This window comes from Taudactylus pleione, unplaced genomic scaffold, assembly GCF_031769625.1.
Source record: "Taudactylus pleione unplaced genomic scaffold, aTauple2 ptg000329l, whole genome shotgun sequence".
NCBI classification, from domain to species: Eukaryota; Metazoa; Chordata; class Amphibia; order Anura; family Myobatrachidae; genus Taudactylus; species Taudactylus pleione.
In genome coordinates this window covers 11,800,669-11,944,847 of record NW_028284730.1, presented here as the reverse complement: position 1 = coordinate 11,944,847, position 144,179 = coordinate 11,800,669, and the positions used below count along the sequence as shown (strand labels likewise).

Genomic DNA, 144,179 nt, shown 5'->3' with positions numbered 1-144,179 from the left:
AGAACCTTGCCATAAGGAAAAAGTGATAACTAAGTGATCGGGGAACAAAACATCGAAATTTTGGATCCATGGCCAGGAAACTCCCCAGACCTTAATCCCATTGAGAACTTGTGGTCAATCCTCAAGAGGCGAGTTGAACAAACATAAACCCACAAATTCTGACAAACTCCAGCATTGATTAGGCAAGAATGGGCGCCCAGCAGTCAGTATGTGGCCAAGAAGTTGAGTGACAGCATGCCAGGGCGAATTGCAGAGGTCTTTTGGAAAAAGAAGGGTCAACACTGCAAATATTTACTCTTTGCATAAACTTAATGTAATGGTTAATAAAAGCCTTTGACACTTATGAAATGCTTGTAATTTACTTCAGTATACCATAGTAACATCTGACAAAAAGGTCTAAAAACACTGAAGCAGAAAACTTTATGAAAACCAATACTTGTGTCATTCTCAAAACTTTTGGCCATGGCTGTACATCTCGCCCTATATGTTATTATGTTATTATGTTAGAGGTACAGTTCATATACTTGACAATTTCCTTGGCCAAAATATGCCACTAAAAAGGAGTATCCACAGAGGGGGAAGCTGGCCCTTTTACCAATAGTGACTGCAGAGGAAAATGGCTGCTCTCCGCCCCAAGTTACACTGAACTCCGCACGGATATTGACAGCCACCATTAGAGAGTCAATTATAAGGGCGTATTGTTATTTATTGTTCTGCAAAATACAATTTCCCTGTGTGAGGATCTCTGCCCCCTACGCTATATGAACTCAGGTAGGGTGAAGCACTTCTACTCAAGTAAGTGCTGGAACACCACAAAGCTACCTAAGTGTAGTATTTTCCTATAGTCTGGGTTCATTACATGTAAATCCCTTTCCTTATCTCCGTTGCCTGATCACATCTAATGTTCCAGTGAGGTAAATATGTCATGTTACCATATTCTGCAGCCTCTGCAGATTTGCCCCTCCCCCTATAAGGTGTCAGCGCCCGAGGAGGAGATTCTTCTGCTAAATAAACCCAGGTGTTTGCTAGATTCCCATCCGTGTATGAAAATCCTGGACTCGCTCAGAGAGATGACATTATGAGTGGAAGAATGTAACATACAGGGGTCTATTTACTAAGCAGTGTTAGGAGACAGAGTGAAAAGTGATAAGGTGCCAGCCAATCAGCTCCTAACTGCCATCTCACAGGCTGTGCTTGAAAAATGACAGTTGGGAGCTGATTGGCTGGTACCTTATCACTTTTCATTCTGTCTCCTAACACTGCTTAGTAAATAGACCCCACAGAGTGCTGATTACAGGCATGAATCTATTCTGTGCTGGCAGGTTGGAGGTCATTACACAACTAACACGTGAATACTATCACAAGAAGTAGTGAATTGATAGACTAGTCACTAAGCTAAATCCTGGTCTCATAGACGCTCCCTCCAGTTGGCAGGTGGTTCCCACGCATGCTGCAAGCTCTAGGGGAGATTTCACCAACATTTCTTGTTTAAGCCCTACTACCATAGAGTGTACATTTGTGACGTGCCCGGGCTACACTGTTCAATAGGAAAGTTTCTCTCACCTACACAATGGGAGACTATTGGGGAAAGTGGAGAAGTTGCCCACAACAGCCAATCAAGTTATAGCTATCATTTATCTAGTACATTCTGTGACATGATAGCTATAATCTGATTGGTTGTTATGGGGAACACCTCAACTTGTCCTCTTTAGAAGGTTTGATACACCTCCCCTATCTTTACAGAGTGTCCTCTTTTTGGGGGACAACTTGCACGAGCCATTATGATGAACTTATTATGGGGCAGATGTTCTAAACTCTAGAAAGTGATAAATTAGAGAGTGATAAACTGCCAACCACTCAGCTCCTGTCATTTTTCAAATGGTAAAATGACAGTTAGGAGCTGAATGTCTGGTAGTTTATCTCTCTCTTATTAATCACTTTCCAGAGCTTAGTACATGTCCCCCTATGTTTAAGGTATATCAAAAGATTTTGTAATACTTTTACATCCTTCCTCTGATTGGCGTTTTTCATTATACTTTTCTCCAATTTGCTTTGAATGTTCTTCGATCTTCATGTTTGGAAATGCACTGACCAACTGTGGGACCTCTCACAGATACGTTTATTTATTTATTTTTAAAATTATTAGTTGTTAAACAGCAATAAATACGTTTGGGCTGGTAGAAATAAATACAAAAAGCAGGAGGATGGGCAGAAGGTTTTCTGATGAACAAAAATAACAAGTACACGGGGAATAAATTAACACTGTGCAGCTAATTTTGGAGAACAGTAACACATATTAAGCAAACTGAGAATCTAACAAGAAGCGCTGGTCTGTGTTCATTATAAGATGGGAAAGGAGATTGAGGTTTGGTGTAGAGCAGATTGGGGTGAAAGGGAGGTGATGTGCTAGAAGTCTCTGTTGGAAGCTATAATTAATATTGAAAAGGATTAGATATCCACTGTAGGGGGCGAGAGGCCCTGTAGTGGGTTGACCTATGTGTCTGTAAATTGATTTTGATATTCCATGGGGTAAACCTGCCAAATTCTGCTAATGATGGAGAGCAGCGAAGATGGCTCCAGGTTTTTACAGTGTGCAGTGAATGCGCCATTTTAAATCAATCGATTTAAACACGTTATTCGTACACAGTAAATCAGTTATGTGACATCTGAAGACAAAGACGGCTCCAGAGCATATTTAGGTGCATAGTAGCAACAGAAGTTAATACTTATGTCTTCAATTATTATTTTTTTCTATTATATGTGATTAATTCAGAGAAAGCTTTATAAACTTTTTTTTTAATTAATATTATTTTACATTGTGCTGTAATATTTTTGGAAATAAATCCATAAGTCCATTCTCATTGCATGATGTAATAAACTAAATTTAGAAACATGCCAAAGGGCGTGAATACCTTTGTAGCTGCTATATGCAGTACACCTTCTCACTTTAACATAGGGTTGCTATACTGTATTATCACTTTAATCAGGCACGTACATGAATTACACAGGTTCTGTGGCTGATTAAAACCAGGTGAAATGCAGCTTCAAGTCAGCCAGGCACAGAACCTGTGTAATTCATATGTGTCCCTGATTAAAGGGATATTATAACCACCCTACTTTAACTGGGCCTGATTCAGACCCACTCGCGAGCGCAGGACGCTCGCAAGTGGGTCGATGGTGCCCGCATGCGCACGACGGAGGGAGCTCCGTCGTGCGCATGCGCGAGACCCGGCGAGCGACGAGGAATCCGTCGCTCGGGGTCTCGCACCAAAGGGGGCGTGCTCTCGATGGTGACTGACAGCACGCCCCCTTTGGTGGGCGTGGCTGCCAGACGGAGGCGTTCCCACGGGAACGCCTACCGTGTGGGGCCAGCCCCACTGACATCAGTAGTGATGTCAGTGGGAGTGATTTTGGCTCTGATAGAGCCAAAATCACTCCAGGGCTTGCGGCAGCGAGACCCTACCGCAGGGTCTCGTCGCAAGCCCAATGGTCGCGATGGTCTTGACCATCGCTACCATCATCATGGACGCTCGCTATAGCTGTGGGTGGTAACCCACAGCTATGCGAGCGTCCAAGAGGCCGCTCCAAGAACAGGTAGGAGGGCCCTGATTCAGAGCGAGCGCTCTGGTCAGAGCGTTCGGCTCTGTATCAGGCCCACTGTACGGCACAATAGAGTGCACGCTTTTCCCAAATAATCGTTTTCAAGTGTTAAACATTTGTCTTATCCCTTCCTACAATTTTACAACTAAGGGCCGTATTCAATTAGTTTTGCATCCGCCTGCCCGACTTTTCGCCTACATCGCGTGTTTTGGATGCGAAAACTTATCGTGCGTGTCCCCGCCTTCCGCCGTATTCAATCCCTAAACAGGCGAAAACGGCAAGCGGCGAATGCAGAACAGGCGGAAAGTACTGTCAGACTTGGGGAAATCAGTCTGAACCCCCCAAAGAGATGCACTAACATTGGGGATCAATGTAGATAGCCCTAATAAAACAAATTGGGGTACTGAAGTTGCTTAAAATCCTTGTTATTAGCATCCTTGCAAAAGTGGTGAGGAATGGCATTAAGCAGTATTTTATGGTGAAAATAAGTACAGTCATGTCAAATTTGGGGTACTTGAAAAATGGGTACTAGTATATTTTATGTCTCTAAAGTGAAGTTTTAGTAAAGTGAAATTCCTCTGTTATACAAGCACCTGCAATCCAAAAAACACTTGGCCCCTTCTTAGAGCACCCCCAGAAGCTTATTTGGCTAGTTTTTGAAGTCCTCCCCCCCACTTTTGTCATTTTTGCTCCAAATTTCAAAGGCATTTTTTGGGGTGTTCCTGGAATTTTTCTATCATTTTTTTGGGGTGAATTGTCCATTGGGGGGTGTACCAAGGGATTTGAGAGGTTTCCCAACATCTGCATCCCAAAATATAGATTTTACACTTTTTTCACCAGCTATTCTGTGGAGAAAAAGTATTGCCTATTTCAGTGCCTTGACTTTTCGTGGAAAAAAAACAAAACGGAATGGAATTGAATACGGAGAAAAAAAAATGAATACGGAGAAGTAAAAAAACTGGCAAAATTTTCGCAAAAATACACACACAAAACAGCTTTTTGCTCCGAATTGAATATCGCACTTAGGGCCGTATTAAATTAGCCAAAAAACAGTAGAAAACGGGAGGGGCGAAAAAAAAAAACAGGTGAAAAGCTTTCACCATCTCAGACCAGGTGAAAAAAAAAATTGCAAAATCCCTATTTTTGCCTAAAATGTAGGGATTTCTTTCAGAACCCTTTGGATACCCCCAATGATAAATCACCCAAAAAGTTTTTTCTAATTTGCCGAAAAACGACCGGATAAATTTTGGGTGAAAATAAATACAAACATTTTTTTATGAAAATTGGCTTAATGTATTGGGTCTGGTTTTTTGGAGGGGCTGTATGGATGCGTCAAGTATTTTTTTTACGGTATTTAAAAGTGCGCTTTTACAACACGAAAATATATTTGCACCCATTTTAACGTACCCCTATTTTTACGTGGAACAGTAATTTCCTGGAAAAAAAATAGCTTTCTATAATTTTTTTTGTTTTTTATACACAAATCGCCAACCAACGCAATTTAAATGCCCTAAATACTGTTATTATGGCCAATAATACACTTCTAAATTAATTTCTGATGTACGTCAGCCATTTTTTGGGATACAGACGCAATTTCCTGACTTTTTCACCTCTTTTTCGCACCTGTTGTTTTTGCCTGTTTTTTGGGGGGGAAAATCAGCCGATTTCCGCGGCGAATTTTGTTCGATTTCACTGTTAATTGAATCCGTTCTTAACTGTAAATAAATAGTGTAAATTAAGAAATCTCTAAAGTTTAGTTACTGAAAACACAGACAACTTCAGACATTTTACTTTATATTCAAAATGTTATGTCGCTGAGTAAAAAAACTACTGTTTTCTGTGATCAGATAGGATTGCAGCAATCTGCTGTGCTTAGAAAATGTCTAAGCACTTCCCACTGCACAGTGTTAATGGACATTACCAGTCACTATTTTATAAAAAGGAAATTTGTACTTGAGGTATAAAGGTGCCTACACACTTATCGATATTTTACACGATTTGGCCGATTCCGATGCATCATGGCAACAAATCATGTAAAATATGCTCAAATTGTGTGTCCACTCACGATCACGATGCCAAGGCGCGTCTCCGCAGGCCGTACATCGCATCTTCAGATCTGCTGTGCTGTAGCGCAGATTTGTCAATCTGGGACACGATGCACTGGAAGAAGTTAAGGGATGCATGATAGATCGTTTGTCACATTAGACACTTTTTACACCAAATCGTGGGCAGGACTGCCGGGGAGCTGCCGGAGGAGAGTTCAAGGGAAATCATACTTGATGTCGGATCGTGAGCACATCGCCAAGTGTGGAGGCACCTTAACAGTTTATTAATTAAATCCAGGCAATGCAATTGGAAAATGAGTTGGTGAAGCAGAAGAAGAATATTATCACTCTATGAAATATTAGTTATGTATGTGTGATTCCCCTGGCTCCATAGGAGCCAATAGACATAATTTAGGAAGGTGCCACCAGGTGGAGCTGTTATACGCCAAAACAGAGACGAGCCAGCAACAGAACCAGGAGTTTGTGGTTGCACATACGCAGTTGAAACTGGGAGATGTTGTGGAGCGGAGTATAGAGCGGGGTGAGGTGCCGCAAGTCTGCTATGAGAGACGAGTGCAAAGCACTATCGCTGAAGCGGTGGGGTGTGGTATGACTTGTCAACATTCAGAATGTCAACATGGTCAGTAGGTTGAAAATCAATATGTAGACATGTATTAAGGTTGACATGGTTAAAATGTCAACACATTCAGAATGTTGTCATCTAACATGTCCACATGTCGACACCAAAATATTGACATATGTTTTTCTATTATTTTAGTCTAAACCCAACAACTACAACAAAACATGTCAACATTGGGAACGTGTCAACATTTTAACTATGTATACTTAAATGCATGTCTACATATTGGTACATGCTGCAGAGTGAGACTGAGAGCCAGAGACAGTATGTCAGCACTGGGAGCCGCAGCTGAGATCTGTGAAGGCTGTGAGTATTGAGAAAGGTTTGAAAGCCACTGGGAACTGTTAAAGCACTATTGAGAAAGTATATAAGAGATACTGAGAACTATTGACAGATACTGAGAATTGTTGAGAGATACTGAGATCTGCTGATATACATTGCAAGTATATTAAGAAGCATATGTACAGGGCTATGTAATTCTGACTTGTGTAAGAGGCTTAGTTTGTGCAGATAGCGTGATATATATCTTGTTTGAGCTGCTAGTGCAACAGTGCCTGAGTCTACCAGTGTGAAGAGTGGTAGCTATTTTGTGTGAATTATAAAAGGATTATTGATTCGGGGAAGTGCTGAAGATAGTTGCCATGTTGAAAGTGGAATTGTGTTTATTGTGCATCATCATTGGTAATACAAAGCTATTGTTCCCTGGAATTAGGAAGGAACAGCATTAGATACCTATGACTATTGCTCATTGAGAATTACAAATACATGCACATAATAGGTCAGGGATTGTCCAGTGACTCCAATGACAGAACTTTGTCTGCACTTTAGAGTAAATTACTGATGGGTTGTAAGATTTTTGCTAATTCTGCACAAGTGTATATAAAGTATAGTATATTGGGCCAACCTAGAAAGGGCATTTTCCCTAGACATAGCCACAAAGAGATGCTAGAGCAGTTTAGTTAAGGAAACCCATTTCACTATGAAAAAGAGTTATTACCCATTGCATATTTACTATAGTATTGCGAACTACTGTGTTGAAATTGCTAGATTCCTGGTGGGCAACAGCCCTTATATACTAGGGGCAGTTTGTAACTTTGCCATTTTCATGTCCTCAAGTTTGTGTTGTGGAATGAAACGTGAAAATATTTTCCTAACAAAATTCAAGCACTGGCCACTGATATAAGATCCTGCATGGGCCGTAAAGTCAGTGTCCTATAGGAATCAGCACGCGATTTATGACCACAGCAGACAGATTGCCATGGTCTGTGGAATCTGATTCACTTTATTATAATTCAAACGTATAATTCCCTATGGTGTCTGTCTAAGGCATGTGCAGTGATGGGGGGAGGAGGTAAGAGACGGCATAGGGGCAAAAAGAGGGAAGGGGAGAGAGTGGTGTTGATAGCTGGAGAGAGAGACATAATGGCAAAGGAGGAAAGACAAAGAAAGGGGTAAGCAGACAGAGATGGGGGTGGGAGAAATAGGATATGAGGAGTAGACAGAAAATATGGGATAGAGATAACTGGAATGGCGGAGGAAGAGATAGGCAAAAAAACACCCCTGCAAAGCCTAACACAACAGCTATATAGTATATATGTATGTTGGTTTTGTATGGTGTATGTGACATTTGGAATTTGATTATCAGGCAAGGGACACATGACCTTTGGCATTTAGTCATCAGGCACAGGATATGTGACCCCTGGAATTTGGTCATCAGGCATGGGATCTGTGACCCTTAGATTTGGTAATTGGGCACAGGATCCATTACCCTTTGAATTTGGTCATCGGGCACAGGATACATGACCCTTGGAATTTGGTCATCGGGCACAGGATACATGACCCTTGGAATTTGGTCATCGGGCACAGGATACATGACTCTTGGAATTTGGTCATCGGGCACAGGATACGTAACCCCTGGAATTTGGTCATCGGGCACAGGATACGTAACCCCTGGAATTTGGTCATCGGGCACAGGATACGTAACCCCTGGAATTTGGTCATCAGGCACAGGATCCATTACCCTATGAATTTGGTCATCGGGCACAGGATACATGACCCTTGGAATTTGGTCATCGGGCACAGGATACATGACTCTTGGAATTTGGTCATCGGGCACAGGATACATGACCCTTGGAATTTGGTCATCGGGCACAGGATACGTAACCCCTGGAATTTAGTCATCAGGCATGGAATCTGTGACCTTTAGAATTTGGTCATCGGGCACAGGATACGTGACCTTTGGATTTGGTCATCGGGCACAGGATACGTGACCCTTGGAATTTGGTCATCAAGTATGGAATCTGTGACCTATAGAATTTGGTCATCGGGCACAGGATACGTGACCTTTGGATTTGGTCATCGGGCACAGGATACGTGACCCTTGGAATTTGGCCATCAAGCATGGAATCTGTGACCTTTAGAATTTGGTCATCGGGCACAGGATACGTGACCCTTAGAATTAGGTCATCTGGCACAGGATACGTGACCCTTAGAATTTGGTCATCTGGAACAGGATACGTGACCCTTGGAATTTGGTCATCAGGCACAGGATAAGTGACCTTTAAAATTTGGTCATCATGCATGTGATAAGTGATCCTTGTGGGTATGGTTCTCTAAAAGTGGTCAAAAATGTCAATAAAAGCTGTGGGCATATTCTCTCCATTACTTGATGCTGTGTCACTTATGGCTTGACACTATTTTGGAAATTATCCGGACAGAAGTGTGCATAATGTGTAAGGTCAATCCAAAAAAGTCCAGAATGACCCATGATGTCACACGTACCTCCCAACATTCCCAATCAGAAATTTGTGACAAATCAGGCCACTCCCTTATCCACCCAAAACACACACAGTCCACCCGAACCTTGCCAATTGTGTGAGCCCACACCCCGTTTTCTGACATATTTCACCTCTTACTGTGCGACCAGGGAATCTAGCACATATGTGGGGTGCGGTGAGAGAGCATAATATAAAAGCGTCGGTCTCAGAGTACCCTTAGAGACCAAGCTGAGGAACGCTTAGTCAGAATTTCCCAGACATCAGCAAACTGACGAGAAAATCCTACGGGCCTCAGGATCATTGATCCTGGCACTTGCACAGATTTGCTGGTCAGATGATGGCCACGATATTCTGTGAAGCTTACACCAGCGCTCAGTGGAACAGTAGAGGGGGGTCTGTGTGACTACAGCAGAGGGGGGTCTGTATGACTACAGCAGAGGGGGGTCTGTATGACTACAGCAGAGGGGGGTCTGTATGACTACAGCAGAGGGGGGTTTGTATGACTATCAGAGAAATGTACAGAAATGTTCCACCTGGAATGTGATGAGTAAATTCTGACTAAACGTTCGTCTGGACGAGCCCTACAATTTTATATGTATACTATTACGTGTGCGTCTATAGAAGTGTATACAGTATGCTCATGTATTCTTAGACAATATTTTACACAGATATTAATTGTAAACAGACGGGGACGATGATGGAAGAAGACTTGGAAATAAATGTGTACATGTTATTGACATTAGTTTGTGATTATTTTTGCCTCTTTACTGTCAGTTTGATCCCTTTTATACTGTATTGTTTGCTTACCCTATTGTAATGCTGCATGTACGGCACTACGGACACTTTGTGGCACCCTATAAATAAAAAATGCTAATAACTGTCTTGCCGACTTTCTGGCCGCCCCATCCAGGCAGGGGTAGCCAGGTCGGTGCTGCAGGTGGCGGCAATGGTAAGCGGTGCGGGGGCGTGGCCATTATGGACCTGCCCCCCGCTATACAATGGCGAGATTTCCAGCATTGTAAAGCAGGGGCTAAGATGTCGCAATTCAGTGCGAATAGTGTCATTGAACCCCTCCGGACCACCCACTTCCGACAGGTTAAGTGTGTGTGAGGGGTTAAGTGGGGGAGTGAGGGGTGCAGCGGCCAGTGCGGGAGATTTGCCCTCTAAAATCCGTGAGCGCCACTGGATTTTAGGGAGCCTCCCGGCCATTGCGGGAGAGTCGGCAATTTAATAAATACATCAGAAGACATGTAAAAGGCAAAACGCTTTACACATCCAAACAAAGCTTTGCGGCAGTGGCAGAGCTGTCCCCTTACATGGGTGCATCGGCTACGGAGCCCAGGGATGTGGAGGAGCCTGTAGCCAGAAAACACCCATCAATAGCTCCGCCACTGCTGCACCGGAAGTAATCTAAGATCCTGCGCAGCAAAGCCCCATAGGAGCAGCCTTGGAAAAGCAGAGCTGGGGCCTCCGGAGGATAAATTTACCTTTAATGTCTGTTTTATTTAATGAAAAGAGTGTGAGAATCCAACAGCTGACCTGAAAGGGTTAGTCCCATATGTGAGTAAAGTGACTAAATTATAGCAATATGTAGTGGGTGTGGATCACATACAGTTCATACACTTCAGGGCCATAACAGGACTGAGCATGTGATAATAATCAGCACATGTAGAACCCCGGGGGCCCAGTGGGTCCCACTTATGCAATGCTAGAATTCAGGATTTGATTCCTCAAAGGCAAGAGGGCTCTTAACCTTTCACCCAAGAACAAAATGATATCCGTAGGTTGGCTCTGTGGATCACCCTGTGGGTTCTCATTGTTGATATAGTAATAGGTTTTATCTGTAAGTTAAAAATTACAGAGAATAGAAAAATTTGAGCTTGCACAAAATAATTATACTGTAGTAAAACACGAGAGCTCCTGGGATAAGGAGAGCCGGTGCTCAGGATCCCGGCGGTCAGAAACCCCCTCCTCTTGTAATATGCCCCTGCTTGTCGGTCAGTATCCTAACCCTTCCCCTCGCTCTACCCTAACCCTAAAACTGGGTACACACTAGGCTGACCTGTCTGACGATTGGTAAGTGTATACACACCAATACATCTGCCCAATGTGCCGGGCTTGACAGCTCAAATGGGCTACTTACCTTCGGGACTCCAGTGATCGGGAGGCCGACGCTGGGATTCTGACAGGTGTTGGGATTCCGGCGCCGGCATTCTGAGCGCTGGAATCCCTGCGGTCGGGATATTGACTGCGTCCCGAGCTAATTAGTTGGGGCTACGCAGCTGTTTTGCAGTGACACAGAAGCGATTCAAATTTTAATTTTTAAGTGCAGTATTTAATCCATAAAGCACCGTATATATACCGTATATATACATATGTACTCTACAATACTTTGTGTATACAACTGTTCACTGTTATACTTCAGCATTACAGCTGATTTTGAAATGTCCATAGGACATTACACCATCATGTCTAGACAGCAACCCATGTTTTTTTGTGATTCTGGCAGGCTTTGATACTGGCACATGCGCATGAGCGGCGGTGGTGTCGCGCATGCTCATGCTTAATACCAGCTTCTCGGGGCTGCATTGGTTGCAGCTCCGAGAAGCCCTGTAGGGCTGCCCGATAGGCAGAGCAGTGGCTTCCACTGGAAGCCGCTCTCTGCTGATCGCAGCCCGGACTGGCAGTCCCAGGGGGAAGAGTCTTCAGCGTGACTGCACTGGCTCACTGAAGTGGTGGATTTTACTGGGGGGAAGGGCTCGCAGCCTCGCAGCCCCTAGGTAAGATCCGCCACTGGTCCCCATACTAGTGTATGGGGACAGTGGGTCACATCTGGAGAGAAAGGTAAGCAGGAGATGTCTGTGTTATCTCCTGTTTTACCTTTTTGATGAATTCCCCCAAAACTTAATTTCTACAAAAGCTGGTGAACATTTCAATTTTCACCTGCTTTTGTAGAAATTAAGTGATAGTGAATAGACCCCTATGAGTGGTTCTCAATTCCAGTCTTCAAGAACAACTAACAAGTCATGTTTTGTGGATTTCTGTAATCATGCACAGGTGAGTTAATCTATGTGGCCTAGCACTAGCTGCTTTTTCCTGTGTTATGACTGCTATTACAACAATGTATATAGACAGTGGGCCTAATTCAGAGTTGGGAATAGAGAGAGATATCTCTCTCTCAACTGATCATCTTGGTGAAACCATGCTGCACTGCAGGTGGGGAAGATTTAAAATGTGCAAAGAGATTTAGATTTGGGAGGGAGGTATCCAAACTGACATCTAAATTGTAGAGTAATAATAAAGCTGTGCAGTATTTGTGGGCTACATGTAAAAGCAGCCAGTATTTACCCTACATGCAAAAAAAAATAAAAAATGTATTTACACCCCTTTCATTGCAACATGGCTTGTCCAGGTGCACAGTTAAGTGCTATCTCTCTCTCTCTATTCCCAACTCTGAATCAGGCCCTATGTCTTTGTCCTGCATTGTATTGTACTGTAAGCCGCTGTGTTTGTGTTTGCTCATTTATTTATGTACTCTGTAAGGCTACTTGTGTGGAGTTTGTATATTCTCCCTGTGCTTGCATGGGTTTCCTCCGGGTACTACGGTTTCCTCCCACACTCCAAAAATATACTGGTAGGTTAATTGGCTCCCAATACAAATGAACCCTAGTGTGTGTGTGTGTGTGCGTGCGTGCGTGCGTGCGTGCGTGTGTGTGTGTGTGCATGTGGTAGGGAATATAGAGTGTGAGCTCCACTGGGGCAGGGACTGATGTGCATGGCCAAATATTCTCTGTAAAGCGTTGCGGAATATGAGTGCGCTATATAAATAACTGGTAGTAATAAGGCGCTGCTGAATCCTTATGGTACCATATAAATAAAGGATAATAATAATAATAATAATAATAATAATAATAATAATAAAGTCTGGCCGAATGTTGTTTTGGGTTTTATTACTACTTACTTTAAATCTATAGACAGGTCCTCTTTAATAAGGTCTAAACTGTTTACTACATCAGTTTATCATTAACCTTGGTAGCTGTCATGATGACATGGCTCTGACATTATCCACACTTCTCCCAGAGACATAAACCTTGGAATGATCTTTTAAGATGTCAACTTGTGGGGAGGGTGACACCAAGTGGTCTTTACTGGTATCACATAGCATAACATTGTATAAATGAGCTTTGAAATCCCTTCCTCAACTACACTGTTAACAATATTTTAAAATTTAGGCTTAAAGGACCTCATTTAGGGTGAGATATCCTAAGCACCACATCCACAATGCTTAGTCCATACCGCCAATTATCAGGTACACCGGTGATATTATGTACCTAGAAAATGACAAAGGACAGTTCTTTGCAATAGAGGGACTTCCGGGTTTATGACCCAGAAGTCCCTCTGGTATCATTCTGCGTATGCGCAGAATTACACGTGTTCCGCAGCTGGAAGGGATCCAAATGGATTCCTCTCAGGTCGTCATGGGCATTATCTATCGGGTCCATACTCCGGAACGTATCACATTCCAGAGTTTGGTACATATGAGAAATGCAGTAAAACCACAGAAAAACACAATTTTGGGGTATTTTACCACATTTTTTACCTTAGTACATCCCGCCCTTAGAGTTATGAGTAAACATAAGGTTTTCATTGTTGGCCACAAGTTGCTCTATTTTGAATACGCACGTGCGTCTTTTGTGATACGCACTCACTACGACAAGGTGGTCGGGAGGGAGACCACGGTATGGTAAGGGAGTGTTGTGGGCGTGAATTGGGGCCACGACAGGGGGAATTTGACTTGCGGGTACGGAAATCCTGGTGCAAATGTGACCAGATGATAATGATGACCACATGTGATTTGTCGAATGTGTCTAAAGGCCCCCATACACCAGCGACTGATTGTCTCAATCCTGTGATTCCTAAATCCTGGGTTCGCAGGATCGGTGACATCCAACATGTCGGATTTCACTAATTTGCCGATCACAATCAAAACATGATTGCGCCAATCTTCTGATGGATCCTCTGATGTATCGGTGACCATCGATGGCCGCCGGTCGGCATTTCCGATCAGAGGATCATCATTTCCGAGCTGATCCAACGATTGGGGAATCTGTCGGCTGGTGTAATGCACCTTTAGATACACCCATTAAAGCAAATTAAGTTAAGCTGCTGTGACTGTGATATAAAAGGAAGATTACAGTGCACTGCATACCCTAAAAAGATAAAAATATATATAATTGTGTCTTGTTCAATTAGCATCTCACCTGCTACAGCCGACTTATTTTCTGCACTCTCTGGCCTTTTACTGCAATGTGTATGCAATGTGTACTGTGATGTCTAGCATGTTATGTACGCCTGTCATATTCCTGGCCCATCAGCCCCTGGCACTGGCATGGCGAGGGAGGCTCATTTGCTATCTATGCAGAGTTGGCTTTGTTTTGCACATGCGTTCAACTCTGAACGTGTCCCAGAATTTCCGTGTTTCAAAAATCGCCTCTAGAAAGTCCTTTCACCCACAAGCATTACTGGAAGAATGCACACCACTACAGTGACTTAAATATCTGCAATAGTTGTATAGTCTGCATTCTTATCACAGTCACAGTTACACAGCTGCAAACTCACTAGGAAGAAATGTCTGAGATGACCGTAGAAAACCTCAGTGATCTGTCACTGATTCCTAGTGAATTCATTGTTTGCATTCCTCTGCTTAGGATACTATTCATGAATTGTAATGTGGCTGAGGTGCAACAGAAAATCCAATAAGTGCTTGTGTGCCTAGATTTTCTCCATAGCTGATTGGGTGCGCAATGGTGCTGTCTTTGGAGCAGCAGAAGTTAGCATGTATTAAGCACAGGCTTGTCCTGAGCTGCGGTAGTATTAATAAAGGTTCAGCCCACCTGGGATCCTCCACTTGCAGGGAAAGTACCGGTAGTTCTTTCCCATGAGTTCTTAAATGTCTCTCTCTGAACTTGCAGGAGACTCTTGAATTTGTGGGCAGTCCCCCAGACCCCTGGAAGACTGGTGGCCCTCCTGCATCTTGCCCACTTCCTAGCAAAGTGTGCACTATGGGGAGGAGAATGGCACGAATCTCGCGTAAACGGGGATGGGGCAGGGCCAACAAGGCGTGTTTCTATGAATTTCATAGCATTTTGGTCCCGCCCCCTCTCGATCAACCTGCGATTCGCAGCATTTTCGGTGAGAGGGTGCGGCCTAGTGCCCCATTGCACCAGTCCCCCATCTCTAGTTAGTGGTATCTCTCCTCTGGGCTTCTCCTGGAGGAGAGAAGTGCAAAAGTAGGCAGAGTATGAAAATATTATTTGCAATGTGCTTCAGACGCTGTGGGGTCTATGTACTAAGCCTTGGAGAGATAAAAATAGATGGAGATAAAGGGGTCTATTTACTAAGACTTGGATGGAGGTGAAGTGGACAGAGATAAAGTACCAACCAACCAGCACCTGTCATTTTTCAAACTGTGACAGTGCAGTTAGGAGCTGATTGGCTGGTACTTTATCTCCGTTCACTTCACCTCCATCCAAGGCTTAGTAAATAGACCCCATAGTACCAACCAAGTAGCTCATAACTGTCACTTTACAGGCTGTGTATGAAAAATGACAGTTAGGAGTTTGTTTGAAAAATGACAGTTAGGAGTTGAGTGGTTGGTTCTTTATCTTCGTCAACTTTCTCTCTTTCCAAAACTTAGGGGTCTATTTACTAAGCAGTGTTAGGAGACAGAGTGAAAAGTGATAAGGTGCCAGCCAATCCGCTCCCAACTGTCATTTTTCAAACACAGACTGTGAGATGGCAGTTGGGAGCGGATTGGCTGGTACCTTATCACTTTTCACGGTGTCTCCTAACACTGCTTAGTAAATAGACCCCTTAGTACATAGACCCCTGTATTTGCATGAGTATTAAGGGGCCTATTTATCATTAAATATTTTGCAGCATATTCCCAGAAAACACCTGTTTTGGGGGGATACCCACAAATATTAAGTATCACCCTAATGTATGAAGGAAGGACCACAGCAGATATCTCCAATATCTCCTGTGATCCCTCCATTTCCGACAGCAGGTTACTATAGGGGATGCGATGGTCAGATTTTTTGCCGCCAAATGGGTGCAGTCTCTCAGAAAAGGGCACTACCTCACTCAAAATGGATGTTGTTTGGTCGGATCTGGGTGTGGTTAGGGAATGTTGGCAGGTAAGCCATCTCATATTGGGAATATAATTTCCTCAATTCCATAGTACTCTTACTGAGAACATCCATTGTTTACACTGAAACACCAGTATTTCCTACCCCATGCCAGGGAACTTTTCATAATAACCAGCTTTAATAGAGAAGAGACCTTCTCACATGGGTAAGGTGAGCATTTGCTTAATGATTCACTTTAATGCACCTATGCAAAAGATAACCGTGGTTTGCATAGAACAGAAGGCATATAAACCTCTAGACAGGGATGGATGGGGTTAATAAAGTGAAAGGAGGGGTAATTTAGAATTGGCAGTTGTTAAAGTCACAGGGATAGGTTGTTTGTTGTTAAGGGGCAGTGGTTACTGGGAGTATGGGTAATATCTGAAGAGATATCCTGCATCTTTGATTCTGATCTCCCGCCCTCCCTTCCCTATTGTGTCTTGTGTCGGCTTTATTTCATGGCAGGGAAAGACCGGCAATCTGTAAAGCGTCCATATTGTTGCAGTAGAATCCTACAATCCACTGGTTAGGCTGACCCTACTGGGGTCAGTGGCGCCTCTTATCCGGGTGGGCCGAAATGGTGCATTGGTATGGGTGTTGGATACTGTCTCACTTGCTAGAAAGGGAGAGTTGGGCCTTGCAAGTATTTCATATTGACATGGGTGTCTTACATGCTATAAAGGGAGAGTTGGCCCTTGCGAGTATTTCATATTGGCATGGGTGTCTTACATGCTATAAAGGGAGAGTTGGCCCTTGCGAGTATTTCATATTGGCATGGGTGTCTTACATGCTATAAAGGGAGAGTGGCCCTTGCGAGTATTTCATATTGGCATGAGTGTCTTACATGCTATAAAGGGAGAGTGGCCCTCGCAAATATTTTATATCACACTTACCATTAATGGGGATATTGGCCCTGGTAAGTTGTGGACATCTTTTGCCTACTGTAAGTCAAAAGGGCGCCGGTGGTTTGCCGTTCTTTCCTCTGCCACCATACTTATTATTGTAATTAAATAAAGCTGACCTATTATCTTTGAACGACATTAACTTGGTCTGTGTCTTTATTTTGGGAAAATATGGTTTTAAAGAACTTATGGTTACATCCTTCATCTGACAATAGAGAGTTTAGTAATAACGTTACAAATGTTCAGCATTTTCCATATAACTCAGCCTCCGGAAATGTCATCTCAGTCACTGTTATCTCCTTCTTTCAAAAGCCGTCAGGTTGCCAAGTTCTTTTTTCCATGGAAACGATCGTACAGCGTATTTGCAGACTGCGCATTGTTTCTGGTTACCACATAAGAGCGGCACCCTGCAGTTTCCATCAGTAGCTTCCTACACTGGAGCTTGATGAGCTAGGAAATAATTGCTGACCTTATGGAACAAATGTTGTTGATTCTACAAAGTTTTCCCAAACACATAAAGCAAGTGCTTCATCCCAAGTGGTGACATAGCCCCAACCAGGACCACTGAGACCCACAAATAGGACCACTCAGGCCTATTATTAATAACACTGCAGCCCCAACCAGGACCACTGAGACCCACAAATAGGACCACTCAGGCCCATTATTAATAACACTGCAGCCCCGAACCAGGACCACTGAGACCCACAAATAGGACCACTCAGGCCCATTATAAATAACACTACAGCCCCGAACCAGGACCACTGAAACCCACAAATAGGACCACTCAGGCCCATTATTAATAACACTGCAGCCCTAACCAGGACCACTGAGACCCACAAATAGGACCACTCAGGCCTATTATTAATAACACTACAGCCCCAACCAGGACCACTGAGACCCACAAATAGGACCACTCAGGCCCATTATTAATAACACTGCAGCCCCAACCAGGACCACTGAGACCCACAAATAGGACCACTCAGGCCCATTATTAATAACACTGCAGCCCCGAATCAGGAACGCTGAGACCCATAAATAGGAACACTCAGGCCCATTATTAATAACACTGCAGCCCCGAATCAAGACCACTGAGACCCACAAATAGGACCACTCAGGCCCATTATAAATAACACTACAGCCCCGAACCAGGACCACTGAAACCCACAAATAGGACCACTCAGGCCCATTATTAATAACACTGCAGCCCCGAATCAGGACCGCTGAGACCCACAAATAGGACCACTCAGGCCCATTATTAATAACACTGCAGCCCCGAACCAGGACCACTGAGACCCATAAATAGGACCACTCAGGCCCATTATTACTAACACTGCAGCCCCGAATCAGGACCACTGAGACCCACAAGTAGGACCACTGAGGCCCACTATTAGGACCTCACAATCATAGCCAGATTTACCCCACTGCAATCTCCAGCTTGGCATCTTAAACTAAATCCAGCAACAGCCATTCTCTTTGTGCCTAAAACATTAAACAGCTGCCTGGTCCTGATGCAATGCATAATGCACAATACGTGGACTGTTTACTCAAATCCCTTTCCTTGTGTATACTGTCCATCTTTCCCACCAGGTTAATTTAACATGTGGGGGCGGGGATATGATAATGAGACTCACAGTAAATTGTGTAATCAAGGACAAGTCCTGCTCACTTCAATAGTGAAGTGGTCGGGATCCAGGAGGGTGGCTTACTCTCTCAGGAGTCAGGGGTAACTTACCTCAAATACAGGTGTCTTCTGGACAGAGTAGGCAAGTATTTACGAAACCCAGGTGAAAGTAACATCACTGAGGCACTTTGTTACCAGTAATCACACAGCACTGGTTCCTAGTGTAATGAGCAGCTGCCATGTCAGGAACAGGAATATTGTTTAAACCCACAAAATGGCAGCCTACAGTATGGGTAGGTGATAAGTGCAATTAGAATGAACAAATGTCTTATGTCACCATTTTTCTTCCTCTGTCTACCTGATGCTGTTAATGTGTGACGGACAGAAAACAGTCCTGATGCTAAAACAAAAATATATTATTATTATTATTATTATTATTATTATTATTATTATTATTATTATCATCATTCATTTATCTTATCCCTTACTTCCCATTTTTGTCCTAAACCTGCCCTTGGGTATCTCTAGCATCCTTGTTAAAGAGCACTTTGTAGACACACACAAATACATCTATAGGAAAAAGAAAGAACGCCCTTTTAAAAAAAAATCTGTTGTTACTTATCAGAATATAATCAACAATCATGTAGTCCTCACCAAGGCCCTGATTCAGAGCCGCTCGTAAACGCTGTGCGCTTGCAAGCGGCCTGATGTTTAGGCACTGCACATGCGCTGTGTCTGGCGTGCGCGTGTGCGAGCCCCACCGAGCGACTGAAGTTCAGTCGCTACGGGGCTTGCAACAAGACGGGGCGGCTGTCGATGGTGAGCGACAGCTCGCCCCATTTTGTGGGCGGGTAGGGGGGTGGCTGGACAAACACAAGCGTTCCCTTAGGAACGCCTGGCATTTTTAGGAAGGTCTTACTGACATCACTACTGATGTGGACTTCCTGATCTATTAGAGCAGGAAGTCCACTCGGCATTGGTCTCGTCGCAAGGCCGATGGTCGCGATGGTATCCTGGCCGCTCGCACAAGCTGTAGGTGGTCTCCCACAGCATTGCGAGCAGCCGGAGATCAAAAGAAAAAAAAACGCCCACAATCCTAGCGTGCGGGCAGCGGCAGCGAGCGGCTCTGAATCAGGGCCCAAGTCCTAACGTTCGATAAAACTTGTTTCATGTGACAAATACTACACAACAGATTTTACTTTGACAATATTTATTCAACAATAAATAATTTATATTTAAATAAAGACTACGCAAAATTGCAAAAACTGCACTGCATGGACCTTATTCCAGCTTTACTCCAAGGATAAAATTGTATCCCCAAAGTTGCAATACCTAATGTATAGCATAAGATATATAGGTTTGTACATTTTATTATATATTGCTTGGTAATTCCAGTCTACTTGTTAATACTTCTTACATGACTCTAGACACACAGGAGGAAAGACTTGGTGGTGGAGGAGACAGCTGTTTTCCTGATCATCTCCTAACCATAACGCACAGTAAGTGGATGAGCAGAATCTGACTCATGTACATTGTAAAACGAGGGTCAGAGTAATGCCCCCAGGGGAGCCTGACTCCCTGGGAAAGGTCGCAGTGGACAGATTCTAGGGGGTAAATTTACTAAGATGGGAGTTCTATTTAAGAAGTGATGTTGCCCACAGCAACCAATCACATTCTACTTCTCATTTATCTAGCAACTTCTAGAAGATAATACCTGGAATCTAATTGGTTGCTATGGGCAACATCACTTCTTAATAGAACTCCCATCTTAGTAAATTTACCACTTGGACACTATCATAGCTGTCAAACAGTATACGCAGCTTACTTCAGGGCCATTTTTAGGTATTTGTTGCCCCAAAGCAAATATGTAATTGGTGGCCTCATCCACCTAATAATTCCTTTCAATGCTCTAAAGTTTCTTCATTCACATGTTCGTTTTCTGAAGCATGGGCTATCACAGAAATTATATTACATTTATCCCAAAATGGCACAGTGTGTCGGTGGCTCAGTGCTGCAGCTGTTTATAATCTGGGCCTCCTCTGTGACAGATAATGAGCCAGTGCTAGGAATCATACGGAATGGTTCCTATCCCCATAATCAGTGTATGAATGGACCTCTGTGGCATTAGGGATATCTTCAGTGGGACACACTTCCTGTGGACCCTGCTCCTAAACCAATGATTGCTCTAAGATTAAAATAAAGAAAAGTTAGGTTACCTTTGGACCTGTGCAGCTTTAATAACTTCTGCCTAGGTGCCAGGGATATGTTTCCATCTCTCTTCATATGGAGGGGCCAGAAACCAGCCAGTGCCAAGACATTCGCTGTGCACCCAAAAACCCCACCTCTGCTCCTTCTCCACTGGGCCACAGCGCCTAAGAATTTCTCAATCCTTATGGAGGAGGCACCAGCCTATCTGTCCTTCCACTGTCTGCGATAGTGTATTCAGGCAATAGCCCAGCACATACTGTATACTATGGCTGTTGTGGATTGCTGTTGGGTGTCTGTTACTTTATTTCACTCTATGGGGCATATTTAATTCCATGCGAAAAGCCCGTACTTTCCCCATGCCGGACTTTTCGCCGATATCACTGGTTTTGAATACGAAAAAGTGTCGCGCGCGTTCCTGCTTATCCCCGTATTCAATTAGAAATCTGCAAAAACGAGACCCGACGAAACTGTAACATGCGAAAAGTACTGTCAGATTTGGGGAAATCAGCCTGACACCCCCCAAAAGATGCACTGACATTGGGGATCACTATAGATACCCCCGAATAGGCCTCTGAAGGTATTTGGGATCCTTAAATGATGTCAATAGTTGCTATTTATCGTCTTTACATAAGTGGTGAAGAAAGTGGTGAAGAATAGGATTTAGCTGTTTTTTTTGTATGAAAATAAGTAGTCCCAGCAAATTTGGGGTACATGAAAATGGGTGCTAGCATATTTTAAAGTTGCTAAAGTGTACTTTTAAAAAATGCAAACAACCCACCTGCTGCAACCACCTGCAAACGTAAAGACACCTGGGGCATACTTGGGGACCCTCCTGGAGTCTATTTCGCTAGTTTTTTAGTTTGTCCCCCAACTTTGGACTTTTTTGCCCCCAAAATGAAAGTACTTTTTTGGGGTGATCTAATGTATCGTTTAAACTTTTTTGGATGCAGTTTACCTTTGGGGGACTGTACCAAGAGTGCAGGGGGTTTTCCAAGGTTTGCACCCCAAAACCCCAATTCTGCACTTTTTTTCGACACCTATTCATAGGAGAAACTTTTTTGCAGGTTCCAATGCATTGAGTTTCTGCACCGGCGAAAACTCTCCGGAATTGAATACGGAGGAAACTTGTCACATGGCGAAATTACATCACTCGCGATGTATCGCACCTAATTGAATACGGCCCTACGTGTCTGTCTCTAATTTTGTATGTGCACATCTGCTGACCTGCTTTATGGGAAATTGGTTTTATAGGAAGAGGGGGTAGAAAATAGAGAGGAAAAACAATATTCAGTTTGTAAAACTAAAGTGCCCACTAACTATTAAGTGGTCCATAGCAAAAGTAATGTATCACAAATCATGCTCAATTTATTCTTTATTGTTCAGACAAATTAAAGCTGGAGATAAGTTCTTTAATGATCCTTCATAAACTCTCTTGATGCTGTTCCTGGTTTAATTTGACATTTTAACCAGCAAATAAGTGAGGTGATCATTACCCAATATATACCAGAAAAAATTATTTTCAAATAATGTTCATGATGTAAAGGAATTTAGTATGTATATAATTTTATTTATCTTATGTAAATACATCATTACAGTGAAGCTATTAAAGAATGTACCTAAATGTATTTTACGTTAGATGATAACAGGGAGGACACATGCATTTCGGTTTCTATATGGAACTGGAAAAACACATTAGGGGTAGGAGGAAGTTCTAGCCTAAAAACCACAACATTAACAACTTCCAAGATTTTTAATGGTCCATTAAAACGAGGAGTAAACTTCATTATAGGGACCCTGAGACGGAGATTCTAAGTTGAAATTCAAATGTTATTACCATGTAGCAACTTGGGAAACAAAAGTCTCCTCTAATCAGCAGTGGCCTTGTGGCTAGAGACATTAGTTAGATCAGACATTCAAGAATTCCATTTGCCCTTGGATTGCTGGGTCATAGACTGTGGTGTAACTATGTCTAATACCGTCTGTGTGGGGTCTGTGTGAGGTCTATGTACTAAGCAGTTCTAAGAGACAGAGTGAAAAGTGATAAGAAAGTGATAAGGTGCCAGACAGTCAGCTCCCAACTGTCATTTTTCAAACACAGCCTGTGAGATGACAGTTGGGAGCTGATTGGCTGGCACCTTATCACTTTCTTATCACTTTTCACTCTGTCTCTTATAACTGCTTAGTACATAGACCTCTATGTCTAATCCCCTCACTATGTCTAATACCGTCTCTATGTCTAATACCGTCTCTATGTCTAATACCGTCAGTCACAAAGAAAGCCTATCAAAATTTGGCAACAAATTGGACCCCTTGGTTGGAGGGGGTATAACTCAGCCCTGATACTACAGCAAAATTTGTAAAGGAGTATAGTTGAGGAGAGGTATTGATAGTACAATAACATTAATAATGCACCCATACAATACGGTAGCTCTTGTCTGAGACAGGAGTTCTGGGTAACAGGACTTGCCTAGGGCTTAATGAATTGAACTCTACCTACTATTAGCATATTACTGTGTGGCAGTAGGATTGGCAATAGGTCTCTGAACATTAGAAGTATTTTGTGGAAGTCCTGAAATACGTAGATGACCTCAGCAGGACTTGTTTCCTTTTGAACCTTTTGCTTTCTGTCTCTACTGTAGGTCATTCCAGGGGCTAAAATAGTTTCCAAATTTAGGGGACAGTCTTATTATTATTGCATTTTATTTACAGGGCGCCACAAGTGGTCCGCAGCGCTGTACATACGTCAACAGTAGGACAGTACAGGGTACACAGAACATTACATTACAATTACAATACAGTCACCAAAACATAAACAGAGCACAAGAAAGCTGTGAGACAGTAGGGAGGGGGACCCTGCTCCTAGGAGCTTACAATCTAGGGTCTTATAAAAACCTTTGTCAGTTACCACCTAAAACCTGAAGGTGCCTTGAGCATTCCTAGTGCCGTCATGGATCGCCCATAAATGCGCCTGTATTCCAGTACAGCCGTGCAGGTGCTTTGTTCTATAAATTGAGAGCTATAATTTATAAGCTTCAATCCAAAAAGTATATTTAATCCTTCACTTTTTTGTTATTTTTTATGATTGTATTAGCACGACTGGATTCTTGGTAGGGTTGTGCCTTTTCATAGCGTGAGGTTTTAGCGTAAGTATTTAGGGTTTGAAAGCTGATGAAACCCTATCCATGATGGGTGCGGAATGGGTTTGAAATCCCAACAGCGGCTGCCCGACAGGATCAAGGTCCCGACAGAGGCAGATAAGTACCCTAACCCCCCCTGTCCCTCCCCCCTATCCCTAACTCTCCCTTAGTGGTGCCTAACCCTAACCTCCCCCCCTAGTGCCTAACCCTAACCTACCCCCAGGGGTGCCTAACTCTAACCCCTCCCTTACCGTTCCCTAAACCTAACCCTCCCGGGGGGGGGGGGTGCCTAACACCAACCTATCCCTGGGGGTGCCTAACCCTAACACTCCCCCCTAGGGGGGCCTAACCCTAATGTCCCTCCAAAAAAACTAACCCCGCTAGACTCCCTAATCCTAACCCTCCCCACCTCTGGCGGCTAAGGCGCACCGGACTTACCTTCGTTCGGGATGTCATCCTCAGCGTTCCGGCGTTGGGATTACGATAGGCGTCGGTATTTTGACACCTATCATAACTTCCTAGCCGGCATTCTGCACTACATCCCAATGGGTGCATAGTGAGAGTTCACTGACAGACGGAGTAATAATGAACTCATTCAGTTTCTTTACCTGGAGGTGAAACCTGAAAAACATTAACCCATCTCATATTTCTTTACAGAATCCTGGAAATTGCAAGCACTGCAGTATTTACAAATGGACAAAGCGTATTAATAACCTTATTGAGCATTTTTCCATCATGGTGAAAACATGGAATGTTCTTAACACAAGATAGATGTGACATTCTGTTCTGCAGAGTTTGCAATTTCCAGCAATATTATGTGCATGTCTGTCTGATTCTGAAATGTTTTCATATATAATTCTATTTGGCTCATACATGTAAACGCGCCACTTTTACTAAATACTGTACAGTGGGGGTGATTCAGCTTGGGGCGGAATTGCAAAGCTGCATGTAAGCAATTCCGTCCTTGTAAATATGCAAATGCAGCAGGCGGTGTATGACAATCCCTGCTGCAACTGTGACCCCAGCACTGCGACCGAGGTTGGAGGCTGGGATAACCATGGACGGAGCTCTCAGCTTAGTCTGGCTGACTTGCGAGGCCAGGAAACTGGGTCCGTGGACGCAGCCCTTGGTCCTGCCACCCCCGGCAAATGGGGCGGACAATCATAGAAACAGGTTAGTAGTTGCACCACCTGTCAGCGCTCTCCCAATAGACAGGATTACATAAATAGAAATTGGTTGATGTATTTACAATTTAAACATTATTCACCATAGATTAATCAGTCAGAGTCCACTTTGAATAAAAATATTTGTGTTGATCCTTATGGAGGGATATTCCTTTAACATTTCTTTCTGTAATCTGAAAGAAGTGCCCTTCCCTCCATATGTACCGATTATAGCAATATAGATATGGGAGGACACATAGAGGACACAAAATAGATCAAACTTTAAAAGTACACTTTAATAATAGATTGCACCAGGGGCGTCTTAAGAGAGGAAGGGGCCCGTGTGCACTCCCCGTGCGGTACCCCCTCCTCTCCCCCCGGTGGCCGGCAGCCGACTGATGCGGCTGGCCAGCCACCGGAGCATTAGTAGACTCCGGGCACTAGAGTGTGCCCGGAGTCTACTGCGCATGCGCAGAACACCAGGAAAATGGCCGCGGAGAGCCTGAGGTAAGTTTAAAATAATATGGGTGCAGGGTGTGCGGTGCGGGGCCCCCCTGGACCTGGGGGGCCGTGTGCCCCGCACACACTGCACCCATTATAGATACGCCACTGGATTGCACTTACAATAAGTAGAAGAAATCAAGCGTTTAAAAGTAAATCCACAGTGGCATAATAGCTGCATCAGCAGGATATTTAGTCCTGGTTGGTACAACGTGGTTACCCAGCTCCGGATACCTGGATTCACCTCAGGAACTGACTGCTGCACAGACGCCCGGTCACTAGAGCCACAGAGCCTATACTTAACGCATTTCAGACTATAAATAGTCCTTCATCAGAAGAGTGTTATGAGGCTCACAATTCGCTATATAAATACCCTACCTAATAATGAGTACAGCTGAGCCTCATTGCCACTAACCGGCATCAGTCTATGCTCTGCGCACAGTCCAAGAGAACCCGGAAGCAAGATGGCCGTGCGTTCCATGGCCGCCAGAAGTCATCATCAATTCACTCCTATACGGCAGTGGAATGATCCTGCGTTCCACCAGCCGGAAGCGCTCCTTTATGCATTTAAATTCTGTCCGCAGTGCAGCGAACCGAAAAGATCCCCTGATCTTGCATACTTTAGTTGATGGTTCCTTGTAGAAACTGCATTTAATTTCCCCATCCAGACGGTATAATAAGTAAAGGTCCTCATCATATAGTCCTATATAATGTCCATACAAAATCACAATCAGGCAGAGGCATAGAATGGGCAGCGTGCGATCACGGGTCCTGCGCATGTACAGCATCCCGATTATCGGGCATCTGCGCTCAGCGTGGAATACATACGGGATGCCGGCGTTCGGGATCCCAGCGGTCAGAATCCTGAAGCAGGCATTCCGACAGGATTACAATCCCGACACTTGTCTGTAGGTATTCTAACCCTCCTCCTCTCCCTGCCCTAACCCTAACACTCCCTTCCCGGTGCCTGAACCTATCCTCCCCCACTAGTGCCTAAATCTAACCTCCCCCTCCATAACCCTAACCCTCCCCCTAGTGCCTAACCCTAACCCACGTACTTATCTTTAGGATTCCGGCAGTGTCAAGATTCCAGCGTAGGCGTCCTGACCGCCAGAATCCCAGCGGTATTGATATTGACCGCATCCAGTTCAGCATTGCACGCAACTGAATTAGCCCCAGTGTTGTTTATTTCTGTTGGGAGGAGTGTGGGGCAGGGAGCAGGTAAAACATTTAAGAAAGCAATCATGTATATACAGTGTATCATTGGGGGTGAAAGGCTTTCCCAAGCAGCCTTACTTTTAATTAAATTTGTCTGGTATTTGCCTCTTACCACATTAGCCGTAGACACTAATAGATGATTGTCAGACAATATGTAGAGTACATGTATAGCTTGTCCAGCCGGAGATTTCTGAAGTAATTATGGCTCAGATACCAGAGAACTCGAGAATGTCTTCCAGGTAGAGGCAGTTGTTATTTCTATCTATTTTGCTTTATTTGCTATAAATGAAATAGTGACCCAAAATGAGTGGTTGCACCCAGGGGCAGATTGGGAAATGAAAGTGGCCCTGGAAAAAAACGTGAAAGCGGCCCTCGGTGTGCGCGCCGAAGGCGCGCTCCGAAAAACTGGGTGTGGCCTTGTGTAAAGGGGTGTGGCCTAATGCAAAACACCATGCCTGCAAGCCACTCCCCCTGTTTCAGTCATAGTCATACTGGGGGCATGCCTACCACTCCAGGAGCTGATAGCCATGCCCACAGTCCCTCTCTCCAGTGAATAACCACAGCGAGCATGTGAATGAGCATATTCTTACCTATATGATTTCTCTGCAACGGGGAATCTCTGAAGAAATTGATCCTCCCTGGACAGGCAGTGTCTTGAGTTGGTATTTGCTATTCATGCACGAGATTCCATGGTCTGGAAGCCGCCTGTATGTGTCCCGACTCCCAATAAAACCAATGTCATTATCATGCAACAGAGGTTCAACCAGATAATAAATGTGGGTTTACCATATCAAACAATTTTATATTAATAAAATATATTTGCTCCTTTGGTACCATTTACATCAGAATATGGTTTCATTAGAATTGTTATCTTACTGAAGATTATTGTGCCCCAGTGTTTTCTTCTAATAGTACCAGCGTTCCTACCGTCCTATATGTGTGTCTCCAGCACCACCGCCTTGGTGTGTCTCCAACCTATCCCCTCGTGTGTTTCTTCAGCGCTATCTCCCTGCGCCTCTCCAGTGCCACCCCCAATTCTCTCCGGCACCATCCACCCACCGTGCCATCCTCCTGCGTCTCCCGAGCGCCATCCTCCTGCGTCTCCTCAGTGGCGTCCTCCTGCCCTAGCACAGAATAGCCCTTCTTTCTCACACACAGATCTCCCCTTAGCACAGAATACCCCCCTCCCCACAGACAGATCGACCCCCCCGTCCCCACAGACAGATCATCATTTCCCCCGCCCTTAGTATAGCAGACCCCCCTCCCCCAGACAGATCATCTCCCCCACCCCTAGTATAGCAGACCCCCATCCCCAGACAGATCATCTCCCCCGCCCTTAGTATAGCAGACCCCCCCTCCCCCAGACAGATCATCCCCCCCACCCCTAGTGTAGCAGACCCCCATCCCCAGACAGATCATCATCTCCCCCGCCCTTAGTATAGCAGACCCCCCGTCCCCCAGACAGACCATCTCCCCCACCCCTAAGGTAGCAGACCCCCATCCCCAGACAGATCATCTCCCCCGCCCTTAGTATAGCAGACCCCCCGTCCCCCAGACAGATCATCTCCCCCACCCCTAAGGTAGCAGTCCCTCATCCCCAGACAGATCATCTCCCCAGCCCTTAGTATAGTAGACCCCCCCTCCCCCAGACAGATCATCATCTCCCCCACCCCTAGTATAGCAGACCCCCTCCTCACAGACAGATCATCTCCCCCGCCCTTAGTATAGCAGACCCCCTTTCCAGACAGATCATCATCTCCCCCACCCCTAGTATAGCAGACCCCCCCCTCCCCCAGACAGATCATCATCTCCCCCACTCATAGTATAGCAGAGCACCCCCTCCCCACAGACAGATCATCTCCCCCGCCCCTAATATAGCAGACCCCCCTCCCCCACAGACAGATCATCATCTCTCCAGCCCCACCCCTAGTATATCAGACCCCCCCTCCCCCACAGACAGATCACCACCCCCTAGACTGCAGCCAGACCCGATTGTCTCCTCTCCACTCTGCCCACTCCCCAGGCTGTGAAATGAAACTTAAACATGACACTTCACAGCCTTGGGAGGGGGGAGTGGAGAGGATGTGATCCGGCTGAAAGACTGCTCTGACCGGCAGGCGGCCCCCCATCCCCGCCGCAACTTACCCTCACCGCGGCCACGCTGCCACCCGCGGTCCTGCGCCACTTCACCTCACTCCGACTTTACGCTGGGTGGAGCCTTGATAGGATGCTGGCCGCTGGCCTCTCTTCTCGCGAGAGAGGCTAAGGCGCGGCCAGGCAGTACTGATAGGCAGCCAGGCTGCTTGTGTAAAACACACAGGAGCCGGCTGGGACCTGGTGACGCAAATCAGGGGGCGGGGCCTCAAATAAGCGGCCCCACAACCAATCGGCCCACCGGGATTTTCCCCGCAAAAAGTAATGCCCAATCCGCCCCTGGTTGCACCGTCCTAACGCTAGGCGTAGGGACCCACCATAACAGTCCGGTCCATGCATTTTTCATCCCATTCACGAGTGAGGCAGCCATGTTGGGCGCACTATGAAGGTTACTGTGGGAGATAAGCCGTACAAGGACCCAAGCAGAGGAGTAGCATGGAACCATTGCGCCCAGAGAAAGTGCATGTCGCAGCACCCCCCCTCCCTGTACTCAACTGTGCCATTGGAGTTTGGCCAGCCTGCGGGGGGAATACTGAAATGAAGAAAAAAAACAGCAAACAGTGTCAGTATCACGCTGGGCATTGAGGCCCCATTGGGGGAATAAAATGCTTTGGTGATCTGACATTAAGGGGTAGCTACTCTGGCACTGCTTTATTTATGTATAGCACCTAGGATCTGACTGTTATCTCATTTGAATCATTATTAGTCAATAGAGCAGATTGTATTATATATTCTGATCATTTAATTTAAATTGACAGAATACATGTGCTAGAATGAGATTCCACAGGGTGCCCAGCTTATTACTGCAATTACTGCCCCAAGCAGCTATCACTGGAGTGGGGACACCTATGGGAAGCTCCATTCTCAGCTAAGCTCTTACTTAGCAAATATACATTGCACCTATATTAATGTGAGTACTACTAACCATGTCATGTCTACCACCATTATTTCACGTCTCCTAATACAGTATTTTTTAAAAGACCTTTCAAATAACACTGTGTGGTCATGCCTAGGAACACCTCATTACTTTATATAGCAAAGCAGGGACTTTTTTTTTAACTCATACCTGCCAATAAGAAAAGGAGAGGAGAGGGGGGGTGGACAGAAGCCAATAAGATAAGAGAGGGAAGGGACAAAGAGTTGATCAGAGAGAGGGGGGGGACAGAAGCCAATAGGAGAGGACAGGGGCAAAGAGCTGATCACAGTGTAGATAAGGGAGGGAAATAAAGAGGTGAGAAGTGAATGTAATCAATCTGACAGGAAAGGGGAGGTGACAGAAGATGATCACAGGGGAGGGATGACCTCTGGCCGGAGGGGAGGCAATCAGGGCAGCATGAGGGAGCATGACATGTAGAAACAGATCTCAGATCCGTAACTTATTTAGGATATAGAGCAAACAAACCGAGATAAAACTAACAGGCGGCCGTCATACTGTGCAGCGCCCCATGATTTCCGGGAACCTGAATGGCGCCCTCTGTCCATTTTGGCGCCCGGAGCTCATGCTCCACTGAAACCACCCTCGTTACTCCCCTGGACCAAGGCATATAAGGGGAAACTGACACGTGTGTGGCAGTATGATATACCCTGTATGAACACATCCACGTGAAGTACATCCTGCCCATGGAGGATGCACTTCAGTGGAGGTATATCACACCGGCATAGCATACAGTGGGGCAGAAGTACATGGTACAAAAACAGGGAATAGCAAATACAGTAAACAGTGATGCAGATCGGGCATGACATATATGGGTGACTGATACATTTGTAATATGATATGCCCTGAAAGAATAGATCCACATGTTTGTTCATCACGCCCAAGCGTCTCCCTCGCTCCAGTGTGTGGTATTATTGCATTTGCATTCAGCAGTTTGTTGAGTGCGATTTGGCTGCAGCATGAGACAGCCCCGAACCCAGTCTCAGGGGAGTTGAATTGAAGGTGTAGTAGTAACATTCCTGGGCCGCAGTGTGTGAGAAATTGTTTAATTTTGGGTTTGAAAGTAGTCCAAATCCAGTTCGAAATCCGGTTCTAACTCCATGCTTCAGATGAATGCTGTTAAGATGCAGGCTATAGCGGCAGGACAGGGCCATAGCTAGGGAAGTGCGGCCGTTGCCATCGCACAGGGCACCACAGGGCAGGGGACACTGTTTGGGCCTGTTGAATTTCTGTTTATTATCATTCTTGCTTGTAGCTTCCTCTTATTTCATCCCCAGCATCTCCTGGCCTCTCCTATCTCTTCCCTGGCCCTTCCCCATGAAGCCATAGCCCTATTTTGGGTGCATTATGTCCCTTTGAAAAATGAGGGGGGCGCCAATGCTCTTTCTGGCACAGGGCACCAAAAAGTCTAGTTACGGCCAAGCCTCTGTGTGCAGGCTTTCAAATGATCTCCGATTTCAAATGATTTATGGGAAATCATTAAGAATAATTGCTAAAAAACAAACAAACAATCTATTCAGTGCTATCTACTGTCCAGTATATGGTACTTTGCCTACAGCAGAGGTACATAGGGCCCCATTTATTAATGAAATGAAATACCAGCGGGAATTTTCGTTTAGCATCACTGTGATACAAACGAAACTTCCACTGGTATTTAGTAATACTTACCCCGACGGCGAGGTCCCATGAAAGTTGAAGTCCTCAGCGAGGTCCTCCGCTGGGCTACCTAACGCTGCCAGGGACGGGCCTCCAGTGCTATGCGCATGCGCGATGGTCTATCTGCGCATGTGCCTGACACGGAGACCCGGCAGTGCCTGGAAGGCTTCACTGAAGCCGGAAAGGCACCGCCGGGTCTCCATTGCCCGCAATGGAGCCTGCATCGCTCTCGCCATCTAAAAGATGGCGAGAGTGATGCTGTAAAAACAGTGATAATCTAAGATTACCGCATTTTACTAAATACAGAAACCTGGCTTAACCCCTTTAGCGAGCGTTAAAAGGGTTATTTTTCGTTTGTAAATGGGGCCTATAATCTATGGCAGAGACTGACAGGGTAAGCTGGCACTACACCCACCCCAGTTAGACTGACACAGTCTGCCTAGACTTGATTAGCAGAGACATTTTTTCATGTGAGACATCTCCATGTAGAAGTAGTGTGTAGCGCCACCTACTGTCTAATAAAAGTTATAGAATTACTTTTTAGCAAAATGCTTACAAAAAGCAGGACTAGTAGACTGTACAACTTGTGACAGCAGTAATTATGACCTAGCAATACTAGATGACAGACATGATGATCTATAATTATAATGTTTTTTCAGTTCCTGACTTAACTTATAAACCTCTGGTGACTGCACAGCTGCCCTGAATACTGTGATGAGGTCAGCCTATGAGAATACGTTTTACTTTTTACCGACATAAATCCCAACATTTTAAAGGGACAATTCCCATTTTGTTTAACTACAATATAATTCTCATGTATAAACATATCACAGTGTTTCCAGCCAGGGAACACTCGGGGAACACCTGGGAAAACTCAGAAGCTCCCAAGCCTAATGAATACATAAAAAATGACATAAATCATGGCAACAGAAGAAATAGTTCTGATGGATTCCTAACTTAAATCACCGTTTGTCTCCATGGCCAGAGCATAACGGAACCCAGTAGAGCATGGCATGACTCATCGACGGGCAGAGTAACTGTCTAATGGTTCTTGGTCCCATTCCCTTTGCCCCTACACCCTATTTCCTTCGGTGCCTATCTCTTAACCCATAATATTACTAATAATGTTCTGTATATATGCAGTACATAAAGCTCTGCCTGCAATCTGCCCTAACCCCTTCGCCAGCCCAAAACATCACCCCATACATTATGCAGTAAGTAATAGGCTGTACTCTATACTATTTTGTTCTGGAAAAAAAATGTAGTGTCCTTTGAGAGTATTTATGTGTCTGTTTATGAGATAGCAGCGATATTTTCTATTAGCACTTAGTATGTCCTTCCTTATCTATCAGTCCTGCGTTATGAGTCGCATCTTCTTCGCTGCACGCAGACTTTGCTGAGTAAGATGATATGTGACATGTGTATGTTCTATGTGCGGCCCAGTCTGTAAAATCAGCACAATGGAATGTGGTTTGGAAAACAGCCGCTGACACTGTAATGTAGCATTTCATATACAGAGGCAGCTGCAATCGCATACAGAACATACACATGGCGCATAGCATTTTATTCAGCTAAGTTTGCTTATTGTCATATTTGCAGTGAAAAAGATGCACGAAAAGACGCTCAGCATGAGTAACGCGGGCCTAGGCGCGACTAGAAGGGCTGTTTAACCTGACTGCAGTGACAACGCTGGAGAACACATCTGTATTGCAGCAAAAGGAAATCTTCTATAGTGGCAATTTGTCATTAAACATTCAAAAGATACCCATTCGTCCCACTGCTGTATATCTCGTGCTTCACCTAAGCCAGTGGTAAACGCAGGATTTCTAGAGGTGGAATTCCAAATGCATGAGTTTAGAGTGAGTATGGCCAGTCCATGAAGAGGGCATAATTAGCACTTATTGTGTGTTATAACTCCAGGATATACAGGACCAGCGATCACAGTAACCCATTATATGCGTCATACACAGCATATACAGGACCAGCGATCACAGTAAGCCATTATATGCATCATACACAGCATATACAGGACCAGCGATCACAGTAACCCATTATATGCATCATACACAGCATATACAGGACCAGTGATCACAGTAAGCCATTATATGCGTCATACACAGCATATACAGGACCAGTGATCACAGTAAGCCATTATATGCGTCATACACAGCATATACAGGACCAGCGATCACAGTAAGCCATTATATGCGTCATACACAGCATATACAAGACCAGCGATCACAGTAAGCCATTATATGAGTCATACACAGCATATACAGGACCAGCGATCACAGTAATCCACTATATGCATCATACACAGCATATACAGGAACAGCGATCACAGTAAGCCATTAGATGCGTCATACACAGCATATACAGGACCAGCGATCACAGTAACCCATTATATGCGTCATACACAGCATATACAGGACCAGTGATCACAGTAAGCCAATAGATGCGTCATACACAACATATACAGGACCAGCGATCACAGTTAGGACCAGCGATCAATTATATGCGTCATACACAGAATATACAGGACCAGCGATCACAGTAAACCATTATATGCGTCATACACAGCATATACAGGACCAGCGATCACAGTAATCCATTATATGCGTCATACACAGCATATACAGGACCAGCGATCACAGTAAGCCAATAGATGCGTCATACACAGCATATACAGGACCAGCGATCACAGTAAGCCAATAGATGTGTCATACACAGCATATACAGGACCAGCGATCACAGTAAGCCATTATATGCATCATACACAGCATATACAGGACCAGCGATCACAGTAATCCATTATATGCGTCATACACAGCATATACAGGACCAGCGATCACAGTAAGCCATTATATGAGTCATACACAGCATATACAGGACCAGCGATCACAGTAATCCACTATATGCATCATACACAGCATATACAGGAACAGCGATCACAGTAAGCCATTAGATGCGTCATACACAGCATATACAGGACCAGCGATCACAGTAAGCCATTATATGAGTCATACACAGCATATACAGGACCAGCGATCACAGTAATCCATTATATGCATCATACACAGCATATACAGGAACAGCGATCACAGTAAGCCATTAGATGCGTCATACACAGCATATACAGGACCAGCAATCACAGTAAGCCATTAGATGCAGCAGTAGGGCCATCCTGCCTGAGTTGAATGTTTTTATTTCACATATGGGCACCATTCCAGAGCATGGGAGCAGCAGAAGAACCTAGCACTGCCCTGGACATATATGTATAGTGGTCTCCAGCAGTGCACCCCTAACAGTGCATGTTTTCCAGATCTCCTAGTTGGTGCACAGGTGTATTTATTACTGGCTGACACATGTTAAAAGATCCACTGGTGGAGCTAATTATTTCATTTGTGATACTGAGAAGAACATGCAGCACTAGTAAGATTAGTTTACTATTTCTGTTGTTATGGTGTGGGCTGGAGAGGGCGGTTTCCAGGCGTTTGCCTACGAAAGTTAGGCCCATATTTTTACAATTTTGGTTGAGTAGTTTTTCCAGTCATAGGACCTCATTCAAACCCACTCGCTAGATGTGTTCGCTCGCATCCAGCGTATACAAATTCGGCTAAGTGACGGCACAGCAGGTGATCGCACGGCAGGGCATAAGCACGCCTACAATGTCTTGGCGTGCAATCACTTTGTGTATGCAGACGCCCACCAGCCTGTCTTAAGACGCCCATTTGCGCATGTCATCTCCAGGAAGTGTATGCAACCATCGGTACATCATTTACCATAGGATGCAATCGCAGCGCTTGAGGTTGACTATACCCTGCCGCAAGCACTGCGATCACTTCAGTGTGAAATACAACCAGGTGATGTGTACAATGACGCTGACTGTTACTTATGCACACCTCTGAACTTGATGAGACGCTCAGGCACGGCAGCGTTTGTACCTCCACTCCCCCGTTTTTAATGGCCAGCCCCTGTCACCACCCACAAACGTCTTCTCCTGTCACTCACTCTGCTGGGCTATGTGTAACGAGTGAACGCTTCCCGATCTTTCGCACTGGTTTGCACACGCGCACTGCGATGCATACGCATGCGCAGAATGCGAACATCGTCCGGGTCTGAATCAGGCATATTGTACGCATTACAAATCAAAATCCAGTTTTTTGGATTTGACTAAAGGCACACATCCACTAGATGATTAAATTGAGCGATTGCGCGATATTTTTATCATTCGATAATCGTTTGCAGATTGTTTAAAGAATTTCTAAAACGACCAGTGATGCGCGCTCCTGCTGGTCGTTTAGACATCTATCATCGTACAAATATGTTGTACAACCTGACGATATCGTCAGGTTCAACATGTTTGCAGATGATTGATGAGCCTGCACTGAACGACTGCTCGTTCAGTGTAGGCTCATCACAGACTGACAAAGCTATGTAATCGTGCAGTCTTTTGCCTGTCGTTTAGTGAATGTGCCTTAAGTATAGGGAAAATCAGGTTGAACAATAAACCCAAATAAGTGCATGTTATCTGTGGGCCCGGAATTGCAATGGAGGCTTAGTATGCCCTCAAAATGTCTCTGCCTTACCCCCTCTGTGTACCCCCCTCCCTGTCATACTCCTGAGATTTGATTTAAAATTATTAGAATAATACAAAGAAGATATTTTTAACTTATTAACATCTTCTTTGTTTATTGTAATCATTTTTATAGTTAACACTCACCAGCTTTGGGGAGCTCTCTGGGATTGCAGGGAGACGATAGATGAGGCAGCAACAGCTCACCCTCGCTTCTGTATAGTCAGACAAAGCTTGCAGAGTTAGAGGCAGGGCCACACCACGGGCAGTAAGCTGCACTAAAAGAGAGCTGATAGAGGCATGCCTCTGAGTATGGGGGGTGTGCCTTGAGCACTGATGGACACCTTGGATGTTTCATGTGACCAGGAATTGCACTGCAGTGTTTAGAGATCGTAGCTCAGTCGTCACCAGCAGCAAGAGAAGACAAGGTGATGCAGGTAGGAGAATCAATGGACACTGAAGCTTAGCGTAGTGAGGGAAGAGTTACAGTGAGTAGGGGGTGAAACAGGCTCCCAGCACTCAGACCCATCTCCATGTGTGCCTCCCCAGCCATTGACCTCACCACACATCACTGCATGCAACCTATACAGAGAGCCCCAGACAGAGTGTAGCCATACACCAATGTGTGGTAATGCCACCCATAGTATTGAATCCTGGTCAATATCTTGATGGCTCTTTATGGCCCTCATTGCAATCGGCTTGTTAGGTGCAATTTGGCCAAACAAAAATATGAGGTTTGAAGACTTGTTAAATGAAGCACACTCCTGCTTCAGGATAACATTATTTGTTTAAGAGTTGGTTTTGAGTAAATTTTATATTTATATAAAAAAATATATTATTCTACATTTCTTCATTTGGGACATCTATGAGGAAACCCCCTTTAAGCAGATTACTTACTGTTTTGTTTCAACCATACATATAAATCCTTATAAATGTATTAATCTTTAGAATGTAAGCTCTGACGAGCAGGGCCCTCTCCCCCCATGTGCTATTCCTTCTCTTACTATTACGGCACCTAACCCTTGACTTTTGCCACTGTACTACTTATTTGAGTGTTATGACTTCTGTTGCAGCAATGTTTATATACCATGTACTTGTCCTGCATGGTCTTGTACTGTAAGTCACTGTTCTATTGTTCTGCTCAACTGTTTATATACTTTGTAAGGCGCTGTGGAATCCTTGTGGCGCCATATAAATAAAGAATAATAATAATAACTAAAGATACACACCCTATTATGGATAGCATAAATAAACACAAAGTAGCATATTTCACAGACTATTTTTCTTTTTTTGGTATATTGTCTTTAACGTACAATTAGATCTCCAGGACGACGCCTTATTTCAGCTTTGCCACCTCAGACAACATGGCAGCACTCAGATATACACAGCATCACACTTAGATAGACAGAGTCGCCAGCTGTGAGCACATGCTGAATGCTGAAAGATTTATTTTTCAAAAATATTTTGGGAGGTTTCCATAAGAACGTTCAGACATTAGAAGAAAAGAAACACAGTAAATGTACAGGCTAGTATGTAGCATTAAGAGGCTAACAATTCTGATGGGACAACACTAGAATACAGAGGTAACAGGGTATGTAGAAGGGGCTCCGGAGAATCTGGGAACAATGGCAGTGACAGGAAATGAGCTGGTGGGCAATTCAATGATGTACATCAGATGTGACAGACCCAGCAGTAAAAGTGACTATCAATAATATGGATGATCTGTAACACCTACAGTAGTGACCAATCAGGTATCTGCTTTCACCAGTCCAGTGTATTCAGACTAATGAGTGCGGACATTGGATTGGTTGGTATAGGTTTCAGTATAGAATTACTCTTTCCACCATTTTATGTAATAAGCCCTTATGTGTGATGGTAACAATAAGCAGTTTGCATGTGTGTAGTGAGCAGATACAGGGCCATCTCTTGTGGAAGAGAAATGAAATTGTGTCATGAAGGTTGTACAAATGGCAGGCATCGCATTACGGTCTATGTGCTATAGGCGTCATCAGCAGTCACTTAGTGCTTGGACATGACAGGTAGAATGGTTGCAGAGTGTGCACATATATGTAGATAACATGGTGTGGCGATGTGTAGGCATGCCAGGTATAGAGGTTGTACATGAAGGTTACATAGTATGACAATGTCTGAGCATGGCAGGTAGAGGAGTGCGCAGGACACAGATCATTGGATGCCTAGGTCACAACAACAGGAGAGTTCACTAGGTCCAGTACACAGGCAGATCCCCGCACAGCACCCGGATGGTGGTGCCCAGCAGAGACTGGTCACTCACCAGCTTAAGGGGGTCACTCTGTCTGGCAGCCTCAGAGCCCACCTGGGTAAGAGAGATGGAATATATGGGATTGAGTGATGAAACAGAAAGAAGTCTTCTGACAACGTCGTGCCAGCATATTATCATAAACCTGCATATACTGTATAATATATACTAGAGGGTTAGTCCACTGCGGTTCTCTTTTAGGGATTCCGTGTGCAAAATAGAATCAGAGGGGCTAGTTCCTCTCTTAAGTACTGCCATTCATTTGCTAGATCTTCACGGCAGCGTTTCCATCTTGAGGGGCTAAGTGTATGATGCCTATGGCTGGTACTAATGGGGTTATAAACAGGAAGTGGGTAGTAATTGTAGACACCACAGGAGCTACAGTAAAGGTTCTAGATACACTTTTATTAGAGAGTATAAGTAGCAAATGACTGAACATAGGATAGGTATAATATTTACCAAATACTGTAATTGGGGACTAGCCCACAAAATACTTACATGATTCGCCAACTTCTACCACTTATAGGGTAACCACATATGCGTGGGAAGGAGTGCGCTCCTGCACTGCCTCCCCACAGCATCTGACAGGTGTGACTGAGTTAGTGGTCATTAGGCCCTGCCCTAGCTCAGTCAGACAAGCCCGACCTCTGACAGGCGCTACCGCACATGCGCAGTGTCTCCGCTCGTCTTTTTCTCCCTGGCCATTCATGAGGACGGACCCAGGAGATTCTGACAGTATAGAGCCACCCAGAGCCACATAGCTGGATCGCTAGAATACTATACCACCAACATTAAAGCACTGGGCATCTCCACTGCCACCTGTCAGTGTATATAACGTCTGGCGCACTACAAGGATCAGCATCACCCTGAGCTCCATTCTGCATATATATTATATATCTAATCTGTATACCGTACCTAACTGACCGGGGATATTTTTATTTGTAATAAAAGTATCCCAGCTATGTACTACGGGGAACTCGCAGGGACAGCAGTTGCAGTTACCACTGTCCCTGCGAGTTATATCTCCTGCATTTAGGAGGTCTTTCACAGAAGTGAAAGACTTTCCCGGGGGAAGCTGACACTGCGTATGCGCACTGTGCCAGCGTCCAGAGCTAGCTGGGAGCTGCAGGGGAGAGATCGAAAGCTCTCTCCTACACCTGGAGCCTCCATAGGCAAATAGTCATCTGAAGATGGTGTAAACTACTGGTGCTAAACTCCGAAAAGCTTTGCTTTTTGGAGTTTAGTACATAGTTGCCTACCTTTTCTATCTCCTCCCCGGGAGAACCCAGGGAGGAGAAGCAGGTTGGTCGCGACAATTCACGTTTTTAAGCCCCGCCCCCTACGCGGCAAATTGCCGTGATTGGCACACATTTAATCAAGGAGCAGGGCTAAATGACACGAATCATGTAGAATCGCGTCATTAAGCCCTGCCCCCTACACATTAAGAAGTGAGCAGAAAGCGGGAAAAGTGCCTACCCTTCCGGGGGTGCGGGGGGGGGTTACCCGAAAAATTGCGAGCCTCCCGCAAAAACCAGGAGGGTAGGCATGTATGGTTTAGTACATAGGGGTTAGATCGTAGACTGCGATCTGAAGTGCTAATTAGCACTTTGTCAGAGATTTCTGTGAATTCTCCTACATTGTGCTATTAGTACATAGGAACAATACATAAAATAATCATTTTATGTAATAAATGGCTTGATACATAGGCCCCATAATGCACACTAGTCAGCCTCTGACTGCAGTGGGGAAGTGTTCATCGGAAAAACTTGGGGAATATTTCCTCCGCAAGGGGGTATTGCGGTGGTGACCCTTTAGTAAGTAGGGAGAAGCCTTAACTCCTGTTATAACTTATAACAACTCATTATCACTGGAGAAAGGGCTTAAATAGCTTTAAAAAACAGCCCCCTATATCTATATTATTATCTCACCTTGCTCAGCACATTTTCTACAATACTCTGAAGACTTTGTATGTGTTCCGGTTCCATATGTGTGATGTAACACGCGTGTCCAGGACGTGGGCGCATGCAGATCAGCAGCTGTAAAGAGAGAGGATATTTCAATTTGCATTTCAGGTAACTGTCATGGTTGCAGGGGGTGCGGTTGTTATGGTGCCTTCCAGTCCTTTGTTAGAGCCCCATCTGAATATGTTTTTTTTTTTTTTACCACTCTTGGGCGCTACACGGTCACCCTTGCTTAGGGCTCTATTTGCTACAATCCGCATTTGTAGTGCAGATTGTAGTGTGATATTACCGACTAAGGCCCTCATTCAGAGCCGTACGCTCTGAGCAGAGCGCACGCTCTGAATGAGGGCCGGCCTCCATGAAAATGGAGCGTCCTTCTGGACGCTCGTATAGCTGTGGGTCACCACCCACAGGCTATACGAGCGTGCATTTTGATGGCCGCGATGGTCGAGACCATCGCGACCATCGAAATTGCGAGCCGGAGCCTGCGGTTGAGGTTTTCAACCGCAAGCTCCGGAGTGATTTTGGCTCTATCAGAGCCAAAATCACTCCCACTGACATCACTAGTGATGTCAGTGGGCCGGCTTTTGACGGGAGGCGTTCCCGTGGGAACGCCCCCGTCAGGGAGGCACGCCCCCGGCACGCCTACCAAAGGGGGCGTGCTGTCAATCAACATTGACAGCACGCCCCCTTTGATCGGACACAACGAGCGAAGGACTTTCCTTCGCTCGTCGCGTCTGGCGCATGCGCACGACGGAGCTCCCTCCGTCGTGCGCATGCTCAGTCCAGAACATCGACCCACTTGCGAGCGGACAGCCGCTCGCGAGTGGGTCTGAATCAGGCCCTAAATTCGCATTGTGAATTCAGGCAATATCACAGGGATTTACTACAAATCTCTTGCAGGGACAGAGCTTGCGATAAAGCTCTGTCCCTGCGAATCCCCTCCGCACACTTATCACGGTATTTTTGCATCCCCCCCTCGACCCCCCCCCTCTCTTAATTACACTTACCTGCAGTCATCGGTGCTCCGGTGATGTCCTCTGTGGCTCCGGTCAGGTGACATCCCATACTGCAGTGGGACTCAGTCAGGTGATGACCGGGTCCCTGTGCAGGCTGGGAGACCAGCTGACCGGAGGAAGGATATCACGGGAGCCCCGATCACCGGTCCCTGGACTCTGGTAAGTTTTTATTTTGTACTTTTTTTTTCCTTTTTTTGCAGTGTATCAGTGTGTGATCTGTTTAGACCACACAGCTGATTACTGGGACCGGCTCCGGGCTATGCTCTACACGTTAGAGCGGAGCAGGAGTCCGGTAACCGGGGGAGACCCTGGATAACGCCACCTGGGGGTGGCGTTATTATCACAGGGCTTTCCCCGGTATTTTTTTACAATTTATTTTTAGTAACTCTGGCGAGATCACATTTCCCATTACAATTATGGGAAATGTGATCTGATTACTAAAAATAAGTGATACTTAGGGGTTGGAGTAGAATTTTACAAATTCTACTCCAATTGCCCTGTAATAACTATAGGTGATACTAATATAATGTGAAAAGGGTGTGAAAACACCCTTTTTCACTTTATTTTAGTAAAAATAATGTTAATAAATAGAGCCCTAAATGTTTCCACAAATTTCCATTTACCCCACTACTGGCATTTGTACCACTGCCAATACCTTGCTGAAGTCATAGACAACACTGGCTGAAGTATTGATGCCGGTGTCCAGATGAAAGGTTGCAATGCCACCAGCTCGCAGCCCGGGATCCTCTTTATCATGCAGAGACATCTGGAAAATCTGAGAGTGCAGAGACACAGATCAGAGGAGAAGAGAATCCATACTATTTACAACCAGTGTTATCAAACTGTGTTTATTTCTGCCAGTATAAATGCATGGCTTTGGAATAAAGGAGCACACAGACATGCACAGAACACTTATTTAGTGTACGTCTTGTTGCCAGGTGGCCTAGGGCAGCACAAGTTTTGCATTTGGTTAGCAATATTCATGTACTAAGCGACCCAGTCATTACCAGAGACTATCAGTCTGTACGTGGGGACGACTCTGTATTAGATATGACCATGAATGTTCCATATAAGCCCAGGACAGCACAATAATGAAAAATGGTGCATGGGAAACAGTTATGTCATCCATCAGAACCAAAACGCACATTTATTTTTAATTTTATAAACACTAATGGGTGTGGTTCAATACATCAACAATAATTGACAGTGTAGACGTCAACACCAAATGGTCGACAGTCAATAGGTGAACAGTGACTTAAGGTCTACACACAAAAGGTCGACATGGATGTAGGATGACAGGTACAAAATGTCAGCATGGGAATGGGCGACGTATGTTTAATTTTTTTTGCTTTTTAACCCTAATCTTCACCCTAAAACTAACCCTCCCCTTTGTGCCTAAACATAACCCTTCCTCCTAGTACCTAACCCTAACCCTTGGGGTAAGTGCCGAACACTAACCATCCCTCCTAATGCCTATCCCTAACCCTCCGGTAAGTGCCTAACCCAAAAAAAACAAAAACAAACACTTATCAACCATTTTTGTGTCGACCATTTGACTCTGTCAACCTTTTGTAACAACCGACTGACATCCATGTGTGACCTTTTGTGTGTTGACCTTTAGTACCTATTGACCTTTTGTCTCTGTCGACTATCTGGTGTCCTCCTAATGACTGTCGACCTTTTTACTGTCAGTAGATAGAGTGTGCATCCATTTGCTACTGGGAACCCTAAGCTGCTGCTGGAACTGTAGAACTGCAAGTGCCAGCACACCCATGACTGCCAGAGGATGCTGGTGTTTGTAGAATTACTCCGATATTGCTAATGTCATACATTTACACCTAGTATAAAAGGTTATTAATATTTTTATCATATGCCTGTCTACCCTCTCGATTTGGTCGGGAGCATCCCGAAAATCGGGTGCTGCTCCCGACCTCCCGGGAAGGCAGGCAATCCTCCCGGCTGCCGTCTGCTCCTCCTATCCCCCCCGCTATTAACTTTGAAACCCTCGCAGCGGGGGTGGGGGGTTGACCCGATTCACGCTGAATCACGTCATTTTGGCCCCGGCCCTGTTTCACAATGCCTGTACTATCAGCATTGTGATACAATCTCGTGGCCCCGCCCCCAAATACTTGTAGTCTGGCCGGCCCTGCCTCTTTGTGCGGGCCACGCCCACTGTCATGCCGATCCGGCCGCTCTGGGGCAGCCAGAAAGTCGGCAAGCCTGGTTACAGTGAGTGTTTAATGAATTCTGTGTTTTTACCTCTCTGTCTGTTTGTTATTGCCCAGGCTTGTTTTAAAAGTGTTTTGTTCCCAATTGTAAAGTGCAACGGAATTTGCTGATACTATATAAGTCGCTGTTAATAAATCACAATTCAATTATTGATTAGGTGTCAGCTCCGTTCACTGACAAATAAGCTCATATATGTACTGTGAATTTGGTAACCAGTTAGGCCCTGTGTACAATGACAGCTAGTAATAGTGAATAGGTCTTATTTGCCAAATACAGAGTTGAAAGTTGTATTTAGATATTGGCATTTCCCATCATTGTGGCCCCATTGCCAGTCTTCTCCGTGACCTTAAATTATTATTCTGATTAGCAGAATATGTAACTGGTAGGATTGCAGTATTTTGGATTTCCTCACTTTTTTTGTTTGTATTCAATTTAGAGTAATGGAATGCATTTAATATGCATGTAGGTAATTAAACTCCTAGACTGGAATGGCCAGGCAAGGGTTACAGTTTGTGTTATGTTAGGTGGATGATAACTGGTCAGCCTATATACTGTAGTAGTGGTGTAAGGAAGCATATTGGGGTAAGAGCATATTTGCCTACGCTCCTGGGAACCTGCATGAGGCTTCCTACTTTTCGGGTAACCTCCATCACCCCTGGAAGAGTAGGCACTTCTCACAGGGATCGTCGGTCTTCGAGTAAGGGGTGGAGTTTAATTATGCTATAAGAATTGCATAATTTGGCCCCTCCCCCTATTGAAATATGCTGTATTCGCAGCAATTTCCCGTGATGGGGTGGGGCTTAATGACACAAGAAAGGCTTCTCCCGGGGAGGAAAACCAAGAAGTAGGTAATTCTGGGTGTGAGTGTTAGTGGCCATTTCATGTCATTTTTCTATTTTGTGTTCCCACCTCCCTGCCCTATGGATTGTTTATGGTGTCGGCTCCTTCGGTGGTAGGAAAGAACAGTAGCAGTCACTATCTGCCTTTAAGTCTTGAGGTGCTGTCTCCTCCAATACATGGGCTAGGCTGATTCTACTGGGGTCAGAGGCACCTTCGGTCCAGGTGGGCCTGGGTTGTGTCATTGGTGTTGCCATAATGTTATGCAGACAATGATATTGCCTAGTGGGACTGTTCTTTCTTCACCACCATACTTTATCTGTCGCTCTTGCTCTAATACTTAATAGTGAAGTAATTTTTGTTTAAAGTTTAAATAAAGCTGACCTTTCTTGTCTCCTTAAATATCTCCGTCTCATTATTTTATTATAGTGATGGATTTATTAGACATTAGGGAGTTTATAGGGGCCTATTCATGATGTTAACTATCGGGGTCCGATTCATTAACACGATAATTAACATTCTAACTTGCCGCGGAAGCTGGAGCAATTCATCATTGCTCTGGCGCAATGACAGCTGATGCGAAATCAGCTGACCCCGCGAGCGGCTTCACTGCTCCTGTTCGGAGCAATGAATCTTTTCACTGAGAGCAGTGACGCTGTTCATTTTCACCTGCTTTTGTAAAAATGAAGTGATGATGAATAGCCCCCTTAATGTGGAATGGATAAGAATACAAGAACATGAGTTTCCTGTAAGTATGTGATCATGAGAGAGGTTGTGTCACAGAGCTGTCAGAGTCTCTTTATTTGGAATCGGTATGATATCCCGGTGGCCGCATGGCTGGGAGTTTGAATCCCGGCAGCGGCAGCCCGACAAAACAGCAGAGGCCGGCAGTGGAAGCCCAACAGCGCTGTAGACGTCTGTCATTTAACCCTCGCCGGGATAATGCAGTCGGGAAGTCGGCTGTCGGGCTTACGTCAGCCGGCTTCCCAATTGCATCCCCCTTATTTTACCAGTGTCTCTGCAGCACTGTGGGATAACTATATTAGCAGAGAGCTGCCACATTGCTGTACAACCAACCAAGAGGAAGTTGTCTGCCAAGGACTACAGCAGTAGTAGTCAGAGGCACAGGCTGGAGATACTGGTAGGCTGCTATTTAGATAGGTAGGCTGCTATGTAGATAGGATAAAACACATTTAATCTGCAGCAATGTTTCCACAGAAATATTATGCTAATTTTGTGGGCTCCCTTGATAATTCATCTCCAGACATTTACGTGTTAATAGTACAAGTTGCTTGGTTGAAAGATGTACCTGCAAATAACTGATTTATTAGGATTCTTACCGTCTCTGTGTGTTTCTGGCTCAAATGCAGCCCCATCAAGAGCACACCAAGAAGAACCACGACCAGCACCACCACCACAAGTACCACGCACAGAAGCTTCTTAAGACCGCCGCCAAGACATGGGATATGGGGGATAGGCAGCAGCTCTGAGTACACCTAGTACAAGGATAGACAGCTGAGTGACAGAGAAACCTTGCCGAGCATCACATTACCATGAGATCAGTAGGGGATCTCTCTACCATTGGATCAGTAGGGGATCTCTCTACCATTGGATCAGCTAAATGATTTCAGAAGTTGATCTCTCTGCCATGGGATTAGCAGAGGATCTTTCTACCATGGGATCAGCAGAGGATCTGTTTATCATAAGTTCAGCATATGATCTTTCTCAAATGAAATCAGCAGGGGATCACTTTAAAATGAGATCAACAGAGGATCTAAAAATGAAATCAGAAATATATCTACCATGGAATGAGTAGATTATCTCTCTACCAGGGGATGAGCAGATGATCTCTCTACCAGGGGATGAGCAGTTGATCTCTCTACCATGGGATCAGCAGGTAGTCTCTCTACCATGGGATCAGCAGGTGGTCTCTCTACAATAGGATGAGCAGGAGGTATATCTACCATGGGATCAGCAGGTGTTCTCTCTACCATAGGATGAGCAGGAGGTCTATCTACCATGGGATCAGCAGGTGGTCTCTACCATGGGATGAGCAGATGGTCTCTCTACTATGGGATGAGCAGGTGGTCTCTCTAGCATGGGATCAGCAGATGGCCTCTCCACCATGGGATGAGCAGGTAGTCTCTCTACCATGGGATGAGCAGGTGGCCTCTCCACCATGGGATGAGCAGGTGGTCTCTCTACCATGGGATGAGAAGATGGTCTCTCTACCACGGGATGAGCAGGTAGTCTCTCTACCATGGGATGAGCAGGTAGTCTCTCTACCATGGGATTAGCAGTGCATCAACTGAAATAACCCCTTCCCAGCCACCCACAGATATTATACTAACATTCTGACTACCAGCAAGTAGGATTGGTTTATAGGACTTTCTAAGGGCCTACATCAGACCTGGACAACCTGTGGCTCTCCAAGTGTTGGAAACTACAAGTTCCACCATACTCTGACAGCTATCAGATCTTGCTGGGGCTTGTAGTATCACCACACCCGGAGAGTTGCCAGGGCTACCCTACATTACTCACAGGTGGGGTGTCCATCAAGACAGTTTTGCTCTGGTCCATGGCTGCCTGTTCTCTCTGATATCAGCATACAGTATGTCTGTTACAGAACAGCTCCAATATATATACCTGGAGCTAATATCACGTAATCACTGTGAAGTGCTCCTAAGCCTTCTTACTGAGTGTTTACATATGCACTAAGAATATTTATGGAACAGAGACACTTATAAGATTTGAAGAGGTCTTACTAAAACATTTTCTGCCAAAGATTTGCTAATCATTACTTGGCTAAAGCCTGGCCAGCAGTCAGCCTGCAGAGCATCCCTTTCTGAACTCCTGGCCTGCTTTTAATCTGCAGCAGATCGAGGCAATGGGGCTGATTCTGAGTGGGACACAAGGTGGCTGTGTCAGTGTGATGCAGCGGAAGCCTGATTCACTACCTTATGCTGATGCCAGTCTTTGTAGGGCAAATCTATGCAGTGGGCAACCACACCGCCCGTTGTTTTTTCATCCACAGCCACAACCATCATCATCAGTACCAGCATGTGCACCAGCCCCACGCTAGGTGCAAGACATCCACCTCACACAGGCTTCCCTGCCCCATACACATGACTCGGAATCGCATGGAACTCAAGCAACACTCCCATGACACACCCACAACACTAAAGACACTCCCATGACATACCCACAACACTAATGGCACTCCCGCAACACTGCCATGACACTGTCACAAGCCGCCGCACTGCGAACATAGTGCAAGACGAACGTCGGGCGAACATTTGCTGAAATTCCTCTTATCTCCTGTCCATCATTCTGGGAGTAATCTGGATTATTTCCTACATCTATTTAATGCCGGTGATAGTTTTCGTTTTTCCCGTTCGGTCATTGTCTCCTGTTATCCAGTTGAGCTCCAGTTCTCCTGTCTAGATTGTTCTTCTGCCGCTTGTGTCATCCAGGCGGCACAGTTCTCATACCATCTACCTGCCGTTTGTGTCATCTAGGCTGCACGGACAGCACTCTATGTCCAAGAGTGTGAAGTCCCGCGTATGCTGCTTGTGTCAACCCGGCGGCACAGGCCGCACTACAGCGTCCAAAGTACGCATTTCTGTGTACCAACGCCTGTGTCTTTCCTGTTGCACTAGTTCTAGCCAAGTCATACCAGCCCTCAAGGCTGCTGCACAGCCCAAAGGCCCCATCTTGTTCTACGGCCCACAGGCCACAGCAAGCCAAGAGAGGATTTTTCTCACTGTCTTGGATATTACCTAATTTCTCCACTAGCACGACCAGGAACTCCCTGAGGTTCAGATATAACTGGCTTCTGCGGACAACCAAAAGGTTCTGGAACCTACTCCTGCATGAAATTGGCCTTAACTCCCATAAATCCATTAATTTGCCTCTGCTTGGCAGTATGGACTTTCAGGACGGCATGGCATCCCGCCTGCTTACCTTCCAGAAACTTTGCAGAGTATTTGCTATCAGATACCTGATATACACAAGAGCATGAAGGCCATTGACATTTGCAGAAGCCACAGATAAATTCCCTGTTATTAGAGCATATCCAGTTACCTTTCTTCATATTGTACATTATATTAATACTGTTGTTTAAGTATTTATGGATAAGGACTGGAAAAGTCCCTTACAAAAATAATACAAACCCCTTCCCACTACTGCCAGCTGATTTTACACCACACCTGTCTACAACTTATTCCCAACTAATTACCTATCAGGGGCAGCTAGAGGACACTATACTGTGGTCTCCTGGCAGTGAAGCCTATGTCACCTTTTTTTTTCTTGGTGAATACCACGGAGCCCATGGACCAGTAGTGTCTTCTTAGCCTGCAGTGAAGCATTGAGCCAAGTTGAGACTGCTATGAGAGAGAGGCTGCGGAGGAAGTGGAAGAAAATGGGATCATGGGGGCAGGTGGAGGGAGAGGAGGATGAAAGGAGGGGTGCACTTTGTCACCAGTGGTGAGGGAGAAGTGGGAAAGGGTTGGTTTGCCAAAATTTAATAGGAGGGGCTGGAGCAAAATAAGGATTTTGAGAGAAAATATTGATATGGATACCTGTGATTTTGGAGGAAAAGTAAACAGCGGAGTCAAGGAGGAGAAGAGGAGGAGGTGGAAGACAGAGGAGCAAATTGTATGTGGTGAAGAATCAGCGGGGGTTGGAGGTTTGGGAGGAGATGAAAGATTTTAAATAGGACTGTTTGGATCAATAAAAAGCTGTAAGAGAAGAACATGAATTTACAGTAAAATAAATCAGAGAATAAATACATTTTTCTCCAATGCCACGGTGAGGACTGTCAGAAATTAACCACTGGAGCAACGGGGTGAAGGGAAGAAGTAAGGGTGGAGTTACAGAGGGAAGTAGGGGCAAGGTAAGCTAACAGGAGAGAGTCAAGGCATGCAAAAGAAAAAGTCTGGGGTAAGGTGGTGCCGAGTGAGTCATCTTGTGGCAGAGAGAGGGTAAGAGAGGAGAGACCTTTAGAAGCAGTAGAATTTGTGGAATTATCAATGGGGTTGTTGAAGTCACACAAGATGAGGTCAGAGGAGAAAAGTGAGGGAGACAGGTGGCAGAGTTGACAAGGAAGGTGGAGAAAGGACAAGCAGATTACCACAACCTGAAGGTGGACAGGGTAGATGAGGTGGATAGAATGGACTTTAAATGAGGAGAAGGAAAGAAAAGGCACCTGGGGAATAACTTAATAGGTGCAGAGGGGGGAGAGAAAGATACCAACACTCACCAATATCAACCTTAGCCAATTACCTAGGCTGATAAATGAAGAATGTCCTCTATGTCCTGTACAGTTAGATGGATAAGTATCCCGCACCTAGGGGTCTATTCACTATGTTAATTATCTGGCCCCGATAATTAACAAACTAACTTTCCGTGACTGCGGGAGCATGTCATCATCGCTCAGTAAGGATTCTGGTTTCTAACCTCTATACACCCCTGCCTATACCTTCTGATATCCTGCCTATAAACCTCTAATAAGGATGACGCTATTTTGCGTACGCAGTTATACAGTAAATAAAGACTCCAGACCTAGAACCTGTGTTTCCAAAGCACAAAGTATTATTCAAGTAAAAGTACAGTCAGTTACACGCTAGTTATAAGTACAATTTAGCGCAAAGGAATTATACAGACCCAAGTACAGTTATACATACGCAGCGCTCTGGACCAGATGTAGGCATCAGCAAGAAACCCCTCGTCAATCAGCATTCAGCACAAAAACTCGAAACCCAGGGTGAGAGCACACATATTTATACCCCCCAGAAATAGACAACACAATAGAGAAGTTTGTTGCTAATACCATTGGTCCTAAAGGAGAGGGCATATGTTACAAGGCATCTAACAGGTTGGTTCAAATAGACACAGTCCAGCCTCTAACAACTGGTGGTCTCTGGTTTCCCGCCTCATGCAAATCCTAACAGTTGGTCATATAATGTACATTTTGTTGCTTGAAGTCTCTGCGGTCCATAAGTTGAGAATGCCTGTTGCGATCTGTACATCGATGTTACCGGAATACTGTTGAGAGAGTATGCATCAGAACAATACCAAACATGACTTATCACGTATAAAACCTTAGTTACAAAATAATCTTTATTTCATAGTAATTATAGTAAATGTGCATACTTGAATCTTATACCTTAAAGCTTATGGAACCTTGTATGTGAATATGTAATGTGTGAGTATGTGGGGTTTGATGTAAAGATGCTAGTTAGGTTTATCTGATTTGGGGCAGATGTGCATGCATGCAGCTAATAAACAGCGTTCGCATGCACGATATTGTGCATTCGCTACTGAGCGTCATGTTAGCAGCTTAACTGTGCGTAATGTGCGGTGTTCATGCATGCGTTTCCTAACACATATATATATGTGTATACATATATATATACACACATATATATATATATATATACACACACACACACACACACACATATCTCATTCCTTATTTACAATTTCAAACTGTAATGCAAATCTGTTACCCCCAGCTGTGAAGCCGGGGGCCATTCTGTCTGAGTGTGGGACTAAAACCTGTTTAGGATTCAGACAAATTCAATTGTGTAGATCAATGCCTGGGTTATATTACAATTTTCACAACTATACTTGCCTACATACAGGGATTCCCAATTTGTATGTAAAACACTCACAGTATTCTGGTGCATTGTCTATTCTATTTACTTTTATCAGGGGCTGTATTTCTAGTTGTTTTTGGTAGATTATCAAAAACATTGCCATCTATACGTAGCTCGTGAGTTGTAACTTAAAATGGCGCTGGTCGCAAAATGGCGTCTTGCAGATTCTTGTTTCTAAAATGGAGTCTAGCTGCCATTCGCAAGATGGCATCACGCACGCCAATTTCTACGCTGATTCCGGCTCAGCCACTAATCCAGCTTCGACAACAGTTTATCCGAAAATCAGCTGTCCCTGCGAGCAGTTAATTTTTTCACGGTTCCTTTCAGAGCAGTGAGACAAGTGTGCATGCGTTACCTGCAGGTCACGCATGCACACAAGAGCCCCGACGTTTGGCTGAAGGAGCCGGACAGGGACGGAGGGATTCGAAAAGGAAAGAGCAAATACTCCCGCAATTAAGCTCCAAATGAGAGAATGGTAAGAAGGAGATATCTGTGATACTAGTGTATGGGGACAGCGGGTCATTTCACAAGAGGAAGGTAAACAGGAGACATCTGTGATACTAATGTATGGGGACAGCAGGCCATTCCGCAAGGAAGGTAAGAAGGAGATATCTGTGATACTAGTGTATGGGGACAGCGGGCCATTCTGTGAGAGAATGGTAAGAAGGAGATATCTGTGATACTAGTGTATGGGGACAGCGGGTCATTCCACAAGAGGAAGGTAAACAGGAGACATCTGTGATACTAGTGTATGGGGACAGCAGGCCATTCCGCAAGGAAGGTAAGAAGGAGATATCTGTGATACTAGTGTATGGGGACAGCGGGCCATTCTGTGAGAGGACGGTAAGAAGGAGATATCTGTGATACTAGTGTATGGGGACAGCGGGTCATTCCACAAGAGGAAGGTAAACAGGAGATATCTGTGATACTAGTGTATGGTGACAGCGGGCCATTCCGCAAAAGGAAGGTAAGAAGGAGATATCTGTGATACTAGTGTATGGGGACAGCGGGCCATTCCACAAGAGGAAGGTAAACAGGAGATATCTGTGATACTAGTGTATGGGGACAGCAGGCCATTCCACAAGAGGAAGGTAAACAGGAGATATCTGTGATATCTCCTGCTTTACATTCTTGATGAATGGCCCAATGTTCCTTTTCACCTGCTTTTGTAGAATTAAGTGATGCTAAATAGACATAGTAGGCATTTATCACATACATGGCTACTCTCCCGGAAGTCGCAGGAGGCTCACAAATTTTCGGGTAACCCCAAGCACGAGTAGGAATATCTCCTGCATCTCACCAACTTCCTAGTGAAGTGGGCAGGATGAGGAGATTTTACGGGGAATTTTGGAGTCTGTGAGCAGGGGGCGGGGCTAAAATGATGCGGCCTTTTCCTGGTAATGGGGCAGGGCCTAATGACGTATACTGTCCAGCCCCATCCCCCTAAGATGTCACAGAATCTCCTCTCGGGCTTCTCCTGGGGAGGGGATTTAGAATGTTGGTAAGTATGGTTTATCATGAAAAAAAATCAGAATTTATCAAATTCCCTATACTCACTACCAACAATAAATCAATCATAGTGTGCACTGTTCTACAAACATGGATGGGAGGGAGGGAGAGATAACATGTACTACACATCTTATGCATCTTAGCGAGCGGGTCTGAATGAGTTCCTTAATCCCAAAGGAGCAGCTGACATCATGTCAGGGATTCTCTCGTTAACACAGGTGAGAGTGTTGATGAGGACAAGGCTGGAGATCACTCTATCATGCTGATTGAGTTAGAATAACAGACTGGAAGCTTTAAAAGGAGGGTGGAGCTTGAAATCATTGTTCTTCCTCTGTTAACCATGGTTACCTGCAAGGAAACACGTGCAGTCATCATTGTTTTGCACAAAAAGGGCTTCACAGGCAAGGATATTGCTGCTAGTAACATTGCACTTAAATCAACCATTTATCGGATCATCAAGAACTTCAAGGAGAAATTTTGGGTCCATGGCCAAGAAAAACCCCAGACCTTAGAGAATTTGTGGTCAATCCTCAAGAGGCAGGTGGACAAATATAAACCCACAAATTCTGATAAACTCCAAGCATTGATTAGGCAAGAATGGGCGCCCAGCAGTCAGTATGTGGCCCAGAAGTTGATTGACAGCATGCCAGGGCGAATTGCAAAGGTCTTGACAAAGAAGGGTCAAGACTGCAAATATTGATTATTTGCATAAACTTAATGTAATTGTCAATAAAAGCATTTGACACGTATGAAATGCTTGTAATTGTACTTCAGTATACCATAGTAACATCTGACAAAAAGGTCACTGAAGCAGCAAACGTTGTGAAAACCAATACTTGTGTCATTCTCAAAACTTTTGGCCATGGCTGTAGACATTGTCGACCTTTTTACGGTCTATTTGTTAATCCACACCCTATTTTATCATGTTTATATATAAAAGCAGCATTTTACACCTACTTGTCTATATGTGTGAGTTTATTCCCAAATGATAGAGTTAATGCTGATAATGTAGTGTCACATTCGTAATTTGTAAAGTAATTGTCCTTCATTATTTAAGCTTGTGATATTTTTTTTTGTTTGCCTGAGCAACAAATGTATTGATGATAAGTGTAAATCCTGAGTTGTATTCTAACTGGGTTTCTTAATGGAGTTCCAGGGACACTATAGGGCAGATTCAGTTAGCCGCAGTGCTTACCGAGGCTTGTAGCCGCAGTGCTTACCACGGGCTTGTAGCCGCAGCGCTTACCACGGGCTTGTAGCCACAGCCCTTACCACAGCTTTGTAGCCGCAGCGCTTACCATGGGCTTGTAGCCGCAGTGCTTACCACAGGCTTGTAGCCGCAGTGCTTACAATGGGCTTATAGCCGCAGTGCTTACCACGGGCTTGTAGCCGCAGTGCTTACCACGGGCTTGTAGCCGCAGTGCTTACCATGAGCTTGTAGCCGCAGCGCTTACCATGGGCTTGTAGCCGCAGTGCTTACCACAGGCTTGTAGCCGCAGTGCTTACAATGGGCTTGTAGCCGCAGTGCTTACCACGGGCTTGTAGCCGCAGTGCTTACCACGGGCTTGTAGCCGCAGTGCTTACCATGAGCTTGTAGCCACAGTGCTTACCATGGGCTTGTAGCCATAGGGCTTACCACGGGCTTGTAGCCGCAGTGCTTACCACGGGCTTGTTGCCGGAGTGCTTACCACGGGCTTGTTGCCGGAGTGCTTACCACGGGCTTGTTGCCGGAGTGCTTACCATGGGCTTGTAGCCGCAGTGCTTACACTATGGGCTTGTAGCTGCAGTGCTTACTACGGGCTTGTTACTGTAGGCTTTACCATCTGGAGCTATTCAATTACAAGCCCATTTGCTTGTGGGGTAAGCCCACAGCTAACAAGCGTTATCCCATAGATTCTGGGTTAAGTGCCTGGAGCTATGGAGTTACCCCGCGTGGTAATCCCCAGAAGGGGCACTTGACATGGATTTTTTTCTCACAGCTCTGTGTTAAGTGCATGCTCGGTGGATTACGGCTCGGGGTAGCAGCAGTAATGGAATAGCTCAGGGCAGAGCTGCAGCCTCGCAGTAAGCCCCGTGGATAATTCTTAATTTCCATGTACTTTATTCTCTGTTGGTTTACCCTCTTTTGCACCCTTTGTTTGCCTGTGTTTGGTTTCACCTGACTGCTGCTTCTGACCAGTAAACATTGTCTGATCACTTATTAACGTTCTAATGAGTTTGGCTGGTCTCACCATAATGTAACTGTTTAGGCTTTTCTCTGAATGATGTATGTCATCCATATATTTGTCTGAACAATTAAAGAAATAACAAATTGAATTGTCACTAAATATATTGTAGGTGTATGAATAGTCTGTTGGCCCTTCCTATAATCAACCTGCTGCTCTATAGCTCTAAAGAAACTACAAGTCCCAGCATACCCTTCCAGACACTGACTTGCAGAGCTACAATATCTGGAGAGCAATTAGTTGCCTAAGGCTTCTCTAAGTGTCAGACATTTCCTCAGTACTTTCTGTCAATGATCTTCAGCTTACACAACACACGTAAGTGCTACACAAACAACACACAAGTGTTTTAAACGCACCTAAGTGTAGAGCAAACACACAATGATGTCTCAAATAGGTTTACTGACTTCTAAGGTGACTCTTCAGAGCGACAATGTTCCCCTTTAGGTATTAATCTGCCCTATCTAATCTTAGTGCACCTGACAATGAAAAAAGCATCAGACGTAATAATGTCAACACAAATGAAAACTCTTTCCTCATTCACATGTCTCTGCAGAAAATGCCTGCAAATCAGGGGCATCTGAGGAGAGGAGAGGGCCCGTGTGCAGTCTCTGCCTGGGGCCCCTTTCTTTTATCCCAGCAGCATACTGAGCGCAGTAGACTCTGGGCCTGATTCAGAGCCGGATGCTCGCTCTGAATCAGGGCCGTCCTAGTTAAATTTTCGAGCGGCCTTTTGGACGCTCGCATTGCTGTGGGTTACCACCCACAGCTTATGCGAGCGTCTATGATGATGGTCGCGATGGTCAAGACCATCGCGACCATCGGGCTTGCGACGAGACCCTGCGGTAGGGTCTCGTTGCTGCAAGCCCTGGAGTGATTTTGGCTCTATCAGAGCCAAAATCACTCCCACTGACATCACTAGTGATGTCAGTGGGGCCAGACCCAGACGGTAGGCGTTCCCATGGGAACGCCTCCGTCTGGCAGGCATGCCCCCGGCACGCCCACCAAAGGGGGCGTGCTGTCACTCAGCATCGACAGCACGCCCCCTTTGGTGCGAGACCCCGAGTGACGGCTACCGCGTCGCTCGCCGGGTCTCGCGCATGGGCACGACGGAGCTCCCTCCGTTGTGCGCATGCGCATTTGGGTACCATTGACCCGCTTGCGAGCGTCCTGCACTCGCGAGCGGGTCTGATTGAGACCCTCTGAGCACTGAGAGCACTAGTAGACTATAGTGATGTGCTAGAGTCCACTGCACATAGTGTGACAGCCAATTTCCAGGCGATTTACCTACTGCGCATACGCAAAACGCTGGGAAAATGGCCGCAGCAACATTTCCCGGTGGTGTGTGCAGCACTGATGCCGCCGACGCCGGACTCTAGAGAGGTTGGTATTGAAGAAATGGGTGCAGGGTGTGCGGTGTGGGCCCTCCTGGACCCAAGGGTCCGTGTGCACTGCACAGCCTGCACCCATTACCGATACGCCACTGCTGCAAATGTATACTCATTTTACACTCAGTGGCCCGCTAGCAGGACTTGTTCTGAGTGGTTGATGATGGTGAGAAAAGCTAAGAGAGAAAATAATGGCATACTTGCCTACTTTTTAAAAGCCGGCCAGGGAGATTGTAAAGCAGCACCTATGAGCGCGGCAGTAAAGTGGACGTGTGCTGCTACATCTGAGAGGCGTGTCATAAAGTTGATTTACATCCAAATGTAAATGAGCCCCAAAGGAGTTAGTAAGATCTACTTGTTGATGAAAACACACTTATACTGCTTTTATACCTACATTCCGGGTCTGACCCAGAAGTTGGAACAGGGGGCTCGATTCAGACCCACTCGCTAGATGAAGTATGCAAATCCCGCGATCTCACAGCAATGCATTAGCACGCCCACTATGTCTTGACGTGCGATCGTGGTGTGTATTAAGACGCCCACCAGCCTGTCTTAAGTAACATCGAGTACCATCGGAAGCGAACGCAGCACTTGTGGTTGCTCATACCCTACCGCAAGCACTAGGAGTGCTTCAGTGTGTAATTCAACCATGTGACGTGTGCTAAGACGCTGCGTCTTAATTATGCACATCCAGTGGCGGAACTCCCGGAGACAATGGAGTCATTTGCCGCCGGGCGCCAGCCCTGAAGGGGGCACCTGGCTCCATTGTCCCCCGGCCGTTCCGGGCACTGCATGGAAAAGGAGCGCCGCTGATTGGCGCTCCACCTCCATTGGCATAACTACGGGCGGTGCACCCTCCATACACCGGGCGCCTGCTGACTGTGTTACCAATGCACTATGGAAGTGACATCATGACGTCACTCCCCAAGGAGCGGGTGCCGGACGGCAGCAGCACTGGAGCGGGGTTCAAGGTAAGTATTGTTTTTTTTTGTGTGTGTGTGTGTGTGCGCGTGGGGGGTGCTCACTACAAGGGGCATTACTGGGGGCACTACTGGGGCTTACTACAGGGGGCACTATTGGGGCTTACTACAGGGGGCACTACTGGGGCTTACTGCAGGGGGCACTACTGGGGCTTACTACAGGGGGTACTACTGGGGGCACTACTGGGGCTTACTAAGGGGACACTACTGGGGCTTACTACAGGGGGCACTGCCGGGGCTTACTACAGGAGGGCATTACTACAGGGGGCACTACTGGGGGGCATTACTGGTATTACTGGGGGCATTACTACAGGGGGCACTACTGGGGCTTACTACAGGGGGCATTACTGGGGGGCATTACTACAGAGGGTACTACTGGGGCTTACTACAGGGAGGCATTACTACAGGGGGCACTACTGGGGGTATTACTGGCATTACTGGGGGCATTACTACAGGGGGCACTACTGGGGCTTACTACAGGGGGCATTACTGGGGGCATTACTACAGGGGGCATTACTGGCACTACAGGGGGCATTACTGGTGGCATTACTACAGGGGCACTACTGGGGCTATTACTGGGGGCACTACTGGGGCTTACTACAGGGGGCACTACTGGGGCTTACTACAGGGGGCACTACTGGGGCTTACTACATGGGGGCATTACTACAGGGGGCATTACTGGGGGCACTACTGGGGCTTATTACAGGGGGCACTACTGGGGCTTACTACAGGGGGCATTACTGGGGGGCATTACTACAGAGGGTACTACTGGGGCTTACTACAGGGAGGCATTACTACAGGGGGCACTACTGGGGGTATTACTGGCATTACTGGGGGCATTACTACAGGGGGCACTACTGGGGCTTACTACAGGGGGCATTACTGGGGGCATTACTACAGGGGGCATTACTGGCACTACAGGGGGCATTACTGGTGGCATTACTACAGGGGCACTACTGGGGCTATTACTGGGGGCACTACTGGGGCTTACTACAGGGGGCACTACTGGGGCTTACTACAGGGGGCACTACTGGGGCTTACTACATGGGGGCATTACTACAGGGGGCATTACTGGGGCTTACTACAGGGGGCATTACTGGGGCTTACTACAGGGGGCATTACTGGGGGCACTACTGGGGCTTATTACAGGGGGCACTACTGGGGCTTACTACAGGGGGCACTACTGGGGCTTACTACAGGGGGGCATTACTACAGGGGGCACTACTGGGGGGCATTACTGGCATTACTGGGGGCATTACTACAGGGGGCACTACTGGGCTTACTACAGGTGGCATTACTGGGGGCACTACTGGGGCTTACTACAGGGGGCACTACTGGGGCTTACTACAGGGGGCACTACTGGGTCTTACTACAGGGGGCACTACTGGGGGCATTACTGGGGGCATTACTACAGGGGGCACTACTGGGGCTTACTACAGGGGGCACTACTGGGGATTACTACAGGGGGCACTACTGGGGCTTACTACAGGGGGGCATTACTACAGGGGGCACTACTGGGGGGCATTACTGGGGGCATTACTACAGGGGGCACTACTGGGGCTTACTACAGGGGGCATTACTGTGGGGCATTACTACAGGGGGTATTACTGGCACTACAGGGGGCATTACTGGTGGCATTACTACAGGGGCACTACTGGGGCTATTACTGGGGGCACTACTGGGGCTTACTACTTGGGGCACTACAGGGGGCTTACAACTGTGGACATTATGGGGGGCTTACTACTGGGGGCACTACAGGGGCATTACTACTGGGGGGCACTATTGGGAGCACTACAACTGGGGGCACTACACGGGCCCTTACTACTGGGGGCACTTCAAGGGGCATTACTACTGGGGGGCACTGCATGGAGCATTACTACTGGGGGCACTACAAGGGCATTACAGGGGCCCTTACTACCAGGGGCGCTGCATAGGGGCACAACTACTGGAGGTACTGCATAGGGGGACCATTACTGGGGGGCACTATATAGGCAGGCACTGCATAGAGGGACCTCTACAGAGAGCACTGCACAGGGGGACCACTACTGGGGGAACTGCATAGGGGGACGACGGCAGCTGGGGCTGGCACAGGTGCTGGGGGGGATGGTTAATAAAAATGTTTTTTTTGGGGGGGGCACCAACATTTATCTTGCCTCCGGGCACCTGGGATGAAGTTACACCACTGTGCACATCTCTGAAACGGCATTAAGACGCTCAGACACACCTGCGTTCGCACCACCACACCTCCGTTTTCATCGACCATCTCCTGTCACCTCCCATAAAACGGCTTGAACTATCACTCATTCTAGCGAACTGGCTATGTGCAGAGAGTGAACGCTGCCCGATCGCATGGACTAGTTCACGCAAGCGCACTTCGATGCATATGCATGCGCACATTTCTAAACATCGGCAGCTACGTGCGAACACAGCCTAGCGAGCAGGTCTGAATCCAATCCGAATCCCGGAATTTCCCCAGTGCCGACCCAAGATATTCCTGAGTTGGCGCCATTCACCCCAGAGCCCCTGGTAGTAAGGAACCCCTACAGCGTTGAAGTGGATGCATGAAGATGACGTCATATCCAAGCACCACTGAAGCCAGCCAATTGGCAGGCATGTGGCACGATCTGGGTCATCGTGACCCGGATCGCGCCGTTTACTCTGCAGGGTTTCACGAGTCATTCCTGTGTTAAACCCTGCTAGTTACCTGGGTTGGATTGCCTGGTCACTCGACCCAGGAATCCAACCCTTTCCCCTTTTACAAGAAGCTACCCGGGTTAACCCTGCAATAACCCGGGTTTTAGCTGTGGTGTAAAAGGGATATCATACGTATTATAGCCAATGCAGGGAAATTATACCAATGATCACATTTTAATGTATATATCTCTTTTCCTCTCGTACCCCATAGAGGTGTGAAGGAAAATCAGCAAAGTAGGGCTACCTTTAAATACAGTAATCGCAACCCAAAATCACACAGCACTTAATTACCTTAACAAAAAGTGACATTTATCACCGCATTAATTTATCATTATCCTGCACGTGCCTCTGCATTACATCCCGACTCTCCCGTCACAAATGTAGGGAGATACCCACTGGTTAGATATTGTAGTAAGTGGCGGAACTAGCAGCAGTGCAGCCGGTGCCTTGCAACGGAATGGGTATGATATACTGCCGGCCGCATAGCCGGCAGTTCGATTCCCGTCAGCGGCAGCCCGACAGGAGCAGAGTGTGAAGCAGCGGAAGCCCGACAGCGCTGGAAATCCCGATCGTGGCTAGGTAAGTATCTGCTAACCTAACCCCCCTAACCCTAACCCTCCTTAGGGGTGCCTATCCCTAACTTCCCCCCAAGTGCCTAACCCTAATCCCCCCTCTAAGTGCCTAACCCTAACCACCCCCTTCCCCGCTGCCTAACCCTAAGTCCCCCCCGGGGGTGCCTAACCCTAACCCTCCCTCCCCCTAGCCTAACCCTAACCCTCCTGGGGGGGTGCCTAACCCTAAGTCCCCCCTGGGAGCCCTAAACCTAACCCTCCCCCCCGCGGCTGTCCGCTCGCGGCGCCCGGCATCACTACGATCGTGATGCCGGGCGCCGGTCTCCCGACGTCGGGAAAATGCGGGCGTCTACATCTAGATGCCCGGCATTTCACCCATGCCAGGATAAGACAGTCGGGAAGCCGGCTGCTGGTATTTAGGCAGTCGGCTTCCCGATTGCTTCCCCTTGCAACAGGGCCCGCTGTGGTGCAGGGGCTCATAGCCACCTGCATCCAACAGTGCCGCTGCACCCGCCGCCAGTGTCCCCCAGGCTCCACAGTATTTAAGTGTAGTGCTGACCGCAGTGAGAGCGATCCACACTGCACAGTAACAAACACACCGTCGCCAGCCTCTCATTAGCTGCTGCGTCCATGGAGAGAGCCGGGCTGGAGCTCACTCATGAGCTCTGCCTTCTGGCTCCCGCAGTGGGTGATGGGAGAGAAGACTCTCCCATCATGCAGAGCCCGAGGACAGAGGAGCTGACGGCAGCGGGCGCTGGAGCGGGGATACAGGTAAGTGTGGGTTTTTTGTGTGTGTTTATCTTATATATGTAGGGGGGCACTACTGGGGGCACTGTATAAGGGGCACTACTGGGGGCACTGTATAAGGGGCACTACTGGGGGCACTGTATAAGGGGCACTGAGAGGGACCACTACTGGGAGCACTGTATATGGGACACTACTGGGGGCACTGCATAAGGGGCACTACTGGGAGCACTGCATAGGGGGGACCACTACTGGGGGCACTGCATAGGGAGGACCACTACTGGGGGCACTGCATAGGGGGACCACTACTGTGGGCAGTGTATATGGGGGACTATATAAAGGGCACTACTGGGAGCACTGCATAGGGGGGACCACTACTGGGGGCACTGTATAAGGGGCACTACGGCGGGCACTGTATAAGGGGACCACTACTGGGGGTACTACATAGGGGAGCCCAAAGCATATTCTTGCACCTGGGCCCACCACTCTCTAGTTCCGCCACTGATTGTAGTATAAAATTTGCTGTTGGGGAATCCTCTTTTATTGTCATAATTTTGCTATTATTGTTGACTGTGTGTCTTATATATAATAAAAGGATACATCTTTCACCCACATTACATATTTCACCCATATCCACGTACTGGGAAGACGGCTTACCTGATCCATGGTTGCGCTGTGCAGGGCAGACCCACCTTCCCTCCCGGTCGGCTCCATCTCACTGACTGATGTTGGGAGAAGGTGTGGCCACCTCAGCCAATGGGGAGAGCCGGAGGCGGAGCTGACTGGGAAGACGCGACCACGGAGCGGGGGGGCACGCAACCAAGGAGCAGGTAAGTGCAGTAGAGGGGAGTGAGGAGACTGATAGGGGAGTGAGGAGGGTGCGGGGGGAAGGGCAGCGGACAGCGGCCTGGCACCGTAGGTGCAGGGGGAAGGCCGGGCCCCGGGTTGGTCCGGGCCCCATAGCAACCGCACCCCCTGCACCCACGGTAGTTACGCCACTGGCTAACCTACAGGTAGACCAATTAGTCAACAGTAGGAAAAGAGCTCTACATTACCCCGGTATCCTCACAATAGTTATCAGATTATTAGGACCATACAGTCCAGAGAGCCTTTTTTATTCACTATTAGTGATGAAACCGTTGAAATAAGAGGAAGATATGCGAGGAGGGCTATATGTGAATTTTACGAGGGCTGAATGAAAAGTAATGAGACTGATTTTTGTATTCAGACTCAGATGACTCCACAGGATCTGAACATTTTTCTTTTTCAAAGTACTGTCCTTCAGTGTCGTCCCTCCCCGTTATTGCACCCGGTATGGGGAGGGCTTTATTGTCCTGGAGAAAGGGGGCGTGGCTTCGCAGCCCGAACCCAGTAACAACTGGGGAATTCCGGTGGAGGGGGGTTCCCAGAGTTGCAGACGGCACCCAGGAACCACTCTGCGGGCAGGGCTGGCTCCCTTACTTTGTCAGGAGCCGAGTGCTGCACGTACTGTTACAGTGTAGCACCCGTCTCCTTTCACTGAGGGGGAGTCGGCACTTTGGTGTCACCCCTCGGAGGGTGAGACCCGGGTGCGGCCCGCACCCCCCTTGTCCGGCCACATGTCCTTCACATTCAATACATTTTTTGCAGCGTTTCGACGACAATTCAAAGACATGCAGTAGACTGTTTTGTGACATCACTTTTATGGCTCATACACACTAGACGAAGGGTGTAATTAGCAATATTGGATGTGGCGGACCCGGCAGGGGTACCGGCATCGGTAAGTGTATACACACTTGCCAATGTTGGCCATGATAAACGACGGCGGGGGTGGGGTGGTGGGGGAGCAGGGCCATGCTGCATTCAGCATCATGGCATCGTTAACGATATCCCCAGGTTGAGCTGCATGTTCAGCCGACGAGGGATATCGTTATCGTCCCGCGGGAGAACGCATCCTCGATCGTTCAGTGCATACACACTGGACGATATGAACGCTATACCGTCAAATGATATTATCGTTCATATCGTTGCCTTTAGTGTTGCAGCTGTGGCATTTTTTACTTCACCATCTGTTGAGAACTTCTTTCCGCGCAGTTGTTTTTTCAGGGTTGGTAATGCCCAGAAATCACAGGGCACTAAGGGCCTAGTTTAGCTTTGGGAATAGAGGGCCTGATTCAGAGCCGGACGCTATTTGCGAACGGTCGTTCAGAAAAAGGGCCTGGCTATTTAAATTGAGCGCTCGCTCTTTGCGGTCTGTTGACGCCTCTATGTCTGAGCGAGCGAACGAAACATGCGCTCGCTATTTTGTAAAGACGCCCCCTGGCCGTTCACATCATACGTCATCTCCGCTATTTATTAGATTAATCGAGTACATCGAAAGGCGTCTGAACTGCTCGCAGTGCTTGTGGTAGGTTTTACTTCCCGCAATCACTGCGAGCAGTTCAGGCTAAAAGACAACCAAGTGACGTGGTCGATGACACTCCTTTACTAATTATGCACTCCCATTAAATGCCCGTTTTGACCGTTTGGCACGCCTGCGTTCGGATCTCCACTCCCCGTTTTCAAGCACCTTCCCCTGTTACCACCCACAAACGCCTCATTCTGTCACTCAAATTAGCAGGCCCTCGCTGTTTTGCGAGCGCACGATTTCCGACCGCAATGACTGGTTGGCGCATGCGCATTATTTACGACCCATACGCATGTGCAGATGTGCGAACATCGCTCGGAGCAAACGAGCGGCCGCTTACGAGCGGCTCAGAATCAGGCCCAGAGTAAGATATAGCAGGTAACTGTGAACCTGGACAAACCATGTTGCAATGCAATAAGTGCAAATATAATTTTTTTTGGCATGTGGGGTAAATTTTGGCTGCTTTTGCATGTACAGATGTTCCTCATAACCTTTCCTTTTTTTGCTTCCTTTGGCACGAGATGCCGTCACGGCTAAGTGCCTCTACGACGAGTAGCAATTTGATGGATTACAATTTTTTTTCCTGCAAATGTAATCATAGAAAAATAGCAAATTAAAGTAGAAAATTTTAAGAAAAATAACATGGTGTGGCTAATTCACAGATTCAAAGGCATGGCAAAGTTGGCCATGTGGCTAGATTTTAGGAAAGGTGTATGTGGACACATCTATAGGCCACAAATGCTGGAAAGCTTTATTTTTACATTGCAATGTAGATGTCAGTTTGGACACACCCCTCCCAAAACTAATTCTCTCTGCACATTATAAATCAGGGCCTGATTCAGAGCCGGACGCTATTATCGCTCGCTCGTTCAGAAAAAGGGGGTGGCTATTCAAATTAACCGTTCGCTCTTTGCGGTCTGTTCACGCCTATAAGTCTGAACGAGCGAACAAAACATGCGGTCGTTTTTTTGAAAAATACGCCCCCTGGCCGCTCGCATCATACGTCATGTCCGCTATTTAATAGATTAATCCAGTACATCGAACAGCGTATGAACTGCTCGCTATTCTTGTGGCTGGTTTTTCCTACCGCTATATTGCGAGCAGTTCTGACTATAAAACAACCAAGTGACGTGGTCAATGACGCTGCTGTATTAATTATGCACACCCAGAAAACACCCGTTTTGACCTTTAAGCACGCCTGCGTTCTGAATTCCATTCCCCGTTTTCAAGCACCTTCCCCTGTTACCACCCACATACGCCTCCTCCTGTCACTCAAAGTAGCAGGCATTCGCTATATAGCGAACAAACGATTTTCGGCCGCACTGACTGGTTCGCGCATGCGTATTACAAACCGTACGCATGCGCAGATGTGCGAACATCGCTCGGAACGAGCGAACGGCCGCTTACGAGCGGCTCTGAATGAGACCCTCTGTCCCACCTGCAGTGCAGCATGGTTTTACCAAGATGCACAGTAACTTGCTATATCTAATGCTGGCCATACACGGGACGATTGATCACACGATTTGGGCAGTTTCTACAGGTTGGACTAACAATCGTTTGAAAATAGTTGTATTTTGAGTCCTTTGCGACCCCGATGCGCGTCCCCACCGTCGTCTAGTTGGATCGCAGATCAGATGGTTTTGCAGAGTGATCTCAACTGATCGTGTAGGAATTGACACACATTGGGCCTGATTCAGACCCGCTCGCAAGCACTATGCGCTCGCAAGCGTGCGCAAGCCCCGGAGCGAGAGAGAAATCACTCGCTCCAACGCTCGCATCAAAAAGGTGCGGCTGTCGTTGTTGATCCACAGCTCGCCCTGTTTGGTAGGCGGGTCGGGGGGGGGGTGGCTGGCCGAACGGAGGCATTCCCGATTTCAGTGATGAGCTTCCGGATCTATTAGAGCCGGAAGCTCACTGGGGCTTGCGGCAGATAAGACCCTACCACAAGGGTCACCCACAGCTTAGCGAGCCGCCAGGAGGCCGGACTGAATCAGGGCCATTATGTGATGTGATTGATCAAATCGTATGGTCTTATGTGAAATAGTTGCATTTTAAATACAAATCGTCCTGTATCTGAAGGGAAGTATTTTCAAGGGAAATCATACAACTGATCTGACCAACTTTTGAATCTCACCGTGTATGGCCACCTTTACTGTAATACCAAAGCTGAATCAGGCCCTAACTCCGGGCTATATGGAGGGTGTTCCAGTGCTGTCCCATTAATTTCAGTCAGTGCTGCCAATGCAACAGCAGCAACATGTGGTCGCTAATTGTCTTGGAGCAAAACCACTGTTTTTTTAGCAAATTTGGTCTTATCTTCCCCATGGCTCTACGCAAATGGGTTTTCAGGACTTTGGCATAGTAATCACCAATAATTGTCTGTCCACAGGGAATACCGTGTGCATTAAAGAACAGGCCGATGGAATCACACTGAATTTTTTTGGGGGGAGGAGAACTTGTGTATGTCCATACACTGGACTGTTTATGAATCAGGGCTGGCCGGCCCGTTACGTGAACTACGCAAGTGCGTAGAGCGCCAGTTGGCAAAAGGCGCTGTGAACTGCAAAGCTGCCGGGCTGCAATTTAGCTGCTTCCTGGCGCGGCCACGGACACTGAGTAATGTAGAGAGATGATGAACCCTGGGTTCATCTCTCTACTATATGTGGCAAAACTCAGGGGTGGTCCGGACTGCCAATCCGCTATAACATCTAATCAATGTCCGCCCGGTCAGACTCGGCAATAGATTTACTGGCCGGGAGGACTAAGGCTAGCCTTGTATGTACGCTGCAGCTCTCACTCCTCTGGTTGCGCAGCGCGGCGTGATGACGTCACGCCCGGCGCCGCACACCCGCTCGCTGCCTTGTGCTTCAGTGCTGTGCTGTGCCAGTGATGACAGATGAGGAGTTGCAATCAAACGCTCCTCTTAGGACGCCCACATCGTCATTAAAAGTGAAGGTGAGCAGTGATCACCTACTTGTCACGCTGCTTGTCACGGATGTTGCAGCCTTGGGGGAGGGGGGAAGGAGGAGGATGGGGGGTGCATTATGGAAGAATACACACTACACAATCGGGAATTTATATATATATATATATATATATATATTTTATAACTGTTATCCTTTGTTTAAATGCAGCAATTAAATTAACACTAATATATATATATATAATATATATATATTTTTTTTTTTCTATTAGTGTTTTAATTTAATGTTCTGAGTTTAAACAAAGGATAGTAGTGTATATATATATATATATATAAATTTAATTAATTAGCTGGTGTGCTGCCTCTTGACTGCGTGCAGGTAATTACCACTCAATGTATACATCCACACTGTGTGGCAGGGCAATATATAATCTAGTGTCCTAATAATAGTACCAGTGTCCTAATAAATTCCAGACCGCTGCTCTCCTTGAAAATCCCAAATCCCACAAATGAAAAAGCTATTAAAGAAAGACAAAAAGGGGGTGCTCCATAGTGCTTAAAAAGTTTTAATTCACAAACATCTAAAAACAATGCGTCTGATGTATGGTGTACTCGTACCAAAATTCAAACAGTGTTGGCTGATTACCACATGGTTTAAAAGGTTATACGCCACTGACAAGCTGGAACATCACCATCACTGGGTTTCAACTTTTCCCACGAGAACATGACCACTTTTTCGGCTTGTGACTTTGGCACGCACAAAGTCCAACAAGGGGCGCTGAAATCTATCTTCGCTTACCAAAAAAATAAGGCTCGGGCCGGCCCTGGTTTGGATTCCGAAACATAATGACGATCCATGATTCGTCACAATCCATGTCAGGAAATCAGATATCTTCTCCGATATTCGAACAGTGTTCTTGCACGATTCAACTCGTATCTGCTCTTCTGTGACATTTCTGGGTACCCACCTGCAGGGCCGCCATCAGGGGGGAACTGCTGGGACTGGAGTCCCGGGCCCGGACATTCAGGGAGCCCGCCCGTCCGCTCCTACTCCTACCCCCTGTTGCCGCACAAGCCCAGGTAAGCCCTCCCACTCTGGGGGCCCGCCTACTCCTAACCCCTGCCGCTGCCGATGCACAAGGCTGGAAAGGCAAGGGGGCAGGTAGCTGGAAAGACGAGGACAGGAGGCGTGAAAGACAAGGTGGCGGAAGGCTGGAAAGACGAGGGGCGGAAGGCTGGAAAGACAAGAGGGCGGAAGGCTGGAAAGACAAGGGGGCAGAAGGCTGGAAAGACAAGGGGGCGGAAGACAGGAAAGACAAGGGGGCGGAAGGCAGGAAAGAAAAGGGGGCGGAAGGCTGGAAAGACAAGGGGGCGGAAGGCAGGAAAGACAAGGGGGCGGAAGGCAGGAAAGAAAAGGGGGCGGAAGGCTGGAAAGACAAGGGGGCGGAATGCAGGAAAGACAAGGGGGCGGAAAACTGGAAAGACGGGGCGGAAGGCTGGAAAGTCAAGGTGGCAGGTGGCTTGAAAGACGGGGCAAGAGGCTGGAAAGACAAGGGGGTGGAAGGCTGGAAAGACAAGGGGGTGGAAGGCTTCAAACACAAGGGGCATGGGGCTGAAAATACAAGAGGCAGAAGGCTGGAAAGACAAGGGTGCAGAAGGCTGGAGTGCCATAATGCATGAAGCTTAGGTGACATGGGGCTGTTGGTGACATAGGGATCAGGAGACTAGAATGATATGGAGTAAAAGGCTTGAATGACACAGCAAGCTGGAGGTGAAACAGAGCTGGAGGCGACACAGGGCAGGGGAGATACAGGAGGCTAGAGGGGGTATGGGGCAGGAGATGACACAGGTGGCCAGAGGGGACATGGGGCAGGAGGTGACACAGGGAGCAAGAGGCTGGACGAGACACAGGCAGGAAGCTGGAATGTTGCAAGGATTTGGAGGTGACACAGGGAGTAGGGGGCTGAAGGAAACATGGGGCAGGAAGCTGGAATGGTGCAGGGATCTGGAGGTGACACAGGGCAGGAGGCTGGAATGATGCAGGGATCTGGAGGTGACACAGGGCAGGAGGCTGGAATGATGCAGGGATCTGGAGGTGACATAGGGAGCAGGAGGATGGAGATGACATGAGGTATGTAGCTGGAAAGACACAGGGACAGATGGGACATGGAGCAGGAGGCTGGAGTGACACATGAGCAGGAGGCCAGAGGGGACAAAGGTAGCGAGTCTGGTTAAACCTTTGTTGTATGATAATGATATTCGTTATATTCCTACACAAACAGGCATCTTCTGGACAAGGGGATTTCCTACATGAATAGTGAATACCGAGTGAAGACACTGGACCTGATTCAGACCCGTTCGCTAGCTGTGATCGCTCGCTCCGAGCGTATGGAAATTCGGCTAAGTTACGTCAAGGCAGGCGTTCGCAGGGCAAGTCATAAAAACTCCCACTTTGTTTTGGCGAGTGATCACTTTTTGTTTGTAGATGCCCCCACTTGCGCACATCATCTCCAGGAAGTGCATGAAACCATTGGTACATCGATCATCATCGGATGCGATCGCAGCGCTTGACTATACCCTGTGATGTGGAGGATGACGGGGAGAGGCAGTGGCTGACAGGAGAGATAGGTGACTGGTAGAAATAGTGGGAGATGGAGAGGTAGTGGGTGACAGGAAAGGGTGACGGGAAGAGGTAGTGGGTGATAGGGAGAAGCAGAGAGTGACGGGGAGAGCACTGCGAGCACTTCATTTCTAGCAAATGACGTGTCCTTTGACGCTGGCTGTTAATTAAGCACACCTCTGAAATGGCGTTTACACATTCAGGCATGCCTGCGTCCGCAACTCCACTCCCACGTTACTACTGCCCTGCCCCTGTTACCACCCACAAACGGCCTCTCCTGTCACTCATTCCTCTGGGCTGTCTTTGCAGGGTGAGCGAGCATATCACTGCAAACTATACGCATGTGCACATTTGCAAACATCGCCAGCAACAAACGATCGCTTGCAATCTAGCAGGTCTGAATCAGGTCCACTGTCTGCCCAGGGAGGATCAATTTCTTCATGCAAACAGTCAGTAACAGTGATCCCCCTTCTCATCCTGTCCAGTGCCCCCCATCCAGCCCAGTGTCCCCCACCATTTTACTGACTGCCCCATCCAAGTGTCTACCCCTTCCCTCCCCAACCAGCCCACTGCCTCCATCTAACTGCCCCTCAGCGAGAACCCCCCCAGCCAGTCCAGTCACAGTGTCCTGCCATCATTCAGCCCAGTGTACTCCTTCTCCAGTCTAGTGTTCCCTTCTTCCACCATCTCACTGCCCTCTTTCCATCCAGCCCAGTGCCCCCCTATATATCACCCACTGCCTCTCCCCATTATCCTCTACCTGTCACCCTCTACCTGACATCACCCACTGCCTCTCCTTTTCTCCCTCTACCTGGCGTTACCCACTCCCTGACACTCTATCCCTGGCATCACCCACTCCCTCTCCCTGACACTCTATCCCTGGCATCACCCACTACCTCTCCCTGACACTGTATCCCTGGCATCACCCACTACCTCTCCCTGACACTCTATCCCTGGCATCACCCACTACCTCTCCCTGACACTCTATCCCTGGCATCACCCACTACCTCTCCCTGACACTCTATCCCTGGCATCACCCACTACCTCTCCCTGACACTCTATCCCTGGCATCACCCTCTGTCTCTCCCCTGCATCACTATCTCCCCATCACTCTCTCTTTCCTGTCACCCTCTGCTTTCTACAAGGCATCACCCTCTCCCATGACTCAATGCTTCTCCCTATCACCCACTGCCTCTTCCCGTCACCCACTACCTCTCCATCTCCCACTATCTCTCCTGCCAGCCACTGCCTCTCCCCGTCATCCACCACATCACCCACTGCCACCCCCTGGCATTACCTTCTGACTCCTCCATCGCCAATTTCCTGACATCACCCACTGCCTCTCCCTGTCACCCTCTGCTTCCCCCCTGCGTCACTGTCTCCCCATCACCCTCTCTCTCCGGTCACCCTCTGCCCTCTACAAGGCATCACCCTCTCTCTGTCACCTTCTGCTTCTCCCTATCATCCAGTATCTCTTCCCATCACTTACTGCCTCATCCCACCACCCTCTCCATCACTTATTGCTTCTCCCTGTCACCCTTTCCTATCACCCACTGCCTCTCCGTCATTATCTACATTATCCACTGCGACCCCCTGGCGTCACCCTCTGACTCCCCATGTAACCTCTGCCTCTCCAAAAAGGGCGTGGCTTGTGGATACAGCATTCCCTTTGAGGCCATTGCCTTTTGTTGTGAAGTCAAACCTACTTTTCCCTGGGGTGCGGGCAAAAAAGCCCCCCCCCTGTCATTTTGTTCTGGATCCGCCCCTGCTCATGGATCACATCTCACCAAAGCCGCCCTCCTGCTCTGCCTTTGTTAAATGTTTGATCTAAACAATTTGTTCAAACAACAGTTTTTGTCCATTTTCCGGCGTTTGGGAGCAAATTGCTGATTGTCATTTGTTCTCATACCTTACCAGATTTTCATTCCAACCAATCAACTAGTTGGCTGGTTGGATGTAAGTTGGTCTAGTGTGTGGCCAGCTTTAGGCGCCGGCAGCTGTGTGTTTGCTTTAGCAGCTGATGAGAGTCAGACAGACTCTCATCGGCTGCTGCTCCCACTGCCGGAGGCAGGCATCTTCACCTGCAGTGGGTAATGGGAGAGACGTCATTACGTCTCTCCCATGATGCAAAGTGGCCCGGAGGAGTGACGGAGGAGCTGATAGCGGCGGCGGGACCAGGAGCGGGGTTTTAGGTGTTTTTTATTGACTGGTGGCACTGGCAGCAGCTCCAGCACTAGTATGTGGTTTCTGCTCTCCTCTCAAATGATCGTTCTCCATATCAACAAACATGAATGAAGTGGGGTACAGCACACACGTCAATTTGTACCAATTTAAAATATTACACTGCGGTGTCAATGACCTACAGTGTCATAAGATTTTTTATGAATAAGAAAAGAATAACACACTGCGCTGCCACTTAGTGTCACAAGATTATTTATGAATAAGAATAACACACTGTGATGTCACTTACAGTGTCACAAGATTGATATGAATAAGAAAAGAATAACACACTGCGCTGCCACTTAGTGTCACAAGATTATTTATGAAGAATAACACACTGCGATAGCACTTAGTGTCACAATATTTTTTTATGAATAAGAAAAGGACACACTGCGCTGCCACTTACAGTGATATCATTGTTTTATATATAACGCATGTTATTTAGCACTTTGTTGTGGTCTTGTAGTCGGCATGTAGACTAATCATTTATTCACGATTGAGGAAAGAAGTGAAAAGTTGAATATTAGACTGAGCTACCACTTAGTGTCACAAGATTTTTTATGAGTAAAACACTGCGCTACAACTAACAGTGTCACAAGATTTTTTATGAGTAAAACACTGCGCTACCACTTAGTGTCACGATATTTGATGAATAAGAATAACATACTGCACTACTACTTATAGTGTCACAATACGTGGACAATAAACTGCTGTCTGGCCGGCAGTGTCACTAAACAATAATAACACAGCTAAGTTGCTAACACGCACACACGCACAAAAAAGCACTTTTATTTTTTCTGACATTGGGGAAGAGCACCCCTGAATGAGGCAGCAGCATGCGCGAACCAACCAGTGTGATCAGGAAAGGGTACGCAGAGCAGACGTAGACCTCTCTAACAGTGATTGATAAGAAATGCCGCTTGTAAGCGGTGACAGGGTATGGTCGTGCGAACGCAGGCGTGCCAGTGCGTTTCAACGCCATTGCAGAGGCGTGCATAAATTAGGCATTGCGAGATCCTACACAGCCTGAGCTCTCACTGCGTGCAGGAGATGTAGCAATGACTGCGGGAGGGTCAGATCAACAACTATCCTGCGTATGGGTCCGATGGTTCGCGATGTTACCGCTATCTTTCGGACTACTCAGGCCGTGAGTAAAGGGAGGTGGGCGGCATTATGTATTGCTGGGTGTCTGCACTGACTGTGACCATAAGAGCCAGCTTTGTAAGTCGCTGTGACCCCTGTGAATGAGAAGAGACCGCACAGTCACTCCAATGCTGCTACCAGCCCATATAACCAGGAGTGCCAGCATCTCTCTCTTCCCTGGCTGCTGCTGCGACCGGACCAGTTAAGAAGCAGCAGCACAGAACCCTGCCAACCAGCAGCACAGAACCCTGCCAACCAGCAGCACAGAACCCTGCCAACCAGCAGCTGAGCACACTATCAATGAGTAAAATAGTGACAGCCCAGTGGGCGGGGCTTGTCTTCCTCTGATTGGCAGGCTCCTTGTTTACATCCAAATTTCAGTTGCTATGGCCACGCCCGGCGGAAGCGGAAGCGCAGCAGTGGGAGCTGGGAGACGCTGCTACACGGGGGCTGACAGCGGCTGAGGAGGAGGAGGATGGTGTCCTGGATCATCTCCCGAGCTGTGGTGTGAGTAATCTCGGGTACTGTCCCACGGTGCCAGCATTGGCAGGCAGGGCGTGCTGAGACCTGTAGTGCCCCGGCATCTGGAGAGCACTAGGTTGGGACATGCCAGGGGGCACCTGCTCTGTATGTGGCCGATGTCCCTGACTCCCTGCGTGTAATCCCCTGGCCAGGGCTGATCCATGGTCTATTTACAGTGCTATAATGTATGCACAGGAGTAACCGCTGTGCCTGACTTCCACTCAGTCCCAAGCATTATGGGTCCCTATCATGTTCTCTTTACCATCATTATCACCTCCCAGTATGTGAGATCTCCCTCTCTATGCTGCTTATCTCTGAGCTTCATTGGAGCAGAGTAGTAAAAAGATCATTAAACCACAAAATGTAACCTTGCTCTTATCACACATGGGAGCAGCGTGTAGTAAACATCGATTATTGTATAGTTTTGCTAGCCTGCTCTTTCAGGTAGGTAGAGCCCATGGTAGTGCATGCTGAAATAATAACCATAAATGCATATTTGTTGACTTAGTATTAAGTCAAATGCTGTGTGTCTATGGCCATTTTCTGTAGAAAAGTGTGATTCATGAAGTCTATCACATCAAAATGATTTTGCTTATTACATTTATTGTGCACTTTAAGGCACTGTCTTATTATCATGGGTGTTTATGGCAGGCTATAAGAACTTGAAGCAACATTGTAATTACCTTATTTGCTTAGTTTGTTTACGTCAGAGTGCTATTAATGATTGATGACTGCAGATTTTCCACAGTGTCATGTGACTAGCATATAGGGATGGCTGTCAATCAACCATTGATGGCTAACCACTGATGGCAATTTGTTTTGTTTTTGTTTAATTGAAGCTGGAGATCCATTGGTTCTCCATCACGGATAGTACAAGCACCCCAATATTTTTTTTGTTTTCTTCTACCTGGTGCCAGGACATCGGAGCCTAGCTCTCTCCCCCCCCCCCCCCCCCCCCAAATGCAACCTGCAAAGCACTGTCTCCCAGACACACACACCACACACCTCTGATTGTCCCAGAGAGTAATACAGCAGGGATGACCATCTTTGGGTGAAATCAATGGTTCCCCTGTTGATGATTTCATACCATTGAGGTTAACCAGAGATGGTGACACCCACCGATGACCATCCCTACTAGCATGGCAACCACAGTCACATGATATAGTGAGCAGATAGGCTTTCCAATGGCCCTCTCTATTTTTGTGGTATCCTTGCCCTCTGGCATCACATAGCATGCTGTGAATGTAGGTTTGATCCTAGCTCCCCTACAGCTAAAGGACCCGGATGTGATGTTGAGAGAGGGTGGATGTGGGGTTCCATGCCCTAACAGCGTTATTTTCTCAACTGTAGTATCTGGACACCAATAGTAGAAATTTGTATCCTCGTGGGCTCACTACGCTCGCCTTGCTCGCCACAGGTTACTGTTCCCACTCTGTCCACGTGGATAGTAACTGATGACGTCGGTGTCCTGTAGCTGAAGGGGATCTAGCCGCAACCGTGAATGTAGCTGACTGTCTGGCTGCCAAATACCTGTCAGTGTGTTTTGTCAGCTCAGCGCGATGTGACCTCTTCCCACTGCTTCTCCCCCCTCTGCCATCATGACAGGCTGACAGCTGTGAGACTGTGCCAGCCATGTTTGGTTGCCCTGCATAGAGGTGTTGTGTGGCCGGAGGCCGGCTCCACGTGTGTAATGGCGGCCACTGCACTGAAGGGGTTAACTTCCGTGATGCGGCGCCATTTTTAAAAGAACAAAAGACGCAAGGCGCCCATTGTAGATGTGTACTCTGCGCTAGGCGCTGAGTGTTAATAAGTGTGCTTTTAATGTTTTGTATGCAGCGGCCTGGACTTGCTGCACTGGGGGAGTGTAGGTAGAGTGTGGCTGAGCCACTGCGACCAGCGCTGAAACAGTTACAGTCTCAGTGAGGACACAGTTTAAAAGCACACTGCACATGGTTTATAATAAACTGTATTAAAGTATATATGTATTGCTGTAATACACTGCAGCTGATCTGCAATGCATTAGTGCATGAAGCAACGTATATTTAATAGGCTATGCACTATATGGTTTAAGAGTATATTATTGTAATGGGGATTGCCCTCCTGACATAGGAAGTGATATGTTAATTATCCTGACCTATGGTAGTGGCCAAACCCTTTGTGTAACAAAGCTTTCTTTGAAGTGCATTCCAGATTAGACCTGGCTGGAAGGTTTCTGGGCCTGATTCAGAGCCGCTCGCTCTGAATCAGGGACAGCCCTCTGTTTTTTTTGAGTGGCCTCCTGGCCGCTCGCATAGCTGCGGGTAACCACCCACAGCTATAGCGAGCAGCCATGATGATGGTCGCGATGGTCAAGACTATCGCGACCATCGGGCTTGCGACGAAACCCTTGTGGTAGGGTCTCGTTGCCGCAAGCCCAAGAGTGCTTTCGGCTCTAACAGAGCCGAAAGCACTCCCACTAACATCACTTGTGATGTCAGTGGGGCCGGCCCCAGACGGTAGGCGTTCCCATGGGAACGCCTCCGTCTGGGAATCCACGCCCCCGGCCCGATCCACCAAAGGGGGCGTGCTGTCACTCAACATCGACAGCACGCCCCCTTTGGTACGAGACCCGGCTGGCACAGTCTCACAGCTGTCAGCCTGTCATGATGACAGAGAGGGGAGAAGCAGTGGGAAGAGGTCACATCGCGCTATCCGGGTCTTGCGCATGCGCACTGGGCCACCATCGACCCGCTTGCGAGCGCATAGCGCTCGCGAGCGGGTCTGAATCAGGCCCTCTGTGTGAAGGTGTGAAGAGAGTCAATGGCCAAATCTACTTTTTGATATGGCCCTGAGATTCTCTCTTGTGTGTCTGCACTTCTGGGGAAAAATGTGTTTTGTTTTGTTTTTTTCCTGAATATTGCAGGAAAACGAAAGCGAATACTATCACTGGTTATTCTACATAGATATGTTGTCACTGTGTGATAAATGTATCAAAGGATGAATGTAATTTACCAGTTCCTGTGGGATGTTATATCAACATGTTAGGAGACAGTTATACTGTTTGCTAAATCAGTTTATGTTTAGGAAGCAACTGCTTTTAGGTGGTAGATTAGAAAGGAGGAAATTGGGTGACTCTTTTGAAATGTAATATGTTGTTAAATTATATTATGTGAGGAATCATGATTGGTTGAGTGGAACCCAGGGTGGATTTACCTTGTGATATTGTGTGTAAGCATGATATAAAAAGAGGGCCTGTGAGCCCTGTATGTTGTAAATCTTTGAAAATCCTTTATGGAGAAGAACTGCCGATAAGAATCCTGTATGCTAATGTACCCCTTAATTCGGAAGGTTGAGTCTTCTTTAAGACTTTGAGCAATAAACACCTTTTTTGCCTTTACTTTGATTACATCTGTACCCTGCGACCAACAGAATTGCGCCAAACACTATTGCGTTCTCAGACTTTTCTGGGTAAGAGCTCAGCGTCTCCAAGTTCAAGCCCTCTTCTTCTTTTGGTTGACCGTATTGGCAGAAAACTGCACTTCCGCCCTCACTTACGTCACTTCCAGGTACAGAATCTTAAGGGGAATTATACCTTACCGTGTTGTAGAGGTTTGCTCTCGCTGATGGACGACAATATTACTTGTGAAGTACTGAGTAGCTAGACCTAGTATTGCAAATTCTGTTGATGATGGAGAGCTACTGTGCAGACTCCATATTGGTTCCTCCTGTATACGTACAGGAAGCCGGCGGACGCAATGCCGACCGCCGGATTCCAGACTACTTAATCCCGGCGAGGGTTACATGACAGGCGTCTAAATCTAGACACCTGTCATTTTACCGACGCCTGGAGACTGGCGCCCGGCATCCCGATCGAAGGGATACCGGGCGCGGACATCTGCGCAGGGGGGTAGGGTTAGGTTTAGGGCTCCCGGGGGGGTTTAGGGTTAGGAATCCCCTCGGGATGTTAGGGTTAGGCACCCCCCCCCGGGGGACTTAGGGTTAGGCGGCGGGGAAGGGGGGTTAGGTTTAGACACTTAGAGGGGGGATTAAGGTTAGGCACGGAGGGGGGGGAGGTTAGGGTTAGGCACCCTAAAGGATTGTTAGGGGGTAAAATTAGGTTAGTTAGTACTTACCTTTAGGACGATCGGGATTTCCTCCTCTGTCGGGCTGCAGCTGCCGGGATTTGCAGCCGGCGGTAACTCATACCGAATGCGTTCCTCCAGGGAGACTTCATTCCCTTACCAAGATGGCTGCCATCTGTAATTCTGCGTATGTGCAGCACCATCTTGTCGCTGTGATGGAGTGCCTTAGTCAGTCGATGATACCGCTTGCATCCTGCACCACTATATACTCCACTCCGCTCATGCAATAAGTCTGTATATGTATAACTGTGAGCACGGCTGTACATTTACATTGCCACTGAATAAACCACCCTACTGGCTAAGTGCTGGACTGTTGGTTGTGTTGGGGCATCTGCTGGTGTATACATACTCTGCCATACCACCGCCACCTGTACAGACATATTTCAACAAAACAATATTTTAGTTTGTAGTGCAATATTCTTTAAATCTGATTTGAGGGGTGGAGACTTAGGATTTTCTAATGTCACGGTTTCAGTGTGATTTCAGATGTTCCTTACAGCAGGCAGAGTAGGCATGCAACCTGAGCTTCTAATAATATGGGAATGGAAAAGCAGTGCTGCCATTAGGTCCTAGTGGGGTTTATAAGATACATTTTCATGAACATTGATGAAGCCCAGAAAGGACCGGCTCCACTGTGTGTAGGTGACAAACACACTTTACTCTCTCAGCAAGTTCCCCACTAAAGTAAGGAATTATTCATTCTAAAATGAAATAATACAATCCTATTTTTCCGTGATTAATGTCCTGCACCTTTACCTGAGGTTCTGTCATTGCCCTCTTTATCCAAGCTGTTATAGATACTGCATGTAACCAAAGTAACACAGTGGAGGTTTTTCCGGTTTATAGTGAGTCATATTGTTACATGGTGTGAAATGTATTAAGGTATACAATGAGCTGTCCTAAATGTAGTACTTGGGTGGTAAAAGCTACACACAGAAGCTAGAAGTTCTGCTAACACAAGATAAAAGCTGTGGCCCATAGCTATAGACATAAAATTCCCTGAATTCTTCTGGATGCCACGGACAGCTCAACCACGACCCGGGAGCTGCAGGCTGGTCCTACCTTCTGACCTACTTTGGGACACAAACTAGTGTAGGCACTTGTCTGAGTCTAAAACTCAGATCATTATCAGTCTTACTGTCTAACGTGGTCACCTTGCACTTATGGAATCTTGTGTGTTATATCCTCTATATATAGCACTATGGAATCCTTGTGGGGTGTATATATAATATTCTATACTATTTTAAGAAAAAAAAAAATAGGTTCCAGGTCACGGCTGACAGGTGGATTTCTAATCCTGGGTTATGTGTTTTGTGCTGACACGCAGCTAACAACTATCTTGCCTGTCCTGTTGGCGTAAGCAACTCTTTGGGTGTGCACTGTGTCTGGGCCAGTAAAATTGGTCTGGTATGTGCTGTATACAGCAAACTGTGTTGGTGCATACTTTCCAAGGACACACTATAGGCTTGGGTAGTGATAATTTGGTTTGTGTCGGTATTCGTTGTGTTGTTTGTTTTCACTTGTTATGTGGCAAACTTGTACTAATTTTGTCCTTGTCCTGCAGGCTCGTCTTCGGTTTGTTGTATCCTGCGTATTCCTCGTACAAAGCTGTAAAAACCAAGAATGTCCGCGAATATGTGAGTATCCGTCACTGACCTTATGTCTCTTACATACATTAGAGCACAGGTTCTCAATCTCGGTCCTCAGGACCCCAAACAGTGCATGTTTTCCAGGTCTCCTCACAGAATGACAAGTGAAATAAATAGCTCCACCTGTGTATCTTGCAAAATGTGTCAGTGAGTAATTAGTACACCTGTGCCCCTGCTGGGTGACCTGTGTGGGGTCCTAAGGACTGAGGCCCTGATTCAGAGCCGCTCGCTCTGAATCTGGGCCGTCCTTCTTAATTTTTAGAGCAGCCTCCTGGCCTCTCGTATAGCTGTGGGTGACTACCCACAGCTATAGCGAGCGGCCAGGAAGATGGTCGCGATGGTCAAGACCATCGCGACCATTGGGCTTGCGACGAGACCCTTGTGGTAGGGTCTCGTTGCCGCAAGCCCTGGAGTGCTTTTGGCTCTACCAGAGCCGAGAGCACTCCCACTGACATCACTCTTGATGTCAGTGGGGCCGGCCCGAGGCGGTAGGCGTTCCCATGGGAACGCCTCCATCTGGGCAGCCACGCCCACCAAAGGGGGCGTGCTGTCACTCACCATCGACAGCACGTCCCTTTTGGTACGAGATCCGGAGCGACTGCTTGCCCGTCGCTATCCGGGTCTCGCGCATGCGCACGACGGAGCCGGCTCCGTCGTGCGCATGCGCACTGGGCCAACATCGACCCGCTTGCGAGCGGGTCTGAATTAGGCCCTGAGTTTGAGAACCACTGGATTAGAGAGAGCCAGTATTCTAGATTGTGGGATCACTGGGATACAGTGACATCATTGAAGAGCTGTATGATCCATTTTCATGAGGCACTTAAAAAATAATGATGTTATTGATTTAACTGGAAGGGTGTCCAAACTTTTGCACGTGCTAGAGTCATGGTTTTGATTGAAATAAATATGTATATTTATGCAAAATGACTCTGACACAAATTCCAGTAGGTACAAATGCTGAACGTTGAACTTAATAGAGTTTGTTCACTGGCAGCTTCTATGAAATGTGCAATTTGGTCAGGGGGTCCGCAAACTTAGGAGTACATTATCTGTTGTGTTGGTGTGAGCAGACTAGGGGGTAAATGAACTAAAGTTCGATTTTAATTGATTGAAAATTGTTCTAAATCCACCAACATCGTTGTTGAGTTTTAGGGGCTAAATCACTAATTACTATTAAATATTGGTTATTTTATAGGAGACAAACAATTCTGTTGTGATTTTAGTATTGCTGACTGTCTGCTGAGCCTGTCCCGTTCTGCTTCCCAGGTGCGCTGGATGATGTACTGGATAGTCTTCTCTCTATTCATGACGTTAGAAACGTTTACAGACATTTTTATGTCCTGGTAAGAGAACCGCCATGTGGTACCTTCCTCCTCTATGGAATGTCTGATACTCATTATCTGCCCATGTCACCATGTAATTTCCCCTCTCAATCAGCCTGGGCACTGTTCTCTCATCTTCCATAGACTCAATACCTGGCTGCCAAACCTGCTGTGCCAACTACATCCCCTAGCATTCGTATAGAAACATTGTCACCACATGTGGCTCCATCTAATGCATCTTGGAGCACAGTTTCCCCACTTTGTCTTCCTATGCCAATGTTATAGTCTCATGCAGTCTCTGTGAGTGTCAGTGTCCATTACACAAACCGTTGTAGAAAATGTGAAGGATTTCTGGAATGTACATAATTCCCCTTTTTATCAAGTTTTGTGTGTCCCTAATTTTTTCCATTGTCTTTTGCTGTTCCTCATTGTCTCTATTCTCTGCAGGTTCCCATTTTACTATGAGATTAAAATGGCCTTTGTGATCTGGCTGCTGTCTCCTTACACACGAGGAGCCAGCCTGCTGTACAGGAAGTGTGTGCATCCTGCCTTGTCCCTGAGGGAGAAGGTAATCCTGAGTGTGTATATCCCCTCTACACCTAGCTGTCACTCATTTCTCCCCCCTCCGCCACTATTTTCCACATGTGCTTTCATGCTTCTATTTACTGCTGTGCATTAATTAGAAGACTGCTACCCTGGGGATGACACAGGTTTATGTGCAAGGGGCAGAGTCTGTCGTCTTCATTTGGCATCTGTCCTAGAAACAGGCTGTCCAATCTACATGACCTGCATCAGGTGCTGAGCACTGCTGCTATCTCCCAAGTAGCATCACATCATTTATTTTTATTTATTAACCGTTTCTTATATAGTACAGCATATTCTGTTGCGCTTTACAATTGGAAACATTAATGGAACAAAACTGGGTAATAACAGACAGCTATATAGGTAGGAAGGCCCTGTTGCAAGCTTACAATCTATAGGGAAATAGGCATTGATACACAAGGATAGGTGCTATATATTGCAATTTGGTCTGGCCAGAAGTTTGGTACGAGATCCGGAGCGACTGCTTGCCCAGAGTTTCTTGGTGGGCCGCATGATCCAGTCACACAGGGATGTCGGACAAATGTCAGGAGGGTGTGAAAGAAAGACATTGTGTGAGGTTATGTGTGGACTGTGAGAGGGAGTGTACAGTAATTAGACATGGAAACTATGAAGGTTATGTGCCTGAAGAGGTATGTTTTCAGGGAACGCTTGAAGGATTGGAGACTAGAGGAAAGTCTTATTGTGCGTGGTAAGGCATTCCATAGAGTGGGTGCAGCCCGAAGAAAGTTCTGTAGCTGTGAATGGGAGCAATTAATGCGTGGGGATGAGACGCAGATCTTGTGTTGAGCGGAGAGGTCGGTTTGGGAGATATTTTGAGATGAGTGAAGAGATGTATGTTGGTGTGGTTTGGTTAATGGCCTTATGTAAAAGTATTTTGTATTGAATACGGTAGAAAACCGGCAACCAATGGAGGGACTGACAGAGCGGGGCAGCAGACTATGAACGTTTGGCAAGGAAGATAAGCCTCACAGCTGCTGCATTCATAATGGATTGTAATGACGACAGCCTGTTTTTGGGAAGACCAGTAAGGAGACTATTGCAATAGTCAATGCAGGAAATAATGAGTGCATGGGAGTTTTTGCGTTGTCTTGTGTGAGATCTGGTCGAATTTTGGATATGTGTTTTTTAGATGTATGTAACGTGATTTTGAGACAGATTGAACGTGGGGAACAAAGGACAGTTCAGAGTCAAGGATGACACCTAGGCAGCGAGCTTGTGGGGCAGGGTGGATTGTTATCAACAGTGATAGAGAGATCAGGTTGGTAACTGTTATTGGCCGGTGGAAATATAATTAATTCTGTTTTAGAAATATTAAGTTTCAGGTGGCGAGATGACATCCAGGATGAAGAATTAGGAGATTGAGAGAGGGAGAGGGAGAGAGAGATTTTGTGTTTAGTTAGGGTTGGGGATATAGGATCTAGAGGAGAGGTAATATAGTAGGAGGAGAAGAGTGTAGATACTTTATCTTCGTTTGTGAGGTCAAATGAAGAGAATGTGCCAGAGGGTTCAGGTAGGGAATTGAGCAGGTCACTAGCTGAGGAAGAGCGTCCAGAGCAGTACGATAAGAGTTGTAGATAGTCTCGTACTCCACTTCTTTAAATATAAGACTTTCGCCACTGACGTTCTACTTTACGTGAGAGTTTTTGTAGATGCCTTGTTAAGTTAGAATGCCACAGTTGACATCTTAAGTCTACGTGGTGTGTGATGGGTAGCTGGAGCCACTCCATCAAGGGCTTTTTCTAGAATCTGGTTTAGGTGTGATGCAGCTGTCTCAGGAGAAGTGAATGTAGAAATAGGTGAGAGTCATTGTTGTAGAGAGGTAGATAGTTGTTGAAAGTTAATAGCATTAATATTTCTGCGGGTTTTAGGAGGTTTGGTTGATTTCAATGACATCGAGGTTGATGTAATGGAGGAGAGTGTGCAGGTGATAAGGTTGTGATCTGAGAGGGGGAAAGGAGAATTAGTGAAATCAGAAACTGAGCATAGTCTGGTAAATACAAGATCTAGGCAGTGGCCCTCCTGATGAGTGGAGGAGTCAGTCCATTGGGAGAGGCCAAGAGAGGAGTTTACAGAGAGTAGTTTGGAGGCATGAGGAGATTGTGGACGGTCAATGGGAATATTGAAATCGCCCATAATGATGGTGGAGATGTCTGAGGATAGGAAGTGAGGGAGCCAGGCAGAAACATTTTCCAGAAATTGTTGAGGTGGGCGATAGATAGCAGCAACTCGCAGAGAGAAAGGGGTGAAAGTCCTGATAGAATGTACTTCAAATGATGTAAATGTGAGTGATGGGGCCTGTGGGAGAACGGTGTATGTGAAAGATTGGGAGAGTAATATTCCTACCCCATCATGTAATGGGACGTGTGCAGTGCTGTCCTCACTAGTGCTCTCTGCCTGTCATCAGCTGCCACGTGTGAGACTAGCCTGCTGTTATAATGGTGTAATGTGTTTGTGTCCCTGTTGCGTTGTGAAGTACTAATGAAAGAAGACTACTTTAGGAATGAATGTTACCTTAACATATCTTACTATGTATTGGTCCATGCTGGTTTTATGTCTCCCGCTCTATCACACCGAGGAGGACAACCCAAACAATTATAGGACAAGACTGCTCTGATTAGGTCCCTGGTACATCACACTGAGAGACTTGTGCTCCTGCAATGGAATACTGACACAGTGCCAGCTAATGCTGCGTATGGTGACACCACAAACAATGCTGATTTATCTGTCATGCCCGTCTGTGTGAGTTTTGGTGTTAATAACACTGGTAAAACACTTATTAATAACACCGGTGGGTATGAGATGTAAAGACCCAAATGATCAGCTTGTTAATATGGAATAGTTACTACAGTCCTGTTTACATTTATAGCAGAAGTTTTGCTGAGGGTGATGAGTTAAGCTCATGTTTTGTCTGTGGGCAACTTTCCCTTATGTACTGTACAGGGATCCCGGACTCAGCTGCGAATGGCTGGACTTGTACGCTTAGGGCACATTGCTTTCCTTTATACTAAATCAGATAAAACTGGGTGAAGGAAACAGTGAGACATGAAATAGAGAAAAGGAAATGGATTTACATTGGCACTATGGTGAATACCAATCTTCTATCTCACATTCCTTAATTATAATAGGTGACATAATTTGAGAGAGATCCGTGCCCAGCGTACCACCAGCATAAAACCACATCCTATTCTTTTATTTCTTTCCTGAAAGGTAACACATTGCTACTGATGGGTCTGTGAGTACTTATGGTGCTTAGCTGCTCATTACAGGTAACGTGGTGCCAAGGCAGCGCTTACTCCTTGTGCATATAGTGATCGTAGTGCCCATGCCTTTTCCTGGGTATGTAATGACACGCATGTCGAGTTGATGCTTCTGTTGGTATTGTCCTGTTCATTGACATTACTAGGAAACTTATTGGACTTCTTGAGTACGTGCGCCACATGATAGCGACGATGGGCTCCTCTGCTGCAGATCTTCACTCTCACCTTCCCCTCTCCACCGCCTGCATGTTGTTCACCTCTTTCACTATGTTCCTGGACAGCTGGCAGGCAGCCGCGGGCTCTCCCAGATTGGAGAGGTTCACTTGGCAACGCCAGCTCCCCACTCGCTCCAGATGACCGAATTCTCCCTGGTCTGACAGGTGGACGGTATCCATAAGTCAGAAACCATTACACTCAGACCATATAATATAGAGTTGTATCATTTCAAAGTGGTATTAATTGCTCCTAAAATATTACTATACAGTCCTTTTAAAATACTGACCTATTGTTTTTAGATGATGGATTGTTTTCTGCACATACCAGTTTGGAGTGTGCTTTTCTGTTACACTGGGACACTTAATGGTCCTCTTGTGACAAGTGCTTCTCATTCTGGCTCAAAAAGCAGATGTACTCTTAGCTTTTCTTGGCTATTGGCTCAAGAGTACATTTCTTTAGAAAGCTGTGGCCTCTTGCAGAGATCTGACGTGGCACCTAAATCGGTGTCAATAGCTTTTCAGTCACCTCCTATGAATGGACCATTGGATTAACCTTGGCCACTTTACCTGTGCTACTCTGGCAGGGGAGACTTCCTCTTGCCAGGGGCTTTGCCAAGGAGTGAGTCAAAGTTAACTCCTCTTTTCTCCATTTTGTTGCAGTAATTTGCACCCTACCAGCATAATATCTGGGTTTCTGTTCTCTGCATGACATCCAAGCAATTTACTATGTCAATTAAGCAGATGAGGGTGGTGTCTTACACTTCTTGCTTTGACCCACACTGGTCCAGACGACCGTTTTGCAAGCTTACTCATTGGCATACTGGTGGTGGCAGCAGAAGGTTTTCCCTGAACATGCATCATGCTTACCGGTATGTAGTCACAATCCAGGCGCCAGCATCCTGACTGTAAGTAGTGGGGTTAGGGTTAGGCAATGGGGGGAGGGTTAGGTTTAGGCTGCCGGTAGGGAGGTTAGGTTTAAGCATTATGGGAGGAGGGATAGGTTTACGCAACGAGCAAGGAGGGTTAGGGGTATGTAGAGGGTTATGATAGTTACCGACTAGTGTCGGTATCCTAACCCTGCCGGGATGCCAGCGTCTGGATTCTGACCACTGGGATTCTGAGTACCGGCATCCCGTAGCCAACCCATGCTTACCAGGGGGGTTCATCTATGTATACGGTTTTATTCCAGGATCACAATTGTTGCTTCAGTAGAAGCATCCTCCAGGATAGAGGTTCCCAAACTCTGCTATTACAGTCCATGTTTTAAGGCTATCCATGCTTGAGCATAGGTGATTTAATTAGTACTTCAGTCAATTTGACTTAACCATCTGGGCTGAAGCAGGGATATCCTTAAAAGCTGGACTGTAATGGCAGAGTTCGGGAACTTCTGCTCTTGGAGGAAGGTACAGTACATCCAGCAATGGTCTCCAAAGGTCCTTTCTTTCCTGCCCTATATGGAGGCTTTGGGATTTACTTCTCAATTGGCTGAAGAAGAAAAGGGAATTTATTAAAGTAGCATTTTCAGAAGCCATTGGGGGACACTGATCTACCCACCTGAAATGTATATTGTGGGACTTGTGTTCTGTTACAGAAATCCTTAGCAGATAGACCTTTCTAGATGTGCGATCTCATAACTTTGCTATATGGAAGTTGAGCCTGCTTTGTAATGGGAGGGTTTAAGGCAGGGGTGGGGAACCTTTTTTTTGCCGAGGGCCATTTTGAATTTTATATAACATTATTCGCGGGCTCTGTGCATGCCACACACCCTCTGTGTGATGTCACATGGGGGCGGGGCCACAATTGCCGGTGATTACAGCAATGCCGGGGAGCATCTTGAGGATGCTCCGGGGAGCTGTAATGGCAGCAGTGTGACCGTCTGAAGCATCCTAAGGACACTGCAGGCGGCACTGCTGCATAGATTGTGGCTGCAGAGTACCATTCTAGGCACACTGATAGCCAGAAGAAGCTACCATTAAAAAAGCTCAAAGGACCAAATGATTCCGGGGGCCTTATACGAAGTTCCCCATCCCTGGTTTAAGGTAACACAGGAGGAATTCTGCTCTTAAAAGACCTTGTTTCCTGGTGCTGGAGCTTAACCCCACAGTAATAATATATTTGTTATTTGTCCCCTGTCAGCTTCAGAGTGATTTAATAAAGGATTTATCGTTAAATGAATCCTGTTTTGAGGGTAAATAGAGGGACTGTGAACTAGAGCCCCCTGCACCATGCAGCATCGGGCACTGACTAAACATATATTGTGGCTTAGTTGTACCATATGTGTGTTCCATTATGATTGTCACACATGACTAAGGCCCCACAGTATTGCACAGAATGATGTCCCCACCACCACATGATAACTGTTCAGCCTAGGTGTGGAGGTTTGCCTGTCAGGCCATTGACCATCGTCCTGATGCTGAGTCGCACACAAAAGGGAATGCAGCAGCCTCTTTTGGTGGTTGACCGTCTGTAGTCCATTTGCATAAAGTTACAAACTCCTTCCCTTGTGTACATCTGTATGGTCGGCTGTGCAGGGACTGAGACGCCCACTCTATAATATAGATTGCTGCGCCCCTATATGCCGCCATCAGTCGCTCAATCAAAACTCGCACCAGTCCCATGGCAGGTGTGCTTGCATTGATACGCCCGCTACACTCCCATAATACTTTTGATACCGACTGTCCTGATAGCATCATCACCTTTGTGCGTACACTCTCAGGGTAACACATGCACCCTAGGAGAGTTCTAGGTAAGAGAACATCGGCAATGGGGGCAACTCTGAATCCGGACCAGTTATAGTCAGATGGTAGAAATCTCTACTGGGGTTAGTTCTTGTAAAGGGCTTATTACTTCTCCAGGCAGCGATTCAATGTAACTATATATAAAACACCTTAAGCTACAACTGTGCAATATGGCCACAAGTCGGACATCTCCAGTTTATTTTGGGGACGGGCTGAAGGAAGGGGTTTCAGCTGCCTAGTTTGCAAATGACTCCTTACCCAGAGGCTGATGCTGTTATTAGTCTGATAGGATTTTCCTCCTTGTTAAATGGATCTGGCCATTAAGGGCGATTGTTTTCTGGGCTGATAGACGGCGTACGCTGTCAGAATATTGAGAATTCGGTACATAGCTAGGAGGACGTAATGCGATCTAGGCTAATTATTTCTGGTATATCCACATTCCCAGGTGACAGGCCTGTGACGGTGCTGCTACCCTGTCAGGCTCCAGATCCTTCTCCACTTTATAGGTCAGCGAGTCAGAGAGCAGCTCATTATAATCTGCCTCATCCCAGCAGGGCGATGTAACACGCGCAGATTTATAAGTGCAGGTTATTTAACCGGAAGCCATTGACAATCAGACATTACATGACGTTCATACTTTGGTTTTCATTTTAAAAAGGTATACAAATGTGTAGTTAGTTAGGCAGCTGGTGTGGATGCTGACATTTTGTTTTGTGTTATAGTTCACATTGCAGCAACGCTGTGTGTCCACGGCAGTGAGTGATTTGGGGAGGTGGATAACTGAAGCTCCTGCCATGGCTGATTTGTGTTCCGTGCTGGATTGGAAAAGTGCTCTGTTTTTATAGAACTATGCAAAGTGCCAAGTCCTGTAATAATACAAGCTGGGACAGCATTGTGGCTCTCCAGTAGTTGTGGAACTAAAAGTCCCAGCAACGCCCGCTATACGAAGTGGAGAGCCGCAGATTGTCCACCTACTCTGAGCGTATTTCTGGGAAACGTGTAACCACCTGTATGTTTGTGTCGGCTGATAGAATTGCTGTAGTAAGCACATACACAAGCAGGCGTTCAGTACAAGGGCCCCTTTCCTCTGTCTCATCCCTGACAGCTGTCCCCGCAGGCGGCTTCTGTCCTGACCTGTTTCTTACCTCAGAGAACAGCTGCAGGAAGAGCGTCTGAGACCTGTGGAATACCTCAGTGTTAACCCCTTCCATGTCGAGCTGAATATCTCACACACTTGACCTAAATCTCTGTCTCTTTCTAGGAGATAGACTCTTATATTGTGCAGGCGAAGGAGCGAAGCTACGAGTCGGTTGTGACCCTTGGACGGAAGGGTCTGAACATCGCAGCCAGTGCGGCTGTGCAAGCAGCTACCAAGGTACTTCCTGAGACCCCCATTCCATGCAGGACTGTCCAACACGGGGTGGCTATTAGGAGAGTCTTTATTTAGAAGTCTCTGTCGACCTTGGAGACTTTCAGTCAGGTCACCTGTCCATCACACAGGCATTTCCAGCAGTCTGTTCCTCGAGCTGTCAGCAGAGAACAGCTGTGGTAAAAGCATCCCATAATTACCTGAGGTGCGCAGGAACCTCTATATAAACACAGTTATTTCTGTTCAGCCTCACACATATAGCGCATAGAGGAGGATATGACAGGAAAGAGCAGGTTTAGCAGTACCGGTGAGCTTTTCCCGGTAGACCATTCATAACTCATATGAAATATGCAGGCCTGGTCAATGTGCAGTAGCTTGCAGTTGAGGCCTCCAGGGGGCGTACTCGGGAGTATGTTGGGACAGGTTTTGGGAGGAACTCCCCATTTACCAGATTGAGTTGGGACATAAATGACAAAGCTCCACCTTCTTTAGAACCTTTTTCTGTATATGTAGACCGTTATAGGTAAAATTTGGTGTTCTGGAGCGTCAGGTTTTCCAGATAGATGACTTGCTATGCATGCCGTGGGCTTACTTGTCCATCAGTAAATCCTCTATGCTTCATTGTCTGGCCACCATCTATTGTTTTATTTATTATTCTCTCCTTATGTTGGAATGACTGACACGTATCAGTCTAATAGCACATAATAGGATTTCCACCTTTAGTCACTTTAATTCATGATCTTCCATGTGGTTGCCTGCATATTTGTGCTTTTATTATAAAGAGTGAAAGTTACCAGTGTGTGAAGGTTTAGAATGAATATAAATAGTGAGGACCATTTCATCGTTTGCACAAATATTCTGACTAGAATCAGGAACAGGTCTTTGTTCTGTTTTCCTCTACAGGGCCAGGGGGCGCTAGTGGGGCGTCTCCGTAGTTTCAGTATGCATGACTTGAGAGATCTCCCAGATGATGCACCCATACACTATAGAGACTCCCTGTATCCGGATGCAACGGAGCTCCATCGCCGCCCTATTGGTGAGTAACGGGAGTTTTGCAGGATGTTGGTTATCCTAGATACTACGGGGTAAATTTTCTAAAGTAAGAGTCTTTAGAAGTGGAGACGTTGCCAATGGCAACCAATCAGATTGTACTTAACATTTAACTAGCACCTTCTAGAAGATAATGGCTAGAATCTGGTTGCTATGGGCAACATCACAACGTCTAAAAACTCTCACTTTAGTAAATTTACCCCTATATGCCTATATTTTGTGGGTGTTGGGGAACCCGGTTGATAAAGCATCGGGGTACCATAGAAAGTGGAGTAAGGAGCCAAATGAACATGTTATGCCAGAGGTATAAGGCTCTGAGAAGACTTTGATGATATTAATGTGCTAATTGCAAAACCATTTCATCCATCTTACTTATGTAGTTAGAGCATCTCTATAACATGAACATCTTCTGTAGGTTACACCACCCAATCCCAAGCTGACAGCGACTCCATGGATGAGCGGTGGTCCGACACCGAAGCCAAATCCTCAGCAAGAACACGAGGTGCCCTACCACCGAAATCCATGCAAAGAAGCCAGAGCCTGAGGGTTAGCAAGAAGAAGGTGCTAACCAGGGAGGTAAGCGGCAGCTTGTAGCACTGACCGGTTGAAACTTCCCAATACTGATGTGTTATACGGCTTGTCCTAGGCTGATATTGGGTCTCAGACCTCCCGTGTCTGCATCTCACCACTCTTCCCCTTTGGATGAATTGCAGGCATCTACCAGGAGCAGCAAACCTAGAGCGAAGAAGAAGGTGGTGCAGTCCGAATCGGAAATGTAATTCATGGTGGTGACTACAGAAGGACCGGCAAGCTGCTCCCTTATCCCCTCATTTGTTGAAAGCTGAAAACACTGAATGTTAAACATAATTTAATGCTCACACTGGCTGCGTGTTAGGGTTTGCGTCTGTGTAAATATTTAGATGTATGTGACTGTCAATCACTGTGTCTGCTTGTATGTGTGTGCGGGTGAAAGTACATACATATTTATAGATTTACAACCACACTTGTATAAGAGAGCTGGATACTGTTTCATGAACTACATTCTATTTTCGGACACAAAAATGACACTTCTAGTTTTCATCTGGTATAATACTGCCCATAAACCTCCGTCTCATGATATTTAGGGTAACAGAGACTGGAGGTGCCTGGACGCCCCTTAGGGGTCTTAGTCTGCTATACATTGCAGAGAGTGCCAGGTAAGTTACCGGAGAGGCGGAGCTCAGTGATGTCATCTTTTGCCCATCTCACTATACCCCTCCTCTGTCGCATTCCCTAATCACTGTCCCCTCCACTCTGCAGGAGCCCATATGAGCAACCTTCACTTTTTGTGGTCTGGGGATGAGGGGGATCATATAGTTATGTCCACCAAGGACGTAGCCTGTTTTAGGTGTCATTTTTCTGGCATTGAGACTCAGGGATATAGTGTTCCCCTTTCTACACCTCTTGCAGTCACAAGAGCTGTATTGCCTTCTGTAAGTGGTAAGGCAGCACCTCTGTGATAAGGGTATTTGTGAAAGCTGGTGCATTGGTGTCACTTTACTGTACTTTTTTTTTTTTCTCTAGAACAATGTGTGTATATGTATCTATGACATGTCTAAGTCTGTATTGTACAGTGCACTACATTCTCCATGTCTGCAGTTGTGTCCAGTGTCACATTCTGGTTCTCAGGATTGGGATCCTGGTTTCATGTGCCGTGTATACTTGGATTACTACTTACTGGCTGTAGACTTGACCATGATGAGGTCTCACAGGCCAGAGACTATGCCTTGTTAACCACGTCTGATATGAATCTTAAAAGGGATATTCGCCTCCAGCTCAACCTCTGCAGCATTGTATTGTCCAACATTATTGTTCCAGTGTAACTTGAAAGAGAAAGGAAAATCTCTCTGATGGCGCCATATGATTGGACAGTTACCAGCGCCATGTGACATGACCAGCACCATTGGGTACTGAGATATTGCACCTCTCTTCACATTAATTCCAGATCTTGATGCAGAACAGTAGATCCTCAAACATAGGGAATAGATGGAGAATTATCTTTAGCCTCATCACTCTTTAATCTGATACTTAGTAGGATGCATTGTAGATAGATAGATAGATAGATAGATATATCTATCTATCTATCTATCTATGTGATCTGAAATGACTTAATGAGAGAGCAGTGTCTGTTAGTGTCACATATATGGATCATTCTGTATTTTTGTTTTCTTAATGCCATTCTGTCCCCCCTGAACAGACGGTTCTATATCCTTTCTACACATAAGCTGGAGCTATGTGTATCGGATGCACTAGTTTACTGTAACTTTATTTTATTTTTTTCTTTCTAGGTTTTTTTTTATTAACGGTTAATGTTTTTATTGTTTCAAATGGAAAATGTTGCTGATTAGATATAACATGTTACACATTGGATTTCTACAGCTCTCACATACTATGGAGATGACTAGCTTTCAGTTTAAAGATTTTCAACCCTCGTGCAATCTTTATTAAATGGCGTTATGTTATCAGTGTCAGCCATGTATGTAGGAGTTGTTTCTGGGAAAATTGGGATATGACCGACGCATATATTGAAAAGAGCACAGCCAGACAGGCACCTCCCATGCCATTTCTATATATGTATGGCAATAAGCAGGGTGAGGTTAGAAAATGAAGAAAAGCCATTTAGTAAAACTTGCAGGAGGGCACAAAGCATAACAAAAATATTTGCAGACTGAATGTCTGTCTCTTCTGCCTTTTTTATAAGACTGTTAAGGCATGTAGCCCGGTGCTAACATCTGACAACTCAAGAACACCCATATTATTAAATAACTCTGTCTTACAAAGCTTCTCATGTTGGTGACCATTGCTGCGTGACCTGTAACCCTCTTCATGTTTTCTCTCAATTGCACTTTGTTCCATGCGCCCAAATTCTAATCCCACTACTATGCAGAAATGGTTACAATGGTCCTCTTGTCTATGTATTTATATATGTGAGACGTCTACTGTATAGAATTACAACTCGCTCAAAGGTCTATTTCAATGGAACGGCATAATCCTTTACCAAAGATGAATTCCATTGTTTGTGAAAATGCAATTTTCTGAGAGTGCCAAAGTTTAGCTGCCACCGTCTGGTTAGAAATTGGGACCCTTTGGTCCCTGGGTGTATAAAGTGTTCTAATACCAAACGAATGTTATAAGATTGACCCTGTAATATGTGTCCAGGGTTTGTCACCAAGTGCCTAATGTTTTGATTACTTTTATATGTTTGACCATCTCTGTCCTTTTTTGATACCCCTTCAAAAATAAACTTTTTTTTTTTGTGTGTGTGTATTGCTAAGATCTTATGTGTGTAGTCTTTGTGTTCTCATGGGCTTGTACTAAGTTTAACTTTAAACTTGCGGTAGTTGCAACAAGTTTGTTGTGCAACAATTTTGTAACCGGTTTGCAGTGCTTCATCTTACAAATGGCAATAGCTCATCTGATGGATCTAATGGAGATGATTGTCTTTTATGACCCTGCAGATGCTGATGTGTGACGTTATGCACCAGTATTTGTGCAGATCTGTCCATTTTTACAGAATAGCCCATTCATTGCTGACCAGCATGGCAGTGTGTGCAGGAATGATGTTTGCAGAAATGCACCAGCTTTAGCTACCTTGCCCCAGAGAATCTGATCTCCATTTTGCTTGCAGGTGAGTAAGCGTATTGGGCAGAGAAAGAGAAGTCCTCTTTTATGGGAAAAAATGCTTTTTTAGGCACATTTCACTTCAACTAGCACATGTCAGGACTGATGTCCCATAACGTGATTTATTTTAGATAAATGTGGTTAAATCAAACAGTATTTTAGAATGAAAACAGGAAAGTTTGAATATAATGAAGGGTACATTTTTGCAGTTAGACTCGCAATCCTCCAAAGGGTAGGTGCAGATTGCTTTTCCTAGAGCAATTACAATCCATGGGATGTGGGCATTATCGATTCCTACCTCTCTATACACTCTAAAATTGTCGCTATTTAAGAAATAATTGCTTTCAGACTTTGATTGTGGTTCCAAAGCACAAAAAGTTATTATTCACCATAAAAGCAGATAGTTGCACGCTGTGATCTATATACAATTAGCGCAAACAAATTATACAGACACAAGGTACAGTCGTTACATATGCACACGCTCTGGATCCAGATCCTGGCATCAAAGATGAAACCTTCGTCAACAGCAAAGCAAGAAGACTAGTATCTAGTTTCAGAGAGCCTGCATATATACTCTTACAGAGATAGGCAATACAATAGAACAGTTTGGCATGATTCCATTGGTTCTACTGTTACAGTACAGTTCATAGGTCAATTCGTATGGTCACAGTCCAGCCTCCAACGGCTCTTTGTGTCCATTTTCCCCGCTGCATAACAAATCTAAACTGGCTGCATTACAGGATACATATCAATGCCTAATTCTATGATCCATAACTTGTAGACACATGTTGTGATTTCTTCCCCGATGGAACTGTCAATCTGCAAAGACACAGTGGTTTAGAATGACACCAAACACGGTCTGCTTATCATGCACTAACCTTAGATATAAAATAACATGTATTTCACAACATTCCTGATGATGAATAAAACCTTAAATATTATCCTTAATGCTAGGGAACCTTTATATGTAAGTGTGTAAGTATTGGGGTATTGAGAAAAGACGCTAGTTAGCGTTGTGCGACTACGTGTTTTGTGGAGTACACCGTGGTACGTGTTTTGCAGGGTTGATCATATATGTTTTAGTAACTGTATATAGTGAGGACTTTTAACATCTTTCTATTGTGTGGGAATCGCACAACGCTAAATAATAGCATTGCCGTATACTTATAATGTGTGAGATTCGCTAAAATGGCGCCGGGCGCCATTTGCAAAATGGTGTCTTGCTGCCACTCGCAAAATGGCGTTGTGCAGATTTAATTTTAAACAGATTCTGTCTCAGCCAATTATCCGGCTTCGACAGCATGTACTTAATTGTTAAATGTGGCGGATGCATCTGTCCATATAGAATACTATAAAATGTAGGAACAAGGGTATTGACTGTGAGGGGTTGGGTACGATATCCTGGCTGTGACCATCCCGACTGTCGCAATACCGATGGTCAAAATCCCAACAAATTATAGTGAGTATTCTAACTAATCAGCCTCTTCGGCAGCCTAACCCTAACTGTCCGCTTCGGCAGCCTAACCTTAATACTCACTGTCGGGATGATGACTACATCCCACTGTGAGAGTACAGTTGCACTATTTTACTCCACCATAACTATCCCAATCTTTAACTGGTGATGACTGTACCTGATTGGTCATATTACATGACTTCCTTCAGCTTTTCACTCGCCCTCTATTTGGGATCACAACACTCTTCATGAGATATGCTAACAATATTTTATTCATTCAATATCTATTATTATTAATATATTTTCAAGGATGTGTGTGTGTGTGTGTGTGTGTGTGTATATATATATATATATATATATATATATATATATATATATATATTATTAGTCCTTGCATATTTGCCCTTATTCACTTATTAAAGTTCTATAATAAAAGTAAATTTTTAAACAGTACTAAACAGAGTGTGCCTCTTCCATGGGAGTAATCCTTTTTTCTCTTCTCTGCTCATTGACATTAGACTCCTAGGGACCACCTCTGTTCAATATTCTGCATAGGGCTTTCATTATGTCATCATTATCACTCACTTCCTCCGCCTTTTCAGAAGAATAGTGTTATATCCTGTGCTGCGTTGCCCACCTCCCCATCCCTCTTCCCTTGTCTGTTTATATCATGACACTCTTCCAAGCAAATATCTGACTTAATAATATAAATGGGGTTTATTAGGAAAACAAACATGACCAAGATTAAAGGACATCTAGCACTACAGGTAATGCGAGCATATATTATTAAGAGAACAGCGATGTAGTGTAAAAGGCATAATAATGTCAATGGTTCACAATTTTATCTCACATCAAGCTTTGATACATTTGCCCCTTATGGTGCGTACACACTACACGATATGCTCCCTGAGCGATATCATGTAGTGTGTCCCCGGCAGGCTGTGCTCAATGTCGTTCATGACATTGAGCACAGCAGCTGAACGATATCATTAACGATATCGTTCAGCGCCGGGCTCTCTCCCCCATTCCTCGACATGCAGCAACCTGACGAAGTCGGCAGATTGTGCTGCATGTTCAGGCGATGGACAATGTCGGAAACGACCAGCGGGAGTGGGCATCGCTGGTTGTTTCCGACATAAGAGTGCACGATTTGTGCACGATTACTGAGCGATTGCACGATTACGATGTCGTAATCGTGCAGTCGCTCAGTAATATCGCCCAGTGTGTACCCACCAATAGTCTTTAAGACACAGGGAGTGGGCTGAGCTCTGGTGACAGCTCTTTAGCTCAGCGGTGGGCTTAACTTATATGGCTTCCCTGATTGGCACAGCACGTGCTGCTCTCTCTGCTTTTAGACCCTCTGCCAGCCCTGGTTACATGAAGTTTGAGCTCGCCCAATAGGTTTTCCTAAAAATGTGTATAATCACTGGGGATGGGGCAAGCAAGGCCAGGCACTCTGATACCCAACACTTCTCCCATACTTCAGCCAGGCTCAATATTTATTTTCCTTAGGTGAAGTCATTGCAGTTTCAAGCAGACAAGAGGTTGTATTTTTACTGAACTTGAAGTGATTGAACTTCCAACTCAGAGTCGACAGATTGAAGAAGGTGTCTATAAACCTTAGAGAAGGTGATCCAGAAGCAGCACTATTAGTTTAGGGCACTCTAATTTGGACCGGCAATGGGGACCTGAAGCTCATGACGTTTTTCCTGAGGTCCATGGGGGTGACTGTCATCCTCTACCTGGAGGATCTTCTGATCAAAGTGAGTTCCATGAGTTTGTGCTGTTTCCTGCACATAGGCCAGAAGCAGACTGTGGAATCCAATACCGAGCAGCTTTGGCATCTGCTTTTTTTTTTCTTCAGGGTCCAGAGGGATCCACGGAGATACCATGGGGAGGGGGGAGGGGGTGTAGGAGGTGGATAAGGACCGGACACCAAACAGTTAAGCTTTCAACTGCCAGGATGCAACGGTCCCTCCACCCTAAATCCCGCCCCTGAGCCCGAGGCAAATCGGGTTGCTTGGTGTCCGGTAGGAGCTCGGATCACCTTGTATAACAGTGGCTGCTTTATGCAGCCCAAAGCTTTATTTTTATGATTTCTAATTTTATTTATCTTTATTACTGAGTGCGCAGCATCAGACTGTCCTTAGGACGTCTGTGCTGCCACTCCATCACCCCTCTGTGTACCACAACTCCATAGCATCGCTTGGTACTTTCGGCGGGGTTCCCGGGGACCTTGCTAGCCAGCCCCGCGAAAAACCCCAGACTACTACTCGGACGCAGGGGGACAGGTAAGGCGGGTTACCGCTTGTGGTAGCCCGTGGCTGGGCAGTCTTACCTCCGGTCTCAGGGGACAGACCAGAGGTGCTGAGAGTGAACACCGGCCTCAACCACGTGATCCACTAGACCACCAGGGTACATATGGTGCGGGAATACAGCATCCCAGTGGTCAAAAATCAGCCAGGGGAGGTCAACTTTCCCTATTACAGAGGTCCCTCCCCCAGCTGAAGGCGCCATTCCATCACGGTCTGGACACTGAGCTGCGCGGCCCCTCAGAGGTCTCAGGTGGCCATTTCCTGAAGGTTCAGCCACAGCTCTGTCTGTCTGGAAAACGCTGGGTCCGGTCCCCCTACATACAGTGCATCCGGAGAGTATTCACAGCGCTTCACTTTTTCCACATTTTGTTATGTTACAGCCTTATTCCAAAATGGAATAATAAATTCATTTTTGTCCTCAAAATTCTACACACAATACCCCATAATGACAACATGTAAAAAGTATTTTGGTGATTTTTGCAAATGTAGTTAATTAATCCCCAGATTTGTGCCTCAAGACAATCCTGTCTCGGAGGTCTACAGACAATTCCTTGGACTTCATGCTTGGTTGTGTTCTGACATGCACTGTCAAGTGTGGGACCTTATATAGACAGGTGTATGCCTTTCAAAATCATGTCCAATCAACTGAATTTACCACAAGTGGACTCCAATTAAGCTGTAGGAACATCTCAAGGATGATCAGTGGAAACCGGATGCACCTGAGCTCAATTTTGAGCTTCATGGCAAAAGCTACTTATGTTCATGTGATTTCTAAAGGTGTGTACACATGTAACAATTTTTTTCAACCCTTTAACTATAACGATGTTGTTATTGTTAAATCGTTTAAAAAATCGTTAACTTTTTTTTGGATGAACGATAATCGTTCAAGCGCGCTCCCTGACTGTCCAATATAACAATTTTCGTTCAGAAAATCGTTCATGTTGTACAGAATGAACGATGTCCATTCACTGTATGCATGATTAAATAAATCGTTCATTAATTTAGTAACCAACGATTTTTGTTAACTATTTTAGTTCACTTTTTCAAGGGAAAATCTGAACGATTGGGGGGCGGGCTGGGGGAGTGGCTGCCCAAACGGAAGCGTTCCCATGTGAACGCCTCCGTTTGGGGCCGGCCCCACTGACATCACTAGTGATGTCAGTGGGAGAGATTTCGGCTCCGTTAAAGCCGAAATCTCTCTGGGGCTTGCGGCAAAGAGACCCTACCACAAGGGTCTCGTCGCAAATCCGATGGTCTTGACCATCGCGACCATCTTCCTGGCCGCTCGCTATAGCTGTGGGTGGTCACCCACAGCTATGCGAGCGGCCAGGAGGCCGTTCTAAAAAAAAAAATAGCCCGGCCCTGATTCAGAGCGAGCGTTCTGTCAGAGCGTCCGGCTCTAAATCAGGGCCATAGTGTGGCATATGGCCAGGACACAGCATCACACACTGTACTGTGCTCTGGCAGGAAGGTATACGGTAGCACCAGCTATAACACAGGTTCTCAAACTCAGTCCTCAGGACCCCAAACAGTGCATGTTTTCCATTTCTCCACACTGAATCAAGTGAAATAATTAGCTCTACCTGTGGACCTTTTAAAATGTGTCAGTGAGTAATGATTACATCTGTGCACCTGCTGGGTAAGCTGCAAAACGTTAACTGTGTGGGGTCCCGAGGACCGAGTTTGAGAACCACTGAGCTATAACATACACCCTATGGCCAAGACATAGCATCACGCACTGTACTGTGCTCTGGCAGGAAGGTATAAGGCAGCATCAGCTATAACATACACCCTATGGCCAGGATATAGCATCACACACTGTACTGTGCTCTGGCAGGAAGGTATAAGGCAGCATCAGCTATAACATACACCCTATGGCCAGGACATAGCATCACACACTGTACTGTGCTCTGGCAGGAAGGTATAAGGCAGCATCAGCTATAACATACACCCTATGGCCAGGACATAGCATCACACACTGTACTGTGCTCTGGCAGGAAGGTATAAGGCAGCATCAGCTATAACATACACCCTATGGCCAGGACATAGCATCACACACTGTACTGTGCTCTGGCAGGAAGGTATAAGGCAGCATCAGCTATAACATACACCCTATGGCCAGGACATAGCATCACACACTGTACTGTGCTCTGGCAGGAAGGTATAAGGCAGCATCAGCTATAACATACACCCTATGGCCAGGACATAGCATCACACACTGTACTGTGCTCTGGCAGGAAGGTATAAGGCAGCATCAGCTATAACATACACCCTATGGCCAGGACATAGCATCACACACTGTACTACACATATCACATGTCTGGTGTTGTCCATCACTAGAGCCACGCCCCGCATGGAGTGGCTTCTCATGATATCCAATTAGAAGAGGAGGCTCGTTTGGCACTGACCAATAGTCACAGAGGAAGACGAGTGCAGCACTTCCGGGTGTGATGACTGGAGCAGGTGAGCTGATGAGACTGCTGCTATATAGAGACAGTGATGATACATTGCAGATAGACTGCACCACTGACACTGACTGACACACAGTGATAGGAACACGTAGACTGTCTGCTGGGGTATCAGTCTTCACAGGCACAATAGAGAAGTGATGGTCAACTGATTTACACTATACAGATCCCTCAGACAACCAGATATAATGTACTTACTGACTGTTGTCACTGCCCCTGAGATATAGTAATTAAATATTGAGTGTCTGAGGTACAAGAATTAGCTTTAGACTGCTGAGAATATAATATACGATTATTATTTTCGTATAGACTGCTGAACTAGCCTGAGATACAGTTATTATATTATACAGATTACTGAGACAGCCTCAGATACAGTTATTACTTCATATAGACTGCTGATAATCTAATATACTGTTATTAAATCATATAGACCGCTGAGACAGCCTGAGATAAATAGTTTGCTGAGACATTTATTGCAGAATAAAGCCTGCTGAGACAACCCGGTATAAGGGCCTGACTCACTACCGATCTCAACTGCGATTATGCACGCAATCGGCCGATAGTAGCGAACTGCGCATGCACGTACTAGCTACTGCGACCGGGACTGCGACCAGTGACCACGCAAACCCATCGCAGAGTGATTGACAGGAAGTGCAGTTTGTGGGGGGGGGGTCTGAGTAATGTCAGGTCTTGTGCAAGTGTGGATGGGGCTGCGATTGTACTCGATGACACCAATGGTTTTGCAGTCTTGATAAACATTACGAATGTGTGTAAGGTAAGGTGGGCGTCCTTATGTTTTGCTAGCATGCCTTCGCAGTGGGACTGGGTGCGTAATTGCAGCCGCAGTCGCACTTACGATCCATAATGAATCAGGCCCGTTATTACATCATATAGACCACTGAGACATCCTGAGATAGTTATTGCATTATATAGACCACTGAGACATCCTGAGATAGTTATTACATTATATAGACCACTGAGACATCCTGAGATAGTTATTACATTATATAGACCACTGAGACATCCTGAGATAGTTATTACATCATATAGACCACTGAGACATCCTGAGATAGTTATTGCATTATATAGACCACTGAGACATCCTGAGATAGTTATTGCATTATATAGACCACTGAGACATCCTGAGATAGTTATTGCATTATATAGACCACTGAGACATCCTGAGATAGTTATTGCATTATATAGACCACTGAGACATCCTGAGATAGTTATTACATTATATAGACCACTGAGATAGTTATTGCATTATATAGACTGCTGAGATACAGTTATTACTTCATTTAAGACAGCCTGAGATATAGCAGAGAACATATTTAGCCTGATTCAGCGAGGATCGCAATTGCAAAGCTGCACGCAGGCTATAAATATATCATGTATGCACGCATTCAACATTGCAATTGCAGTCTTTGCTACTATGCAAATGCAGCAGGAGGCGTGTGACACCCCCTGTATGACACCCCCTGCTGCATTTGCGATCCCAGCACTGCGATGGAGGTTGCAAGCTGGGATCACCATCGCGACCATCGGTGGTCGATGGTGGATGGCGTCTGGCCTTTCGGCCAGTTGAGTAATCCTCAGCTTACTCAGACTGGCCAGCTTGGAAGCCCAGGACACTGCGTTGATCAACGCAGATCCTGGGCTGGCCACTCCCGGAAAATGGGGCGGACACGCCCCCGTTTCCAGGAACGCTGGCCGACTCTGCTCCCGCACCGCTCCTTAGATGCCTCTGCCTGTCAATCAGGCAGAGGCATTCAAGTGTCTGCGTGCGACTACGCAGGACCCATTCTGCACACTTGCGTTATGAAATCAATAATTGTACAAATAGAGCATTTACCACAAGCTTCCAGTCTCCCAGGTGCTCTTTGCCCTCATCCCTATCCAGTGTAACTTACAGAAGTAACTGTGTTTTGTTATCTGTGATATGTTTCATTATTAGTAGGGTTTTCCCTGACATTTTCCTCAAGCTTATTCCTGCTACAGTATAAATGTTGGTTACACACCGTGATGCAGCGAGACCAGCTATGGGTGGGAATAGTGCTTACATTATTGTACCCTCTTATTATATAATAAATCATTAGAAATAATAGATAATTCACATTTAATGTAATACAACATATTGCACAGAGTGTTTTATAGACAAAATAATACTGTCATTATCACTCGTGTATGCTTTACCTATATAATCTATAGCCCATGTATGTAACATGTACTTGATGTGTTGTAGACATGCCTTCTGGGCTGGAGGAGGAGCTAAGAACTCTCCTAGAAGGAGGAGCCGTCCCTCTTCCTGACAAGTATGACGTGGCCCCAGAGAGCCTGCGGCCCCTGAAACTGAGGCATAGCGTATGCTACATTGTCATGGGGGTTTTAGTGAACGAACAGGTGAGTTAATGCTTATGTGTGTGTCTGTGTGTGTGTGTATATATATATATATATATATATATATATATATATATATACACACACAATTACAAACCTATACGTGTAAAGCGTTTCATAGAGTTTGGTTAAATGACTTTATTCTTGAAGATCTTCTTATTAAACAATTTGCACAACCATACAGGAATGTACATATGACCGACTAGGGATTTGAGCATGACTGGTAAGAAGCTTTAAAAATGACCATACAGTTTGCCCATATACAATGATACAATGATTTGGATTAGATTGCATCATGTTAAATCATTTGTGTGCCAAACATCTAGTGATCACTGATAATTGTAAGATCTCATGGAATGTGGATTGCTGCCTTTGTAAGCCCATTACAGGACATACAGAAGAACTGGAGTTTTATACCTTCTATGTCTCCTTCCGGAATATCCATCATGTCTCCCTCTCATCCATATTGTCTCTAACCAGAGCCTTTTAATGCTTCGGCCTACTTTGGTGTTGCTAAATTATTTGCGTATTCCTGTTTGGCCACTTGACACACTGTAAGATATGGGACGGGTATTATACGTAGTAGGCAGGGAGGCACTACCCACTAACTGTGATGAGATGTATGGGTTCAATGCTCTCTATGTAATCCTGTGCAATACCCTGCAGGACGAGGTGCTGATGATGCAGGAGGCCAAGGCGGAGTGTTGGGGAAGCTGGTACCTGCCAGCTGGGCGGCTGGAGAGAGGAGAGACCCTGGTAGAGGGCCTGTGCCGAGAGGTCCGGGAGGAGACTGGGTTACTGTGTCAGCCCCTCACCCTGCTGGTGGTGGAGGAGAGAGGCGCCTCCTGGGTGCGATTCGTGTTTCTTGCTAAGCAGACAGGTACATGGAAATACAGATACATCAGTATGGTTTGTCTTGTGTTGTTTTTCTGTTTAGAGTCAATAAATTGTGCTTAGTGCAGACACGTATGGTAATTCTTAGCAACCAATCATGTTACAGCTGCATAATAAAATGTTAATTAGGCGCCACTGGAGGTCATAGACAGTCGCACAGGGAGAAGTCAGCTTTGAACCTTGAAAACGTCTACAGTAGTTCATGCATATGAGAAGCAAGATGGCGACGTTTGTGCAGGAGCAGAACTGTGCACCTGGCAGGGTGAGAGTGCCGCTTGCTAAGTGCATGGCAGGCACAGCGGATATTTGCAGAACAATTCTCAATTTGAAAAGAGATAAAGGGGAGTAGAAGGCACATGTGTAGCAGCGGTCACCTTGCTGCACGGAGGGCCATATGGACTTTCCTACTCCATAGGATTAGAGCGTTGCCCCAGCTCAGATCTCACCATTTATGGGGCAGATTCTGAGTTAGGAGCAAAGCAAAACAAGCAAGTGACTCTGTATCTGCACCAGACCGTGCTGCACTGCATTGGGGCACATACATGATTTTTTTTGGCATGTGGGGTAAATACCGGCTGCTGTTGCATGTAGCCCACAGAAGCTGCATTATTTTTATACTGCAATTTAGATCTGATCTAGGACAGATCCCTCGCATCTAACTCTCCCCACCTGCAGTGCAGCATGGATTTACCAAGCTGCAAAGTTACTCCTTTATTTCACTTTACTCCCAACTCAGAATCGGCTCCTATGGCCGCAGCATTGTACTCACTTTCATATGCTAATACTAAGTCATCTGAAAGTGCCAGCCGATCCTGCCCACTGCCCTAGCGCCCACAGACACATCCGGCATCATTAGTATGGGCACTTGCAGCAGCCCCATGATACGTGCAAGAGATCAGCCAGGAACAGAAACCCAGGACCCGCCCATCAGGAATAGCTGTTAGGTGCGTTTTGATACTTGTTACCCAGAAACACCTACATATGCACAGTCAGATCGAAAAGGGGCGATTCATCCAACACAGAATCAGACCCTAGGGGCCTAGTTCTCAGTGCGGCAGCTGCATGTATTGGCAGTCACCCATCTGCAATTTTATGCAAATGCTGCCTCAAGTCCTTCCTTGGGCTCGTGGCTGAATGTGCACATTTAGCGCCCGGTGCACGCTGTAATACCGATTGGTGTGTCCTTATATGCCATTGGTCGCACCCTCAAAGCTTGCACCAGCTCTATGGCAGGTGCAGTGTCTCTGACTATGGCCTCCTATGCTTGTGGCTGTGTGTCTGGGAGACAGCAGCTGCTTGCACTGACACACCCACAACACGCCCATAACATACCCACAATACTCCCATAACATGCCCCTGGATGGACCATTTTTGCATGCACTCCTAGCTGCCTCCCATCACTTTTCTACATTTCTTATACCGTCTGTCCAATCGCAGCAGCACCTTTGTGCGTACACTAGCCCTGATCCAGACACGCTCAATGCCAGAGGCAGCTCGCAGGTCTGATGGGCGTGTTTTTTTTTTTTTCTCTGGCCGCTCGCTAAGCTGTGGGAGACCTCCCACAGCTTGTGAGAGCGGCCAGGAGGACGTAGCGATTATCGCGACCATCTGCCTTGCAACGAGACCCTGGGGTAGGGTCTCGGCTTCCGCAAGGCCGAGTGGACTTCCTGCTCTAATAGAGCAGGAAGTCCACTACTGACATCAGTAGTGATGTCAGTAGGGCCTCCCACAAACGGCAGGTGTTCCTAAGGGAACGCCTGCGTTTGTGCAACCACACCCCCTCCCCGTCTACAAAACGGGGCGAGCTGTCACTCACCATCGACAGCCGGCCCGTCTTGTAGCGAGCCCCGCAGCACTGAAGTCAGTCGCACGGCGCATGCGCAGGGGGGAAACATCAAGCTGCTTATGAGCGGCTCTGAATCAGGCCCACTGTGTGTAACGCATGCTACGTAGGACTTTTTAGAAATCTCTGCATATGCACAGTTGCAAATAATCACTCATCTATGAGAACACGGCTCTGATCAGGCCCCACGTGTCTATGGTTTTAGTGAGGAGCATTTGTGTGATGCTTACACTTGTACAGTACCCGCTTAGCCTCCTTTTTCACATCCTTGCAGAGTAAGATGTGATTCTAGTGCACAGAGGTGTCTCCTGAGGGTATGTAGTCGGCATTCCGGTGTGTGGGATGCCGATGGTCCAAATACCAGCGCCGAAATCTCGACAGGTCGGCATCCCAAAGGTAAGTATCAGGGTGGTAGGGGGAGGTTAGTGTTAGCTAGCGGGGTTAGGCATTAAGGGGAGGGTTAAGGTTAGGCACCAGGGAGGGAATGTTAGGATTAGGGTGCGGGGAGCTTAGGTTTAGACACTAGTGGGGGAGGTTAGGTTTAGGCACCAGGGAGGGAGGGTTAGGGTAAGGGCAGGGAAAATACTTACCTTTAGTTCCTATGGGTGCCGGGATGCCGCTATCGCTATTCTGAACAGCTGCATCCCGACAGCCGGGATTTCATACCCAATCCCTCCTGAGAGTAGGCCTGTTCTATAATATACACAGGCTGGACCACATAGGAGCACGGGGGTAAAACTAAAGCACTGTCCAATATATCACAGGCTTCGTGCATGTCCCTATGGAGCCGTGCCTGTCCCTATGGAGCTGTGCCTGTCCCTATGGAGCACTGTTAGTCTGATCATGACGTATGTTATGATCTTATTTCTACTGTGATAGTATGCTAATCCATTGCGATCGCAATACCCACGCAGCACTGCACAAGGACGCCTACTTCACTCAGCACATATCCGGAATGTTTTGCAAGACTGCGAAACCATCGCTAGAGTCAAGTACCATCGCAGCCTCACACACACTTGCACAAGCCCTGATCTTACTCAGGAATTGCTAACAACCAAGGACGCTATGAGACCTGCGTAGGCCAGCGCTGTGGTTAATTTATGCACGCCCCTGCAACAGCCCCCCCCCCATCACTGCCCACAAACAGTACTTCCTGTCAATCACTCTGCAAAGGGTCTGCGTAGTCACTGCGATCGTAGTCCCGATCGCACTAGCTAGTTCGCGCATGTGCAGAACACAACAATTGGGCGATTGCGTGCGTATTCGCAGTTGCGTATGGTAGTGAATCAGGCCCTATGACAACAGCAACTTCATAATAGAACAGAAACCACTTTAGCCAGGAACCAACATGTCAGCGCTCCCTCTAGTGGCCATTTTTCCACCTCTTAGTTCCATTGTAGTCCTGAATGAAAGCCATGTTTCAGGAAACATTTGTTAGTCTTTTATATAATTAGGATTCTTTCTCCAGGTGGCATTCTGAAGTCTACGGCCTCAGCAGATAAGGAGTCTCTCCAAGCTTCCTGGTGGGACACCGTTTCATCCTTGCCCTTGCGCTGCAGAGATATCCTTCCTCTCATAAAGCTGGCTTTGGAATACCACCGCCTACCCTCACACCCTTCCATCCTCCCTCAGCTATGTCCTTCACCCTTCCTTGTCCTACGGCTGGTTCTAATTTGTTTGAGTCCCCAAGGAGAGGTTTGGGTCCTACAAAGCTGCACGGAATCTGTGCACCTCCCCACTGCTGTCTGTGCTGCCCGTGGCAGGAGCATCCTGACCCCACTGCATAATCTGCTGCAACACCCTCCCACATCTTATGGTATTTTAGGAGTACAGCACCAAGGTGGGGACGAAGGGGATGGAGTGTGTTTTAATATCATGGGGGTATTCCACGGCTCAGAACCACCCGTGGTCAGCAGAGGTGGTATCAGCTGGGTTGCAGTTGAGGATGAAGGGCTGAAGAGTAGGTTGACCCAGACCTTGGAGAAGAACACACTGCTGCCTTTATATAGCTGAGACCCCAGGGCACAACTACAAAGACAACAATATGTATACGCTGGAATGCTCCATACAATCATCACCTAAGTTATGCCTAACCTCCATATGAACAAGGTCTGCAGCAGTGAATAAGACTGAACAGAATGGGAGCTGTGGTCATAATATTTCACTACATGGTTAAGTTTTCAGTGAGGAACCCTTTACTATGCTTCCCAACAAGTAGCTGGCCAGGGCAGTGCTTTGCCATGCATCTCTCCTGAGTGCCAGCGTCCCACAGGAAATACAGAAAGTGCCGAGTAGTCGTTGGCAGTCTATTGCCAGTACAGAATGCCCTAAATATGTTGTTCCCATGGGTAGGAGCCTCAGGAAGCACCATGACGGGCATTGTACCACCAGTAATATACTGTGGCATGAATTGCAATGTGCTATACAGCACTGCCAACACAGGGTATTTACTAAACACACACAATAACATTTCTGTACATAAAATAATATAGTGCAGATCAATGTATGTAAATAAACATATATGTATATTTAGACCTGTACATTCTTGTGTCATGTCTGTGAGTAAAAGGCAGCTGCTTACTATAGGGGAGCGAGCAGTTTGCTCTACTTAGATCTGCTGTTAACAGACAATGACATCTACATTAACAGCATGATGCGTTATACAGAGACTCTGTGATTTTTTGGGCTAACTCCATACCCATTGGAATGCAGCTCACCCATTTGCTGGGAGCGATCGCTGAGGCTCGATTACATTCATGAGAGTGTAACCTGTCCATCACCAAGGGACACTAGTACTTCCAGGATGGTCAGCCCACATTATCATGGATATAGCACAAAGCTGCATCCACTCATTGAGTATCGCTGTATGTATGCACAAAGCTTAAATACTAAATAATAGCAGCCCGTAGGACACTTGCATTCATGACCCAGCTTTAGTCGTACAGGTCTGCACCCAGCTTTAGTCGTACAGGCGTGTACCCAGCTTTAGTCGTACAGGCGTGTACCCAGCTTTAGTCGTACAGGCGTGTACCCAGCTTTAGTCGTACAGGCGTGTACCCAGCTTTAGTCGTACAGGCGTGTACCCAGCTTTAGTCGTACAGGCGTGTACCCAGCTTTAGTCGTACAGGCGTGTACCCAGCTTTAGTCGTACAGGCGTGTACCCAGCTTTAGTCGTACAGGCGTGTACCCAGCTTTAGTCGTACAGGTGTGTACCCAGCTTTAGTCGTTCTCCACTTTCATGATATAATTTTGTATATTTTGAATGTATTTGTAACTCATTTTCTTTAAGCTAATTCAAGTGATCACTGAAGTTTCCTTCTGTCTAGAGTTTAGACAGTAAATGTAAGTTATATATATTCTGCATGCCAAAATGGTGACATCTATGGGTGTGTAATAGCTGGTATGTACTAATGGGAGTTTTTGGGCTGATGAGGTGTTCACAGGTAACCATAGGAGCCAAGATTTACAATGGCTGGGGGGGCTCAAGTAACCCCCCTCACCACCACTACGATATGAATAAAACGTGCCTTGTATAGATATGGACAGTGACTGTACAAATATTAGGGCTGCTCAAGCACCCACAGAGATGGCTCCAATGGTTGTAACTACAGGTGAGGCACATTGGTACCTCGTTTAGAAAAAGTCAGATTTAGTTTTTATGTGACAAATGTTTGAATAGGATTGGAATAGTGGAGAGGACGACTTCACAGAGGTGCTGCTTAGCTGCAGGCAGTAGTAGAGCTTGTTTTTTCCCCTGGAAAACATTCCTTAGGACAGTGTCCGCCAAATCCAGTTGTCTGGGAATCCTAACAGTACATGTTTTCTAGGTATTCTCAAACTCACAAGTGAAATAAATAGTGCCAGCTGTGGAGGTGCAATGCTGGTGATACAGAGGAGCAATGCTGGTGATACAGAGGAGCAATGCTGGTGGTCAGAGGAGCAATGCTGGTGATACAGAGGAGCAATGCTGATGAAACAGAAGAAATGCTGGTGGTCAGAGGTGCAATGTTGGTGATCAGAGGTGCAATGTTGGTGATCAGAGGTGCAATGTTGGTGATCAGAGGTGCAATGCTGGTGATAGAGGAGCAATGTTGATAATACAGTGGTGCAATACTGGTGATCAGAGGAGCAGTGCTGATGATACAGAGGTACAATGCTGATGAAACAGAGAATAAATGCTGGTGATCAGAGGAGAGTGCTGGTGGTCAGAGGGGCAGTGCTGGTGGTCAGAGGGGCAATGCTGGTGATCAGAGGGGCAATGCTGGTGATCAGAGGAGCAGTGCTGGTGATCAGAGGAGCAGTGCTGGTGATACAGAGGAGCAATGCTGATGATACAGAGGTGCAATGTTGATGATACAGAGGTGCAATGCTGGTGATCAGAGGAGCAATGCTGATGATCAGAGGTGCAATGCGGATGATCACCTAGTTAAGCAATTATTTACTACTGGGCAATGCGCAAAATATTCTGGAAACCCCTACGGCGCCTGTGTTATACTGAGTGTACGCACAAAGGACCACTCGTATTGGAAATGGCAAGGGGAAAACATGGACATTCCTGGGCGGTGACGTAAGTGGGCATGATATGTGTGGGTCAGTGAAAGCAGCTGCATTCTCATACACAGAGCCGCAGTCACTAAAGCCATGTTTAGACGGAGACATTACACCTGGCATGGGGCTGGTGCAAATGTCAAGGGTGGATTGTCCAGACCCACCGGCAGTGTGGTAGCGTGCACGGGCACAGAAAGTGGGCGTCTCAGGGCTTACACAATCTGGCACATGCTAGTACACAAGTGTGAAACTAGCATTTGCATGTTATCACTGCCGCAAATGCACAAAAAAACACAGCAGCAGCGACCGTGGGCACCTCTAATACCGGCCCTAAATGTTATGTTCCCATGGCAATGACTTTCTGCGTTGCAGCCAGACCTTCACGAGTCTATGGGATTTCCATCTGTGTAAGAAATTATGGTGTTTCTAAGGATTCTGTCTAATCAGATATTGATCTTAGATGTACAGAACCAGATTATTATATTCAAGACAGATATGTATAAGCAAGGAAGGGCTTTCTAATCACAAATCTGTTTTCTCAGCTAAATCTGTAAGTATGTTCCCTATTTTAAAGATATTGTTCCCTGTTTGACACTATAACAGGGTATACAATCGGGAAACCGGCTGCCTTAATACCGACAGCCGGCTTCTCGACTGTCATATCCCGGCGAGGTGAAATGCCGGGCGTCTAGATGTAGATGCCTGACATTTCCCCGACGCCGGGAGACAGGCATCCCTATCGAAGGGATGCCGGGCCCCGCGAGCAGATAGCCGCCGGGGGGATGGCACTTTTAGGGGGGATTAGGTTTAGGGCACCCGGGGGGGGGATTTAGGGATAGGCAACCCCCGGGAGGGTTAGGCTAGGGGGAGGGAGGGTTATGGTTAGGCACCCCCCCCGGGGGACTTAGGTTTAGGCAGCGGGGAAGGGGGTGTTAGGGTTAGGCACTTAGAGGGGGGATTAGGGTTAGGCACTTGGGGGGGATGTTAGGAGTAGGCACCCCTAAGGAGGGTTAGGGGGTTAGGTTAGTTTATATTTACCTTAGCAACGATCAGGATTTCCAGCGCTGTCGGGCTTCCGCGGCCGGCGGTATTTCATACTGATTCCTATAACAGTACTGTCATTTTATAATCAGAGCGTGTTCTTTATCTCTATGCGGCTGTGAGTGCCTCCCCTGATACCTAAGTACATTGTCCAGAGATGTACTATATTGTGTATGACTATTGTGCTGTCATTTCAGCATTTAATACTAGCACTGTGATGCCACGTGTCCTGGTGTAGACTGGGCATATATACACAGCTGTCACCAGGAGTATCCCAGGCGTATATACTACTAGTGCTGAGCTACAGTATACCTATTTATGGCCTAGCCTGCAATCTAAGAAACATGCGCCTTTTTCTGGTACGCGTTTCGCACTTGCGATTCTGTCCAACTCAGCATCAGTCCCTTTACAATAAAATAAATATTCTGATGTTAATCATCTGTAAAATGTTGAATGTTATAATCTACAATAGAAAAAAAAAAAACGCATAAAACACACTTTGCTTTTAAAAACATATTTGATGAATTCATACGATGGTTTGAATTTTGAACAATTTTTTTTTTGAGCAGAACTATAAAAACTTCTCTGTACATTTATAAAATCAGATTATTTCTGTGGGACGGAGGCTGTAAAGTGACACCAGTTATAAGGCAACATTATACACATCCAGCATTGACAGTTACTGGAAGAACGAGTTCCGGGGTTTCTCACACACTGTATTGATGCTGATTTGTTTTATGCGTTTCGTGTAGTTTGGAGAACACACCTGAAGGAAACACAATGTGCAGATGGGAAGCATCAAACAAATGGAGGTACATTAATATAAACTGTTCCACAGGAAATATAGCAGAATGCTTCACATAGCAGCCAGTCCTTTCCAAACGGACATCATCTGTTTGGCTGCTGTGGGCGTCTCTAGTTACCTATACAACAGTTTTGTCCCTAAACCGAATTAAATTGAGAAACACAGATTGACCTGAAGGATTCAGAGCAAACAAACCACATAAACACATTTATCTACATGAATCAGTCTGGTACTCGGGGGGAGGGGTAAAAGAGCACCTCTCATAGACCGTCTCCACACCTAAAAGGATTAATGTTCTGGATGAATGTAGGAAGAGACGACTAACTAATAATTACAAGATAACACCGAATGATAAAATCAGTGCCCAGGAGAGATGTAGCAGCACAGTGTGTGGACCATCAAGACTCTGCAGCAACAAGCAGAGCAGCCACTAGGGGGCTGCATGAGCTGATGCACGGGGCCCTATTTGTGTGGGAGCCCTTGAAGACAAATCTCAGTACCAGCAGTAAACCAGAGAGGCGCCCAGGTCTGTAAGTTATAATGGGAGCTGGGCTTGGAAATAAGGCACAAGGAAGTTTCGAAAAAAAAATCACTGATAGTCTTTTGTTGCCTCCACAGGGAGACATTATAAGAGCTATTGCACGTAGATTCATGGCTATTCCCAGGTCACATTGTCACCGCATGGCTAAATACCCAGTGGATGGTGGGTCACACACGCTGCTGCTGCCAGCTCCTTGCAGAACTCCTCCAGGACCACCACTCCTCGGCACAGAGTTTCATGAGCCAACCTGCGGGGGAAAATACAGATAAATACTGTGTGTATTTGGCCCTACACAATACAAACTACATACAAAAATATTATGTATTATTCCAATAATAACAGCAAAAACCAAATAAAACAATAATAATAAATATAATAATAAGTCACTGGGGTGTTTATACAGTGCATGGACCTGCTCACCACATAACCTGTACGCCATCAGCACGGGTAACCCGGCCTTATAAGTACAAAAGGGGACACTTTTTTGTTATCTTCCTTGAAGCTCCTTATGACAACTTCGAAGTGAGAAACATTTTTTAAATAAAAGGAGAATAACTTGAATCCATAGAAATATCTTTAGCAGAATCTAACAATTCCACACAGACTTCTAGATAACGTGCCCAAAGTATATGACCTTACGTGATTGCAGTTCAACAAAGAAGGGGAACCTGTAACCCCCTATTAGTGTCTGTACTCACGGCTCATCCGGCGTTTCCCCCAGCAATTGTTTTCTTACAAGACGCAGCATCTCTTGGAAATTTGCCACTCGCAGAGATCGCTGAGCAAGGTCTGCTACCACCTGCGAGAGGGATTTATTTTTTTAATGAAAAAGTTGATTATTAATAAATAGCAGTATAGAGAGACAGAACTATGTCATGTAAGGAATGGGTATAAAATCCCGGCGCTGGCAGCCCGAAGGGAGAAGATCCCGACAGGGCAGGTAAGTACCCTTCCCCTACCCCTCTGCCCGCTCTAACCGTCCCTTAGTGGTGACTAACCCCACTACGCCCCCTAACCTAACCCTCCACCCCGCGGCTAACGCTGAGGGTGCCCTGGAATTACCTCATTCAGGCTGGCATCGTTCGGCGTTCTGGCATCGGGATTAAGATAGGCGTCGGTATTTCGACACCTGTTTTAAGTCCCATTTTGGGATTCGGATGTCGGTATTGAGAACTACATCCCTCATATAACAATATAGGAAAAGCACAGAAGGACACAGAATAAGGGAATGAGTGTCAGACAGTGGGATGGAGAGAAAAGGGGTGAGTTGTAGATAGAGGAACTGAGGCAATATGGGTGAGGAGCAGACAAGTAGAAAAAGGAGGGGGGTTTAACCCCCTATTGTTCCTCAGCACACTGAATAGTACCTGCAACAATATATGAAGGGGCGCAGTGCAATTCACATATATTTTAACCCCTTTTTCCAACACACATTAATTAGTCTTACACAGCTATACTTTACACTGCACTGTCACTCTTTTTCCATTTTTCGTGTGATGCCCTGGGGGGGTCCAGGGCTGGACGTTTTTCGGGGTGCACTGCACCCCGGATGTGAACCCCTTAGTGTTAGGGACTGCTAGAGACAGAGAAGCCGTGACGTGGCCTAGCAGCTTCCCATGTATTTGCAAATGCATGCAACTAATATCTCTGAATTCTATGACCATATAGTCTTCATATATTGTTGCAGGTACTATTCAGTGTGCTGAGGAACAATAGGGGGTTAAACCCCCCCCCTTTTTCTACTTAGTATGACCCATCCCTTTCATGCACCTGATTAATGCTGCTAGATTGATTGAGCAGCTGCTATTTTTTGTTTAGAGGAGCAGATAAGGACAGACGCAAAGGGGGCGAGTTGTAGATAGGAGGACAGTGACAAAGGGAGTGACGACAGACAGGAGGACTGAAGCAAAGGGGGTGAGGGTCAGAGAGGAAGACAGAGACGCAAAGGGGGTGAGGGACAGACAGGACATAGGCAAAGGATGGACAGGGGCAAAGGGGGTGAGTTGTAGATAGGAGAACAGGGGCAAAGGGGGTGATGGGCTTAAAGGAGGACAGGGGCAAAGGGGGTGATGGGCTTAAAGGAGGACAGCCACGAAAGCTGTGATCAGCAGTCATGGGGGACAAAGAGGGTAAATTGCAGACAGGGGGTGACTGGCAGATAGAGAGACAGAGGCAAAGGGGGCGAAGGCCAAATTGGTACAGAGACAAAGGAGATGAGGGTCATACAGGGGGACAGAGACAATAAGGATTTGTTATTCAAAAAATATAGGGATTTGTTCAGGGGTCTGAATAGCTGTGTAACACACTATATACACATTACAAATATCAACTTCTGACATGTCTGAGACAATATAAATGTACAGTTGTGAAGGTCACAAGATGCCTTTCCATACTGGACTGCAGCGGTGGCCTGTCACATGTCCTCATCTAATAGAAATGTATGTGCACTCCATCAACTCCCTGATGACAGTAACTGCAGGCGCAGTCTCACCCGTACAAGCACAGAGAAGAGTGTGCGGGCGCCTGGGGCCAGACTGATGAAGGGATCCAGAAGATATTCCTGGATATGTGGATGAGGGAAGAGGGCAATGCGGGTGAGCAAGGACGTGACTTGTAGATTCACTTCGTAGGGCTGAAAAACACAACATGAGACATCATTGGATGGTGATGGGAAGAGATCCCAATAAAGCAGTAACTGGATAGTAGAGTAAAACTTAAAGAAAGACGGTATAGAAAGTAGTGAGTGAAGTGGGAGTTGAGGAAGCCAGTACTTTGGGGGAGATTTATCAAACCAATCAGCTTCTGTCATTTCTTCTTCAGGGTCCATAGGGCTCCACAGGGGAGACAATAGGGTGTAGGTGGGACCTGGAGGACCGGACACCAACAGCAAAGCTTTTCAATCTCAGGATGCTCTGGTCCTTCCCCCTATACCCCACCCACAGCCTGAGGGCAACTCAGTTTTGTTGGTGTACGGTAGGAGCTGGATCACCATTTTTAACAGTGGGGCTGCTTCATGCAGGCCAAGCTTATTTTTATGATTTATTTAAATTTCTAGTTATTTTACTACTGAGCATCAGCACGAGATAATCCCCTGGACGTCTGCGCTGCTGCTCCATCGCCCCTCCGCGGCGTCTTGACACCAGCCCTCGGCTAGGTACTCCCGGCGGGGCTCCAAAGGGGACTAGCTAGCAGGCTCCCCGGACCCCAGACTGCAGCCCGGAATCCAGGGGACAGGTAAATCAGATCCCCGTTTGCGGGGACCCGCGTCTTTGCGCAGTCTTGCTTCCGGTCAGGGGAGACAGATCGGAGACACTGATGTGGAAACTGTTTCATCCAGCACTCCACTATACCACCAGGGCGTATATATATCACTGGCACAGGGCATATTTTACAGACCGGTGGTCAGCAAAGGGGGAAGGCGTGCTCCCTGCAGCCCCTCCCCCAGCTCAGGGTGCCATTCCACTGCGGTCTTGCTGTTCTCTGAGCTGCTCCTCCCTTACCATCCGCCCCTCAGAGACTCACAGCAGCCATTTTCTGCAAGCAGGTCTCTGGGAACGCTGGGTCCAATCTCCCTGTATACCCCTCCCAAGGGCCAGGTTATACAGCGCTATATCCTACCAGCCACTGCGTTCTGTGTAGTTGATTTTAGTGCCCACTGCAGTTATATTGTTTTTTTCTGCGTTTGTATGTGACTTCTGCTAGTGCTGATCTCTATTTTATATACTGTCAAGTTTATACCTTTCCCTTTATTCTACTACAACCCTGGCATACTAAGGTATAGGAGGTTCATTGTAGCTCACATCTCCCTATATTTGTGAGGGCTATCACATACTATATAGCGCGGTTGCGCACTACACTGTGCCATATTACACATACATCTGGGTTGCTCACTGCACTGTCAGATTGTGTATATTATTCTTCTTGTGGCTATGTCTGGCAGAGGCAAGAATAAAAAGCAGCCTGCTGCTACTGTTCCTACTCTGGTGTCTTGTAAGTCCTGCTCAGCGGGCTTAGCCCCAGAGGACCTCATTCAGGATGGTTTTTGTGCAACTTGTTATACCGCTTTGGGCCCATCAGCCCCGGTGTCCTCTCCTCAGGACCCACCCTTTTCACAGGTGCTGCCAAAAACTGCGGACCACCTAGCTGTCCCCGTGGTAGCACACCCCATGAGATGGCCACAGCAGGTGCTCCTGCAAATCCTTTGTCTCCCCCATGGGTAGATGTACTTTCTACCTCAGTACAGAGTCTGGTGTATATCTCCACAGCCTTTCAGCAAATGCTACAAAAAGAGAGACCTTTACCTAGTAAACCTACTAAGCCTGCTGTGTTATCTTCCCAGTCCACCCAGCTATCAGATTCTGATGTATCATCTGGGGAGGCAGGAGACGCAGACCTCGCTCCTCGGGAGATGGGCAGTCCCCCTTTAAATTGAATATACCTGCATTGCTGAGAGCTGTATAATCTAATCTGCAAAGAGAAAAGGCAGAACCTGCTCCTAAGGCAAAACAGACACTTTTTAAACGATAAACGGTAGTTTTACCAGAGTTTCCTCACTCTGACCAGCTATCTGATAACATGAGTGAGGAATGGAATATGCCCAGTAAAAGATTTCAGCTGCCTAAACGTTTAAGTTCCTTTTACCCCCTTCCCGCTACTGATTGCACTAAATGGGAAGTTTTCCCAGCAGTGGATTCCCACATAACATGTCTGGTCAAGAATGCTACCTTACCCATCCATACTGCAACCTCCTTGAAGGAAACTACGGATAGAATGATGGAAGCTTGTCTAAAATCTATATACTCTCTTACAGGAGTTATTACTCGTCCTGCTAGGGCAGCGGTCGGGGAACAGGGGTAAATTACCCCACATGGGGTAAAAATGAAATTCCTGGGGGTAATGGACGGACAGCCGGGCATACATATGAATCACTCTATAATATAGAATGATTCATATGCATGCCCGGCTGTGCTGCAGGGGAGGCTCTAAGCCGGACGCCCGCTGAGATGTTATTACCAGCGGGCGCCCGGCTCCTTCCCAGCAGCGCCGCGTTACCCGGAGGCTGGAATTCTCTTCTGAACTCCAGCTTCCGCCTCTTTCCATGCGCACTATGGGAGGAACGTCATGACGTCTCTCCCATAGTTCCGAGGAGCAGCCAGGCGGACAGGACAGCGGCGGATGCAGGAGCGGGGATTAAGGTTTTTTTTTTTTACAAGCGGCACTACTGGGGCATTATATGGGGGCATTACTACAGGGGCATAACTATGGGGGCACTACTACAGGGGCAAAACTATGGGGGCACTACTATTAGATTTCCTTTTCAAATCAAGGGGGTAACGTCGGCATATGTAAATATATTTTGTGGTAAAAGGTAAAAAAGTTCCCTGACCCCTGTGCTAGGGTGTTGGGCAGAGGCCCTAGAAGAGACATTTCCCCCTGATGCTTCGAGGGAACAGCTGTCCTACATATCTCACATTAGAGATGCAGCCTATTTAGGTGAAGCAGCTATGGATATGGCTCTCAGCCTCCAAGGCATCTTCCACATCTGTAGTGGCCCGCCGTATTGTTGGAAGGCAGATTTGGACTCTGGAGTCTCTGCCTTATTATGGGGATATCCTGTTTAGACCAGAATTGGACAAAATTATGACTAATTTGGCTGCTTCCAAGACAGCTTTCCTGCCCTTTGCATATAATGCGAAGCCTCGGATGTCATCCTGTCGTCCACATCAGACGCCTGGGTAAGAGAAGTGGTCTCCCACGGATATTCACTATCCTTCCTAAGGCTACTCTCCCAGCAGTTCTTTTGCACAGGACCTCCATCGGACCAAGTAAGGCCCTGCTGCTCCAAAAAGCCATTCAGTCCTTACTGATTTCAGGAGTAATAATTCCTTTCCCCTCCTCACAACGAGGCAAGGGCTATTATTCTACCCTTTTCTTAGTTAAGAAGTGTAATGGGTCTCATCGGCATATCCTCAAATCTCTGAACAAGTTTATCAGGGTGCCCAGGTTTCGTATGGAAACCCTCCGCTCTATTATCCTAGCTATGGAGCCTGGGGATTTTATGGTGTCTCTGGACATTCAAGACGCTTACCTACATGTACGTATAGTGCCTTCTCCTCAACAATATCTCCGGTTGGAGAGTTATGGCGGCCTCTCTTTGTTGTCAAAGAATCAAACTACTCCCATACTTGGACAATCTCTTACTGTTGGCCAGCTCCCCAGAGATTCTTCACCACCATCTGCAGGTAACCATTGCCTTTCTACAAACGCACGGTTGGCTAATCAACTGGAAAAAGTCTTCCCTGACACCTTCTCAAAAAATGGTACATTTGGGAGCCATCCTTGACTCAGGTTCAGAGAATCTTCCTAACTGCAGACACGATCTCAATAATACAGAACCGAGTGCGCAGACTGCTCCGCAGTCGCCGAGTGTCGATTCACTCTGCATTGCAGACCTTGGGATCCATGGTGTCCACCTTCGACATGGTGAAGTTCGCTCAGTTTCACTACAGGCCCCTACAACACCTGATCCTCTCCAGATGGAACGGGCTACCCCATTTGCTCAAATCCCAGATGATGGGCCTCCACCATGGAGGTTCACCTGTCCCTAGTCTGGTGGCTACAGACATCCCATTTAGACAAGGGTTGCCCCTTTTGGATCCCGAACTGGGCTCTCCTCGCCACGGACACAAGCCTCCGAGGGTGGAGCGCAGTGACCGGCCAGCATTCTTCCAGGGCTGGACTCAAATTGAGGCAGTTTTACCAATCAACGTCCTCGAACTTCGAGCATCTACAGAGCTCTCACTCTGGCTCAGGATATTCTTCAGGGCAGGCCAGTACAAGTACAGTCCCAACACGCCACCTCAATTACCAAGGAGGCACTCAGCGGGCTTAGCCCCAGAGGACTTCATTCAGGATGGGCTTTGCATTAATTGTTACACAGCCCCAGTGTCTCTCCCTCAGGACCCACCCTGGACGGCCTTTTCTCAGATGCTGGCAAAAATTACGGAACAGAGAGCGGTCCACGCAGTGCCTCCCCCTGTGGGATGGCCATAGCCGATACTCCCATCAAATCCTTTGCCTCCCCAATGGGTAGACATGCTGTCTATCTCAGTACAGAGTTTGGCTACTATCTCTACAGCCTTGCAGCAAATGCTACCCAGGGAAAAGTCTTTACCTACTAAACCCTCTAAATGTGCTCTGTTATCCTCCCAGTCCACTCCGTTATCTGATTCTGACATATCATCTGGGGAGGCAGAAGACGCAGACCTCTCTCACTCTAACTCTGTCTCCGGAGAAGAGGAGCCACTCTCTAAACTAGATATACCTGCTCTTATCAGAGCTGTAAAATCCAGAGTTCCCTCAATCAGACCAGCTATCTGATCACATGAGTGAAGCATGGAATATGCCTGGTAAAAGGTTTCAAACTCTAAAACGGTTCAGTTCTTTACCCTCTTCCAGCTATTGATTGCACTAAATGGGAAGTTCCCCCAGCGGTGGATTCTCATGTAACTCGTTTGGTTGAAAATGCCACGTTATCCATTCATACTGCTACCTCCTTGAAGGAGACTACAGATAGACGTATAGAAGCTTGTCATAAATCTATTTACTCTCTTGCAGGAGCTATTAATCGTCCTGCTAGGGCTACGGCCTAGGTGACGAAAGGCAGAGGCCCTAGAAGAAACACTTCCCCCAGATGCTTCAAGGGAGCAACTCTCCTATGTATCTCACATTAGGGATGCAGCCTCCTACTTACGTGAGGCAGCTATGGATATGGCTCTCCTGGCCTCCAGGATATCTGCCACTTCGGTAGTGGCCCGTCGTATCATTTGGCTCTTTTCCTGGAAAGCAGATTCAGACTCAAAACAGGCTCTGGAGTCTCTCCTTTAATCAGGAGACATCCTATTTGGTCCAGAGCTAGATAAAATTGTGACTACTTTGGCAGCTTCCAAGGCCACGTTTCTGCCCTCTACCTATAATACAAAACCTAGGACGTCATCCTTTCATTCCATTCGCCCTCAAGGCAAAGCCGAGGGTTAGTCCTTTCTATGGCAACAGACATCAGCCAAGGCCTCCAAGTCTAGGGCCAAACAGGCCTGGGCTACTAGACGTCCACCTGTCAAGACTGCAGACAAGCCTGCAGCCTGACGGGATGGGCCTCTCCCAGTGTGGGAGGCCGACTTCTTGAATTCGCCCAGGTTTGGCATCCCACGGAAACGCCCTCTCCTTCCTGAGGCGACCCCCCAACAGTTCTTTTGCACAGGACCTCCATTGGACTCATCCAAGGCCCTGCTGCTCCGCAAAGCCATTCAGTCCTTACCGAATTCAGGAGAAATAATTTGGGTCCCCTCCTTACGACGGGGCAAGGGCTATTATTCTACCATTTTCTTAGTTCAGAAGCCCAATGAGTCTCATCGGCCTATCCTCAATCTCAAATCTCTGGACAAGTTTATCAGGGTGCTCAAGTTTCGTATGGAAACTCTCCGTTCTATTATCCTAGCTATGGAGCCTGGAGATTTTATGATATCCCTGGACATTCAGGAAGCTTACCTACATGTACCTATATAGCGCCTTCTCATCAACAAAATCTCTGGTTTGCTATACTACAGCAGCATTACCAATTTCAGGCACTCTTGTTGTTCTCTCAACGGCCCCTTGGGTCTTTACCAAGATCATGGCAGTTATGGCGGCCTCTCTTCGTCATCAAGGGATCAGACTGCTCAGCACTACAGTACAGACTCCTTCACAATCGCAGAGTGTCGAATCACTCTGCAATGCGGGCCTTGGGATCAATGGTGTCCACCTTCGACATGGTGGAGTTCTCCCAGTTTCACTCCAGGCCCCTACAACACCCGATCCTCTCCAGGTAGAACGGGCTACCCAATCTGCGTAAATCCAAGATAAGCCTCCCCCCAGAGGTTCACCAGTCTCTAGCCTGGTGGCTACAGACTCCCCGTTTAAACCAGGGTCATCCCTTTTGGATCCCGGACTGGGCTCTCCTCACCATGGACGCAGGCCTCTGAGCATGGGGCGCAGTAACCGGCCAACACTCCTTCCAGGGCCGATGGTCCCCAGTCGAGACAATGTTGCCAATCAACATCCTGGAAATTCGAGCCATCTACAGAGCTCTCACTCTGGCTCAGAATATTCTGAAAAACAGGCCATTACACGTACAGTCCGACAACGCCACAGCTGTGGCCTACCTCAATCATCAAGGGGGCACTCGAAGTCAATCAGCAATGAGAGAAGTGTACCGCATTCTCACATGGGACGCAATCTCCCAGCCATCTCTGCAGTGTTCATCCCGGGGATTTTCAATTGGGAAGCGGATTTTCTCACCCGTCACGACATGCATGCAGGAGAATGGTCTCTACATCCAAAAGTCTTTCAGCTTCTGGTGGGCAAATGGAGTCTTCCAGAAGTGAATCTCATGGCCTCAAGATGCCTTGTCGGTTACACGGACCTTCCAGTTGGCATATCTCTTCCCTCCAATATCCCGGCTTCTTTGAGTGCTTCGGAAATTCAGATAGGAGGGAGGCACAGTCCTGTTAATAGCTCCGGCTTGGCCCAGACGTCATTGGTATTCGGATCTTACTCCTCAAGTTCCTCTACGAGTACACCCTGTCTCAGGGTCCATGTCTACATCCAGACCTTGCCCGTCTGTCTTTAACGGCTTGGCTCTTGAGACATCCTTCCTAACGGCTAAGGGATTCTCCAGCGCTGTGATCCAGACCATGCTCAGAGTACATAAACCGTCCACAGAATTTGACATTCATATTTCCAATGGTGTGCTCCACGAGACTATGAACCTCGGGTCTTTAAAGTTTCTGGAATTCTTGACTTTCTTCAGGCTGGACTGGATCTAGGCCTCCGCCTAGCATCTCTCAAAGTGCAAGTTTCTGGTTTCAACGTAAGATTGCTTCTATATCGGATGTCCACACCTTCATGCAAGGTGTTCTACAGATACAACCTCACTTTGTCCCTCCTGTGGCTCCATGAGATTTGTCAGTGGTGCTCAAAGCACTTCAGGAACCTCCATTAGAACCTCTGGAATCGGTGGATATCACATTTTTTGATATTTCATCAGGATAGAGCTGTTCTTCGAACACGCCCAGGCTTCCTTCCCAAGGTGGTTTCTCGCTTCCACCTGCATGCAGAATTTGTGATTCCGCTCTTTAATTCACCAGACCTCTTGGCAGGTGAGGCATCTTTGGACGTGGTCCGTGTTCTAAATATCTACATGGACCGTACTACTTCCACAAGGAAATCGGACTCATTCTTTGTCCTATATGGATTGCACAAGAAGGGATGGCCAGCTAACAAACAGACTCTTGCCAGATGGATTCACATGACTATCTCACAGGCTTACATGCAGATTGGCCCTCCTGTGCCGGCTACAGTATCTGCTCATTCTACTCGCTCTGCGGGTCCCTCGTGGGCAGCCCGGCGTGGCTCCTCTGCTGAATAGATATGGAAGGCGGCCACGTGTTCTTCTGTCCACACCTTTATGCCTTTGATACATTTGCCTCTGAGGATGCTTCCTTCGGGCGAAGGGTTCTCCTCTCAGCTCAGAAGAGTTTTCACCCTTGAACAACTGCTTTGGGACATCCCCATTGTCTCCCCTGTGGAGCATTATACACCCTGAAGAAGAAAAGGAAAGTTATGGTAAAACTTACCCTTGTTAACTCTCTTTCTTCGAAGTTCATAGGGTCCACAGGGCACCCGCCCTGACGCACCTGGCTTCTATGGGTTTTTTCTCTTGGTCACTGGTTTCCTTCTCTGTGTGAGTGTGTGATTCTTCAGTTTACCAATCTTCCTTCTCTCCTATACTGCCCCTGCCTTGGGCTTCTTAACAAAACTGAGTTGCCCTCAGGCTGTGGGCGGGGTATAGGGGGAAGGACCGAGCATCCTGGGATTGAAAAGCTTTGCTGTTAAGGTGTCCGGTCCTTCAGGTCCAGGGGCGGATTGGTCCGCCGGGAAACCGGGCTGGTTCCCGCTGGGCCGGCCCCCTCAGTGGCCGGCGGCCAGCCAGCACTTACCCACCTCCCCACTGCCGCGATCGGAGCTCAGCTCCGATCGGGCAGCATTCTCCTGTAGCGCATGCGCAAACGCAGGTGTGCTGATGAAAAAAAAAAAGGCTGACGGGGGAGCTGCTGCACAGCCGCAGCATCTCCCCCCACAAGCCTTTGCGGAGCCTGTCAGTCACCACTGACGGCTCCGCCTCCATTCATCCCCTCTGCGACCCGAACCGGCTCCCCACCTCCAGGCAGCAGTGGACACAGTGACGCCGCGCGACGAGCTGCGGACAGACAGAGGAGCGGTAAGTGGCGGCAGTGGCTGCATGGGGAGAATGGGGGGGGGGCAGGTTAAGAAAAACACTGGGGCTGTTGAGAATGTGCATGACACCCGTGCTGGGGCACACAGGGGCTGCGGGGAATGAGACTGAGACACACTGGGGCTGACACACACATAGAGGCTGGGGGAAGTGATGCTGAGACACACACACATAGGGGCTGGGGTAAATGAGGCTGACACACTGCGGCTGAGACACACTGGGGCTAGGACACATGGGCTGAGACACACACTGGGGCTGGGGAATGGGGTTGAGACACACACATAGGGGCTGGGGGGAAAGAGGCTGAGACACACACATAGGGGCTGGGGGGAAAGAGGCTGAGACACACACATAGGGGCTGGGGGGAAAGAGGCTGAGACACACACATAGGAGCTGGGGGGAAAGAGGCTGAGACACACACATAGGAGCTGGGGGGAAAGAGGCTGAGACACACACTGGGATTGGGGAATGAGGCTGAGAGCTACAGGTGGGCCTGGGTATGGAGAGGCGCTGGGGGTCCTGAGAGACATATGGGATCCCGGAGAGAGACATGAAGGCCTGGAGATGGAGACACACAGAGAGCCTGGAGAACCACATGGGGCCTGAGGATGGAGAGACGTAGGGAGGCCTGGAGTAACACTGGGGCCTGGAAAGACACAAATTGTTTGATCAGGGAAAGTCATATTTTCCCTGCACAAACACTTCTGTTACTATACATTATCTGGTTATGATGATGACATTGGTTACATTTCTACGTAAACAGGCATCTTCAAGACATCTACATGAATAGTGAATACCGGCTGAAGACGTTGCCCAGAGAGGCTCAATTTCTTCAGAGTTTCCCCGTTGCAGAGAAACCACAATATAGGTAAGAAAATAGACTTCCAAACTGACTGGCCTGTACCTAGTTCAGAAGGATGGGGGTCCCCAAAAAGAGTGAATCATTCAACAAGATTTCTGTTGCCGATCCTGCTCCCCTCAGTGGCTTGCAAAAGCACCTCCAGGTCCTAAGATTAGGGAGTATCCTGCCCTCCTCCACAGACCCCACCCCCTCAACAGACCCGCCCCCATAAGGGCTGCTTTCAGAAATTTCCCAGGCTGATTTTCCATCCCAATCCACCCCTGTTCAGGTCCCACCTACACCCCATTGTCTCTCCTGTGGACCCTATGGACTTCGAAGAAAGAGAGTTAAAAAGGGTAAGTTTTACCATAACTCTCCTTTTTTTCTAGCACAGTCTGTAAAACGACAGAAGCTGGTTGGTACTTTATCTCTCTCCAAGAATTGATAGATCTCCCCCTATGTGAGAAGGGTATGTGAGAGAGGTGCAGTGTAATATTGTACTCAGCGCACAGACCACACTGTGGAAGAGGTGAAGGATATACGTCAGTGTCAGACCCACAGTGATTAGAATATAAGATCATTACCTGATCCAGGATACTCCCCAGTCGATCCAGCAGGATCTCCAGGAAGTGTCCCTCATAGAATTCCTGTCCCGGGCCGCCGGTGCTCAGGGGTTGAGGGGACCCTGGCCACCCCCAGTGTGACGACTGTTGCCGGCAACCTCGGTACTGTGCAGACAGGGTAACACACAGCACAAATGTCACACAACTCATCACCAGTGTACTGCAGTAATGTCACAGAGCATAGTGGAACAGTATGGAAGGCATGGAGCATACAGCACAGTACACGCATACTGTGTGACTCAGCATAGCTCTAACACATCCATGATGTATTACAAAATAAATGCAGATGTCACAGAGCATAGTATTACTGTGTGTGACGCTGCGCTGTGTGATCTTGTCCATTGTCACAAAACAGGATCCACGTGTGACGCACAGCACAGGAATAACAGTATGACAATGTAATAGTGCTACCACTAGGTATATAACTATATACTGTATACAGGAAAATGTGCATTGGTCTCACCTGTACCAGGGCGTCCTGCAGGTAAGTGTCAAACCCTGTGTCTGAAGATTTCATGTCTTCAGGAACAAGGGACAGGAAACTGGGAAGGATAAGAAGAGCACAGTGTTGGACTAATCCATGACATTCCCAATCATTCAGATATCATCCTACTCCCCCCCTCACACCTATGCTGGCTGTCCCCCTCCCAATCATCCAGGTATCACACCACCTCTTCACCCTGCTCTATTCCCGCAGACTGCAACCCTCTATGCTGCTTATCCCCTATCCGAATAATCCAGATCTCCCTGATCTTCTCAGACTGCTCCCTCGCTGTAGACTCCCCACATCTATGCTAGATATCCCCTATCCCAATCGTCCAGTAATCCCCCCCCCCATTTTTTCCTCACCTCCTCACACTTTGTTCTGTCCCTGCAGGCTCCCCAGCTCTATGCTGGTTTCTTCCTGTTAGGCTCATCCCCGTGTCTGGGAATCCATCTGTGAAATATGGGTCTTCTTCCAGCTCACTGTAGAAGACAATATGGAGACAGTCACATAAAAGTGATAAATTGTTTAAAGCAGTACTAAGCCTAAGAACTAAGTCACTTTATATAAAAGCTAATATAACCAATTACAAACATTGTTATCACAGTACGGGACAAAATGTATTCAATGCATTATGTCACCCTCCTTATAACAGCACTCTCACTATGACACCAATGTTGGCTTCAGGATTAACTTGACAGGGTCCAGAGGTCGACAATGGCAGCACAGATGGTGTAATGGTTAGCATTACTGCCTCACAGCACTGAGGCCGTGGGTTCGATTCCAACTACGGCCCTAACTGTGTGGAGTTTGTATATTCTCCCTGTGCTTGCGTGGGTTTCCTCCGGGTACTCCGGTTTCCTCCCACACTCCAAAAAAAAAACTGGTAGGTTAATTGGTTCCCAACAAAAATGAACCCTAGTGTGTATGTGTGTGAGCATGTGATAGGGAACATAGATTGTAAGCTCCACTGGGGCAGGGATTGATGTGAATGGCTAACTATTCTCTGTAAAGCGCTGCGGAATATGTGTGCACTACATAAATAACTGGTAATAAATAAACTTAATTTTCTAGATGACAGGAAGTACTACATGATGTCATACTCAGGACTGTGCACAGGGGAGATTTGCACTGCAAGTGGATGCAGGCTGGTCTCACCTTCAGCAGAGGATGAGCTTCTGTGGTCAAAAACTTGGATGGAAAAGAAATTAGCTCAATTACGGGGCACACATATCTAATTGTATGATCATAAAATGTAACTATTATTTAGGTAATAAAATAGAATAGAACTAATGCAGTACCAAATCACAAAGGGCTACAAAGAACACACAAAGGAAAATGCACTTATACTGGGAGGTGGAGAAGTGAAACAGGAAAAAAGGGGAAAATATATAACTATAAAACACAATAGAGTGTAAGACACACTAATTAAAATGGTCAACTACGTTCTCTAATTTAACTGAAACTGCTTATCCACAGTCAATATAGTGGTAAATACATATAATCTCATAGGATAGTGAGGGGACACACTGAGTACAGGGGATTGCAGTACAATTATTGCTGCAAGGTAGAAGGTAATGACAGTAGGATGCAGGGATTTGTATTATCCATTTATGAGGTTCTGACAGTACTGCAGTATGAAATCAGTATTATTATTATTATTATAATTATTTACAGTTACTTGTATAGCGCCAGCATATTCAGCTGTGCTTTACAATTGGGAACAAAATAGTAATAAAACAAGACTGGGTAATAACAGACAGAGAGAGAGATAAGAGGGCCCTGCTCAGTAGCATACAATCTACATGCAAATGGGCAAATATATAGGCAAATAAGTGCTGCTTATTGGTCCAGCCAGACTGCAGAGGTTGTTGGTGGGCTGTATGATCTAGTCAGACAGTAATGTTGGCCTACGGTCACCTCTGCTGTCACCATTGTGCCTATGTATTGGACGTGTGATGAGAGAGTGAACACAGATTCTGCAATTTGTACCCTGGGTTGGGGTATCACAGTGCTGTGTCCACGTACCACAAATTCAAGAGAGCAGTTGATAAAGGTGGCAATACACAGCTGGAAACTCTCCTGTGTGACTGTGGAGGATTGCACAGCATTTTGCCATGGGGCTTGCTCACAAGTCCTGTCAGATTGTTGTACACTACTGGTTGAGGTTACATACTAGCGCCAGTCACTCATAGCACTGTTATGCAAGACTGATCCAGGTAATACATGGGGGTGTCATTTATCAGGTCAGGAAAGATCTCGTTCCCTACTGAAGTTACATTGACCATTCCCTCACTAAGGGGAGCTGCCTTACTCCGGGCTGACACAGCAGTGAGAGAAGGGTGAACTTTATGGCTATAGTTTAGAGACCTTACTAACAATGCAATGATATCTGATGGCTTAGTTTTACTATGTGCTTCAGGTTTTTTGTCCTACTGACAAGAAATTTTGACCCATGTGTCCAAAGACAAGGGATGAAATCTTGCAGTAAACTAGGTAACATGGCTGCCTACAATATACATAAGAATGGTGATTAATCGGACAATCTACACTCACAAATCTGTAATCAGCTTGAATTTATATTTAATAGATCTTTAAGCTCACAAGTGACTAAAATTGTGTAACATCCAGTTGTGTGTGGCAGGTACTAAACCATTCATGTGCTCGCATGATGACGCCGTCAAGAATGTCGTAACTCACTCTGTGCCTTCAAAGGCTTCACTCTCATTGGCCCGACTCTCCTCGTTAGTCGCTGACAGGTACTCCCGCGTCTCCAGGTTACGGACAATCAGGCTGTACGCTCCAATCTCCACGGGTAACTGAAGAATTTCCTCAAACAACCGCAGTGAACCGAGACTTATCTGTAGATAGGTAAAACATCCCATGTATTATTCACACAACACTCATCGTATCCATACCAGGAAGCAGTGAATTGTGAGACATAATACTGCACAGTATACTATATATGGGGAAAACAATGTTCCATAGCATAAGAGTACAGGCCAGTTATATAAGCATTATTGGAATCCAGAGTACCTTGAAATAGGTAACTATGATTTTGGGCGAATTCTGCAACTAGAATGAAGGTGTGACAACAAATTCTCTTATTTCAGAACTTTTCCCTGCACTTTATCTAATTTTGCCATTGGTGCATCTGCTGTGCGTTAGTCCCTTATGCATAAGGCAGTATGAGACTTCTAGGTATGCACGTGTCGCAGTGAGACGGGATGGTTGTGTTACCTCATCAGACAGGTGGTTACACCTCTGGATGAGCCGAGTCCGGAGCTGTGGGCTTCCGTCACTCTTCTTCTCTGGGCCTCTGTCCTCTCCCAGCAGGAAAGGGAGGAGCCGATGCAGCAGTTGGGTTGAGTGCAGGCGCTGGAGCAGTGCAGTGAGCAGAGCCGTGCTGCGCAGGATACTTAGCTCTGATCTGGAGAAGAGACCACACAGGGCTCAGTCTGTGCTGTCGAGCTGTATTGATAATTCCACAGAGGCCTCACTGATCTACAGCAGTCTCTGACCGCTCAACCCCAAAATTCCAGAACTGACTGCTCACAATAAAGACTTAACAACTGTATGTTCCCGCCACCTCCATAACCTTCCTTCCAGTCTCCGCATCCATGGACACTCACACCTCTAGCAGTTCATCTTGTAGAGTCCTCTGCAGGTAACCCTCCATAATGGAATTTGCTATTGACACAGCGACCGTCTATAACAGGAAGATGAGAGAGGGGTAGGTGGACATTGCAATCAGTAAGTACATGTTACAGCACCAGCAATGTATGCATGAGGGATGGAGTCGGGGGTCCACGGTACGACAGTCTCACCTCATGGGATGCCTGTAACAGGCAGTCACAGTACTCCACCCAGCAGAGGAACCTCCGCACAGCAGACACTTCAGGCTGCATGACATCTAATTCCTCACTGCTGACCTCCACCCTGCAGACCAAAGTGAAAGTCACACTTGGGACCAGTATAACAATGTCATTATCAAATAAAGAATTGTGGAGATGGGAATGCATTGATGGCCTGCTTTCCCCCCTGCTAAGAATAAGAACTAGTGTTCATTCTATCTCCCTGCACCTGTCACAACCCGTGCAGTACCTCTTTCCTGCCTGGGGTGTCGCTCTCTGCTCTGGTGCTTCTAGCACACTCTGGTCTGTATCACAGCAGTTTGAGGCATCAGCTGAGTGTGCTAGAAGCACCAGAGCAGAGAGCAGCACCCCAGTCAGGAAAGAGGAACTGCACTGGTTGTGACAGGTGCAGGGTGCTAGAATGAACACTAAAGGAACAATACAACAGTGACTGACCTCCAGTCGGTGCCTTCCTGGCCTGTGATATCGCATGGATGAGTGCTCAGGGGAATGTCACTGTGCAGCTCACACAGCCGTTCTGCCACTTGCTGGCTTAGGTCACTCTGCGCAATGAGACGCACTGCGGTCGCCTCCTGAGCAGTACGGAGAACCCCAAGGAGAGCCTCCCGGGCACGTACCGCCAGCCGGCCTTTCTGTGACTGAGAGCAGTATGACAGGTTACACAGTAATGTCCTCACTCTGTATCTCCCTAATGACTAACGGCATCTCTTATACTCCCACCTGCCCTCTACCTGTGCACACTCCTCTCTGTCTATTGCAGGTCTCAGCTTCCCTTTAATCTAACTGTAATTACACAATGTACCAGCTCCAGCTCAATAACCAGATGTCTATAATGCTACAATCTAACTTTGCTCTTAACAACAATTTTGGATACAAAAAAAACATTTTGCTGACATTACAAAAACAGGAAGATATAAGTGAAATCTATATTTCTGGCCAAGTATCAATAACACAAACGCTTCCTGAAGGCTCACAGGTAGGGCAGGCCTACATCTAATACGCCAGTGGTTACCAAACTGTGCGCCGTGGACACTCTGGGGTGCCTGGGGACACTTACAGGGGTGCCTCAGGATGGTGGTCCAGCACCAAATCAAATTATTTATGGTCAATGTAATGTAAATATGTGGATAAATAAGGGCGGCAACCCTGTCCACAACCACATAACTGACACTAGGGATGACAGGTAAGGACAATTTACTTCACTTTACTACACTTCTGAATTTCTCAATAACAAACTTTTGGCTTAGGGGTGCCATGAAACCAATGCTGATACTCTAGGGCGCCGTGGTTCAATAATGTTTGGGGACCACTGTAATACGCACTTATCAAGCTGTTTAAAACAATGATAAAACCTTTAGACGTAAATAGATTTGCACGCATGCTTTTATCTTTATAAGGCACCCTTTTTGTTTACCAGTCCGTCAATGACATTAAGTTTATCATCTTTTTACAAATGATAATCATAATAATACCTGAAGATTATTAGCAAAATGATTTAGATCATTAAAGTGGATAGACATTGCTCTTTATACCAAGCTGGCAGGAAATAAATGGGTCTGTGGAGCTTCACCGACCACTAAAGAATAATTAAGATCTGCTCCACTCCTTCCAATGCAATGCAGTTACTACTATGACTGCGTGGTCATTGGCCGACTGCACTAATTGTGGATCACTGGGACCCAGCCAATCAGCCTGAAGTATCAGGTCATCCTAGTCTTAACACAAGGCACTGCCCCCTGACTCAGATAGGACTGCCTCTCTGCTGGTCAGGGAGACAGTCAGCAGCTGTTTCGCTCTGTAAATCTGCCTCCTGAGCCTCAGAAACTGGCAGGGACACCCAGGAGGGGAAACCAGACAGCCGGACACTGGTGCAGAACATGATGGGGACATCTGACTGACAATTGTCCAATATCATCTCTGGCTATATAGTAAATATAGATGATATTAGATGATACTGGCAGTATGGTATATTTTCTTAGCCTGTTCTGATTAATAATTCAGTCCCATATGCCTCAAATCTAACTCTATTTACCTGACACAGGCATAGTCTCAATAAGGCTTTGAATAAGGTCTGTTTAAGTTTACGGTTGGAAGATTCTGCGGTTCTCTCGTCCTCAGCCTTTGCGCACAAAGCCTCCCTCACGTTCTCACTCTGTAACAAGAGCACAAAGTAGCGTACAGTCACTGAGCGGCTGCCACGTGCCCAGCCACGTGCCATGGGTTTACTTATTACTAAGCGATGTCGTGTATATCATTTGCAACAGGAATTACACACACACACACATATATATATATATATATATATATATATATATATATAAATATTTGAGGGACGGGACACAACTAAGGTAAACTGTCCAAACTCAATATATGGGTGAATTGTATATAGAGCAGATGGTTCTGTACCTCTAGAACATGGCAAAGAAGCGAGGAGTCCGTCTCCAGTTTACTGCAGATAGACGTTAGAAACTGCAATTCTTCCTTATTTGCGGTGACCCCAACAGTGTCCCCTCCCAGTGCGATCAGCTTCTGTGAACAGATCACCGTGAAATAATGGCGTGAGACCACAAGTATCTGTGTACATAAAACACTGCAGAAAGTGTTACATATAAAACCGCACAAGTGAGTAAATGTGCTCTCACTGCACTGTACTCATCCAAAACTGTACTTTATAGGAGAGAGTAAGGTAGGCGCTGGATCCTTGCACTATCCTTGTACTTCCAGCAATGTGTTTGAGGGCAACAGAATAAATCAGAGCAATCAGACAAGTATAGGAAAAGTGAAGTCTGGCAGGCTATATCATTGTGCTGTGAATTTGCCTGTATCAGTGTGTACCTATGCTATGTGTGGTCATGGAACCGAAATAAATGAATGATAATACTAATTATATTTACAATAGTTTTTTTGATGAGATAAAAGGGTAATGGATGCCATCTTAGAAGCACCTTTACAAAAGCTAGCAGAACTCCTGCAACATAATTATCATTATACATTCCAAAATAAAATACAAAAAAAGGGGTGAATACTCACTTGTACAGGTCGGTGAACATTGATATAGTGCAGCAGGGGGCGCTTCACCTTGGACAGGAGATGACTGTAGAATATGAGGACCTGTTGCCTCATCCCAGGGGGGTACTGTGATAGAGAGAGAGAGAGAGAGAGAGAGAGAGAGAGAGAGATTCAAAACCTTGAGCTATTTCTTAGGTGGCTCTTGTATATAATGTAAAATATATAAAATAATGTAAATAGTATCTGTATAAGCAACAGGCTCTGACGTCACTGCTTATAATTGCTGAGTTTGGGTGTTATCACATCAGTACTCCTTGTTGCCTAAAATTTACAGTTAGGGTGTGCAATGCCCGATACAGATCATGCAAATGTATTATGGGCAGCACGGATGGTGTAATGGTTAGCATTACTGCCTCACAGTACTGAGGTCTTGGGTTTGACTCCCACCGCAGTCCAAACTGTGTGCTTGCATGGGTTTCCTCCCACACTCCAAAAATATATTGGTAGGTTATTTGGCTCCCAACAAAAAAAATAACCCTTGTATGTACATATAGTAGGGAACATATATTGTAACTCAACAAGGGCAAGGACTGATGTGAGCGGATTATATTCTCTATAAAGCGCTGCAGAATATGTGTGCACTATATAATAACTGATAATAAATAATAATACATTTTCTATAACACTGTTGCTGGAAACTTACACTAAGGGGTTGATGCAGAGTTAAACGCAAGTCGGTCATAACTTCTCCAGCTTTGGTCGCACAGAACTAAATGCGGATATTCGCCATTATGCAGAACTCTGCACATCTTTGCAAGTGGTCCCCTTTTTTTTTTTACCTGTTCTCATCACCAGTGCGCACTTTCACCTGCCTTATCCTTGGGGCATAAGACAACCCTGCATAGCTCGCAGTTCATTCACTGAACATTGCATATGTGAAAAGGCCCCGTTGCAGCCCAGTTACGCTACGCCAATCACAAGTGAAGATGCGACTGAAATATGCAGCACTCTGCGACGGCCGTACTTGTATACGCTTGATACAGTGCAAAAACAGGCAGGATATGCTCCACAACTAGCCGAACGCACAACTTATGTTATTGATAAATATGATTATGCCATTAGGTGCTACTAAAACCATGATCTACAGTGAATACCTCCGCTTTAGCCAGGGTGCAGAGCGTTTCCAGTATCTTGTGCTGTAATAGGTACTCCATGCACGGTCCCGTGTTGTCAGCAGGTCCGCCATTATCTCCACCCCCCACGTCCGCTCTGGTCCCCAATTCCCTCTCCTCAAACACAAGGATGTCGAGTAGCTGACGCAACCGCCACGGGATTTCTGTGTTGCGTGCTTGGCAGGACTCATCTGTGGGGAAAGAGAGTCTGACATGTCCTGCAGAACCTCAGTGACCTAATTCAGGTTATGTGGGATAAAGTGTTGCTCTAGCAGTGCTTGCACTGACACATTTGTGCAGAGAGGCAAATAACAAGAGATATGGTAAGAACTTACCTTTGTTATCTCTGTTTCTACGAAGTCCATAGGGTCCACAGGGTTGACCTTGGGGTATAGGTTGGGAACCAAATCCGGGCACCACGCAGTTAAAGCTTTTAGCTCCCAGGATGCACTTGGGTCCACTCTCCCTATAATCCCGCCCCCCAGCCAGAGGCACCTCAGTTTGTAAGTAGCCAAAGGCCGGAGGAGGAGAGAAAAAGAGAGAAAACTGGAACACTCTAGAACCATACTCACAGAAAAGGAGACGGGAAACCGGTGACCAGTAACACAGCCCATATGAAGCCAGGTGCGTCAGGGCGGGCGCCCTGTGGACCCTATGGACTTCGTAGAAACAGAGATAACAAAGGTAAGTTCTTACCATATCTCTTGTTTTCTACTTCAGGGTCCATAGGGGGTCCACAGGGTTGACCTTGGCGATGTCCCAAAGCAGTTCAACCAAGGGTGGGGATGCTCCTGTGCTGAGAGGAGAATCCGTCGCCAAAAAGGAAGCATCCTGAGAGGCAAAGGAAACCAATGCCTAGAACCTTAAAAAAGGTATGGACAGAAGACCACGTGGACAACTAGTAAGGCAAAACAGCCAAGGCGCCACAACGAGCCGCCCACGAGGGTTACATGGCCCGAGAAAAAACAAGCCTCAACGACAGAAATGCCCACCCATGGGTAGGCCCCTGAGGAAGACATACGAGGCCATCCAGCCAACATTTCATTATAGGCCGGCCATCGTTTCCTGTGAAAACCAGAAACCGCAGACCACCAATAAGGAGTCCGATTACCATAAGGAACTTGAACGGATCACATAAAGCCAAAGAGGCCGGACCACAGTCAATGAGGCAACACCAGCCGAGAGGACTGGGGACTGAATGGCCGTACCATAAGTTCCAGAATAATATGGAACCTAAAAACCACTCTAAGAAGAAACACAGGGCGAGAGCAACTGACACCCTGACATGATGCCCTCCAGAAGAGGGAGCCACATGAGAACGCTCCCAATTCAGACACTCTCCTGGTTGATTTAAACACCCTGAGAGAGAGAGAGAGAGAGAGAGCTTAAACAATAGACCATGTAATGGCTATCACAACCAGCGGTTCCATTGACTGTCCCCGGAGGGAACAAAGAACCACTACTAACTCCCCAGGAGTCCCTAGGAAGGACAAGTGGAGGCATAATCCAGAAAACACTCCAAAGGATGAACTGGATACCAGAGCGGAGCAATTCCATATCTTAACCATACCGACAGTGTAGAGATCCGCACTGTCAGGAAGGCCAGGCCAAGGGAGAAACCTAAGCCAGCCGGAAGGAATGCCAGAATATCTGGAAATCCTGGACACCGGAGGATCGTATCGACAGGTACGATACCATAAGAATTATGTATGCCACAGTCCATGGCAGATCCCAGCAAAGTCTGGCCTATCTGCTCTAAACATCTCAATGAAGACAGAGCCAGGGAAGCCCTAGGTCCACAGTTGGGGCGCAGTCAAAGACAAACGATCCAGGTCCAGGGAAAAACAAGGACCCTGAGACAACAGGTCCAGATAGTGAAGCAGTAGGAACGGAGCATCGATGAGGAAACTCCGAAAATCTTAGTACCAGTGATGTCTGGGACGAACTGGAGCCCCCAGAAGGAAAGCCCCTCCGTCTCGAATTAAACTTCCGAAGACCTCGAGGAAGAAGGGAGACCGGAGAACACAGGTACACAAAGTGGAAGGACCACTTCACTGACAAAGAGTCACTGAAGGTAGCTTCAGTACTCCTAGAGCTGGACTGTAACACCGGTAATGTGTGATAGAGTCAGAAGGCCATGAGGATCAATCCCCTCAGGGAGGCCCCCTCTGCTCACCAGGAGTTGAAACTTCTCTTGGAGAAGAGACTAGTCCCCGGGATGCACGTCGTGACGGCTGAGGAAGCCCGCTTCCCAATGGAGAGCTCCGGAATAAACACTGCAGAGTTGGCCAGGAGAAGACCCTTGGACTATGTCAGAATGGATGACATTCCTGACACTGCCACCCATCTACCAGTGTTGCCTAGATGGAAGCCACTGTTGTGACACTGTCGGACTGAACCTATTCAGATTTACCGTGACATATGGGTTAGGCCAGAGTGAAGGTCCAAGACAGCCTAAAGTATCACCAAGTTAAGTGGCAGGGCAGAAGCGACAGACGTCCAACTGCCCCAAAACGAATGCGGACCAGACACTGTCTATAGCAAAGAACACCCTGGACGAGATGGCCATAGCCACCCGGACAGAGACCAACTCGCCTCCGGAGAAAGTATCATCATTTGAACAGCGATCCGATAGAAAAAACTCGATCCATCTGGAGGGGAGTCAATTATGGCAAGGCCTGGAATGGAACTGAGCATATTCCACCCTACCAAAAGGTAGACACTCTGGTAGACCGCGCATCACAAAGAGTAATGACATATGTCGACTGCGTACATATCCGCACACTCCAAGTTGAAGAGTGGAGATCTTGTCTTACGCCAGAAAAATTCTCAGATTCTGAGAATCCAGCAGTGCTCCCAGATGAAGAAAACCCTGTGAGGGATGCAGGGAGGACTTTTTCTCCGTTGACTAATTATCTGTGCCGAGAAGAAGCCACGGTTATCCTGACCTGGCGGCAAAGTACCTTGGTGATCCTGCTAAAAGCGGGAGACCGTCCAGAGAAAGGAGCATTCGGATACACTGAACAGGTGAACTGTCAGAAAATCCATAAGGCTGGTAAACCCCGGTGGAGTTGAGGACAGTCCCAAAAGGCAGAGCCCGAAACTCACAAGTGTTGCTGTGGCACAGCAAACCTGAACCCATGCTGATGAGAGGGCTCTGTATGTACCCGTAGGTACGTATCCTGAATACTTAGATATACCATAAAATCCCCAGGTTCCAAACATCGGATGATGGAGCATGGACGATTCCACCTGAGTCCAGGCACCGTTGGATTCTGATTCAGGGATTTGAGACAGAGTATAGGCAAATGAGGACCAGTCGGTCACTGCCCCAGAAAGAAAGTAGAACAACCAGTCCCTCACTGAGATAGTGAGGTTGGTCGAAATAGCTCTGCTTACCACAAAGACTGTATAGCTTTCTGGGATTGTAAGGCCCTGATCGGGTCTGAAGAAGGGCCCGTCTAACAATGCCTGTGAGGAGGCCGCCTGAGCAAAGAGAGGCCGTTGAGAATCAGTACCTCACTCTGGAATTCCCCAGATGTAGACCTGTCCCGTCAAGCTGAAGGTATATCCTCAGGTGTAGAAACAGGGTCGTCCGGAAGTCCAGGACTGCTCGGTACTGGATATGGTGGCCCCCATGGAGGCCGACAGCCTAGGAAAAAACAGGCCTTTAGGCTGACCCTGAGGACAAAAAGACTTAACAGAGTTAGTCCGAATGTAGTGGGAGTAGCTAAAGACGGTATCTCCCCATTAGTGATACTGCCAATGATGCAACGATCTTGTCAAAGGTCAGGACCAAACAAGATCTTCCCCATGGAAGGAGGCTGCACCTCTGCTTTCCCATAACGCAGCCATAGGGTATTGCGGCGGATACAGTTGCCGCCGAAACCCTGAAAGTTAGAAGACCGGCATCCAATGTAGGTAATCACACATACGACCACTGCATATTTTATGTGAGCGGCAAAAGATATTTGAACCCCAGACGTGTTGGAGGGGAAAAACGTCACAAAAGCATCACCATGCGATGGCCATGGTAGGACGGGCAACAGGCCCTGAAAACGAGTACATTGATTTCAGGCAAAGTTACCACCTACGGATCCGTAAAATCCGTCCAGGCCGGGATGGGAGGCGTATTAATGCCTGTAACCCGACGATTAACATACAAATCCATCCCAGAAGGGGATTTCCATTACTTGTGAGGACCCTCAGGGAATGGGAAACAGGAGGCCTTTGTGACTCCTCGTATCTGGTGACAGCCAGCCTCCCGCTATGAGATCCACCCGCTGGGCAGAAAACGGGAGATGTATGATACAGGTGCAGGATCGACATTCTCCATATCCAGAATGAACCTGGCTACCAGCCCCAAAGCAAGGATAATAATACTTGAAATCGGCTCCCCCCATGTGAGAGGGAAAGAGCCAAATACACCATCCAGTTCACAGCAGAGCCACTGGGAAGTAACCACAGGGCGTATATCACGCCAATTAGTATTTCGTATAAAACGACATCCACCAGGGTGGCCGTTGTGGTAATCCCTGCAAGGGGAATGACAGACCGATGTGGTATCGGAGGTAATTCATGTACTGTGAAAAACCCTGGCGGGGAGCGATAGTCTGTTGCACAGGGGTAAATTGCAAGAAATTGCGAGATACCCCGAGTTCAAAAGTGCAGTATGGTGAAGTAACTCCAAGCGAGTGACGACAATGGGGCCCGCCCGGCGATCCTCAAAGGAGAGGATCCTGAGAAATAAACCACCCTTTAAGGGGGTCGTGCAAGGGGCCCGGCACCAGATGGTGCCGCATACATAAACCTTTCTGAGTTAAAATCCTCCGCACTACTACCTGCAGGCTATGACTTGCAGGATAGCAATAATGGGTGCAGTATCGTGTGCAATCTCCTGGTCAGATATATCTGACTATCTTGACAGAAATATTAAGCAGTGCCATACCGGTCCTGACTGACGCTAAGATTAGCTGCAGGGACCCATTATCAGCGTATGCAACTCACAGTTCCATCTAAAATATAGCAACGTGCAGCACGCAACAGTATGTGACAAACCTCAAAGATATTAACAAGTATATATATGTGAGGTCTCAGAACCACCCCAGGTACACCTGTATTAGGGCAGATAAAGAAAAGGGATAGATATACACTGACAGGTGAGAGAAAAAGCAGACAGTCAGCACTAGCATAAGTCACATACAATGCAGAAAAATATATATACATACATTTGCATGACATATAATATGCTGCACAATGTCGCTACATTCAACTGCCCAGATTCAGTGTCTGGGAAGGCTATAGCGCTGTGTACACTCACCCAAAATGGCCAGGTACGCAGGGGGACTGGGCTCACTGACATCCTAGGAGTTCTGCAGCACCACAGAGAGAAAATGGCCACTGGAGACCTCAGAAGAAGCGTGGCCCTCGGAGGAAGCAGCTCAGCGACGCCAGACTGTAGTATTGAAAGGCGCGCTGAGCTGAGGGGAAGAGCCGCTAGACAGGGAAGGCTTCCTCCCCTGGCTAGCAATTAACCCCCCGGGATGCCGGCTCCCGCTGCCGCTATAATCCCTGGTGGGCTGTGGACACGCGGGGTATGCCTCCATGGAGGGGGAGCCCGCCGCCACCGCTAGCGCCTCCCCAGAGACCGGAGGCATAAGGCTGCATGTACACGCGGGTCACCGCAAGCGGTGACCACGCGACTTACCTGTCCCCGTCGATCCGGCAGCAGTCCAGGGATTCCTCCAGAGCCCGGCTAGTACAGACTCTGGGGTCCCGCTGCGATCCCCAGATCTGTACTGGCGTCGCAGCGCCGGCGGGGTGTAGGAGCGGCAGCTTAGACAGTTGGACATTGGACAGTCTGATGCTGCCATTGGACAGTCTGATGCTGACAGTTGGACATTGGACAGTCTGATGCTGCCGCTCTGAAGAGTAGTAAAAAATAATAAAATAAAACCTCTTTTAAAATAAATTTTAAGCTTAGGGGCTGCTAAGCAGCCCCCCTGCAGTAACGGTGACTCGACTCCGGCCGGGCACCAACTTAAACTGAGGTGCCTCTGGCTGGGAGGCGGGGTTATAGGGAGAGTGGACCCAAGTGCATCCTGGGAGCTAAAAGCTTTAACTGCGTGGTGCCCGGATTTGGTTCCCAACCTATACCCCAAGGTCAACCCTGTGGACCCCCTATGGACCCTGAAGTAGAAATAATCTTACCAGTGCAAGCGATGTTCCCGGGCAGCAATGCAGGAGCATGCTGTAATAACACTGCTCGTGGTTGTAAGCGGCCTGTATTACTTGTAAATAGAAGAGCAATGTCTATAAAAGAGCTACAAGGCTTACAAGCTATACATAGAGCTATAATGATATGTAGTAAAATATAAAAAATAAAGTTAACAACCATTAGGATTTAAACCTCGACCTTTGAATGATTTACAAGGGCCACATGGCAAAATATTTATGTTTAAGTATTACGGGAGATACATAAATGTGTTAAAGATGTATATAAGTAATATCAGCCTAAATGGAAACAATAGATCTTTAAAGCACAAGTGTTGTAACACAATAAAGAATGGACTATAACAAACAGTGGACTATAAGAAGCAATCAGTTTTCTGCAACACATATGCTCCTTGCAAGTCGTTCCCTATTCCGAGCTCCATTAGCGTTCCCTCCTGCATTATTAAACGTAAGGGCTCATTCACACCTATCCATTATTTTGTGCTTTTCCAACTTTAGCCAATGCATGAAAAGCACAAAAAATAGGTGAAATAAAAGGACAGTCCCACTATTATGTTGTCAAATTTTTAACAGCGGATTTAACATTTTAGAATGTGGCACAACCTACTTCTCGTGCGTTAGTGCATGCTACCAGTGCAATAGATTCTACTGGTAACAGTGCAAAGCATGGAAATAAAATGGCAATAGCGTTTCAAATGCATCACTAAAAGACGTCTAAGACGCATGTTAGTGTGCGAGCGTTTCTACTGAATTTCCCAGCGTACTTGTGTAAATATGATCAGAAAAGCATTGCAGATAATACTGCTATGGGAACTACTGTATATATATTGGAGGATGGGGAGGACAATTTGCATTGTACTCATGTTCCTGTTATGTTCATTTACAGATACCGCTGCATATTGTTTTGTTGCTATATAAATAAGGAGTGGAAAGTTGTCAGGCCACATAGCAGCATGCGGGGGTTACTTACCGGTGGTCTCTAAGTAGTATTGGGTCACACCTCTCCAGTGCTGTACAAATGAGTGCAGCAGGTCCTGAGCCGGTTCCCGCTTGGGTAAACACAGAAATGAAGTGTCAGGGAGTACTTTATGCCACATGTCTGCACACAAACACCTGTCACTTTTACATGATAAGTATAACGGACCTGACTGAGTCAGATGCTGGTTCACAAGTGGATGCATCTCATTTTCCCCAGACTGCACATGCACTGAAAACAGCAAACGTGGTTTGCGCATATGTGGAACAAAGCGTTCGCAGTGGCAAAGAGCTCTGTACGTGGCGCATCTCGAATATACAGAGTCATCCATTCAATGGGTGGTTCTGGGTGGCAGAACAGATGTATCTCGTGGAGTGAGGTGAACGTGAAGCCCCACTTCCGTGCTCGTTTGAGGCGTGAGAATGGACATGGGACATCTGTTTCAGAATGATCTTTACACACAACATGGGGTAGTGCGAGTGCTGGTATTAATGATGAAGACTGGGGCTGCAGACGAGAAAACAGCCCCATTTATGCAACATCGATGCAAACGCATGAAGTCGGGGGGAACCTCGTATATGTGTTCGACTCAGGCTTAATGTATTTATTGCCAAAGTACTATGAAACCAACAAGAACACACCTTTACCATTAACTACCTGCAGCCAGGTTACTGCAATTAAAAATAAAATATATGAATATGGTAGCTGAACGCTATCACATGGGTGGAATGGATTATTTTAGTAACTTTGTGGTGTGTTTTTTTTTTAAGTAACATGGTTGGGCCACAACAAAATCTAATGTTTACTGTATATTTGTTTTATTTTATGGTAGACCATAATGTGACAGTCCTGCTGGGCAAATACTAAAGGGCGTAAGGACCAAAGTAAATGCCACAAAGGCAGGATTATGTTCTGCGCTGTTCGGTGCGCTCACCTCACACCTCATATTATTAATTATATATTAATGGATCACTGGGGAACAGCAATGCAGCACATATAATACATGTATTAGCTGCATATATACATTTATCTCCCATGTGACCTGGGTCACTCTCTGGACAGGACACCAGCCCCTCGGTGACGTCATGCATGTCAGCTCGGGCTGATGTCATACACAGAGGGGAATGAAGGCGGAACAGGAAGAGACCTCATTGCATGACAGTACGGGGGTGACGACATGCATGACAGCACAGGTGCAGTGGCGCAGTACACACCAGGGGGCTATAGACATATAATAACCATGTGTGATTAGGAGCAGGGACACTGGCAGGGATAATGTATGTGTACTTATAGGAGTTAGGTGACCGCTCCCCGGGCCCCCCGGCCGGCACACTCACCGACTCCACGGCCTGCTGCAGGAAAGCTCCCAGGCGGTTCCACATGGTCTCAGCACCTGGGCCTGACCGCAGCTAGGCCTCAGTGACACCGGGGACTCATAGTTTTATTTCTCTCGGCCAGGCCTGGTCCGATCACCGCTGTTTCCTGGATGATCACCCGTCCCGCCCTCTGCTGCTCCGCCCCTGGCCCGTGGCTGACCCGCCCGGCTGCCATAGCGCCCTGGGACTCCGGGGAAGATACTTTCATTGCCGAAAATGACTGAGTACATCTCCCCACAGAGGAGTTTTACATATATCATTATATATATTAAAATTTGACACACACAAAAAGTAGTAAGGTCTGGCCCCAAATCCAGCTGGAAGTTAATATAAAAACTTGTTTTGTTTTGTGTTTCTGTCCATTAATCCCCAATAAAGACTAAAATTGCCCCCCCCCCCCCAAAAAAAAGATATTACCTCCTATTACATTAAGAACAAAAACACCTAACAGATATGTCTGCAGATGATGGTTGTTCATACACACTGAACAACCATTATTTGTCTTCTGGCCGGGGATGTGTTGCGCCCCCCTCCCCGCAGACTCCGCTGCAAGTGTATGGGCAGTTGGCTTGTACACAGACATATCGCTGGTACACACTGGCCGACACACACAAGATATATTGTCCAACCAATTTATCAGCCAATGTATCTGCCAGTGTGTACCCAGCATTAAGATGAATGGCAGCCGTTGAAGCCTACAGACAGCAATTCTGAGAACAGTGCTTCCTGGTATAACGGGCAATGGAGATGGTTCATCCATGGATTTAAAGTGAACAAAAAGACCTCCAATCCTGATCTACACCTTATGGGAAGTTTTCAGATGTTGGACGAAGTTACCTGATTCCCCATTCACACTAACATTCCACCGACAGATCTAGATGCTTGGTCATATCACCAATCGTACGGATATTTCAGAGTTTGGCATCCATGCCTATCTGGTTGCCAAATGATTAGGTCAAAGGCCCAGATTGGATAGTATGTGGACGACCAGCTTTACTCTCAAGAAAGGAGAGAGTGGAGCAGTGATTCCCAAACTTCAGACTCTGCACCACTCTACAATCATTCAAACAAGCTCTTAAGACCCACTACTTCATTAAAGCCTTCCAGCTCTCATCCTAACTTGCTGCTACACCTTCCTTCCTCCCCGCCTAGCCCATCTGTGTAACTCCTGTTTGTCTACCCCTCCCTTTTAGAATGTAAGCTCTTTCGAGCAGGGCCCTCTACCCTCTTGTGCTTCTCCCTACTGTATTTTCATTTATCTCTTACTCCCCACTAGGGCAACTAACACTTGGCTGCTTATGTGGGTGTAAAGGTCGCTAATTTATAGCTATGTTTATTATCCATGTCCGTGTCCTGCATTGTATTGTATTGTATTGTAAGTCGCTAGTTACTTATTTGTTTATGTACTTTGTAAGGCGCTGCAGAACACTTGTGGCACCATATAAATAAATGATAATAATAACAACATCATAAACAAAGCCACTAATACTATAAAAAAAGAAGTAAAAAGATAAATACTACACTTGCAGATGTTAATACAACACTGTCCGGTGAGGATCCATATAGGTGTCTTCAAATAGTAATTAGCCACATGCTGCTTAGGAGCTAAACCAGCCTGTGTAGTGACGGTGGAGTTCTCACAATGCAAAGCTGTATATTGCTGGCAGACACTTTCTATGATTTAGCAATGATATAAGAATAACAGTACCTCTCCAGTCTTCAGTGGCCACAGGTTTTTCAAGTTGCAACTAACATAGAGCCTTATTCAGTATGGATCGCAACTGCGATTGCAATAGTGATTACGCACGGTCTCACTGCGAAGGTATGCTAATCCACTACGATCGCTATGCCGTCTCAGCACAACATAAGGACACCCACCTTACCTTACACACATCCGTAATACTTAGCAAGACTGCAAAACCATCGGTAACATCGAGTACAATCGCAGCCTCACGCACACTTGCACAAGCTCTGACCTTACTGAGGAATTGCTAATCTTCCGGTACTCAGGCAGAGTATTACATCGCCGTGGATAATTAATGCATGCCCCTTCGATGGCGTTCAAATGCACTGGCACACCTGCATTTCTCTCACCACCCCCAAACGGTACTTCCTGTCAATCACTTTGCGATGGGTGTGCGGTGGCTGGTTTGCACACTGCGATGCTTATGCATGCACAATATGCAACAATCAGCCAATTGCGTGCGTATTAGCAGTTGCGATCCATGCTGAATCAGCCCCATATTTCTCAGAGACTATTTCTAAAGAACCAGCAGAAACAACCCCAAGTGGAAGCTGGAGTTGATTACTCCCAGCCTGAATCACTAACTTGTTTCTTCTCATGCTCAGCGAGACTCTCTCCAAGCCACTGAGAGTAGCAGTTACAATACCTATCCGTAAAATTGACTGGGCATTTATTACATTTTCCACACAAATTGACAACACTGCTGGCAGGTTATAACCCTACCCATAGGCAAACGCAGGGGGGTTTCCATCTGCCTGGAAACCCCCCTCCCCAGCACAAACCATGATCACAATAGAAATAGTAATATAATAGAATATTACTAGTGCTGCATGTTCTCAGTATCACAAATGAAATGATTAGCACAACCTGTGGATCTTTTAAAATGTGTCAGCCAGTAATAAATATACCTGTGCCCCAACTAGGAGATGTGGAAAACATGCACTGTTAGGGGTGCACTGCTATAGACCATCAATAGGGTTAATTATTAATACTGTA

At 46.5% G+C, this 144,179-nt stretch overlaps 4 protein-coding genes across 6 annotated transcripts; 2 read left to right on the top strand and 2 right to left on the bottom strand.

Annotated features, from left to right (window-relative positions):
- Positions 1-37,791: 37,791 nt before the first annotated feature.
- SFTPC (surfactant protein C) lies at positions 37,792-47,242 on the bottom strand. Its single transcript, XM_088443260.1, has 5 exons — positions 47,185-47,242; positions 45,984-46,139; positions 42,233-42,352; positions 40,526-40,633; positions 37,792-38,654 (listed from the first exon to the last, which is right to left on the bottom strand). Exons 1-5 carry the CDS (start codon positions 47,221-47,223, stop codon positions 38,541-38,543), a joined length of 537 nt encoding a protein of 178 aa, XP_088299386.1. The 5' UTR covers positions 47,224-47,242; the 3' UTR covers positions 37,792-38,540.
- Positions 47,243-73,099: 25,857 nt separating this feature from the next.
- On the top strand, positions 73,100-92,855 carry REEP4 (receptor accessory protein 4). The gene is made up of 8 exons (XM_088443399.1): positions 73,100-73,210; positions 78,911-78,983; positions 80,262-80,338; positions 80,765-80,885; positions 88,392-88,505; positions 89,403-89,535; positions 89,965-90,125; positions 90,263-92,855. Exons 1-8 carry the CDS (start codon positions 73,179-73,181, stop codon positions 90,326-90,328), a joined length of 777 nt encoding a protein of 258 aa, XP_088299525.1. The 5' UTR covers positions 73,100-73,178; the 3' UTR covers positions 90,329-92,855.
- A 6,543-nt stretch (positions 92,856-99,398) lies between these two features.
- Positions 99,399-107,244, top strand: NUDT18 (nudix hydrolase 18). Of its 2 annotated transcripts, none has more exons than XM_088443258.1 (4): positions 99,399-99,440; positions 101,691-101,848; positions 102,512-102,725; positions 106,051-107,244. In XM_088443258.1, the coding sequence occupies exons 1-4, from the start codon at positions 99,428-99,430 to the stop codon at positions 106,593-106,595; spliced, it is 930 nt and encodes a 309-aa protein (XP_088299384.1). In that variant the 5' UTR covers positions 99,399-99,427; the 3' UTR covers positions 106,596-107,244. The 2 variants fall into 2 exon arrangements, with proteins under 2 accessions (XP_088299384.1, XP_088299385.1); XM_088443259.1 differs by lacking the exon at positions 99,399-99,440 and adding an exon at positions 100,124-100,220.
- A 3,448-nt stretch (positions 107,245-110,692) lies between these two features.
- On the bottom strand, positions 110,693-142,547 carry FHIP2B (FHF complex subunit HOOK interacting protein 2B). 2 transcript variants are annotated; one of them, XM_088443257.1, is made up of 17 exons: positions 142,277-142,547; positions 140,058-140,136; positions 132,836-133,044; positions 131,703-131,807; positions 131,079-131,201; positions 130,705-130,824; positions 129,108-129,310; positions 128,625-128,736; positions 128,430-128,506; positions 128,038-128,227; positions 127,498-127,658; positions 125,163-125,279; positions 124,777-124,855; positions 124,275-124,418; positions 114,009-114,149; positions 112,216-112,316; positions 110,693-111,764 (listed from the first exon to the last, which is right to left on the bottom strand). In XM_088443257.1, exons 1-17 carry the CDS (start codon positions 142,286-142,288, stop codon positions 111,662-111,664), a joined length of 2,076 nt encoding a protein of 691 aa, XP_088299383.1. In that variant the 5' UTR covers positions 142,289-142,547; the 3' UTR covers positions 110,693-111,661. The 2 variants fall into 2 exon arrangements, with proteins under 2 accessions (XP_088299383.1, XP_088299382.1); XM_088443256.1 differs by lacking the exon at positions 142,277-142,547 and adding an exon at positions 141,401-141,663.
- Between the last annotated feature and the right edge of the window lie 1,632 nt (positions 142,548-144,179).

Coding starts and splice junctions, on each gene's coding strand:
- SFTPC (XM_088443260.1), bottom strand. CDS start 47,223: ATGGACCAGAGCAAAACTGTCTTGATGGACACCCCACCT. Junction 40,634..42,232: donor TTGTCTATGACTTCAGCAAG/GTATTGGCAGTG, acceptor CTCTCTTTACAG/CTGCTGATCTGCATGCGCCC. Junction 38,655..40,525: donor TAGAAAATGTGCTGAGCAAG/GTGAGATAATAA, acceptor TCTCTTACCCAG/GTGGGCTCTGAGGCTGCCAG.
- REEP4 (XM_088443399.1), top strand. CDS start 73,179: ATGGTGTCCTGGATCATCTCCCGAGCTGTGGT. Junction 78,984..80,261: donor CCAAGAATGTCCGCGAATAT/GTGAGTATCCGT, acceptor TCTGCTTCCCAG/GTGCGCTGGATGATGTACTG. Junction 88,506..89,402: donor CTGTGCAAGCAGCTACCAAG/GTACTTCCTGAG, acceptor TTTCCTCTACAG/GGCCAGGGGGCGCTAGTGGG.
- NUDT18 (XM_088443258.1), top strand. Junction 101,849..102,511: donor GGGTTTTAGTGAACGAACAG/GTGAGTTAATGC, acceptor AATACCCTGCAG/GACGAGGTGCTGATGATGCA. Junction 102,726..106,050: donor GTTTCTTGCTAAGCAGACAG/GTACATGGAAAT, acceptor TTCTTTCTCCAG/GTGGCATTCTGAAGTCTACG.
- FHIP2B (XM_088443256.1), bottom strand. CDS start 141,445: ATGTGGAACCGCCTGGGAGCTTTCCTGCAGCAGGCCGTGGAGTCG. Junction 124,419..124,776: donor TGCAGGACGCCCTGGTACAG/GTGAGACCAATG, acceptor CTGTCTGCACAG/TACCGAGGTTGCCGGCAACA. Junction 111,765..112,215: donor GGGGAAACGCCGGATGAGCC/GTGAGTACAGAC, acceptor TTTCCCCCGCAG/GTTGGCTCATGAAACTCTGT.